The sequence below is a fragment of the Acomys russatus genome, chromosome 31 (assembly GCF_903995435.1).
Source record: "Acomys russatus chromosome 31, mAcoRus1.1, whole genome shotgun sequence".
NCBI classification, from domain to species: domain Eukaryota; kingdom Metazoa; phylum Chordata; class Mammalia; order Rodentia; family Muridae; genus Acomys; species Acomys russatus.
The window spans coordinates 10,749,052-10,893,230 of NC_067167.1; the positions used below are offsets into that span (position 1 = coordinate 10,749,052).

The window sequence follows — 144,179 nt, forward strand, 5'->3', positions numbered from 1 at the left end:
TAGGACATGGGCCCTGAGAGGATGTGTATGCCATCTTCCTGTCGCAACAATGAAATGTTTCGGGTGCCTAATGGAGAGGCAGGATTTGTTGGAGCTCACAGTTTTAGAGGGTTTAATCTAATCTGTGGTCAATTGGCCCCTTTGTTCTGAACATGTATGAGATAGGACTTATCATGGCTGAAATACATAGAAGAGCAAAACTACCCACTTTATGGCCAGAAAATAAAGGGCAAGAGAAGAGCGCACACGCGCGCGCGCGCACACACACACACACACACACATCTGGGAAACAGAGAATCTTAATTGAGAAAATGGCTCTGTCAGATTGTCAATTCACAAGTCTCTGGGAGATTTTCTTTTTTAAATTAATGATTGATGCGGAAGGACCCAGTTCACTGTGGGAACTCCTTGGCAGATGGTCCTGGGTTGTCTAAGAAAAGAGGCTGAGCAAAACTATGAGGAAGGAGCAAGCTAGAAAGCAGTGTTCTTCCTTGGCCTCTGCCTTGGTTCCTGGAGTTTTTGCCCCGACTTTCCTTCCTGGTGGACTACAGCTATAAAAAAGAAATATAGCCTTTCCTTACCAGGTTGATTTTGGTCATGGTCTTTATCATAGCAATAGGAGCCAAGCTAAGACAGAAATCAATACCAGGTACAATGCTGTGATGACCGGACCATGTTGTTTTGGGAGGATTTTGGGGAGGGCTCTGGAATCCCCATTGAATGTTGAGAGCTCCAATGCCCTATTGTGGGAGAGTGAAAGGTAGGGATGCTGAAAAGAGATGCAGACGATGCAGGCCTTGGAAGCAAAGACCATCTGCTATTTTTTGAACTAATAATTCATGGTTCTGGTAAGCTGAGGCTGAAATGTCAGCTGTGATTAACAAGAGCCAGGAACACTAAAGTGAAACATTTTGCTTTGCCGGGACAATCAATGCGTAAGCCGCCCTCAGGTAGTACTTGTTTTGAAGGCATGGAGGCAACTGAGGTTTGACACTGTATGGCAGGACTGGAGTCCTCAAAGATAAGCCTTTGGTGCAGTCTCATTTAAAACAGAGCCTAAAGCACAGTGAAGCTACCAGTAGCATGAGGTGACTGTCGAGGACAGCAGCAGCTGTGGAGTGGGATCCACCTGAGCCTATGAGACAGGCTTTGTGTGGCAGGGCCAGAGAAGTAAGGCTACTCAGGCTCTTCAGAGGCCAGAAGATTGTGAGTGACTCCCAGATGTTGGACACTGAGCTATTTATACTATTGGAGTTTGGCTTTTCTTTGACTTGATTATGGCTGTGCCCTGATTCATCTTTCCTGGAGTAAGAAAGTATTTAACTTTTTTTTTTTTTTCTAAATTCTGCAGGAGCCTACAGCTGAGAGACTTTGAATTTATAAAGACATATTTAGGGAAAAGCATACTGGTTTTCCAGTGCCACCGGGTCAGTCTTGAAAACGAACATACAAGTAGCATACAGACCGAAAAGGTTAGATTTAAGAATATATACTCGTATATATGTTTGTGTGCAATAACAATTAATTCAAAAAGGCTATAAATTTGAGTGAGAGCAAGGAAGGGTATATGGGGAAGGGCTTAGATGAAGGAAAAGAAAGAAGAAACATCATTAAACTATAATCTCAAAAAAAAAATACATGTTGGATTTTTAAAGAAAACTTGAACTTTTTAAAGTATTAAAAATTTTAAGACTGAGACTTTTAAAGTTATGCTATGCTTACATTGTGATATTAGTGGAAAATCTTGGGGATGAACAAGAAAGGAAAGCTTATGTTTTAGTAAATGATGTGTTTGTGTCCAGTTGACAATGGGCCTATTATACTGATTGGTTTGATTAAATTGACACAAACCTAGCCATACCTGGGAAGGGGGGGCTCTTAGTTGAGAAATGCCTCCATCCGATTGCCTGTAGATGAGCCTGTAGGGCATCTTCTTGCTTATGGATTGATGTGGGAGGGCCCAGTCCGCTATGGGATGGCGCAGCCCTGGCCAGGTAGTCCTGGATGGTATAAAAAAGCAGACTGATCAAATTACTGGGAACAAACCAGCAAGCAGCATTCCCCCATGGCTTCTTTTTCTTCAGTTCCTATCTTGAGTTCCTGCTTTGGTTTCCTTCAATTAATATTTCTCCATTCCTTCTTCCTTCAATGTGACTCAGGATATTTAAGCCCAAAACAAAGAAGCAGAACTATACAAAAACCCCTTTTCCTCCTTAAGTTTCCTCTGGTGATCATGTTTTATCACAGCTGATACAGAAAGGGTCCGAAGTCCCACAATCCCCTTCAGGCCTCAGGCCTCCAGGGACCTCAGAAGCTCCCAGGAGGCCTTTCCTCTCAGAGGTTCTAGTGCCACTCCACAGCATCACCCTGAATAATGAGACTTTTAATTCATGGATCTCTAGGGAATATTTAAGGTCCAAATTAATGTGGAGCAGGAGACCCTCAGCTTTTAGCTTACTGAAGCCTCTCCATGATAACTGTTCTAACTACTGGAAATTCAATACCGTATCTCCGTGCCCATCACTTAAGGTTAAATCATTCCCTTTATTCCCGAAGACCAGGGATGGTGCTGGTGAGTAGAGAGAGAGAGAGAGAGAGGAACCAAGTTTTAAAACACTAAGGACCTCGACGATGTGCTCCGTGGTCTCTCATGAAAGAGGCTACAGCAAGGCCAGTGGCCCAGCATTCCACGTCAGCTCTCTGTGGCTCCCTGTCCACCCAGTGGGCTGACTCTAAACAAGTCCGCAGGGTTTTACCTGACCAGTTCATCTGAACCAAGTCCCATTTGTCTTGACAGGAAGGACTAAGACATCTCATAGAAGAATTGCAAACCTTGATCCCACAGGGGGTCGAGACACACACCCTTTGCCTATCTGTCAAAGCTGAGAAATCAGAAGTTGCTGATGGGTAAAGCTCTGTAATGATACCTATGCATATCAGGAACGGCCCTTTTCATTCTCCCAACTGGCAGTGCACAGTGAATGTTCTGTCTGTCCTGTGGTAGGGTAGGGCAATACACTGGTCCCCTGTTTGGTATTACCCAGAACACAGACATCCTGGGGGGAAAGAGAGTGTCTTATCTTTAAATATAAGGGACTTAACTTCTGCCCTTAGTTTTTCTTGTAGCATCCTGGAGCTAGCCCATACTTTAGATTGGTTCTTATCTATATCCTGTGCTGAGATCCCATAGAGGGAGAAGGCTTTCCTAGGGAGCCATGGGAACTGCTTCTTAGATGACCGGAGACTGTGCACTTAGTCCTTTGGAATCTTAATTTTCACTCACAGTAGAAGGTCAGTAAGGTAATACTTTATTCACATACAACTCAGAATCTTCTCTCTGTAGAAATTGGGTGTATCTAGTCTCTTTGAAAAAGTTTCATTTATGCCATATTTTAGGTTGAGATATTCAATACTAAAGACTAAACTAGACTTCCTTCTTTCCTTCGTCCCTCTCTGATTTCCTCTCTCCCTGCCACCCCCATCTTTCTTCTTCTTCTTCTTCTTCTTCTTCTTCTTCTTCTTCTTCTTCTTCTTCTTCTTCTTCTTCTTCTTCTTCTTCTTCTTCTTCTTCTTCTTCTTCTTCTTCTTCTTCTTCTTCTTCTTCTTCTTCTTCTTCTTTTAGGCTACTTGGATGGAACTCTGTAGACCAGGCTGGCCTCAGACTCAGAGACCTACTTGCCTCTGCTTCCCAAGCATGTGTCACTACCATCTGGCTAAACTATGTTTTCATGGAACAATATCTTAATAAAGTTATGTATATAGTGGCTTTTAAGTGAGGAGGCCAAGAATAAAAAAAAAAAAAAATGTAATTAAGTCCTGGACTCTGATTTTGGCCACAAGATTTTTAGCACGATCATCAAGTTGGAGGTGTTTTGAATCCCAGAACTCCAGGTGCTCTGAGAAAAGAGAGTGTATAGTTCCTGCCAGCCACAACACAGGACCTCATTCCTGGTGGGTAAGCTGCCCTAAGTTTATGTTAGATACTATTCTCCCCCAGGGAAAATGCAAGGCATACCCTAAGTAATCTCATCTTGTCAGGCACAGCCTTTGCAGGTAACTTTGAGGGAAATTGTTGGGTGTTCAGCAAAGGCAGAGAAGGCCACTCCGGAGGACCAGACCCAGGAGGGAGGAGCACAAGGCAAGCCTCACGTTTGGTTTTGTTCAGCAGATTGGTCACAACAGCCCGGCCTGCACCTGCATCAGGAACTCCAGACTTCTAATGAATCTATTCACTTTTTCAATATGTCTTAAAAAGAAAAAAAAAAAGTTGGAGAAACAAATGGAACAAAACAAGTGCAAAGTATATTTTATTGTGGCTTTTTGGATAAGGAAGGAAGGTGGGGGGGGCAGTAATTTGCAGTCACCCTCACAGGAGCTTTTGAAGTTCTCTAAATAAAGAGAACTAATGCTAACTCTTTTTTTTTTCTAAAGCCCCATTTACATTATGATTAAATACCTTCCTTGGATAAGCATAAAGAAAGTCGTTAATCTATATAGCTCTCCAAAGAATCAATACATTCTAAACTTTTGTAGGATTTGTTACACTCTATTTTGTTGTTACAGTAGGCCTGCCCAGCTCAGTCTAGGCACAGAGTTCTTCTTCCCTCCCCCCTCGGCACCTCCTCCAAGAATGAAAACAAAGCAAAGGTCTTTCACCGTAAACAAAACCAGCTGATTCTTCACAGAAAACCCCTGAATAGCTTGAGAAGGGGAAAAAAAAAAACTTACAATAAATGGTGCTTTTTTTTTTTTTTTTTTTTTTTTTTTTTTTTTTTTTTTTCTCTGCTGGGTATAGTATTCAAGGATCAGGGCAGTATTCAAACAGAGATCTTTTTTTTTTTTTTTTTTTTTTTTTGCTCAGCGAGAGAGTTTAGAAAAGAGGCGTGGGGTCCATTCAGAGCTTCTCCTCACAATCACAGGGCTCTGTGAAACCTATCTTCCATGCCTTGTCAGAGTGTTTCTGGGGACCAATTAGCGCTTTGTTGCACGGCTTCTTTGCTGAATCTTTGAGCAGCAGGGAAAAGCGCTCTTGAGTCTTCCCTTATTTTGACCATTTCAGTCATTACTCAGTGTAATAATTAATATGACAACTGGACTCTCCCGTTTGTATAGAAACACCTCAGCGACAGGAGCGAGCTTGCAGTGGGTGGTAATGAGCCGCGCATCGGCCTCAGAAGCCACACACACAAAAACAGGGAATGAATGGCGACAGAGAAAGAGAGGGAATAAAGATAAAATAGTTGGCACAACGCAGAGGGACACAGAACAGACTGGAATGAGGAGAGGGAGGGGGAACCAGGACAATTAGATGGGGAGGGGTAAACACCCTACGGAGGTTAACTTATTTTGAAACTGTTTTGTGAATAGAACCGTGGACGTGAGTGGCCAGATTTCAGCCCATTGCCCGCATTCTGCACCGCTCCCCCGCCAGCGGCGCCCCCCCACCCCCGCGCCCCCTTATGGACCATCTTGGAGCGTGGGGGTGGAGGAGGGGTGGGGACTGGGGCTGCCACGATCTTTAGATTGCTCTCAGACTCCTGGGAAGTGTATGCATTGGCTACTGCACTCAAATCCCAGCAGCCCACACTCACTTGGCACGTTACCTTGGCGGGGACCAGAGCTGCCTTACCGTCCCGGAGATGAATTTTGAGGAAAAGGCGTTCTAGACAGACATGCATCAACTCTGGGCAGTCTACTGCTTCAGGGCTCCGGAGCCACGAGGGAGCTCTGGGGTAGCTTCTCCTGCGTCGCTGGGCTGCGACCCCTATGGGACAGCATAATAAATAATTAGAACTTTTAAGTGAGTTGGCCTCGGCTCATGCTAATGAGGCTTTACACTAAGCCCAAGGGACAGTTGCATATAAGACCAAAAAAAAAAAAAAAAAAAAAAAAAAAAAAAAAAAAAAAAAGGAAAAAAAAAAAAAAAGCCAAACAAACACAAACTCTCCAAACCCAAACCCTACTCTTTTTGCCCCACCTTGCTCCTTCTGGAATTTTTGTCTCTAAGCCTTTTACTTAATTCTCATTTCCTCGCACACACCTCCCCTCCTTCAGCTAAACATGCATTATCCCTTTTATCCCGGGGAGCCTCCTTGTAAAGTCACCACTCCCTGCCTGCCTTGGGCCTCTGAAAGTTCACTTCCAGCCACCCGGAGTCGGGCTCAGCCCGATCACCTTTCTTTGTATACTGTGGAAGAAACCCTAGCTGGCATCCTGAGGGCAGGACTTGAAAGCTCAGGGAATCGGGAGCTTCTGTTAGCCTGTGGACTCCATCCAGATTCAAGGGGCCAAAGGAGCCTCCCAGTGGGTGAGAAACAGGCTCCTACTGCCTCCGGAAAGCTGGGACAGTTTACCCAAGTGTCTGAGGTCAGTCGTGTGTCCCCATTGTGTGGCCACGCGTCCTGTGTCCATCAGCACCTCCCTAAAGTCCAGACACAGGCTGACTCCTTGCGGTACAGCCTGGAAATACCTTGGCTTATCAATGGACAGGACGAAGCTTTCTCCACCCCAGGCAAACCTGGAGGCTGGCACTGAGGGCCAGAGGGAAAGTTTACTGGTAAGCAACAGGTTTCAGAAGCAGCAGACACTGCTCACTGCGGCAGAACAGTCTTGCCTGCTTGGTTCTGTTTAATGCCACTCTTTCATAGGCCTATCTGCGGCAAAACAAGTGACAGCAGCCAGCCAAATTTCAGTGTGTGTGTGTGTGTGTGTGTGTGTGTGTGTGTGTAGGGGAGAGGGCCAAGGGGTAATTTTTAACATGGATATTCCTTGACATAAAACCTTAAACAGGAGCAAAGACAGGCTTTTAAGAACTATTTATAAAGTTCTGACAATTTGCCAAGCACACAGAACCCCCCCTCCAGATAAATATGTATTAAACTCACACTCACATATGTAGCAAGATGAGCACACTAGTTCTGTCAAGTGTTAGAAAATGCTATTTAATTCTAAAAGTGATTTGGGCTGATACAGTCATTGATCCATCAATTAACTGTTGCAAGTTTGGGAGGAAGAAAACAGGCCACAGTTGCTGTTTCCCATGAAGTTGTAGATGGCATAGCTGGCGTGGATGGAAAGAAAATCCATTAAGACACAGCATGGCAACCAAGAACAGCCTCCATCTTTCTTTTATCTTTGGACTCCACCCTCCTTGCATACCTGAATATCTCCCAGATATACATTTCAGCTTAAAAAAAAAAGTGGGCTGCAAATGCATGCATCCTCAAATCCTCCACACAGTCCTCTCTTGTTTGAACTCTTTTTCTTTCTTTCTTTCTTTTTCTTTTTTCCTTTTGGCTAGTCTAGTCCTTTCTTTAAAATAACTTTCAGGGGAAAATGACATCATCCTCAGCCTGCATTATGTAGGGATGGTGCTGGTGTTCAAATTATGGGCCCTGCTAGCCAGAATGGGTAACCCCTTCCCCTTCCAGGGTCAAATGATTAGGGGGGGCCAGGGTAAACATCCAGTCTGTGATTAGCATGCAATGAAGTGAAACACCACAGTCCCCCACAATTGTGCTGGAGAGAGGGGACACACACCTAGGATTGGAACAAGTTTCTCATGTGGGATTCGGGGACTGGGTAATTACTCCAGGGTCCTTTGAGGGATGTGTGTGTGTCGCTTGCCACCTGCTGGGTGTTTGTTGAACTGCAGCAGGAACTGGGGGTGGGGTGGGGATCTGCACACCATTCAACTCAAGTCTATGAATTCTGCTCTACGTGAGGCAGTTTAGCCACAGAGCACCGTGAAGTGTGGGTCTCATTTACCATGATGGCCACATTAGTGATATCTGAGGTGTTCTCTGTGTGTGGTGTATGTGTGTATACATGTACACGTGTGTGTGTCTATGTGTGTGTCTGTAAGGCAGAGGATTGTAGGTCAACACTGAACACATTCTTCCTCAGTCAGGCTCATATATATATATACACACACACATATATATGTGTATATATATGTATATATGTATATATGTATATATATGTATATATGTATACACAGACACATAATTTTTTTTTGACAAAGTGTCTATTTATTTGGTGAGACTATCTGGCCATTGAGCTCCAAGGAACACCTCATCCCTTTACCCAACCACCATGATGACTGGCGTTTATTTTAATTTTACTTTTGCTGCTCTGAACTCAAGTCCACATACTTGAGTCCCACGAACTTTGTTGTCTGAGCCATCTCCCCAAACACTTGAGGTGCATTCAACATCTGGACTCCGAAACGTCCCCTTGTGCCCACTCAACCAAGATTGGGGACCTTGTTCTCCCAACAAGCCACATTTCCTATGCCGAGGATGAGAGCTGCCTCGCCTGAAGCATGCCAAGGGGTAAGGCAGTGAAGAGCAGGGAAACGGAACCTTTTATGGTAAGGAATTTGTGCTTGCCCTGGAAGGTCAGGTGCCCTGGTGGTTCGAGGGCAGGGGAAATGGGTACCTTATTACTGAGATGGCTTTTTGTGATGGCCTTAGTGGGTGGTCAGAAACGTGACTCAAAGGCAAAAGGGGCCACGTGATTGCTCAGGGTCTGGGATTTCTCCTTCTTAACCACTTCAGCTCTACTGAAGCCCTCCTCCGCTGGGGGCTGCTTCCTGGCCTTGTGTGACATCATCCTCAGGTTCTTCCTTATCCATATTCTTGCTCTCTCTCTCTCTCTCTCTCTCTCTCTCTCTCTCTCTCTCTCTCTCTCTCCTCCTCTCGTCTCCGCTCTCTCCTCTCCTCCTCTCTCTCTCTCTCTCCCTCCAGCCTCCATTATTTTCTTCCCACTTGGTCACTTTGCAGCTCAGTCCAGAAAGCTTGATTGATTACCCCGTAGATTTAGAACAACCAACGTTTCCTGGAGACTCCTTTAGAGAAGCAACACCCGTGTTCTTCGGTGTCTTATTGTTCTCTCTTAGCGTTTCTCTTTCTCTTTTTGTTTTTTTTTTTAATATTTTATTTTATTATAGCTTATTTTGACTATTTAACACAAATTTAAATTTAAATATATTCTTGATCACATTCTTCTCCTCCCCCACACTCTTCTAGATCCTCGCCGCCTCTCTACCCAGTCAACTCCAAGTTCTGTTTCAAAAGCCCAATACAGAATCTCCCCCAAACCAAGAAAACAAAATGAAGCCACCCCTAACAGAAAAAACACCCACCAAACTGTAACCAAATAAAATACACGCAGAAGAAAAAAAAAAGCCCTGTGGATTCTATTACATATTGGGCACCTACACCTAGGAATCTCATTGTTCACTCACTCTGGAATCCCACAAAAACACTAAACCGGAAGCCATAAACACAGACTGTTCGTACTAGGAACTGGTACAGACCTGTTTTAGCCTCTGTGAATTCTTGAGAGCTTTGCTCATGGGGATTTAAGGCAGAGGTTCTCGATCTGTGGGTTGTGACCCCTTTGAGGATCAAATGACCCTTTTTTACAGGGGTTGCCTAAGGCCATTGTGGCATATCAGGTGCTTACATTACAATTAACAACAGTAATAAAATTACAGTTATGAAGCTGCAACACTGAACAGTGTGATGGTTGGGGGCCGCCACAACATGAGCGTCACAGCATTAGGAAGGCCCTGGTTTAGAGGGTCTCATTCTCTTGGTGTCCCCCTTCACCTCTGGCTCGCATACTCTCCCTGCCTCCTCTTCCAAGGGGTTCCCTGAGCTCTGAAGGGAGGGATTTGTAAACGACCAGCAACCAATGTGACTTATGTCCTACTTAATGAGACCTAAGCCACATTGCTTGGGTGGCCAAAAACCTGAGACTAGATAGCCCTGAGTCCTGTGTGTGTGTGTGTGGGGGGGAGAACCAAATAATACTGGTTTAAAAACAAAAGACAAAATGTAGTGATAAAATGATTCCTTGTTATATTCTTCTATTGCCACAGGCCAGTGCCTGCTCATCTGTCACCAGAGGAACTTCCTCTTACAGCAGATGAGAGCAAACCTAGAGAGCCCCAGCCAGGCGTTACACAGAGAGTGAGAGAGCCCCGAACTCACAGCCCTAAATGGGATGTCTCCATCAAATCTCTCTTTTTCTCAATCCCATGCTTAAGCCCGCATCATAGATTTAATGTCTTTGCTAAGCCATAACTGTGCTCACCAGACAAGCAAACAAAAAGGCTTTTTTTTTTTTTAATGTAAAAAGAAAGGCTACTTGTCCCTTGCCTTTCTGACTCACCCATTTGTTTTTCACCCTTGCTGATGTTTCCCTTTCACCAAAGGTCCTCATTCTGATGGCTAAATTTCTGTGTCAGGGTGACTGGGCCAGAGTGCCAAGGTATCGGCTAAATGGTTTTAGTACTGTGCCTCTAAGGATGTTTCTGGATCCCTTTAACATTTGAGATGTAGACTGGGCAGTACAAATTACTTTCCCTAGGTTGGGGCCTCCCCCAGCCCAATGGTGACCTGAATAGAACAGAAGGGGGCCAGTTTATAGTCTCATCTTATACTTTAAAACCACAAGGCAAGCAAGCTAGAGTAAATGTTCCAGGTAGCAGGTGGAGCTACGATCGGAAATGAGCGGTCCAAGCAAGCGGTGCTGCAAGTACATCACTAAATAAATCAGTAAATCGGCATCTAACGATTGTTCTATGTTATTCTAGTTCACGTGTACCTGGGTCTCCGGGTTGTAGGACTTGAGGCTGAATGAAGTAATCCCTAATATATAATGTCTATCTATCCATTTTTTCATCTATATATAATTAACTTATCTATCTCTCATCTGTTGATCATCAGTCATCTATCCATCTGTCTGTCTGTTATCTATCTATCTATCTATCATCTATCCAGTAATCTATTCATCTGTTTTCTAACCTCTTCCTGGTTCTGATTCTTAGAAGCTCTCAAGGCTGATGCGTTCGCCAGTGACTTCATTTTCTTCAGCGAATCAGAATGCTTCAATCACTTGGCTGGCACAGTGCATCAGGTGCCCCTGGCCTGTGATGTGAAATCTTGGTTGCCAACGTAACAACACCTGCGATCATTTAAAAGACAAGAGCCTGGGCGCTCCTGTGAGGGATTTTTCTGGATCAGGCTATTTGAAGTGAGAAGAACCTACTGTAAATGTTGGTGCTGCTTGCCAGCGGCAGCCTACGCCTTCATTCTCCCTGGCAAGTTCATATACCTTGCTGTTGCTGCTCACCTTTGCTGACACTAGGACCCAGCTTCTTTGGGGCTTCCAACGCGGACTGAAGACCAGCAGCTTTGTATGAACCTGCCACTCTTTCAGCGCTATGCTGGAATTGGTGGGGCATCTAGCTCTGTGGATTGAGAAGCTACTGGAGCCGGGCGTGGTGGCGCACGCCTTTAATCCCAGCACTCGGGAGGCAGAGGCAGGTGGATCACTGTGAGTTCGAGGCCAGCCTGGTCTACAAAGTGAGTCCAGGACAGCCAAGGCTACACAGAGAGACTCTGTCTCCAAAAAGAAAAAAAAAAGAAAAGAAAGAAAGAAAAAGAAAGAAAGAAAACAGAGGACTGGTCAGCAGCTCCCACAGCGCAGGCCACTGAGTGGGGGGGCGGGGGTGGTGGAGCCACAACTGCGTGGGCCTGAGCTGTTGTTCTGCAGACACCTGAGTAAAAGGGGGAAAGGGCCGGGGGAAGAAAACAAAGTTCCTTCACATCAACCAACCAACCAACCAAACACTCCTAGCAAACATTCTGGCCAGGAATTGAAGAAAAGTGGCCGCTGTAGAATAGAAGAACATTTTAGGACTGTAAAATGTGCCGGCTAACAGAACTGGCTTCGGAGCCCTCGCTACACCTGAACGCGCAGCTTCATTTAATTGTCCATGAAATGACGTAATCACACCCACTAAACACACACGAAATGTATTCTTATCCCTACCACACATGAGCATGGGTGGTCATAAAACATAGCCAAGTGTTAAAGAGTGATCGGTTTAGTCTTACATTAAAAAAAAAAAATTTTTTTTTTTATTTAGTACGTATACTGTGTTCTGCCTGCATGTACACCGGCACGCCAGAAGAGGGCACCCGATCTCATAACAGATGGTCGTGAGCTAGCATGTGGTTGCTGGGAGTTTGAACTCAGGACCTTTGGGTGAGCAGCCAGTGCTCTTAACCGCTGAGCTATTTCTCCGACCAAGTCTCATGTTTTTGGTGTACATTTTTCAATTGTGAGTTTATGTAATTTATCTTTAAGTCACAATTATATTTAGCATCAGGGCTACCAAATGCTTGGAAAACCAGCTCTTCGAAGCCTGGATAAGTTTCCTCTCTAGTCTGCGGCCGTTACAGTCCCTGAGGTGCATGAACTCACCTGTTTGCTTAACCTCAGCACACACCTTTCTCTCCTGCTCCAAGCACAAGCTTAGGTGTAATCCTGGGTATCTCTGAGAAGTGTTCCCACTTAACTCTACTGTAGAGATTTTGTACAGGTGTCCCTTCTATCAAAACCCTAGTTTGCTCTGAAATCTGTCCATTTTCCGCTTCCTACTGACTCAACTCTCAGCCCGAAGTCTCTATGTTTAACAAATCTCCTCTCGTGTTAGCCAGCCTCCCTCAAAACCTCTTTTTTTATAATAGCTCAGCCATACCCAATGCTGGGTTTATTTTATTTTTCTTGGTTTTTTTTCCCCCCCTAGTCTTTTTGTTTACTGTTTGTGTTCCTACTAGCATGTGAGATCAATGGGAACAGTAACCTTGACAGTCCTGATCATCACTGCCCAGAACAGTGCCTGGTAAATATGTATTCAACAAATATTTACCAAGTACATGAGCGAGCAGATGACCATACCCGGTGATCTCACTCTGATGCTGCCGAGACGAGATGCTAATGGGATGGCTCCAGAAGCTGCACTGCATCCTAGCTCTATCTCCTTTTCATTTAATATACTTTTAATCAAAGGCACTTGATTTACTAATTGATTTAATTATGAGCCAAGGTAATGCCTATGCTCTGCTAAGAATTCCCGGAATAGCTAGCCCTAAATATTATTCTGATAAAAAGCATGACTTCATACCTTAATTGCGTTTAGTATATGGAGGCATTAGTCAATAATGACCTGCAGATTTCTGGGCTGTCTATGCGGGGAAGACGATTAGAGGAAAAGGTGTTGCAGAAATTCTGCAGAAGGTGACTGCAGGGTGGGAATTTCCTGAGATCTGAGGCGTGACACTGAGGCGTGTCCTTTAAGTTCTGCTTGGAGGAAGAGCAATTCCCCTGACTGCAAATCCATCTCGTGTGTCCCTTCCCTTCTGTCTCATCTCGTAAGCATCTCGGGATATGGTTGTGAAAGAAACTTGAAAAAACAGTGGGCTTAAATGAAACAGCAGTTCGTTGTTCCGTTTCTACAAAATTCCAGATGTCGACTACCACACCCTTTCTTTCTTGTCCCCTCTCCTTTTCTGCTTCGGAAAGCAGAAATCGGTTGATGTTTCTAAATTTATCTCGTAATCCAACATGGTAGCTCCTGCTCCAATGTGACTTCTGCATTGGGACCTGCAAGGAAAAGACAGTGGAAGGAGAAGTGTGTACTTCCTTAAAAGCACTTCCTGGTAGTTACACAGATTTTCTTCTTGCATTTCTTGGGTCACACATTTGATTTGGAGCTATGCTTAGCTTCAAGGAAGTCTGAGAAATGCACCTTTTTTTCCCCCCTACGAGGGATTTCAGCTATTTAGCCCATCCTCCAGTTTCCATTGCATAAGTGAGAGGGGTCCAGCTGGCCTGTGTAGGTGTGTGTGCTGAGGTTCCCTTCCTCCCCCTCATCAGCTGGCTCTGAAATTCTTGAAAGTGGGCTCGCCATGCATCCATAAAGCGGCTGCTGGGGAAACGGCGTAAGCGGATTCAGCTTGCTACTGAAAATGTAAGAGACAACAGGGCTTTCATCGGCTCCTGCCATCAATGTGGAACAGCTTCAGGTGGGATCTCAGTCTAGGGCGTTCTGAGATGAGGACACTCGGATAGCAAGGTAGCAAGGAATTGATGATGAGTACATGATGCTCTTTTCCAAAGACGGGCATGGTTTTTAACTCCAGAATAAAACAAGCTTTTCTTTTTTCTTTAAGAGGAAGGAAGTATTAATACCATGGAGTATCTTCAGAGTTATCCTTATGATCCTGACCTGGAAATGCCCTTTGACCCAAAGAGAGAAATAATCACCAGGGCACTTATAAAATACTGCATCAGAGAAATACTTAGAGTCTAGATACTTAAAAAAAAAAAAACAAAAACAAACAAAAAAAAAACAAAAACAAAAACAAAAAAAAAACAAAACCAGAAAACAATGTAATGTCACACTATAAAGCTTAGGAAATTCCCGCTGCCTAACGCCCTTGTGGTAGAGGCCCTAGGGGATAAACCCAATATGATTATTCTGCTAAGTGGATATAGTCTCCTCCCCCCACATAACATTTTTATTGTTTCTCTGGGGAGTTTCACACCACATATCCCCAGCCCTTCCCAGCCCTTCCATATCGGCCCCCTACCTTGTGACCCCACCCCACAAAAGAAGTAAAAGATAAAAATACTAAAAAAAGGAAAGAAAAAGAAATTCTACTCTGTGCTATGTATGTACTCCCCGGATCATGACCAAAGTCTTATTGTCTTGCCCCTTAAATAAAACTGAGTCCTTCCCTCTCACCCCACATCCCTTCACGCAGCCATCCACTGTGGAGAGACACTCTTAGGCATCTCTGTCATAGTTTTAAAGAATTCTCTTCAGTGGCTTCCTGTCTAGGCTGCTACTTTTTGGGGGGCGGGCAGTGGGCGGGGAGGGAGCTTGGAGGGGGGAGGGGTTGTCACGGAAGTCTTCCATGTGCGTCTGTAGTCATCGGTATCATGGCGAAAAAGCCTCCTTGATTTTCACAGTCAGTGGGACCATGGATCACTGGCCTTCACTCAGTTTCCGGTGACAGCACAGATCATGGCCCCATGCTGGGAAAGCAGGACTATGGTCCAGGATTCAGACAAGGTGCTTAGTGGCTGCCCAGACCACAGACATCATCAACACAGGTCTCAAGGTGGCAGCACAGGCCACCCACATCAATATGGGCCTGGAGAGCAGCACCACCAACAGACATCGACATGGCTTCAAGCTGCATCACAGATGATGAACAGCGGCATGGCCCTCCGGGGTAGCCTGGGGCACAGACATCCACTCAGACCTTGGCTGCAGTAGGACCACAGACCCAGACATGTCTCCTTGGTGGCAGCAAGGGCCCAGATATCATCATGGTCTCAGGTGGCGACGCAGGCTGCTCAGAACAGTATGACCCCCAGTGGCATAATGGCCCATGGACATAGACATGGCAACAGCACAGTCCACGGACATCTGCATGGCCTTAGGTGGTAACCTTGCCTACAGACAGCAACATAGAACCCGGCTGCAGTAGATCCTCGAACTCCTACATGACCCCCAGCAGCAGCATGGCCCATGGACATCGACATGGCCTCAGTAGATACAGTCTTAAAACAGCTCCAGTGACTTACTGCTCTCCCCATCAACCAGAGTATCACTCAATCCAAACCAGAGACGTTTCTCCTTTCAGTAGATGGTGACTAACACAGACCGCCATGCCCGCCCCCGAACTGATCAGGTGCTTAGCCCTACATGGGACTTCTGCTCAACCCCCTTGCCCCAAGACCCATGGATCTTTATGGAAGATGAGGTAGAAAGCCTCTGAAGGCCAGAGATGCTAGGCCCTATTCTTTTTTTTTTTTTTTTTTTTTTTTTTTAATAATGAAAAAGGCTTTATTCACATGATGAGTTCATTGATTGTTTTGATTTGTCAATATATTTGTCTTTACCAAAAAAAAAAATGAATTGTAAATGAAAACTAAAGTTTGTTAAAAATAATTGAAATTTTCTTAGCAGTTCAAGTTTACATTATAATACACTTAAGTATTACAAAGGCTTGGGAAATTTTTATTTTTATTTGTGTAATTATAATTCTATAATTATTAGTTTTTAATGGAAGATTATTTTGGTGTTGTGTGATTAAATCACTCATAAAGACATTTTGTGGTATTGTGATATTAGGGTATGACATGGACATGTATTGAACTAGCACGCTGGTCTCCACTGGCATAACCATGTTAATAAAACAGACAATAGAAAAGTATTAAAGAAAAATATTTCCTATAACTATATAACAAGCCCATTATATCATCATTTTTTTATTAATTTATTCTTGTTACATCTCAATGTTTATCCCATCCCTTGTATCCTCCTATTCCTCCCTTCCCCTGCCCCCATTTTCCCATTATTCCCCTCCCCTATGACTGTTCCTGAGAGGGATCACCTCCCCCTGTATATGCTCATAGGGTATCAAGTCTCTTCTTGGCTACCTGCTGTCCTTCCTCTGAGTGCCACCAGGTCTCCCCCTCCAGGGGACATGGTCAAATGTGAGGCACCAGAGTACGTGAGAAAGTCATATCACACTCTCCACTCAACTGTGGAGAATATTCTGACCATTGGCTAGATCTGGGAAGGGGTTTAAAGTTTACCTCCTGTATTGTCCTTGGCTGGTTAGGCCCTATTCTTAAGCCTAACTGGGCAACACACACCTGACTGATGAAGAAAGGAAAAATATCTCCCAGTTGGGTGGAAAGGGCTCAGAAGGCTCAGAGGGTGATCATTAGAGGACCTAGGGGTAATGAGTATGTTCAAAATACTTAGTAGGACATCTCAAACATCTGTTAAATATTGTTAAAGGAAAAAAAAAAAGAAAGAAAGAAAGAAAGAAAGCATCCAATGCCATGTTGCAGTTGTGAAGTTTCTTTTCTGCCTTGGTGCACCTAGATATGGAAGTGGGTTCTGGTTAGATACAAAACTTTGGCCTTTATCTTGCCTGATAATTTTTTTTCCTTTTTTTTTTTTTTATTAATTTATTCTTGTTACATCTCAATGTTTATCCCATCCCTTGTATCCTCCCATTCCTCCCCCCCCCCATTTTCCCGTTATTCCCCTCCCCTATGACTGTTCCTGAGGGGGATTACCTCCCCCTGTATATTCTCATAGGGTATCAAGTCTCTTCTTGGCTACCAGCTGTCCTTCCTCTGAGTGCCACCAGGTCTCCCCCTCCAGGGGACATGGTCAAATGTGAGGCACCAGAGTACGTGAGAAAGTCATATCACACTCTCCACTCAACTGTGGAGAATATTCTGACCATTGGCTAGATCTGGGAAGGGGTTTAAAGTTTACCTCCTGTTTTGTCCTTGGCTGGTGCCTTAGTTTGAGCGGGACCCCTGGGCCCAAATCTGCCTATCATATTGTTCAACTTGTAGATTTCTAGGACCCTCTGTATCCTTTTATTTTGCTATTCTCCCATGTGTCTCTCATTTAGAGTCCCAATAGGATGCCCTCCCCTCTGTCCCAGTTTCCTGGTAAGTGAAGGCTTTCGTGGGACATGTCCCTTGGGCTAGTATGCAGATATAAGTGAGTATATACCATTTGATTCTTTCTGCTTCTGGGTTAGCTCACTCATTATGATCATTTCTAGCTCAATCCATTTATCCACAAATTTCGGGAATTCCTTGTTTTTAATAGCTGAGTAGTATTCCATAGTGTATATGTACCACAGTTTCTTTATCCACTCTTCTACTGAGGGACACTTAGGCTGTTTCCATGTTCTGGCTATTATGAATAAGGCTGCTATGAACATGTTGCCTGATAATTTTTAAAAAATCTTTTTAAAAAAATTTTTTATGGTAAACTGAAAACAAATTATATTTACAGAAGCAAGGATGTTGCTCAGTGGTAGAGCATTTCCACAGCATGTACAAGATCCAAAATCCAACTGCCAGTACCACAAGCAGTATGTTTAAATATATGAAAGCATTTCTTAAAATAAAAGTTATCATTTAAACTCATAATGCATGAAGCATGGCAAGAGCTGTTAATTGATTACCTTTACCCAAACACACTTGATTTACTAATTGGTTTTATTGTGAGGTAATTTACTGTCTAAATTCTTCTAAGAATTCATATGTCTCTTCCCTTTTTTAATTGATACAGAATATAAAAGTTAGTAAATTCAGCCAGGGGTGGTGGTGCACACCTTTAATCCCAGTAGTTGGGAGGCAGAGGCAGGTGTATTGATGTGAGTTGAAGGCCAGTCTGGTCTACAAAGCGAGTCCAGGATAGCCAAGGCTACACAGAGAAACCCAGTTCTTTTTTTCCTTTTTTTAATTATTAATTTATTCAAATTACATCTCAATTGTTATCCCATCCCTTGTATCCTCCTATTCCTCCCTCCCTCCCACTTCCCCCTACTCCCCTCCCCTATGTCTGTGACTGAGGGGGACCTCCTCTCCCTGTATATGCTCATAGGGTATCGAGTCTCTTCTTGGTGACCTATTATCCTTCCTCTGTGTGCCACCAGGTGTCCCCATCCAAGGGACATGGTCAAATATGGGGCACTAGAGTTTGTGTGAAAGTCAGATCTCCTTCTCCACTTAACAGTGGAGAATGTCCTGTCCGTCGGCTAGTCTGGGTAGGGATTCGAAGTTACTGCCTATATTTTCCTTGGCTGGTGCCATAGTTTGAGGAGGACCCCAGGGCCCAGACTTGCCTGTAGTTTTCCAGGACCCTCTGGATCCTTCTATTTCCTCATTCTCCCAGGTTTCTCACACCTAAAGTCTCAATAGGATGTCCTCCCCTCTGACCCACTTTCCTGGTAGGTAAAGTTTTTAATGGGGATGTACTCCTTGGACTAGTGTTTCAATATCAGTTAGTATATACCATTTAACTCTTTTTGTTTCTGGGTGAACTCACTCATTATGATAATTTCTAGTTCAATCCATTTGTCCACAAATTTCGGAAATTCCTTGTTTTTAATAGCTGAGTAGTATTCCATAGTGTAAACGTACCACAGTTTCTTTATCCATTCTTCTACTGAGGGACACTTAGGCTGTTTCCATGTTCTGGCTATTATGAATAAGGCAGCTATGAACATGGTTGAGCATATGTCCCTGTTGTGTGGTAGTGCATCTTCTGGGTATATTCCAAGGAGTGGAAGAGCTGGGTCTTGAGGAAGCCCTATTCCCATTTTTCTGAGAAAGCGCCAGATAGATTTCCAAAGTGGTTGTACTAGTTTGCATTCCCACCAGCAATGAAGGAGTGGAGAAACCCAGTCTTAAAAACAAGACAAAACAAAACAAAAAAAACCAACCAAAGTAAAAAAGTTACTAAATTCTTCTGAATGGCTAAAGGCTACTCATCCACATGTGTAATGTTTGTCTTGATCCTGTGCAATAAAGTCATAATGGCTACTCTTTTGAGCAGTTTTACACACATCCTGCAGACACTGAACATAGTAAGGGGGGAGTTCACTTGGACGTGAGGAGAGGAGAAGCTATGGTATATCCTATAAGTGTGCAGCACACACACACACACACACACGATATTAATGTGTTATGTCTGCTCCAGGCATTTGCATCTGGCATCCAGGCAAGGTTCTTCCCAGAATTCCTTTGGTGTCCTATCCATTAGTCTGGGGGTAAAGCAGGAATGAGAGCTGTCATGAGGACTGACCTTCACTCAGGTGTTGTTGTCTCTGAGGGGAGCTGACCTGGTGAAGACAGCAGGCTTGTCCCAGACAATGTGAAGGGCCTCTTTCTGTGAGAAATAAAATGCCTAAGGATCTCCATCAGCTTTACTCAATTGATGCTTGGTCCTTCTTTGAGTTTGGACCTGCTGGTATTCATCACCAGGGTCACATCCCACCTCACATTGTATTAGAATAGGTTTAGGGAAAAAGACTCACATTTTGCCAATGGACAATAAATTGGTAGAAGCCAATTAGAGATAAAGAGGAAAGCTGAGAGTAGCCCAAGTACCTGGGATATAAATAACATACCCTTTAAAACCTCTAGCTTACTGAGAAGACTATATTCAAAACCTTCTGCTGAAGCAGGAATAAAACACATGTATGAAATTAATGGAACTGAACTACAATAGTACTTAGAAAGGTTTCACTTTAAACTTACTTATTAGGAAACACAGATGACTGAAAACAGATTAGTGGTCAACCCAAGAAGATGGGAAAAGACTCACACAGCAAGCTCAAGAAGGAGAGAGGAAGAGGAAGCAGGGTGCAAACAATGAGAGAGAGGGCAACACAGAGGAGACTGGTGTTAGAAAATGTCCACTCTTCGTGCACAAACATCAGGCAAGAGGAGAGAAGATGCAAATAAATAAAACACAAGACTTGGGAGGTAGGCCAGTCTGAAAAGTGCTCGCCGTGCAACCAAGAAGACCAAAGTTCGACCCTCAGAATCCATGCAAGCAGAGAGGCACCATGGCAGGTGGCGTGTGTCAGAAACCCCAGTACTGGGGAGGTAGAGACCACCAGCCAAGCCTAGTCAGAGATCTTAGGATGCTGAGAGACCTCTTATCAAAAGACAGGCGGGTGTCGCCTTAGAAGAAAGACGCCTAAGGTCAGCCTCCACGCACACACAAACACGTGGTGTGCACACGCACCCCCCCAACAAAACAACAAATAATGAAGCACAGAAAAAAAAGATGGAAATAAGTACAGATAAATAGGAAAATAATGTTATGAACAGTAATATGTTTATTTTGTAGTGCCCTTAAGAAGCTCCATTCATTTCTAGAAAAATATAAAAGTAGATTAAGTAGACTGCAGAAATGGGACTATAAAGCTGAAAAAACAAATGTAACCTTGAACTTTTCCCTGAACACCCCTCTCCCACCCATTTATTTCAGGCCCAGTATATGTGTGTGTGTGTGTGTGTGTGTGTGTGTGTGTGTGTGTGTGTGTGTGTGTGTGTGTGTGTGTGTAGGCCTACAAAATTGCCAAGAAGCAAATACCTTCTACTTTCTATAAATGCTGAGCAAAACTATAAAGACAGAGAATGCTGTGCAAGGTCTTACAGAAAGAACTTATAATTCTTATTTCAAAATAAGATTACATACAAGCAAGAAGGTGAAAGTTTCACTTTTCCCACAAACGTTGGTAGAAAAACCCTCCATGAGATGTGAACTAATAATGAACCAATGAGATGGTTTTACCACCGGGTAAAGGAAAGGCTCTTGACCCCAAGCCTGATGACTTGAGGTTGTCCTCTGCACCCTACAATGTTCGAATGAAAATATAGACTCTGCAAGGTGTTCACTGGTCTCTACACATGTGACATGGTACACATATGATCACAAACATACACAAATGAACGTAAGAAAATTAATACATATATGAATGAACCATATGTAATAAAGCATTAAAATTAACAAACCATGAACAAAGGCTACTCTAGAATGAAAACAGGTTCATATCTGAAAATTCTATGCCTATAATCCTACATGTTATCTTATTAATGTTTAGCCACATTAATGGACTAAATGGAAACAGATCACGTGCTTTTCTTAGTAAAATCTAAAAGTTACTTGTTCAATTCAACGTTTTGTGATGGAAACGGATGAACTTCACTCTACAGTCAGAAGAATTTTGCAAAGTCAATACAGGTTACAACATCAGAAACCTGCGTCCAGCAGCAACAGTAGTGGTTACACACAGAGGATATTTCACACTAAAACAGATCATCAGAGAGCCGTGTCCACATCCCAGGGCATGCCTGTGTTTTCAGAGCAGAATCTGAACTCTATGGTACATCTATATGCTACAATCTACGGAACAGCATTGCATATCGGGAAGACACACTACTGTACACACAGGTGTGCATCTGACAACAAACCCAGCAGTGAAGGTGCCCCGGGGCATTGTTTTGTCTTGAGTAATCAAGATAAAAAAGAATGAACAAATCAGGTAAGTAAAGAGCCTCGTAGGTTTTGGTTGTGTGCCATGAACTCGTGGATTATGATTAACTCAGCCCTGTGTGCACGGAGTTCAGTAGAAAGGAGCCGATAAAGCAGCAATGGTTGGGAAATCTTCAACTTTTAAATCAGTTAAGTCAGCTCCAAGACGGCCAAGCACAGAGCTAGCTGCTCACCTCACTACATGGTGCTCACTTCTGCACATCCATTAACGTGCCCCAGTGGTCTAGGGAACATCTTTATGAACACTTCGAGATCTGCACTCCCCCCTGCCCCCCCCCGGATTTTCTTATCACCCACCACTGCCCTTGTGAGTTACAACACACATTCCACCGTCTACAAAATTTATTTCACTAAGTAATGTCCTATGGCATCCGTTCTTGTGTCGGTCCATAGATAAATGCAGTCCATCTTTTTTGCTCAAGTAAAATTTTTTGTTTGTTTGTTTTGCGAGACCTGTTTTCGTGTAGCCCAGGCTGGGCTTGAACTTACTTCAACAGCCAAGAATATTCTTGAGTTTCTGATCTTACTGCCTTTACTTTCCAAAGCGCTGAGATTACAGGCATGCACCACCAAACCTAGTTCTCAGAAGTTCTGGGGATCAAGCCTAGGACTTTCAGCATGCTAGGCTAGTACACAAACTACTAAAGCCACATCCCAGCCCACCGGGGGGCTTTATTATTTACTTTTACTTTTAAAGCAAACTATTAGCATTCTTTTTTTTTCAGGAGAGCAATGAAGTATACTTTTTTTTTTTTTTTAAATCTATACTTGGGGCAAGTTTTAAAACGTAAAAAACGATTAGAATTCTGCGTTTTAGCTGGTGTTCAAAGAAAAGAGATGGGTCACCACTGTGTTATCCTTTTTTTTTTTTTTTTAAGTGTTTATTTCAACAAGGAGAGGCGTTGGGCTTGAATCAAACATTGTTTGAATTCCAGATGTGGATTTAAATGTCCTGGGCAGCCACTGCTTTTGTTTATACAAAGAAGAAAAAGTTGTCTGTGAGACTGATGAGAGGAAGGAATGAAGTCCTGCGTGTGAAGAGGTTGGCTTGGTGTCTAGCACACAGTGTGCCTGCAGATGAGGCTGCCATCACTTGGTGTTTAGCACACAGTGTGCCTGCTGATGAGGCTGCCATCACCACTGCTTCATTCATTGTCCCATGTCCGCCTGGGAGGTCCTTTTGATGGCACTGCCCTCTGTGGCACACTGGCATTTCTTAGACAGTCCTGAGCTGAAGGACACACCCTATTTCACATCTACAACCGCTAGACCAGTGGGTCTCAACCTTCCTAACCCTGCAACCCTCTATTAATTAATACAGGGCGTCAGGTTGTGGAGACCCCTAGCCGTAAAATTATTTTCGTCGCTACTCCATAATTGTAAACTTGCTACTGTGACGGATCGCAACGTAAATGGTTTTGGAGATTAGAGGCTCGAGACCCACGGGCTGAGAACCACTAGACAGAGAGGGCGAATGCCAGGCATGTGGCCTTGCCACTTGTCAGAGGGAAGATTGATCAGACACCCAAAGACATCTTTTGGACAGAACTTATTCTTATAATATTGACAGCCTTGGGATTCAGGAGAAAATCTGTCGCCCTATGGAGGTTCAAGGAATCCTAACTAATAATAGCCCTAGACCTCCATTTTGAAGACAGAGAAACTGAGGCATGGGTGCCAATTGCTGTCTGTCCAATGAGGAATTAATCCACTTGTTTTGAATCTCAAGCTTGAAATGCTGTTCTTCTTCTTCTTCTTCTTCTTTTTTTTTTTTTTTTTTTTTTTTGGCAGATACTTGGTTATTAGGTCAAAGAATTGTGGGAGGGGATGGGGTGGACTCCGAGCACCTTCTATTATTGGTCTGTTTCCTCACGGCCCATTACCTTTGCCTGGGTAAATATTAAGCAGGCTTTGAATCCCTTGATGGCCCCGACTTCTCAATCTTTCTAAAACTGACCCTCCCATTGTTTATATGGGGGTGCTTTCCCTTCTAGCAGTGAATATCTATCTTCAGTTTTCTCCTCTGGAAAATGGGGTCCTGACACGCTGTCTTCATGTCCACCTGAGATCACCCCCCAGTACCTAGTACCCAGCTCACCCCTAGCTCAGACTTCCATTTTCTTCCCCCCCACCCCCCACCCCCGGCTTAGCTCAGTCTGAACTTGATTATTTTGTCTGACCACTAGAATGATTCACTGCTGGCCGGGAGGTTATTTGCTCCTGCTGCAGTCCCGGTGCCTAGGACACCAACAGGCACATAGAACAAATACTCAATAACTGTCTGGTATCACATTTGGGGGGGGGGGAATACAGACTTTTAAGCATTATCTTCCACTTATCCAGCACACCCTGTGGCAAGAGCCGTACCGAATGAGTGTCCAGCGCACCGCCTCATGTGCCTTATTCATGTGCTTGAAATATCTTAGCAAGGTGGCTCTTCTGTCGTCTTTGCAGAGTCCCCCAGCTGTTATATAAGCACCTAAAGAACTGGCTGGATTCCAGCCCAGATACCTCCTGCTTTTTGCTCACACTCAGCCTCACAGTGTCAACTCGTGTGGTTTTTCTAAAGAAAAGTATGGCAAGGAGATAGACTTGTTTGGCTGCTAACAGGAGGTGAGTTGAAGGCGGTGAGTGTTTAAATTAGGATCCTGCCTCTATATCTGTGCTTTCAGGGAACAATTATCCTTAATTATTATCAGCAGATCGTCTCTCATTTCCTCTAGTTACAGAAACCCCACACTCCAGGCACTGCAGTGTCTCAGTAATGCCAAGCCTGCCTGAGCTCCAGGATGTAGGTGTTCTGGGATCTTTGCCGTTATTCTTGTCCAGGGCAGTCTGCCAAATGAGCCCTGCCGTGACTGCCACGCCTTCTGATACACCTCCCAGGCCTGGTGACCTGGAGTTGGACATGGGCTGCTCTTGCCTATCTACTGCTATGTCAGCAACACCCACTGGAAGAGTGACCTTGTAGGTACTACAGTAAGCGACAGCCTTTGAAACCGCTCCTCTCCCGCCCCCCGCCCCGCCCCCCCCCCCCCCCCCCCCCCCGCTCCCCGCGCCCCGAGAGCCAGGTTAAAACCATCAGCCCCACGTCCTGAGTACAAGCCTTTCCGAACCTGCTGCCAAAGAGCTAGAGACCTCACTCACAGGCATGGCAGCTGTGATCCCGGAGAACCGACTCCTGAGCAGAAAATTCTCAGACTTTGGGCAGGTAAGCCTGGTGGGCTTCCACTGCTGGGAGAGAATTACCCCCCAACCCCAGATGGGAAAGAAGTCTGGGAAATACTGGTATTTCCTAGTCTCCTAAGAAATATTAATTTATTTAGAGATGACGAAAATGCTCAGGAAGTCTACTAATGGCACTGTTCTACCCCCCCCCCCCCCCCCCGCCCCCCCCCCCCCCCCCCCCCCCCCGCCACCACCGCCTTTTTACATTTTTTGTTGCGTTTAGAGGGTGTGGGTGTGACCAGACTTTCAGAGTCCTGGTTGATTTCAGCCAGGCTGGCCTCGAATTCACAGAGATCTGCCTGCCTCTGCGTTCCCCCAAGTGCTGGGATTACAGGCGTGCACCATCATGCCTGGAGAGACTGTCCTTAACAAGTAGAGGGACATCTGTCCTTTGAAGATGCAGAAGTTGGGGATCAGAGCTGCTACCAACACCTGTGTGTCTTTGGACAACTCGTTGACTCCCTCTTCTGCTCTCTGCTTTATCTTCTGTATCCATCCTGGGGTAGGAGTCCAACCACATCTCTTTGGTGATATTTCTACAATCCTTTCTTCCGGGTACAGAAACGGCAAGAGTGTAAGGAACTGTCCTTCCTTAACTCCCGGGAGATGACCTAGCACGAAGAGAATTTGGGGGCCTTGCTCAGATGTAAGGAGGGAGGAGATAAGCAGAGAGGAAGATGAACAGGGGTTTTCCCTGAGCCTGAACGTGCCTTGAGGATCATGCTAGAGGTGGAAATCGTCCACCCTCTCAAGAGTCTGCTGTCCTCTCCAGAGAGCTCTCTCAGAACACAGTCTTTGCTGGGATGTATGTTCTTACCCTGGGTTGGTCATCATGGTTTGTACACTGAGACTCAGACCCTGGAGGGAACATGGGTGTGCAGGCAGCTGCTGCATGCATTCCTAGAGAAAGCCACAGTCTCTGGAGAGCTCAGCAGTTCAGCACATCAGGAGAGAGGAGATGTCAAAGTCACAATAACTAGACAGTCGGCCGAAATCTGTAGTTGGCAGCACACCCTGGACTAGGGAGATGCCTCTTTAAGCACCTCTTCTGACAGGCTTGGCGGCTAAGGGGTGCCTGGAGTCAGAGGCTCCGGTGTTGAAGAAGTTTGGCATGAGGGGCAGGCAGGTCGGTCCATAGATCCTGGCTCTAACCTATTCTAGGTTTCTCTGTTGCTGGCAGCATAGACCCTTGGCCATCTGGGGAGCTTAAGCCAGTGATCTCTGGGGTGGGGACCTAGGGGAGGCGCTTACAGCTTTATTTATAAAACATTTAGGTATTTGTGAATCCATAGATTGTCCCTACCAATAACAGGAGCACTTGAAGAGAGTCCAAACATGCCCTGCCTGGGACAGTCTCAGCATCAGAAGCAGAACATTTTCCTTTGAAAAATAAGAATCACACCGCCTCCACTCCCATCCATAGTCTAGGCTTAAGATGGAAAATTTTAAAAACGTCTATAAGTTTCTTACTACAGTTTCTACAACATTTGAAACTGTCAGTGTGCGTTTGGCCAAAGCTGATTTGTTTGTTCAACAGAATGTGAGCAGGAAAGACAGACAAAAGGCAGATGCTGTGCCTGATGTAGCTTGCTCGTGGGAAATCTGACACACACACACACACACACACACACACAGAGAGAGAGAGAGAGAGAGAGAGAGAGAGAGAGAGAGAGAGAGAGAGAGACAGACAGACAGACAGACAGACAGAGACAGAGAGACAGAGACAGAGACAGAGAGAGGTGTACCTGGCTGATGTGAGGAGGTTGCTTAGTGACTAAGGAACTGAGATGGGATGCTAGAATGCACTAGAATATAGAGTGCCTTCTAGCTCTGTCTGTCTGCAGAAGAGACACATTTATGTGTTCTTACGTTTTAAAATGATGTGTGGAAGGAGGTGGGGGTATGTGCCATGGCATGTGTGGAGGTCAGAGGGCAACTTGGAGAGTGAGCCTCCTCCTTTCAACTGGTTGGCTCCTGGGTATTGGATTCAAGTTTTCAGGCTTGATCACTGAACTGTCTTGCCAGGCCTGTTTGCATCACCTAAAAACTCCTAAGCCATAGAGACAACACGTATTTGATTGAATGCTAATAAGAGAGACACTGAGGGAAGGAGCCACCGTTTGCAGAAGGCATATAACATGTCAAGGCTGTACCCATATAACCATCCTGTGGGCGTGAATGATTTAGCACCTTGGTTCACCCAACGGATCAAAAAGCACCTACTGTGTGCCCAGCATGGCAGTGTTTTACTCTGGTGAAACTACTTTAGTTCAGGAGATAAATGATAAAGGGATTAACGGAATAAAAGCAGACTGTAGTCTTTTACAGAGACAAGTGCTAAGAAATCTCAGGCAGAGTTGATGGATCGGTGAGGAGCTCAGAGTTAACAAACAGGAGAACAATGAGGAGCTCAGAGCTAACTAGCCAACAGGAGGGACAGGGTGGCCAGCATTGAAATCCAACCTGCTTCCTACCACTGAGCAAGCACATCGCTTTCCTGTAACACTTCCTCCTGTGGGAAAATGCTAAAATGTAGAGATGTGTATCTAAATCCTGCCATGCAGAGGCATCTTGCTTTTTAATAGTTCTTCAGTATAGACGTATGCAAGGGAGTTGTGACCACATGTATAAAGGCATACATCTCCTGGAGGCACCAGATCACCAGTATTGGCCTTAAAAACATTTTTGAAAGAGCATATTGCTTGTAAATGTGAAATGTAATTATTTCCGAAGATAGGAGAAGCATTTGCGTTTGCCGCACAGCTAAAGAGAACAGCCTGTGTTTGTTGCTGAATGCATTTGCTCAATGATCAAAGTTCCCCCACTCTCTGGTTCCTAGTTCTTTTCCCTGCATGGTTTCTTCCTAAACAGTTTTAGAGCTATTTTTTTTTTCTTACAAGTTCATCCATATCCAAGCCAATAAAAATACATTAAGAAAGAGATTTGCTCAATGGCCCGGGAGTGGCTCAGTGAGCCTGGAATTCAGATCCACCAGGGTCTACAGCATCTCACAAACAGGGAGCTTCCTTGCTTCATGCTTTGAAAAGAAGGAGCTATTGTGTCACTTGCTCCAGAGGCTTGTTACATGTTGGCCGGATTGCCTAGAACAACCCACTCGACCTTGTTCACTCGGTCTTCATTTTCTAAACAGCAGCAGCAGCAGCAGTACCACCCCCACAGCCTTTGTGAGGACCGAGTGGTCTCTTCCAGGTAGACTATGGACTGCTGCCAATGATAATAAGCATTGAGCATGAAAGACCCTCATTTGCTTCCTGTAAATATGTGAACTCAGAAGGTGGCACATGTATGAAGAATGTCTCACTTTTTGTGGAGGGCAACAGGAGAAAAGTGACCTAGAAACAGGGAAGCCCTTTGTTGTTGTCTCAAGGAAACTAAACAGACTAGAGGCTCAGTGCTCTCTGCTGGGAGAGGAGACTGAATCCAGGCTCATCTGTGCTTGTTTGATGGCTTTAAGGGAGAGAGAATTCATGTATGTGATTGCAGTTTGTACAAGTGTGTATGAGCCAATGGACGACTTTGAGAATTATTTCTTGGGCATCTTCTACCTTATTTATCAAGACAGGTGTCTCACTGTCCTGGAACTTGCCACACAGCTGGCCTGGCTGGCCAGGAAGCTCCAGGGATCCAGCTGGCCCCATCTCTCCAGCCCTGGGATTAAAAATTATATAGCTGAGCTATCTCCATAGCCCTAGTTAGCCTCTCTAAGCCTGAATCTTTGCCATCAGTGAAAGGGGGAGGGGGGGGACTTGGTGTACAATGAAACCTATTTCCTGGGCTGTTTTCAAAGTTAAATGAGATGGCCCAAATCAAGTTCTGGACATGGAGTATTAAAATATTTTTTTAAGTAATACGATTTTTTTCTTTTAAAATATTTATTTATTTTACGTGCACGTGTGCCTGAGTTCAGAGGCTTTAGATCCCTTGGAACTGGAGTTAGAGGTGGTTGCAAGCCACCATGTAGATATCAGAAATTGAACCCGGGTCTTTTGTAAGAGCAATAGATACTCTTAGCCACTGAGCCATCTCTCCAGTGCCAATACATTATTATTTTTTAGAAGATAAAGGACAACATGGTCCAGGTAGGGACACATAGTAAGACAATCCTTTAATTTATTTGGAGCATCCTGTAAATGAACTTACTGACAGATTTGATACTTCCAGCTTCATATAAGATTCTGAAGCTACAGATCTTTTGTCCTAAGAGTCTCCAGTGTTGACAAGCTGATTTTTCTGAATCGCTGACAAGAATCTCTGCACCACTGCCTTCTGTCTCTGAGAGGATGGATTATCCACATCGTTACCTTAATTAACTTGCTTACGAGAGAGAATAATTGCTCTTCACTTTCCTTCTCCTCTTTAGGGATGTTCTGTGTGCTGGCGGGCACACTCAGAGCCTTGTATAATCATTTAAAACTTAAAAAAAATGTCTTGGCAAACCCTAGAATGCCGCACTTACTGCAGCCTCGCTGGTTCCTTCCTTGAAGGCACCCGTCATCTCATAGCTCAGTACCCTTCTATCTATCTATCTATCTATCTATCTATCTATCTATCTATCTATCTATTCTGGTTTCAGCAGTGACCTAGCACAGATCCCTGCACATGGGACAGCTTGATGCTTCTTGCCAAAACCCAAAAGGCCACTGACGTATGTGCAATGATATTGTCATCATTTTACATAAAACTCTAATATCCTACTTAAAGTTATGTTTTTTTTTTTTTTTAACACTTGGATGTTAATCGGTCAGTGCTTAGTCTTACTATTATTTTGTAGGTAAGGAAGCAAGGCAAAGGGATCTGCTCAAAATGGTTTAGGTGGTAAATGGATGAGTGAGGAGAACACCCAAGTCTTGGGCCCACAGATGAAAAATGTCCCATTTTTAATGTTTTCCCCCTCCACACTGTGTTTCCTGGTGTTTTTGTTTTGTTTTGTTTTGTTTTGTTTTTATAGAGATTCTCCCCCCTCTCCTACCTGATCATCCTCTGAGAATCTCCTGGCTTCTTGTGTCTGCTACTCTGAATTTTGGACCTAAAAGAATGGGTATATTTATCATAATTCAGATTTATATCTCTCAAAGATACAGGGTAGGGTCTGGTACTAGGTGGGTACCCATTAAAATATATGGACTTTTGCCAGTGACTAGTGACATCAATGAGTAATTTAAGCTTCTAAAAATTGAAAGCCAACCCAGGAGTGGCATTCATTCTGTCATTGTCCTCAACTTACTTATTTCTGACCACACTGCCCTCTGTGTAGAATACACATAGCTCACTGTGTTCCAAGGCTTAAGAAGAAGAGAAAGTTTATGCTTGCGTCTTCTTTGCACATTTTAAGGGAGTAGTTGCCAGGCTGTGAAAACATTTTAATGAAGTGATCTAACTATGCAGGAAACAAGTTATATTGAAGACAACTCCAATCAAAATGGTGCCGTATCACTGATATTCTCACTCAAAGAGGAAGTGGGAGCTCTAGCCAAGGTCCTGCGCTTATTTGAGGTAAGTGCCGTGTTCTTGTGTGTCTTGGCAATGGCATAGTCAGAACCTTGCTCTGTGTGTGTGTGTGTGTGTGTGTACATATATACACACACATATATACATATATTATGTATAATTTCTTTCTTGTTAATTCTTTGAGAATTCCATGTAAAGTATTTTGTTGTTGTTGTTTTTTGAGACAGGGTCTCGCTATGCAGCCTTGGCTGTCATGGACTCGCTTTGTAGACCAGACTGGCCTCAAACTCACAGAGATCTGCCTGCCTCTGCCTACTAGAGTGCTGGGATTACAAGGCACGTGCCACTGGACTTAGCTTCCTGTGAAGAATTTTGATCATATTCACCCTTTTTCGTACTTCACTTAATTCTACACTCCTTTCTTTACCCTTACCACCCACTTTTTTGACCTACCAGGGCTGTACCCTTAAAAAACCCAACTCTCCCTCTTCTCCCAGCATCCTCAGATCAGGGTGGGACTTCTGGTCTACCTCCCCTTTTTTGCTGTTATTTTGTCTGGCTTGGGCTTGCCCAGGTCTTGCGCCTACTATCACAACTGTTTTGGCTTCATATGCATAACTGCATGGCTATGTCTGGAAAACACTGTTCCATTTTAGTCCATCCATTACCTTTGTCTCTTACAGTTTTCTCATTCCTTCTGCAGTGACTGCTGAGCCACGGAAGGGGCAGTGTGATACAGTTACCTCATTTAGGCTGAGCATTCTAGCCTCTTATTCTCTGCACCTTGACCAGTGGTGGGTCTCTGTTAATCAGCATCTACCACAAAACAGAAGCTTCTCTGATGAGGGTTGAGAGGTGTATTGATCTATGGGTATTAACAACGATAAAGTGATAGGCAGTTAGTTTAATATTATGTCAATTTAGCTGAAGAACAGTAGCAGGTTTCCCCTCCACCTCCACCCCTGAGCCTATGACTTGCTGACGTACCTTCACAAACACAGCCAGATGTCTGTCCTCTGAGTGATATAAATACAATTAGTCTGATAATGAAGATTAGCCATCATTGTGAGCAAACGATATTTGATACAAGTTAATGAATTATCAATAACAACGGCCTGGTGCAAGGTGTGAAATCTAGAGTGTTGCACATGCCAGTGTTGCACAGCCCTATTAGCCCACTTTGAACATCTGAAATTGCTCTAGAAAAGTGTAGTGTACTTAAAATGTAAAACCTGATTTTCTAAAGTGGTGGTGGTTGCTGGGGGCAGGTGAATGCCCAAGAGCCAGCAGACGAACTGCTCCTGAAAAGGACGCTTCTATAAATTACTCCAGTGCACCTACTTAGCCTTTGTGTTAGACAGTCACGTGTTCTTCTTGAGCAGTTTCCCCTTGGGACCTAGTCAGAGTTAATGGATTAAATAATAATAAATGAAGAGGCTGTTTACTATCTAATAAATAAACCACAAGCAACAAATTAACAGAACTAGATGGAAAGAACCTGGCGTGCACCCGTGCTTGCGTGCGCATGTGTGTGCGTGCGTGTATGTGTGCATGTGTGTGTGTGTGTGTGTGTGTGTGTGTGTGTGTGTGTGTGCGCGCGCGCGCACTCTGGGTGGATTTTTTGATGCATTATCCAAATCTCAATTCCCTGGGGACGTCACTGTACCCATCCTGCAGAGGATGATATGGAGCTCAAAGTGGTGATTGGTTGGTGGAAGGTTGTTGTTAGTACGTATTGATCGCCCCTCCCCCGCCGCAAACACCTTCAGCAGTTACCATGGAACACCCACGCTCCATCCTAGTACAGATTTTTTTTAAAAAATCTGACAAAAGCATATAGTTAAATTACAGTCCCTCGAAGTAGTGAGTTAAGGGAGAAAGCAAATTCTTTTGCTCATGGCACCACACATGTAAGCCAGACATGAAAGGTTCTTGATTTCATGTTCCATGCAGTGCAGGGATGAATGTCATTCTTTTATTGTACAGGTGAGGGAACTGAGGCTTCGCGAGAGGCCGAGTAATTCACTCGATCACACAGGGGATGTGTAGGTGGAGGTGGGTGTGAATCCTGGGTCTCAGACTTCCAAGCCCATGATCTCTCTGTGACACCCACACTTCTGTCAAACAAAAACGAGCTTGGCTGATGAGGGAGAGGAGGAAGGAGCTGAGGTCAGAGGGCGGGTGTGAACTTGTATCTTTTTAAACAAAGATTTATTTATTGTATATGAGTGCTTTATCTGCAGAAGAGGGCATTAGATCACATTATAAATGGTTTTGAGGCACCATGTGGTTGCTGGGAATTGAACTCAGGAGCTCTGGAAGAGCAGGCGGTGCTCTTAACCACTGAGCCATCTCTCCAGCCCCTGAGCTTGTATCTTTTATGTATATACCTTTGTGCTGTGGCAGAGTTTCTGGACATAAAAAGTGAAATCAGAAGGAGCAAATGACGACACAAATGAAAGGATCTCAAGTACATTAAGGGGATATTTCATTTAAAAAAAAAATTGCAGCAAATTGTATATTGTTAGAAGAGAGAAAGCCCTTCTATCTCTGGATTTTGGAGAGCCTTAGTGCACACAGACACACAAAGGGCTGGGAAGCCTGCAGTGCGAAGACCTAGTCAACACTGTCACACTTTTTACTTCTTAAAAACATTTGACCATGGTACCTTTTCTTTTTTTTTTAGCAGAGATCTATTATCTTCTAGGTTCTAGTATTTCGTTAGATGTACAGTGGCTTAAGCTTTGAGCTTGAAACTGTCAGCAACAGCATGTGTTGTGTGAAAGACTTTTCCTGGGGACAGACAACACACCTCCACAACAGACCAAAATAATGATGGCAACAGAGTCCAAGCTAGTGGACCAGTGAGTTTTGACCGGGGTCACTATAAGAAGAATATATGAGGTGCTTTTAAGAGGAGCAGGAAAATAGGGATGACATCTCCCACCCCTCACCACAGGACTAGAACCAAGTTAAAGTGTTTACTGTTTAGAGCCAAAACTCAGTTGTTCAGCCTGTAACTGAGATGGGCATAAGCCAGCTGTCCAACCTCCTGGCTCAGTTCCCTCATTTTCAAGGTGAAGGTAAAATATGCCTATTATAGGGTTTCCACAAAAATCAAACCAATTCATTTCCAAAAACTAATTAGAACAGTAACTGTCAGAGAGTAATACCTCAACAAATGTTTAAAAAAAAAAAACTTATTTCTGTGTAAACAGAAAGTGCAGGATAGCAGCTTCCAAAATGGGGGGGGGGGGTGGGGAGAAAAAGAGAGACAGTTTGCTACCTGAGCAGTCACCCACAACTCTCTATAACGTTGGCGCATCATCTTCAGCCTTCTGGCCCAATATATCAGACAGACATATTTGTGACGCAGGAACTATTGAGGACTTGCTTACCCTGTCTTGGCAGAATTTGACTGTCGACTCTGCCTTCATCCAAGCTTGCCCATTTTTAGGCAGAATTCTGTCGGTGGCTGAAATGAGGACATTTTGCCCAGTGACTGGTTTGCCACATTTGAAGCCATGTTCATAAGGAGGTTCACTGATGCTCATCATCCTCTTTGAGATGTTGCCAGGAGTTAGCCTGTCTTATTGTCAAAGAATCCTTAAAATAATAATAATAATAATAATAATAATAATAATAATAATAATAATAATAATAAAAATCTTTTAATGCCATATTCTGTATGTCTCTGAGGTTTTTGAAGGGCATATCTATTTTACCTTATCTATCTATAGAATCATATCTATCTGTTAAACCTGGGATGTACATTCTTGTGAGAAAAATAGACTAGTAATTGACATGAGCATGAGTAGATCACTAACAATGAACTTGTATTACTGGGTGTAAGAAAAAAATTATTTCTGTGAACTGTAGCCTATTAAGAGCTCTTAAGTTCTTGGATGTAGAAAAACCAGTGAAAGAATGAGGTTCATTTGGTTTGAAGAGAAAAGGTTTGGTATGGAAATATTAACCTCTCTGAGCTTGTCCATGGAAGGAGGCTCCTAGATATTTTGTTAGTGACAAGAGGGCAATGAGTAGAAATACAGGGGAGGGGTATATTTCAAACCCCTTACAAGTGGTTTCTCTAATACGGGGACATGTAAGGCTTTCATTTTAAGCATTACTCCTGTTGCAACAGACCCCAAAAGTACAACGTCAGAGCAAAAATTGAGATAGACACGTGCTCATCTTTTCTTAGTAGAGACAGAAGGGGAAAGTCTGTGTTCTCAGTATAGGTCTGAGAGGGAAAAGCATCTCATGCAGGGATAAGCTCCCTGTGGCCTTCTTATTAAATATCCCCACAGTGACTCCAGGCTTAGTGAGCAGCTCCAACCTTCCACACCTTGTAGTCAACTCCTACTGAAATCTCAGAGAAATACTGGGAGACTTTACAGTGCTGTGAAGTCCCTAGGCTAGGATATGAAGCATCAGAGTAGACCATCTGGTCCTCTGGCCTGACGCTATGTGGGAACTCTTTTGACTCAACTCCTCGTAGGACATACTAAGGCATGCTAGTTTGTCAGAGAAAGGAAGGGCTGTGGTATGTTTGCACAGTCCTATCGGATAAGTCAGGGTCTTGTACCTCCCAATAAATTTTATCACCCCATGGGATAGTTAGCTCAAAGCCAACACCCCATCGAAGAACCACTTTGCCTGTCACTGGCCTTACAGACCTCAGCTGATAAGTACATCAGAATGCATGCCAATGCAACCCATATTTATAAAAGAGACATAGATCGCTGTGTTGGTATATGTTTGTGGTTGAGTGATGGTTAGAAATGAGGTAGATGTTCTGGTAATTTATTGTCCAAACAGGAACATGCTCAAATCTCTGCTTACTGGCCTATGATCGACCACTGTCCTCAATAGATTGTGCCCACTTTTTTTAATTCTCTATGCATTTATTTAAACATTTTCCACAGCAGTCTGTTTTTAGCCCCTCTAGCTTGTATCCCATGTATCTTACCAAAACAGCTTTACGCACAAGACGCTTAGTAGTGAATCATAAAATCAGAAGCAGTTTCCTTTGGGGGAAGGTGCAAAGAAGGCAGTTTTCCTTTCTTTTCGCCTGCCCATGAGTTCCCAGGGAAGTGACTAGGAAAAAAAAAAACAACAAAAAAAAAAAACAAAAATAAAAAACAAAAAACCAACAACAACAAAAAACAAAACAAAACAAACAAAAAAACAAAAACAAACCAACAAAAAAAACAAAAAACAAAAAACAAAAAAACAAAACCAACAACAAAAAAACCCAGGAGAACCAAGCTGTGAGTTCTGAGGCCACCTCAGACGTTCTCTACAAGCCCCAACTAGACTGTTCAACTGGTGGAGACGAAGTTCTTCAGGATAAGCAAGCTGCCCACATCTGGACAGGCACAGCTGGATACGGCTTCCGAATTTATACTCCACTTTCATGAATATGCTTCATCTTTTAGAAACAACTGAAACTGTCTACTTTTGCTACATCCCCTTTCTGTGCCCTACCTTGGCCTGGGGAATACGTTCTTCCTACTCACCCACTGTTCGGTGACCTCATGCTCTCTCACTACCGTCTTTGGGGTAAATACTCCTGTTAGGGCCTATACAGATGATGGAGACACCGAAGTGAGCTAGGCAGCCATCCTCTGCGGCTATAGAACTTGTAGGTTCTTTGCTACCAGGCAAGTAAAATGAAGTTATTGTTGATATCGTGCATTACGAAAGCTGTGACCAACTTGCTTTATAGGATTTCACTGGATGACTGTGCTACCAACCATCCGCTTAACCATTCCTCTGCTGAGGGTGTTTAGTTGGCTTACAAATTTTGGTGAGAGACTTTGTGAATTTTTTTTCCTTAGTTAGATTTCCAGTATTATTAAAAATAATTGGCGTCATGGTATATAAACTGTTCCGTGGTTATTCCCAAAGCAAGGACCTGAAACTGCTTCCCTCTCCTTCTCCTCGTCTTCCCCCTCTTCTGCTCCCTATTCCCCTCCCCTCTGCCTTCTTTCCTTCCTCCTTCGGCTTTTTTATTGGGATGGTATCTCATTATATAGCCTTAGCTATCTTGGAACTCACGATTGGACCAGGCTGGCCTCAAACTCACAGAGATCCTCCTGCCTCTGCTTTCCTAGTGTGCCAACACTTCTGGAGAGCAAGGGGCTTCTTGGAGAAAGTGGTTACTTCCGGGAGGGGGTGTTCCGTGGATGGGTGATCAGTCCCCCTGAAGTGTGGGTTGCATTTTGGCATTTACTCCACCCTGTGCATATACCTCTTTGCTCTTCTGTCTTCTTTGTACCTTCTCAAATTGTTAGGTAAATACATGCTCTCATCTTGGCTTTACTATATTCTTTTCCCCATTTTTTGGCCTCATAAGTAAACTCTCTTGCCATTATCTATTAAAGTTTTCATGCAATATATTTTGATCATGCTTTCCCCTCCCCTAACTCCTCCCTGATCCTCCCCACTTTGCTCTCTCTCTTGAGTTTCAACAGAGGTAGATAGCAGGGAGGGATCACACATTCTCTTTCTTCCTGAGCCAAGAAACATGACCTTGCTTTTTTACTTTGTTTAGAAAATGACCTCTGTTTGCCTGGGAAACCTTCAGAGTTCCTGCTGTCCCTCTGGCCTGCCCTCCTGCAGGACTTTTCTCTTCTTCTATTCTGGGCTTTCCTGTGGGCTTACCTGGATGGCTTGTTCTCTGTGGCTGATGCCATGACCAGTGGAAACATCCGAGGACCCCAGGGCTCATGGAGAAAAGTCAGTCAGCATGGAGAAAGCCTGTGTCGGGTTCCTTATTCTGTTCCTTGTACCCAGAGATTCTTCTGATTCTTTTGTGTTTGACATAATATTAATGATAATGAAAAAGTTGACATTTTAAGAGTACTCACTCTATCCATGGATGAGAAAGCAGTGTTAACAAAAAACGACTTTGCCACAGAAAATTGTGCTTTCTGCATTTATTCTTCACAGCAAAGCATTTTCATGTATGCTTTTATTGTTTCCCTTTCTTAATTTCATCAAGGACTAAAGAGAAGTTCCAATAAAAAAAACCCTCTTTACCCAGAAAGTACTATTTGAAAGCAGAAGCTGTCACTATTGTACTAACATTTGTTCTCTTCAGCAGTGTATCACTTATAACTGGGTATACATTGCTTTAGCCACAAAACTGGCAAATTTCATTTTCATTTTAAATTTTAGAGCTATTCAAGTTACTGCATCTGCAGGACAAGTTTGGTCCATTTACTTTCTGTTTTCCTGCATCCTTTGAGACTATTTAGAAAATTTCTTGCAAGAAGATAATGAAAAATCGACAAGGATAATATTATCTTGCAAAAATAATATACAGCAGAATTAATATCAATCTGTAAATAAATACAACTGATCAGGAAAGGTATTGTGAAAATGTCACGAGTCACAAAGGAAAAAAAAAATGACTAACAACCACAGGAAAAAGATGTTTAATTTTATCAGCAATTGAGTAAAATGAATTATAAACTATTTTCACATATCAGGTTAAAAACACACACTGGGAGTCCTGATGGTTGATATTGGTGAGGAATGTAGGCTCTCTCGTGGAAGGTAGAGCAGATGAGTGTAGCCCCTTTTGAGAGCAGTGGGGTAAGACACATACAGCAGCTTCAGAGGGTGAGTACTTTTTGGTTCACCCATGAGGTCTCAAGGCATTTACGCTGGGAAAGCATATACATAGTGCCAGCCATTATTTCTAGTGGCAGAACATAAGAGGGAGCTCACGTGCCCCTCACTAAAACACTGGCAGTAGAAATAAAGGCACACCCAAACAATGTGCTCTAGTAAGTGCTGAGAAATGGCAAGATGGGGCCTGGCACACTGCATCAGAGGTTGAAGGTGTTCGCTGGCAAGGCTGATGATTTGTTTTTCTCTGGGATCCACAGGATAGAGGGAGAGCACTGGCTCTAGCAAGTTGGCCTCTCACCTCACACATGCCGTATGGGAACTGTACTCAAGCGTGCTTACACACACACCACACACTACACACTACACACTACACACACACACACAAACACACACTACTTTATATAAATAAATCACTCAGAAATGGTGTGATTAAAAACAGATGTGGTAGGAGTGGCTAATGTCCAATGAGAACTTCCTTGTTCACCTCTCTAGCTTTGCTGTAATATTTTATTCAAAGAAGAAACTCTAGGGAGATTGTGTGTGTGTGTGTGTGTGTGTGTGTGTGTGTGTGTGTGTGTGTGTGTGTGTGTGTGTGTGTGTGTGTGTGATGAACTCTCACTCAGCCACACAAATTGAAGGGTGGAATGGAGTCTTATGATTCCCTTTTCATTTTGTTATCCACCAACTCCTCTCTTGGTCCTTATAATTTTGATCCCTGGGGCCATTACGTGACGTACCAGCATATGATTCTTCCTGCCGTTTTTTTACACTCGTCACCATGGCTACGACTACTACCACATCCCACTGGGATTTCAGCAGTGACTGATTTTTTTTTTAAGCAGGACTTGGCTTCTCTGTCAGGTCTACAAGGTTTAGTTTCAGCATGGAAGTCAGGTCCATCATGCTGACTGTGAGATCAGGTTGTTTGTCTCCTCAAAACCTCACAAAGACCCCTATGTCTTTCAGAATCAAGGCCACCACTCCTTAAAATAATTTGCATAGCTGTTCTTCATCTTTGTGGCTATTCTGACTTGGCAGAGTTTTCTTTTTAGAAAAAAAAGAAACTTCTTCTAGGCTGATCACACCATCCCCATGGTTTCTTTATGTCTACCAACTTCTTTAGGATGTTCATATGTTTGTTTTCTCAAGGAAGCCTCATGTGCAGAACCTGTTAAGTACTAGAATGTGCCCTAACCCTACCCCAGGACAGATCATCCATTTTATCTGCTCTGCCTTGTGTTTATTTTTATCCCCTATCATTATAAAATCACGGATAAACTAGTTGTCTTTTACAGCTGTTACCTTTATTCCCTCAACTTGAATGTAGGCTTTAAAAAGAAAAGTATCTAGATTCATTTTGTTCATTTAAAGAGTGTTTGGCATCTAATGAATATTACATATATATTTATAAGGTTATATATGTATATATAATAAAAGTATTATGCATACTTTCATATATAGCACAAATTATATATTTATACGTAGTCATTGAGTGACCTAGATGAACATGTGATAATATTAATAGCAGTTCTGCACATTATGTCTGACTCACTGGAGTGTATGTATATGTTAACTTGTCCAAGGTGCCCAAAGAGTTCATGGAGCAGGTGTCACTAAGAACACCCAGGCGTAGATGGGGAAACAGAAGGATGTGGAAGCATGAAAGGAGACCGTCTAGCATTTCACAGCTGATATACTCTAGAGCTTTAAATGCAGGGTCTGTGTCCTGGGGGCCAATAGTCAAGAAAAAGAAAGGTTTTTGTCTGTATTATTTATTGAGATGCTATGGTATCTCATTGGGTGAAAAGGGGGCTTTCCCATGTTCATATCATTACGACTACCATCTTAGACATTTGCTCCAAACTCAATGCCTACACAGGCAGCTCTAGGCTGTTAATAGATTTCCATGTGATTAAGTTCAAAGGCATTTGATTTGTCCGTCTTACTGAAAATTTAAGGGCTTCTTTATGCTCATGTTTTTAAACAAATCCCTGCTCCTCACCTCTAGCTTGCTGTCTTAGGTTCTGTTCTGGCTCTGAATATTTGGGCTGTGGTAGTAACCTATAATTTTCTCTTTTAGGAGAACGATATCAACCTGACGCACATTGAATCCAGACCATCTCGTTTAAACAAAGACGAGTATGAGTTTTTCACCTATCTGGATAAACGTAGCATGCCTGCCCTGGGCAGCATCATCAAGAGCCTGAGGCATGACATTGGTGCCACTGTCCACGAGCTTTCCAGAGACAAGGAAAAGGACACAGGTGAGAGTCTGAAGAAGCCTGTGACCTAAACAATGTCACAATGTCTCCATTTAATAATAGCATGGATAACAACCAAAAGGCAGGCACAACAGAGAGGAAGTAAGCCAAGGACCTGTACCCACGTCCAACATACCATGCAGACAATTATTAGCTCCTTTCCCCTTTCTAAGTGTAGCTGTTTCTTATACTCTCACACTTAAAAGACAAGATATTATGTAGACCAGAGTGGTCTCAAACTCAGGAAGTAACTGAGGTTGGTCTTGAATTTCTGACCTTCCCGCTTCCACCTGCCAGATGTGCTTCACCATGCCTAGTTTATACAGAACTGCTGCAGGGTGGGGGAGGTATCAAATCCAGTTCATTGTCCATGTAATTTTTATGTATATATTTAAAATATCTGGGTTACCATGCTCTGTGCCGGTGGCATGGCTGGGTATCAGCCTCATTTCCTTTCTATTGCTAAGATGAAAAAGCAGCTTAGGGGAGAAATTATTTAACTTACTGTTCCAGGTTGCTGCCCATCCTTGTGGGAAGTTAAGGTGACAGGAACATGAAGAAATTAGTCATCTAGTCAAGAGCAGAGAGGAAAGAAGTGCACAGGTGCCTACTGGTTTCTCTACTCTTCTACAAACCAGAATCTAAGCCTAGGGGATGGTGCTGCCCACTTTTAAGATGGACTTTTCCACATCAGTTAGTATAACCAGAACAATACCTCCTTTAAGATATGCCTATAGGCCATCCTGATCTAGAAAGACCCTCACAGAGACACTCTTTCCCAAGTGAGTCAAGTTGATAATTAACCATTTCATACAGTGTGGATTCTATATGGATGTAAAGTTAAGACAAGATGCTTAATTATCTCAACCCCCACCCAATGAGCTTTCCTCCAAATTCTTATAACATGCCAAACCTAGATCAGGGGGCACTTAGTTTTTGATCCTGGTGCTTTCGTTGTCATCGGTCATCCATTTATCTTTCCCTTCCACCAAACCACAAGCTTTTGTGTACAGGTAGTCTCTTTTACTCATGTCTACACCCCCAGATTATAGGACAATATGTGACACATGGTAAACGACTGATGAGTGAGCTAACATAGGCATTGTTAAAACCTGCTGCATTTCACTACCCTACCGGCTTGGAGTTGGATCGGTTTGGGTTCAAGTCATTCCTTCAGCTTCTGACTCTGAGATCCCTTCTTTGTGTTTTCCTAGAGCCTTTGTTATGAATAAGATCCTAGCAGAAATGCTGCTTAGCATAGTGCTTAGCATATTATACGGGACTGGCTCTAAGGCAATATGGGGTTGTTACACTTAGCTGTAGCCTACAAAAAGTAAGGACAAGCAAGATGCTTGACTGGTTTTCAGGATGCAAAAGTATATTCAAGTGAACTACCTTTAATAGTCTTTACTTCTAATTGTACAGAAAAGTTAGCAAAATATACAGAGAATTCTTATATATCTTATTATCCCTGTTACCCATCTGCAATAATACAGTGCAATTATTTTAAAAAAATGATGACCCAGTAGTGATTTATTTCTAGGAAGTAAAGTCCATAGTTCACATTGAAGACCTGCTCTGTGTTGTGGAGTTTTATTTGCTTTAACCAGTGCATGTTGCTCTGTACCTGCCACCACAGTGCATACAGAATAGTGCCAGTGTTAAAACTGCCTGCACTGTCCACCCCTCCTTCAAACCTCTTCCCTCTTCTTTAGAGTCTATTCCAGAAGCAACATTTTAGATGGGCCTTGTTCACTTTTGACTTTGTATAGCATTTCATTTTTATCCTTGAATAATATGCCATTGTGTTAACTCAGCCCATTCACTTATTTTAAGGACATCTTGGTTGACTCCTATCTGGGGGTTATTATGAGCAAACATATTATGAAATTCATGTATAGGTTTTTGTGTGGACATGTTTTCAACTCATCTCATAGACACTTCAGAACATGCTAGTTGAGGTGAGCTCAATTTCAGTGAACTATTTTTCCACTGCAGAATCCAAAGTAGCTTCTCAGAACACCCCATGCTTTGGATCAAGAACACTGGTACTGAATGGATCCACAGGTACAGGTCCTAAGCACTAGTAAGATACAAGAAGCAAGTCCCTGTGTTCTGGTACAGAAGGATGACTGTGACAATAATGCACTCTATTCTTTAACATAAAAGGTCAAAGAAATAAAAATGTTTTTAAACATTTGGTAACAAAAATTTATCAATGTTTGAGGGTGATAAGTATTATTAATCCAACTTCAGCATTATATAATTTACACGTGTATAAAAATACCACATTGTACCATCTGAATTCACCACCCAGTCTTCCCTCCCTCTTCTGAGTACCAAGTTCATATTCTTGAGTGTTTTGAGAACCGGTAGGGTTCTTAAGTGCCAATGAAAAGCAATTTATGAATTCTTCACTTAAGAGGCAGAGATTCTTTAAAATATGACAATATGGCATGTTATAAAGCAGGCAACAGAAACGTCTCCTGAAAAGCAGCTCCAAGACTCTCTGGCAATGTCGTCTCTACCCTCTCCTCTCCTGCGTGTAACTCTGACCGGAAGCCGCATCTCTGGCCTGCCCTTGCCCAGAGTGGTCAGATGGGCTCAGGGCTCAGGGAGGGACACTTGTTATTCCTCCTCCTTCAGATCTCTTTGGCTCCTCCTCTTTGTTTCCCCGGGATGATGACTGACTGAGCTCTCTTGCAGTCCGGGCCACCTGCTCCCAACAGGAACTTGCAGGCCCATCTGGACAAAGAAAGGGCCTGCTGGATCCTGGGGCAAGTTTTGCCTCTGGTTAGAGCAGGTGGAGCCTGGACCAGCTGGACTCTGGGGTCGGAAATCAAAGCAATTGACAGGCAGGCAGGCAGGCGAGCAGGCGTCACTTGGAGGACTAGGAAGATATATGGAGGTCAGCTGGAAGGCTGTGGCCCATGCTGGAAGCTCTCAAAGGAGGTCTTGGAGAGGATAGAGAGAGTTAAGAGCCCAGTTGCTTGAGCCAAGACATAGCACACTTGCTGTGACTTTGAACAAATCGCTGATGTGGACCATCTCAAACTGCATCCAGCGGGAGAAGCAAGAGTTCCTGGCATTATGGGGCTAGTGAAATGACATCAGCAGATGCAGGAAAATAGAGCGGAGGATGTTCAGGGGTTTCACAAATGTTCTATATTTTTGCCATTATTACCAGTTATAAACATGGCACAGCTACAGGCCCTACAACCATCCAGCTTGTACAAATACTTTTTCTCATGGATTTCAAGGGCTGGAATATGATCTCAGAGGTCATGTGGCCCTACAGGCTCCCAAATTTTGCATTGTGAAAACGGAGGCTGTGGCTTGCCTTTTAAGGCAGGGCGGGAATTCTGTGTAGTCATGGGCAACAGTGTGTTAAGTACAACTGAGCTATGTCTGGTACTGTGTTCAGATGGAGAGAAGATAAGAAGAGTCAAGTGCTTGTTCCTAAGTAGCTCACTTGTAGTCTGGCAAAGGACACAAGACACCCAGGTAAACCCAGGAGAGAGACTGTTGCTGTAAGGAGACAGATGCTATCCCTTGCAACTCTCGGGGCCTGAAAAAGTGAAAAAGCTAATGCTTTCCTCCAGAGGAAGGAAGCTCAGCGGAGCTTCTAAGATGCGAAAAATGGCACAAACTCAGTATCTTACGAGGCTACTCGTCTTATTGCTCAGGACGTGAGGATGCTAATGTTTGAAGTGGAAGTGCAGGGGTGTGTATGCGGGGCAGGGTGGCAATTTTACATAGCAAAGAAGAGACAGTCACTACTAACTATCTGAAACTTCTGCCTTGTGACTCTGGTCCCTCATTCACTGGAATGGCTGTTTCCACATGGACTGAACTTATCTGTGACCCAACAGCTGCTGGGGATATGGCAGATGCTGTGGTGACACCTGCAGGGAGACACTGGCCATCAGGACTCCAGTAGTAGATTTGTGAGTCCGGAAGTGTGGCTTCTGAATGAAGCAAGGGTTGCTGTGGACAGTTGCTCTTTTCTATCAGACTCACTGGGGGAATGACGAGAGGAAGAAAACCTAGGAATAGACCGGAACCTTTGATTCTTTCACCGGACAAAAATGCCCTTTTTGATGAGGGGCTCAGATCTCAGGGGCAAGTCTGACAGCAGGTTCAAGTGAGAGAGACCTGAACCCCTCAAATCAATTAAGTTAAACCACTTCGCACTCTGGTCTCCAAAGCATTCAACAGCCCTTGGGTGAGAGAAAATGAAAGTCTCTCTGTTTCTTAATTGCCAACGATCTCCACCCAAAACAGCTTGAGAAAAGGTTAATTATGGTGACAGGTTAAAGAAGCCCCAGCCTCCTCAAATGCCTCCTGGAGAAGCTGATTGGAACTTAATAGGATTTTAATCCAGAGAGCCTTTTGAATACTTAGTCTATTCTCCTGCTGCCTTCTCTCCTGATGACCTCAAATCCTTCTTCAACCCAACATGAAAGAGCATTAATATCGGCCATCGATCCATCTACTAATCCGTTTACCTTTCCCTTTGAGTCTTCTGCATGACATTGCATTTAGTGGGGGTGGGTGGGAAATGCCTGCATGGAGACAGATTGCAGCCAGGGGAAGCAGACGGACATAGACACTGTCTTAGGTAGTCAGAGGTTAGGGGCATGGCCCTTTGAGAGACTTGTCTCTTTGTAGATGCTTCTTAAAAGCAAATGAACATTTATTAGACTTTCTCCAAATGGGGGTTGGTTAACAGGATACTGTGTGGAAACAGTAAGCCCATTTCCATCACTTTCTATTTTGTGTAAAACAGAAAGACTGGCTGACCACTGTCTATCTATCTGTCTGTCTGTCTGTCTGTCTGTCTTCCATCCATTCACCTGTTTCCCATATATCTATGTATATAAACAAGTACATATGTATTTCTATATGAATGTATCATCTATATATCTTTCTATCTATCTATCCATTCATCTGTTTACTCATCTGTCTATGTATATACACAAGTACATATATTACACACACACATATACACACACAAAATATACGTGTATCATCCATCATTTATCTGTCTATATACCTACATATCTGCCTCTCCAAATACCTATTATCTATCTATCTATCTATCTATCTATCTATCTATCTATCTATCTATCTATCATCTATTGATTTATTTATATATCTCTGTACTATCTCTTATTTATCTGTCTAGCCTAGAGCTAAGATTATTGATAGAAGACAAAAACATCATTACACACATTTCTTCCCTCTTAGTCCAATCCCCTATAGAGACTTCTCCTTTCTTCTTCAACATTGCTGCTCTGAAGAGCCATACTGGGTAGGACAGATGCTTTAGGTTCATTTATGTTTTCTGTGATCAGTGACAGGATCCTTTAAAAGGCTCTGGCATTCCCCTGCCAGGACTCGGCAAAATGGTGCACATGTCTGCACGCCTATTTGTTTTTAAGACAAGATGAATTTTCAAAGGAGTCATGGTTTCCAAGGTGTTAAGAGCCTTTGGAAGAAAGCTGCTTAGGGCTGAGTGGTCCAGATGGCTGGAGTGTCTTTAGTCTCACCACCTGCACCTCTGTGTCTTCTATCCCTTTCTCTGTCTATGCATTCGGTTTCCAGCTTCTTCCCTTGCCAACTGGAAACTTTCTCCCATGCATTCTGCTTGGCCCTGTGTGTGGCTTTCACAGCTGTATCTGTAGATGTTATGGCTATAGCTGCAGATGTGTAGCTATATGTGCACCAATCTTTGGATTGGTGGGAACTCACAGCTGCATCGTTATTTTAAGTCTTCATGTAGATGCTCACTGGATGCATTGATGTTGCTGTTATGTCTTGGTAGCTAGGAAGATAGCTCTTACGTCACCTTTAGAGTGGCCTGCTGAGACATGCTAGCCCTGTCTGGGTGGATAAACACACCTAGGAGGAGAGGAGAAATTTTGGGACTCTGTGCAAGACCACTTAATGCTGCTGATATTCTGCTTGCTCCCGCAGTTCTCTCAATAATTCATTGGCAAAGAAAAATCTGATCTAGTTGGCCAGGCCACTGAGTTCAAGCTAAGGCAGATCATAGACTTATAAACAGGCTAAAGGAAGAATTCCCCATGTGTATTCCAGACCGAGCTCTTAAAATTCTTCCTCATTTTACTTGTCTTGTTTAATCTCTGCAATAGCTAGAACAACATGTTTGCCCTCTTTAAGCCTCCTGCGTCTCGATTGCAAAGGGAAGGCATTTTATGCTCATGTGTTTGTGTGGATTACATGATATAAATTTGGGAGAGGTGCCAACATGAAGGGCTTATGCTGTCAGTAAACTAATACTTGAGTCTTTTAACAGGATATGAAATGATTCTTATAACTGTTCAGGTCCGAAGTCCCCAAACTCTTTGTAAAATAAAGTGTACCACCACATACTACTTGGGCAAAAACTGGGAAAGTTAGAAGGAACAGGCTGAGAACACCTCTCCATGTGACACGTATGGTCCTTAAGGTGAAGGAAGGAATAAGAAGATACAAAATGTTTGTGACTAAATGTCAATTCAATGTTCATACTGGGTCAAGGAAACCTCATAGTGACCCAGAAAGAGCAATACTTTTAAAGTCAAGAACCAACACTTGGTTCTCTACTTCCTACATGTCCATGTGTCCCCTTTCAGAGGACAATCCCACTAGCCTTTTCTTCTTCATCCATGAAATACAACTAAGCTTTTCTCTGCCACCCCATATTTTCCTCTTAGCGTCTGACAAGGTTGGTCTCGATAGAGAAATCCTGCTGTAAATCCACAACCCGAGCCGACACCAGGCCATTTGTTACCACCAGCTCTGTGGGTATGGACCCAGCATAGCAGTGCAGAAGGAACAGGTGGCAGACTTCCCCACATCAGGGTTAACTTCGACTATCCATCAAGAAATACCTTCGTGTGTGGAGTCTTGTGATGGCCATGCAAATAAGTTCCCATTTCCAAGTCTTCCTGTGTGGCTGCATCATCTGGTTATGTGTTTAGTTAGGAGTAGCAGGGTAAGAGAGACAGGAAGCCAGTCTCTCGTTCCTCCTCTTGTTCTGTTTTCTTTCCTTCTTCTGTTCTTATCCCCTTGCTTTTTTCTATGTATTCCTCCTTCCTTCCTCTTCCTCTTCCCTTTCCTACCAATTCTGACAGCCACTCATCACCCACATGATGTCTTCTGAGGGAGTGTTTTCATCATCCTTGACATCTTTGCATCGTTTGGTACCCTGATCTCTCGTTCTCTAGCATTCTGCAGATTATATGACCTTTTCTTTTTAAAATTTCACATATTGTGTCTTTCTTCCCTTTACTACTGTTCTTGACCTTAACTAATGTTAATGTTCCCACTCTTTTCTCTTTCTTTCTCATCTACCCTCTGACGTTCCTTCATTCATGCTGTTCGGGGTTAGTAATAGGAGGAAAAGCAGATGTGGTACCCAGCATGGTGTGGAGTTATTGCTATATGACATGATATATGACAATTATGGAAATATGCTATTCCCAAGGAGTCTCCTTTTGGGTACACCGAACTCTATGTTTGGTTCAGCAGACGAGAGGAGATGAAGTGGGGTCAGCCAAGACCTGGGGTTAGAAAAGACATTGTATGTATTATGTTTGACCTTAACTCAATTTTTTGAGTGACAAGTCATTTGATCTCTCTGTGAGCGCTTAGAAGGCCGACTTGGACATGTGGGGGGATGCAGTGGACAACCTGCCACTATAAACCTTCAAGAGACACGTTGTACCTTTGGGGCTGGAGTGAGAGATGGCTCACAGTTTAAAACACCTCTTTCCATTTCTGAGGTTGGGAGTTGGATGTCCAACACTCAAGTGAGGTGGCTCCCAGCTTCCTGTAACTCCAGCTCTAAGGGGATCTGATGCCCTGCCCTCTTCTGGCTTTGGCGCTCACATGTTAAAAATAAAACAAATCTTGGAAAAAAAAATAGAGGCGCAATGCATGCTGGGAGGGACAGTGGGAGAGGAGTTCCAGTTTAGGGAACGGCTGTAGTAAAGGGCCCTACAGATTTTTATTTGTTTATAATTTCAATATTCACTGACATTTCTACTCTTCCTTAATTTATTTATCTCATTTTAAGAAGTTGCTCCTAATGAGCAAACAGAGGAGAGATGCTTTGCTCGGATCCCATCCTTGCCGATGCTGCTCTGTCCAGAGTGCAAAACCGGGGTGGGATGGGGATGAGAGATAGCTTATAAATGCCAGCCAGCCTTTGCTTCCTTCATTCTTGTCAAGACTTTCCTGATGGTTTGTCTTTCCCTAGAAACAAACATAGAAGTTCCTTAAAGGAAGAATAAGAGCCCCGAGGTCTTCACCTGCAAGATCTGGCAGCCATCCCCTCTCCCTTTTCAGGGGCTTCTGTAACTCATACAGTAGCTGCTGGGGACCATTGCCTCAGAGGAGACATGGGGGAGCCTGAGTTGGGGTGAAAACACCCTTCTGTTCTGGGTCTCTGAATTGAAGGATTTATTGCTCTTCCTGAGACAGGCTGGTCACAGTCCTGGGTGCCTTGTTGACTCAGCCCCCGGGGCTGCTGAATGTCCCATGGGGGGTGAGAGCTATAGATTGGGATCTCTCTGCCTTGAACTACTGTGAATTTAATGGGCTCGCACTGACCCACCAGGCAGGAAGTAGGTAGGCTCTTGCCTGTAGGCCGTTTTCTTTGGGAGCACTCTGGAGCCAGTGGGCCCTTGGCGTCTGGGTAGAACAGTTGACCCCGACTTAATGGGACCACAACGTGGGTGTCCAGGGCCTGCTTTTCTGGCAGGCTGCTTCCTTTGGAGCCAAATCAATATTTATTAATGATCTGCACCCCCTCCTGGGTGCCAGTGGCTTCACAGAGGGCCTCTGTTGCACCAGCCGCCTCAGTAATTCATTAACCCCCAAGCCCAGAGCCTGTGGAGGGGCTTGCAGAGCTTGACCCTCCACTGGGGTATTTGGCAAGGTCATTAATGAGCTAATCTGATTTCAGTTTTCAAAATGAAGGCCTGGGGTCACTGGGGGTCAGTGCCTATTCCCAGCATTGTGAGTGAGACCCGTGTGTGTGTGTGTGTGTGTGTGTGTGTGTGTGTGTGTGTCTGCAACCCTACTGAAGTGAAGAAAGTATGTGAAGACAAGACAGGTTTTGTGAAGTTACTGCTGGTATCCAGGAAGGTTTGGATGGAAGAAGACAGGAAGGAATTCTTCAAGGCCCTGTGGGGTCCTGCTTTATCTCCTAAAAAGAAAAAAGGTAACTAGAACTTTTTGGCTGAAAAAAATTTTGGTCAGGCCTATAGGCTGGGGCACAACAGTGGGTGTGAGCTCTGCCACCTGTGCCCTGAGTCACCATATTTACTTAGCCAGACAAACACCTCCAGATTTTGTTATGCATTTCAAACTCAATGGCTGATGACAGATCTACCTGCTATAGGTTAGTTGCTTCCTATACCAAAGGAGCCAGACTCTTGGGGGGAAGCAAGAAACTTGCTCAGACTCCCATGGTTTACGCTTAGGAAGATGCGCTGTGCACACAGAGAGATGTCAGCTTCCGGTCTCGGGTGCTCAACCTTCCATTCACAGCGTCAGGGGAGATGTGCTTGGAGCTGAGTGAGACAGGAGCTCCTCTTTGGGCTCTCTACTTTTAACTCTGAGGAGTCCGCTGACTGCTTGCTTGTCCTTCGCACTCTGAAGAGAAAGGAAGCCATGTGCCTCAGGAGACTATTAAGCCCTGTGCTAGGAACCTGTCTCCCCAGATTCTCAAGTCTCGTCTTCCAAGGTGACATCCTGTGAACTCTTAATTGACCGGGATCCTTTCATCCCACAGGACACGGGCTTCTGCCTTCCAAAAGCAGTGCCTTGGAGGAGGTAGGGGTTTGAGTCCAGTTACAGCTGGGCAATTGCCAACAGTGAGTCCCAGGCCCGTCACTTTTACCCTTTGGCCATTAATCAGCAGAGAGAATGGAGATACTACCAAATGCTTTAAAACCCCTCATCGTGTGTTAAACACTGTTGTAAACCCTCTTGGCGGGCTTATACATAGCTCGTCATTTTAAATCTAGTTTTGGTTTTTTCCTCCTCCTAGTTTCTCTTTGTTTCACCTCTGTGTACACCAGACTAGCTGGCCCTGTGAGCTCCTGGTGTGGCTCTCCTGTCCTTGACTCTCGTTTTGTTATGGGAGCACTAGCCTTACACCTGCGCGCCAGATTGACTTTACATGGGTTCTGTGACTCTGAACTCAGGTTTTTGTGTCTGCTAGGAAGGTGATCTACCTGCTGAGCCCCCTCTCCATCCCAACGGAGTTCATTTTGAGCCTTAGCAACTCTCTGAGGTACATTAGGACTTTTAAAGAATTCTTCTCTCATACATTACAGCCCAACCAAAACGTCCCCTCCCTTCCCTCCCCTCCCCTCCCTCCCCTCCCCTCCCCTCCCTCCCCTCCCCTCAGCCTCTCCTACCCTTCCCTTCTTCCCCACATGCACAGCCCCCCCGCCCCCTCCAGGGACATCAACCAAAGAAGGTATAACAAGATAGAAGTTCTGGTTCTTGGGGGCTCGAGAGATGGCTCAGAGTTTAAAAGCACTGGCTGCTCTTCCAAAGGTCCTGAGTTCAAGTCCCAGCAATCAAATGCTGTAATGAGGTCTGATGCCCTCCTATGGCCTGAAGGCATTACATGCAGGGAGAATACTGTCATTAGAGGCTCCTGCACTTTGGTGGACATCCCATAATCTTGTAGAGCTGCTTGGTATCTCCTGCAGTCTCTAGACCAGTCCCTGGACTCAAAGGCTTGGCGCTTACATGGCTGTTTTGTTTTTCTATACCTTGAAGTCTTTGTAATTCTTTCAATTTATCTGATTTATTTATTTATTTATGATAATTAGAGAATTAATTAACTCATTTCTTTTCTACTAAGAGGCCGGAACTAAGCCATATGAGCCCAGCTAGATTGTTTTCCCTTTGAGGGAAGAACCCAGCAGAGCCAGAACTGGCTGGCTTTGCTGCCCTCTGGTGTTCAGTTGGGAAATAGCACAACTCAGTTCCTGGGGCCCTTGGGTGGAGGAGGGGTGCTATGGAGGGAACCTTGGGGGACTGAAGGTGTAGTGGCCACACTCCCAGAAGACAAATGCAGCTGCTGTGCTGACTGAGGTGAGAGCATCCTTTCCTGTGTCCTCTGGCCAGCCCCTCCCAGCATTCCACACATCTCAGAACAGAAAACTCACTAAGGACTGCAGCATAAAGTAACCATGCACAGCTTGTGGGGGAAACTGAGGTGCAGTATCAGGAAGGATATTATTATCAGAGCTGGATGGACAAGTGTCTCTTTACTCCCACCTCTTATTCTACCCTTATTACGAAGTCTGGTGTCGTAGTAAACACGAATAGACCCCGCTGGACCATCGGGCTACGATGTGTTATGTCTGCTATAGCATTCGGTTTATCTAACAGAGAAGAAAGATGATTTCAATCCATTTTGTGGATCCAGAAGACAAAACACAAGTGTGTATAATTATAACTATATTATAATACAAATGAAGTGACGTGTTTACTAGTTTTGTTTGATTATTTTTTTTTGAGATAGGGTTTCTCTGTATAGCCCTGGCTGTCCTGGACTCCCTTTGTAGACCAGGCTGGCCTTGAACTCACAGAGACCCACCTCTCTCTGCCTCCCATGTGTTGGGATTAAAGGCGTGTGCCACCATGCTCAGCTGTTTTTCTGGAAATTTTACTCTGTTCTTCGTATGATAAGGAACCCATCTCTCTCTCTCTCTCTCTCTCTCTCTCTCTCTCTCTCTCCATGTGTGAAAATAGACACAATCAGGCCCACCTAAAGATGTTTCAGAGAACAGTGAGCCCCATATAATGACAGTCCCATAAGATGCTAGTGCTTAGGGATGTAGACATCTGAGCTTGCATGAGTGCTCCCTGGATCAACAGGATGAAACCATGCATTTCTCAGAATATATTTGGCAAACAATATGTGTGTGTGTGTGTGTGTGTGTGTGTGTGTGTGTGTGTGTGTATTTTACAATTGACCAATAATACTCTTCATTATGTGCCACGACTTTTCAGAAAAAGCATGTATATTGACTCACTTAAGCACACACTGTCCTTATGAAGGTATACTCTGTAGGAGGTCTCCCATTACCACTTTACAGAAGGAACACCAAGGCCCAAGAGGTTTAGTTACTTTTCTGGTCCCTTAGACAGTAACAGCAGAGACAGGATGCAAACCCCGGGCAGTCTGGCTCCACTGTGGGTCTCTTCGCCATTGCTAGACTGACTGTCCCCAGAAGATACAGAGAACCGGGGGAAGCAGGCACGAGCTCTGGCTGTGCTAGGTCCCGCTGAGCTCGGCCAGAGTAGGGCTGAGTCACCAGGCTCTCCAGGAACTGGAGGCAGAGATATCCTTTACATGGCATCCTACGACTCACAGAGTGGGTAAGAGGTGATAGTGCTGGTGAGGATGTGGGAAAAGAGAACCCTTGTACACTGCTGAATGCACAGGAAATTGGTTCAGCTTTATGGAACTCAGTATGTAGTTGCTCCTCATATTAAAATAGAACCAACATATGACCCAGTTATACCACTTATGCGTGTATGTCTAAAGAATATGAATTCAGTACCTTAAAGACACACCAGCACTTCCTTGTTCACTGTGGAGCAACGCCCATAGATATATGAATAAATACAGGAAATGTGGGGCATATATAAAATATATTATCTGTGTGCACATATATAATGCACATATGTGTATGCACACATCTATGGAATATCATTCAGTTATGATAGGCAACATTTCTATTTGCTGCCATATGAATGGGGGGCCTTTTGCTAAGGAAAATAAGCTCATTGTAGGAAAACAAATGCTGCAGGCCCAGAAAGTCAAATTCACAGGGACAGAGAATGGTGCTTGCCAGGTGCTGTGGGGAGGGAGACATAGGGAAATATTGGTCAAATGGTACACAGTTTAAGTTGTAGGATGAATAAGCTCTGGAGCTCTAACACACGTATACTATTATATCTGTGTTATATAATAATTACACACACATGATAATGATATATTATTATAAATAATAATGATATATTATGATCTATAAAAATAATGATAATGAAATACAGTGTATACTTGAAATTGATGAGAGATCGTTTGTGTGCTCAACACACACACATGCACACATACACACATGTACACATGTCTAGACATGTGCACACATACAAACATACATACTTTACATGCATATGCACATATACACACAGTGGTGACTGTATAAGGCAACAGACGAGTTCATTAACCTGACTGTGGTAACCATTTCACAATGCAAGAGATAACTGAGCAATAAGGAACAAGTTGGGCTGCTAATGGCTTCACATAGAGGGGAGGGGCAGGTCACACTGTTCAGACCAGGGCCATTCAGAGAGGCCCTTTGGTGGCAACACCTGCAGAGACAGGTGAAGTCCCACAGGAGACCTCATCTTTCCTTGGCACTTTTGAATCTGACTGGGAAACAGACTCCAGTGCTAATGCTGATACCAGAGTTTCGTTATGCCAGGAAAACACTGGGCTCGAGGGGAAAGGACAGCTTGGGACAATGCTTAGGGGCCGGAGCTGGACAACAATTCTCATGGCTCTGTGTGTGCATGTGTGCTTGAGTGTGTGCGTGCATGCATGCGTGCGTACGTGTCCGTGTGTGACACCCGAACTCTTGGGACGCATGGAACTCTGAAATTGAGTATATTCAAATATTCCAGGTACTAGCCAGAAATTGAAGGGCAGGTTTTTGGGATAAGTTCCTCAGCAAAGGCTGGGGGCCGCTTGAAAGCCTGTTCATCTGCTCTTAAAACCCAGAGCTCTTTGCAGTCACATAGCCTTTGGGCACCTCGGTGCCATAGTTATCAGGGGCTACCAAAGAGTTCACACGTAGGACTATCTAGAACCGCACGTAGGGCTGCTTTGCACTGCCGATGTAAAAAACGGAGAGCTCGAGCGTATTGAATACACAAAAACCAGGCTCTGAATTCATTTTATGAGCTTAGTTTGGGGAACTCCTTGCTGATTTTTTTTTTTTTTTTTTTTTTAAATCTTTAAGTGCCTGCTTAGATTTCCAGGGGATGCAGTTCCTCCTCTTGACCACGAGGTGGCACAAGTGTCTTTCTTATGCAATTTGAGCCGGTAGGTGGCAGAACCTTACCCAGAGCTGTACCCATTGTTTGCTTCTGTCCTTCCTCACAGCAGCTTCAGGTTAAAGGACACATTCCTCCCCAAATGGTAACCCCAGTGCCTAGGATGCGTTAAAGGCTCCAGAAAACATTTGCTGCCCTTTCTGTTGTTACCGTTTCCATTTTCACAGAGAAGGGCGTGGACGCTGATCATCTGAAGTTTGGGGGCTGCTGGCAAATTCAGCCTTGGGTTCTCCCGCCTCGTTTGAGGGGGTCGGGGTGAAGTGGGTGGGGGCGCAGTGTGTGTGTGTGTGTGTGTGTGTGTGTGTGTGTGTGTGTGTGTGTGTGTGTGTGTGTGTGTGTGTGTGTACAGCCGCTGCCTTGGCTCACTGCACGGACCGTGCCATGTCTATCTGCTGGTATCGTCCCTGTGTGATCTTAAGCCAATTTTTTTTTCCAGACATTGAAATACTCAGTCTTTCATCTGTAAGGTTGAGGCTGTTGAGACTATTGCCTTACATGTTCCGTTCCTATAATTAGAGACCTCTCTCTACTCCCTTCCCTTCAACCTCCCCACAGCTGTCCCTCATTCATGGCTTCCGCACTCACGGCATCTAGACTTCACATTTTCCTAGTCTCTGTCCATACACAGGGCACTTGGACCCAGTCTGTCTCTTCCTCATAAGCCACAAGGATTTGGGTGGTGTCATCCTGCTCTTCGCTCTAGTCCCTTCCTAGGAAGGACGCCGTTATCGCAGACACAAAACTCATGCACCTTGTCCGCTCTCGTAATGTTCCTTTGGAAAGCGAGCTCCCAGCTCCCTGACTCTGTGGCTTTCACAAGGGCTGTAACTGGCTTTGAGATAAAAAGCTTTTGTAGGAGTGCCCAAGGCACTCAGGAGGGAGTCACGTGGTGGAAAGTTGGAGTCTAGGGGCTCATCTTCCTTTGGTTGATTTTTGTCTAACTTATATTTGGGGCTATGTGCACTATTTTGCTATCGAAGAAAATCGCTGGTGACAGGCACTATAAAGGGTGGACAGGGGACGAGTCTGAGACAATTCAGGAAAACTTTCTGTCATGAGACGGAGCTGGAGATGTGGGTTTCAGTCAGAGATCCAAAGGTCTGAAATTCCTCAGCGCAGAACTTGACGTTGCCCTGTGTTTTGTGGGCAGACAAAGGGTCCTTTCACGCAGCAATGGAAGACCTTTGCATTCCTTATTCTCTGAGCCAGAGGGTCCCGAAGAAGACCAGCCTAGCCAACGCTCAGTCTGGCGGCCTCTTTGGGATGTGCAGATTTTACCAAGAAGAGACTCGATACCCTATCAGCATATATAGGGGGAGGAGGTCCCCCTCAGTCACAGACATAGGGGAGGGGAGTAGGGGGAAGCGGGAGGGAGGGAGGAATGGGAGGATATAAGGGATGGGCTAACAATTGAGATGTAATATGAATAAATTAATAAAATAATTTTTTTTAAAAAATCACTTTTCCCCAAGAAAATGGAATTTAAATGTTTAGCTTTAATAATTTAGGAGTGATGCAGGACCCCATTTGCCTTGAGTATCAACGTGACTAGCTGGGGCTCGGAGAGTCCATCAGCCACGTGCCCTGCAACCTGCACTCACGACTTGGCCCCTTTCTATGTTGCAGTGCCCTGGTTCCCAAGGACCATTCAAGAGCTGGACAGATTTGCCAATCAGATTCTCAGCTATGGAGCCGAGTTGGATGCAGACCACCCAGTGAGTCCAGGATGATAGTCCTCCAACCTTCTCCCCACCTTCTCCCCCCTCCACCCATCTCCTCTGCCCCTCCCCCTCTCCTATGACTTCAGCTTGGAGCAGTATGTTTGTTTATTTAGCCAATTTCATTTTAACTGAGTTCCTACCTATGCCAGGACTGGGAAAGCAAAGATTAACAAGCCCATGGGAACTCATTACCGCCATTACCGTTGAAGTGAATGTGAGCCAGTGGGCCGAGAATGATGCCCCTATACAGTTGTGTGCATTTGTCTTTTTGCGCATATACATTTTATGGGCGTTTCCATCAAGCACAGCTAGGGGACACAGAGGTGACACTGGACCTTCAGGGAGCTGAGTAGAAGTCTCTAGAAAGAAGAGGGAAGAGAGGGGCATTTGGCTGCGAGAATCCCAGCTGTCAAGAGCCCTGGAGATGAGTGAGCAGTACCTTGGGCATGACAGCGAGAAAGCCAGAGTACGCGCAGGTCGGGTCTGATTTTCCAAAGTCTTATATACAAGAGTGGGGACTCTGCATCTCGTGTGCAGAGGACAGTTGTTGTTTAATGGGTTCTCACTAGAGGAATGGATCAGGGTGTGTGTGGAGGAGATCTTCTCATTCCTTCTTCTTCTCTCAGGGGTGAACAGCTCCTTGGGCGGGCAGTGCTATTGCGACCTTGTGTTCTCGACTGTCTGCCAGGCAGTGGGCTCTCTGGCCTTTCAGAACAAGAAAGCTGTTTGTGTAAACGGGGTGTTAGCATTGCTGGCTCTAGGGCACAGTCTGCCTCCTAGTAGGTCTCCTCGCTACCTGGTGGGGTCCCATAGCTGACAGGAGGCTTGCTGTTCCTGGAGGCAGAGGCTACCCTCCCACACAGGCCATTTCTTCTCCAATGTCCTCTGTTCCTCAAACCTTGGCTCCTTGGATGTTACCCCAGGGCTCAGGGTAGCTGAAGGCACAGGCCTGGCTGGTGGCAGAAACTCAACAAATGGGGAGGTGCGGGCTAGCCTTTTAAAACAGGGGCCACCTGGCACCTGCTGCAACTAGGGCAGTAAACCCTGTGAGCAGACTTGAAGTGCGTGAGGAAGTCAGTGAAGACAGGCTCCAGCAACCTCAGGTATCCAGAGTTTTCTGTCAGTGTGCTTTTAAAATCTATTTTTATTTTTGTTTCTTATATCTCTTTTTCCTTTCTCCACCCCAATCCTTCCCAACACCCCAACACCAGGTAGGAGAGAAAGGAGGTTAGTGGAGAGAAGGGGCGTGGTTCTCTTTGGCTACTTCCTGCTGGCTAGGGTCACTGGGTTTTGGGGGGCAATGCAAATCTCTGTTGTGAGGATATTAAGCCATCAGCAGCAAACAGGACAGCAGCCTTCTCTTCCTCCTCCTCCCGCCTGTCTCCTTCCCGTGCTCTTGTCCCTCATTCCTCTTCCTCTCTGGGTTCTCATACTTTTTTTTTTCTAACTCCCAAAGACCACGCCTTCTCACTAGACTGTTATCAGCTGTGGGCAAACTGGAGCAGGCCCCCCCCCCCATATCCCACACCTGGGATTAAAACAAAAACATGTTTACATTAACAAAGCTGAGTTTTTAAAGAAAACACACCGTCCACAACAGTTTCCTCTTTATGGCATCCTTCAATTAAAAAAAAGAAAGAAAGAAAGAAAAGAAAGGAAGGAAGGAAAGTATTTTAAAAACAGAAACAAGGTGAATTGATCCATACTCTACACTTCAGAGCAGGAAAAAAAAAACTATTTCACACTTTTCTAAAATAATATTGATGTCTGGGAGAGTTCCCTTACATGCACATCATCCATACATATGTGTGCACAATCCAGTACTGTCACTCACTAGGCATTGGCAACCACAAGCCCATCTTCCCTGTTACACTGAGCAAAGCCCTCTGCCTGATATCTCCGTATGAACTCATAATGACTTTCCTGAATCTTAGTTGTGACATTAGAATAATCCCAGCACTTGGGAGGCAGAGGCAGGCAGATCTCTGTGAGTTTGAGGCCAGCCTGGTCTACAAAAGGAGTCCAGGACAGCCAGGGCTACACAGAGAAACTCTGTCTTGAAAAACTAAAACCAGCCAACCAACCAACCAAAAAAAAATCATCCTAAATTAAGGGGAGCAACTGCGTTGAAGCATGCTGTTTATGCTTTATACACTCTGTTTCACAGGCGTGGTGGTGAGCACTGGTAAGTCTCAAGCAGGAAGCTCATGGATTCTAAGACAGTCTGTACTATGTAGTGAGACTGCCTCTAAAACCAGACCAGGCCAGACCAGACCAAACCAAAACTAGGTCAAACCAAATGAAATCAAACCAAACTGAAAACAAAGCGAAAACACCAACTCTGAAGACGGAGTCTCTGTTTTCTTCCTGTATATGACACAGCCCATTTTATGAAGCTCAGAGGTGACAAAAGCCACACTGGTGACACACCGGTGTCCCCTTTAATAAGCTTCTGCCTGTGTCTCGAAGCTGTGGGCCCGGCAAGTAAAAACATCTCCAGAGATCTGCCCCACCCCTGCCCCAGGAAAGCAAGTGTGACCTGATTCAACCACCAGGGTGCACATCAGGACTTGTCCTCTCTCACCAGCCCCCCACCTTGCTGCCTTGACCCTCTGTTCTTCCCACTGGCCTCAGTCCTAATCATTTGGGTGGGTGGGAGAGGCCAGTCCAGAGAGAAAGGGACATGTCCTTCCCTTTAGTCTCAGGTCCCCCTCAGAAGCCAAAGCTGGCTTTAAAACTCTCTGGAATTCATTTTGCTCTGCCAACCCAGGCCACATCTTTGGCTTCCCAGCCTCTCAGTGTCATGAATTTTATCATAAAAACACAACATATCAGGTACATAGTCCCCCTGTCGGGGAGGCGCCAGGCTCTCTCTGTTCTCTTGGTCTTTCATCAGATGCTGGGAACAGGGGCCAAGCACAGAGCAAAACCCTGGGTGTTTCCCTGCAGCTGCCGGGAGGCCCCATAGGCCTGGCCTGAAGGTGTGAACTGCGAGCAGACACCAGCCTAGCCATGAAGGGGCTGTTCTTCCTTGAGGACCTGCTGTTCCGCTCTGTCCTTTGCAGTCCGTGTGATCCCTTCCTCCCCTGACCCTCTGCCCTTGGCAGGGTGCATTTGCGTTTGACCTGGTGCTTCAGAGCCTCCCAGACAGCCGCTTTATGAAATGAGGGAAAGGAAAGATTGTTCTAGAAATCTAGGGCAACGGCGTGTTTGAGCCTTGGCTGCAGCTGTGATGTGACAAAACGGTGAACAAGACATGTCAGTTCTAGAAGGATCCTCAGAAGGCCTGTTGTAAACACCCTTAGGTAATAAAATTTCTGAGACTGACTGAGATGGGGGGCATTGCATATAGACTCTGGGTGCTGTCATAACTTCGTATCTTACAGACTTGTCTTTCCTCCTTCTGACCCCTTCCGCCGTCCTTCACTGATGACAGGCTTCCCTATCAAGACGTACTTGGCTACACGCAGGGCAACCCAAACCAGCACTATTAGCTTAATTGAGACAGGGTGATTATAAATAAATTACATGCCGGTGCTGGTGAAAGCGCTGCTGTTAGTCTACCTTGAGACAGGGCGATCAGGCAACACCAATTACAGCTTAATCCAAGATGTAAGCTCATGGGGATGGCCTCAGAGGCCACGGGACCACTTGGCAACCTTACAAAAAGGAAAGCCAAGTCCCCGAAGGGATGGGCTTTAAGGTCACCTGCGGGGGACATTGGTTAGAGTCAGGTGTGTCTCTTTCATCATTTTCCTCCACACAGGAAGGGACAACTAGATGTGCAATTTTGTGCTGAGCTTTTATTTTCATAGGTGGAAAAATCCCTAAAGCGCCCAGACAAGGCAGATCATTGATCGATAATAGTTGAGTTGGGGGACAGGGAAGAGAATTAGGCGTAGGCATCCCTTTCCTGGCAGCCACATGAAATAGGAATCTTTCCACCAAATGAGTTTTCTTTCACGTCCCGCTTTCCTCCTTCGCCTCCCAAATCTCAACTTGCCAGTATGGTTAGGATTGGAAAACCTTAAGGAAAATGTTGTGTTTTATATCTATGTTTCCCCGATGGCATGCTGGCGATGCTTGGAAACATAACTAGTTTTCTTCCTAGAATGCCCAAAGACACTCATCTTTGATTAGCAGAAATGAACCCAACGCTAATTGTAAGGTCCTAGGTCCTTGGAGCTGGGTGTGGTTGGTTTTTATGCCTATGATCCTGACACGCAGGAGGCTGGGGCAGGATGATTATAAGCCAGCCCAAGCTACAGTATAAGACCCTGTGTCTCAAAGACTGACAGCCAGCAAACAAACAAAAACTCCCAAATTCCCTATTTGGTTTATTTTATTTATGTATAAGGATGTGTGTGTGTGTGTGTGTGTGTGTGTGTGTGTGTGTGTGTGTGTGTGTGTGTGTCTCAGAGTGCGTGGCTCATGCGTCTGAGAGCCCATGGTATGCCCTGGAGTTGGAGTTCCAGGTGGTTGTGAGCCACCTTATGTGGGTGCTGCAAACCCAAGGTGAATCCACTGAATGAGGCACAAGACCTCTTAACTGCTAAGCCATCTCTCCAGTGCCCCCATTTGCAATTAGTGATTTCAACCCAGCCAGTGCTTTTAGGGACAACAACAGCTTGTACTTTGTAACAACCAAGTCATAGAATCTTTAAACTGAATAATGTTTGCTGTAATTGGTATTTGAGTTTGGAATAACGATATGGTAATTTAATTTACTAGGGATTTTTTTTTTTTTTTTTTAATTTCTCAAAATGCATCCTGGGTAAAAGCCTAGATGTCTTTCTATCCACATCTTTCTTAATGTCCCTCCCTCTCTCCCTCTCTCTCTCCCTCAGTCCCTCCTTCCCTCCCTTCCTCCTTCCCTCTGTCCCTCCCTCCCTCCTTACGTCTAGCTCTCCCGCTTTTTTTTTCCTTTCTGTGCTCCCATGCTCCAGGTTCTCATATAAGATAAAATTACCTTATAGAAATTGCCTTATTATTTTTTGACACTGCTGCCTGGGCCTGATATAAAGAAACAAACAAACAAATAAAATCCAATAAGCCAGTCAAACAAGAAAACAAAAGCAACATTTAAAAATCAGGGGATACTGACTCTCTTAGAAGGCATCCTTAAATACCACCTAGGACCCAAGCCTTAGTTTTTAAGTTATTCGGCCTATGGTTTGGAGGACCAGAGAGACAGATAAATTGCAAGCTGAAGTGCTTTCTGGAAGGGCTCGCTGGGAAATGTTTGCAGGGAACAAAGAAGACTTCTATGCGATGGCCCAGTCTCTTGTCTCCCCACAACTCAGACCACAATGAGAATTTCTGTAAAATAGCCTTTTCATTAGTTGGAACACTTCCAACTCATGATGAGCATCCACCCCACCCTGAACACTCAAAAGACACACTGGCCTCTTTTCACTTGTTAATGTGCTGCTTGGCAGGCCTGCGAAGACTGCCTGCCAGTCAGCCTCAGAGAAGAAGTCACTGTCACCCCTCTGTCTGGAGTGGCTTGCTCAGGCAGTGTGGAGCTCCTGCCAGGGCAGAGAGGTTCACGATCACTGGTGTAGTAAAAAGAGAGCAGAGGACAGGATGACCCACAGCCTGGCCTCTCGGCTGTGGGTCCCCTTCCCTGAGGCTCTGTTGATCCTGGAAGAAGACACAAACTGACCTAACCTGGCCGAGTTTGTGCCTAAAGCTGCCACAGGTGTGGAGACTTGGAGAATGATATTTTAAAACATTTGCCAGCAGGGCGTGGTGGCCCAGGCTTGTAACCCCAGCACTTGGGAGGCCGAGGCAGGAGAACTGGAGCCAGTTTGCGCTATGCCGAAATACTCTGGCTCAAGAGCGTAGAATGCAAGACGTAAAACTGCCGCAGCAGTAGGCACATATGCATTTGTCTGCCAAGGTATAAAGGGGGAACCGCCATACTAATTTCCATAGTGGTTGTTTTTTTTTTTTTTTTTTTTTAATGGAAACTTCTATGATAGCTCAGTTAGCAAGCCGTGATGACCCAAGTTCTGTCCCCAGCATCCATGTGAAGAGCTGGGCATGGCAGTCACATCCAGATCTCACAAAACAGTAAAGCAAGATGGAAGGTTCCTGAGCTCGATCTTTGGATTTATTATGCTCCTAACTTCTAATCCCACACAAATATACATATATCCCAACACACACACATACACACACACACACACACACACTCAGATGCACACAGGCACACACATGCATACACACATACACACTCACATGCACACAGGCACACACACACATGCATACACACACACATGCACACAGGCACACACAGATATGCATACACACACACACACACACACAGTCACACACACACATAGGCATGCACACACAAGGAGGCATTACTGACCACACACCACTTGCCAGAAATTGAGTGAGTGTCTTATGCCATCGTCACAGACATTGGACTCGGCTACATCAAGTTGGTTTAGAAGCTGGGAGTGGTGTGGATGGAGCTTCTTTATGACCTGAGTAAACCTATAGACACTGGAATCTCAGGGCGGAGAACATTTCACTGACTTGAAGGTGTGGCCAAGCATGTATCATGCACAACAATTGGAAAACTCCCCCTGTGTTTCAGAGCATCATCAAGGCGACATGTGCCGTCATAGCTCAAGAGTGTCCAGGCCGTTCCCTCTGCAGACCTGAGTCATCGAGTGTCCTCTCTCTCTCTCTTAGGGCTTTAAGGACCCTGTGTACCGGGCACGACGAAAGCAGTTTGCTGACATTGCCTACAATTACCGCCAGTAAGTGTCCCTGTCAGACACCTAGACACCGAGAGCCTCACTCTAGGTTGGAAACAATTGGTCTAAAATGCCCTGCAGTGTGTGTGTGTGTGTGTGTGTGTGTGTGTGTGTGTGTGTGTGTCTGTCTGTCTGTCTGTCTGTGTCTGTATGTATGCTTGTGTGCATATGCATGTATGTGTGTATATGTATATGTGTGTATGTGCGTGCATGTGCCTATGTGTCTGTGCATGTGTATGTGTGTATGTGTGTGTATGTGTGTCTGTGTGTATGCTTCTGTACATATGCATGTATGTGTGTATGTATGTGTGCATGTGTGTGTGTGTGTTTGTGCATCTCCTTAATAACATGTCTTAAAAAGTTGCCTCTACATCAAACACTGTGCTGCTGTCTAGGTCCCTCCCAGGCTTTGATGGCTAATTATTTATTGTGTCTGAAATGATTGGAAAGGCTTTTTCCATCACAAATGAAACCACTTCTGGTCCTGTCCATGTTAGACCAGGGAGAATACAGCTGACCAGGGAGAATACAGCTGGCTGCTCCAGTCACCGGAGCCTTCGGACCAGCCACACCCCGTGTGCTCCGCATCTGGTCTGACCCAGCCGTGTAGGGCAGATAACAGATGGGATGCTTTTTTTTTTTCCTGTTAGGAATTCTATTTTATTTTAGCCAAAAGAAAATGGCCATATCAAATGTGTTGTTTGGGAACATAATGGCTTTGCTGTTGTGAGCACTCAGGGAATATATAAATTGTGACTCGGGAGAAACTTGGTGTTTTGGGGGGCATCAGTTTCTGAGTTAAGGGAATTAAAAGAAAGATATGCGTGAAAAGAGATTCCAGAGCTGTTCTGGAGACTTTACTCTGGAGGTGCTGGTACTTTATAGCTTTGGTAGGACGTCAGTGGCAAAAGGAAACCCCGGGGCTTTATGTGGTGAATACAAATCTACCTGCAAGTGTAGTGACATCTCGGACACTGCCTTCTCTGCAGTGTGTGTGTGTGTGTGTGTGTGTGTGTGTGTATGTGTGTGTATCTGTGTGCTGTGTGTGTATGTGTCTGTGATTGTGTGTGTATCTGTGTGCTGGGTGTGTGTCTGTATTGTGTGTGTATTTGTGTGCTGTGTGTGTGTGTCTGTATTGTGTGTGTATCTGTGTGCTCTGTGTGTGTGTGTGTGTGTATCTGTGATTGTGTGTATCTGTGTGCTGTGTGTGTATGTGTCTGTGATTGTGTGTGTATCTGTGTGCTGGGTGTGTGTCTGTATTGTGTGTGTATTTGTGTGCTGTGTGTGTCTGTCTGTATTGTGTGTGTATCTGTGTGCTCTGTGTGTGTGTGTGTGTGTGTGTGTGTGTGTGTGTGTGTATTTAGTGTTATAATGAATCCTCATTTTTCAGACAAGGAAACTGAAGCTGAAAGAATTTAAAGAATTTGTCAAAGCCAAACAACTAGTAGGTGACAAAGGCAGGTTTTAACTTTATCTGTCCCAAGAATCACTCTCACTGTTTCTACTGTGTCTAGTAAACCCTGGGCCTAGGCAGATCCAGGACTCATGTGTCCTTCTGGCTCAAGTCCTCAGTACTGTTCATGTTTTCAGGCTTGGTCTCATCCATCTCAGAGACAGGTTCCATGTGATGTCCCAGCTCAGAAGCTTGGACTCTCTCCTACAAAGAGTGCCATGGTTCTGGGATTCGGCCTGGTTAGTTCTGAGATGTGGACCCACTTGCTAGCCAATCACTGTGGTCAGGATAAAGAGGCTTTTTGATTGGACAGCCCTGGCCACATGCCCACCTGCAGAGGTAGCACTGAGTGTCCTCTTTCTCAAGCCCCACACACTGACTGAGGCGGAAGGTGCTTCACTGAAAGAAGGGGAAAGAGATGCCGGGTCCCTGGAAGAGGAAATGCCAACCAGGAGGACCGCTGCAGGCTTGACATGTCACCACTTCTGAAATTCTGTAGCAAAAATACCAGCTGTCTTTCTTGTCTTTCTTTGCATCTATTTACGTATTTATTTACTTATTATTTATTGGTGTGTGTGTGTGTGTATGTGTGTGTGTGTCTGTGATTGTGTGTGTATCTGTGGCGTGTGTGTGTATGTGTGTGTGTGTCTGTGATTGTGTGTGTATCTGTGGTGTGTGTGTGTGCATGTGTGTGTGTGTGTATGTGTGTGCGTGTGTGTGTGTGCACCTGCCACAACTCATGTGTGGAAGCCACAGGACAACTTGTGTGAATCAGCTATCTCTGCCATGTGGATTCTGGGCAGGCTTGGTAGCAAGTGCCCTTAACCACAGAGCAGCACAGCTGGTCCCATCAATGCCTGTCTTTGAAATGAGAACTTGTTATTTTAATGATCAATGGTTATTGCCAGTTCCAATATTAGGAACACACATTAGGATATATAGAGAGAGGTGGATACATATATATGTACATTAATATATGCATATACACATAATATATTGCTTTATGCATACACTTCATATAATCTTGTCCACATTAAGAATGCTTGTTATCTTCAGGGTGAATGCTCATGGCAGGGCCAGGTTTTGGTCAGTTTTTATTTACAAAGGCCTTTTCTTTTCTTTCTTCACCACTTAATGCCAGATTAAGGAATAGTCTTAGGCTAACGCTCACCTGACACTGTTTTGTGGTCCCTGTCAGGGAACCAGAAGATTCTCTGAGCTTGAATCCATTCTCAACCAACAATCTGTCTTTTCTCCCCAAACCCCTGACCACCTTTCTGTAGAAAATAACAGTCTCTGCTCTAATGTCCTTGGATGAGGTACAATTTTGAAAGTGCGGGGGGAACTTCATTTGGAGCCAGACACACAGTTCCAAGGCAAACAGTCCCACTTTGTCCCAGACTCTATGTCCCTGGTGAGGGGAGCAGGCCTGCAGCCCAGGGAACAGTCCCTGGTCTGAGAGGTCAGGCTTTGTTTGGTTTTCATTGTTTTCAGGACACAGCCCAGAAGCTTCCAAACTAATGACTCTTAAAGTGCAGCTTGTATCAGTCACCTAGGGAGATTTATTCATATCCACTCACCCTTGGCATTCTGTCCCCAGTGCATTCAGGACAGTGGGACAGGGTCCCATGTGGGTGCTTTGACAAATGTGGCACATTATAGGCATATCTTATACCTTAGCGTGGGCTTGCTCATTTGTTCCTCCATACTAATATTTATAAATTTCTTAACTTTGGTTCAGAACTCTGTTTACTGACAAATCTGTGTACTTAGGATATGTAGCAACACACACACACACACACACACACAGACACACACCTTAAGATATATACACTGTGAGGCCTTAGCCTACATTTAAATAGCTTCAAAATTCCCCAGGATAAGAAGCAGGCTCACCAGGTGCAAATTCTACAGACAAGTTTCAAATACACACTCTTATCTATCAGACTCTGCTTGGCCAGAATTGATTGAGTTGCTGGAAATAATTCAAGACGCTATGGTGCTTTTCAAAGAACTTAGGTGTCCTCGTTTGGGAAGAGGATGTGCTGTCTACTTGTCTCAGCTCCCACTCTTTGTACTGCCCTGTGCATACTGCTCTGTACAGTTACGTGTCACTAGCCCAGTCCCTGAAAACAAGTCTCTATCTTGAACAAACTGTCTGGAGTAATGGTTCTCAACCTGTGGGCCGTGACCTCTTTGGGGAGCAAATGACTCTTTCATAGAGATCGCATAGCAGATATCCAGCATATTAAGTATTTACACTGTGATTCATAAATAGTAGCAAAACTATAGTTATGAAGTAGCAATGAAAATAATTTTATAATTGGGGGAGTCACCACAACATGAGAAACTGTATTAAAGGGTCATGGCATTAGGAAGGTTGAGAAAATCCAGGTGTGGTGGTGGTGCATGCCTTTAATCCCAGCACTTGGGAGGCAGAGATAGGTGGAGCTCTATGAGTTCGAGGCCAGCCTGGTCTACAATGGGAGTCTAGGGAAGCCAAGGCTACACAGAGAAACCTTGTCTCAAAACAAAACAAAACAAAACAAAACCAAAAAAACCAAAACCACAAACAAGCCAAAAAACACAAAAGCAAAAACAACAACAACAACAACAGAATGAAGGTTGAGAACCATTGAGTTAGCCTGTGAGAAGAGCAGAAAGACCAAATGGCTTCCCAGAATGAGAGAGAATCCTTAACCACACCATGTTTTCCATGCGGGAATCAACACAGTAGTGTTTCTCGTGAGACTTTCCTCTTTCAAACAATGCTTGAAGTCCAGGTCGGGTCAGTGGCAGCACCTCACAGTCTCCGGAGCCCGACCCCCTACGCTGACCTCACTGCATTGTGCACCCTGACCCCTCCCTGCTGGAGAAACCTATTCCGTGCCTGTCTTCTAGTGGGCAGCCCATCCCTCGGGTGGAGTACACCGAGGAGGAGAAGAACACCTGGGGAATGGTGTTCAGGACCCTAAAGGCCTTGTACAAAACACACGCCTGCTACGAGCACAACCACATCTTCCCACTTCTGGAAAAGTACTGCGGTTTCCGTGAAGACAACATTCCCCAGCTGGAAGACGTTTCTCAGTTTCTGCAGAGTAAGTCCACACCAGGGTCAAAGACCTGCAGGCAGTGGAGGGGGGGGGGGGGGGGGGGGGGGGGGGGGGGGGGGGGGGGGGGAGTGGGGGTGGGGAGCAAATGGAGGCTGAGTCTCCCAGGAAGAACCCAGCTACGTCCTCTCCTGCCTACTCTCTCCTCTCCGTCACTGAACCTCTTCCATCCAAGCAAGAATGCCAGGTGTGGGGTTTTTGCCATGTAGCTGTCTCTGAAAGGCTTTTCTTTCACAGTCAAAGCCTGAGGTGCCCTGCACCTCTCACTGTCAGGAAATGGCTACAATGCCAGTTTAAGGGAAAAAAAAAATATGCTCTCTGTGAGCCGCTGCCAAGAGTCTCTCACTCTGAGTCTACGCATCTGGGATAGATCCTGCCTTTGACCTTTTCTGGTTGTGTAAAGCTGCCTTCATGTTGTCATTTGTCACATAGACACTGTCACCTCGTTGGCATGCCTCATAGGGAAATTACAAGAACAGAGTGAGATGTTGCATATGAAAGCACCCGGCCGACGTAGTGTAGAGCTGGGGTCAAGGTCGGTGAGTGTTGAGTGAGTCTCGGGATAATGGTCACGTGAGACACTCAGGGGTACATTGTCTGGATGATGAGCCTCCATGTGGCCGTTCTAAGGGAGGTCAGGGTTTCTTTCCTGACAATAGGGTGTTCATTTAGCAAAACCCCAAACAATTAACTCACTCATATTGAACACCTCCTCTATGCTAGGTAGAACAGGGAGAGAAGTGGGGAGACAAAATGCAGTCATATAGAAAGGAAGAATCTTTCTATGCATCAGAACCCCGAAGAGACGAACTAGAAACGCATATGGCAGGGAGGGAGGTTAGGATGGGAGCAGACTGGATGAGGTGAGCTTCAAGGTCTCTCCCACTTCCAGGATAAAGCAAGGAGCAAGAGTTCACATAGCAATTAACAGCCCGAGAACGTAAAAGTAAGAAGGGGGAGAGACAGCCCTCAGCTTTACCCCCAAAGCCGTGGCCAGTAGTGAGAGTGATAAACACCAATGTTAGCAGTTGGGAAGTTATATAATTGTAATCAACAGGCTTTGAAGCCATATGGCTTGTGGCTTAAGCCAAGTCTCAGCCTCCCCATCTTTAAAGTGGGGATGACAAAGTGTCTTCCCCGCAGTCGTTGTAAGGGTTACCTTGTGCGAGATGCTCAGAGCTGCACCTGGTACAGATTAGGTATGTAGTGTTAGTTACTGTTGTTTGCAGGACCGCTAGTCTACTTCTCAGTGTAGAGTAGATTGGGAAACAGGCAGAGGAAGCAGAGGGTGGCAACCAACTGGTAGCTTTCAAGGAAAGCTCTTTAGAGGGCGTGGTACAGATGTGTGCTCAAAACCTTCCAAACAGTTTACTCCTTGATTAAGGAAACATCTACCAGATCGCTGTGCATCCTTCATTGGTGATCTAAGAGAGACCAGAACACAATTGCTCTATGGATAGGAAAGGGAAGAGAGAGAGAGTGAGAGAGAGAGAGACAGAGAGAGACAGAGAGAGAGAGAGAGAGAGAGAGAGAGAGAGAGAGAGAGAGAGAAGACAGAGACAGAGAGGCAGAGAGGCAGAGACAGAGACAGAGACAGACAGAGAGAGACAGATAGACAGACAGAGAGACAGAGAGAGACAGAGAGACAGAGAGAGACAGAGAGAGTCAGAGAGAGAGAGACAGAGAAGACAGAGCCAGAGCCAGAGAGCCAGAGAGCCAGAGCCAGATAAGACAGAGAGAGAAACAGAGAGAGAGATGCAAATTCTCTCTTCTCCATTTCCCAGTCAGACAGGACATTTCCCCTCCCAGGATGGGCTGTGAGTGTGGCATGGTGGAGCATCTGGGCATGTTCCTTGCACTCTCTACTCCTGATGTTGCTCATACATCTCCTTGCTCCTCCCGAAACATGACAAGTAATGGGAAGTGTTTGGTCCTAACAATCAGTAACAGAGGGGGAATTTACTGGATCTCTGCAGTGGGCTAGGCTCTGCTGAGTAACTTTTGGTCGTCATTGTCTCGATGCTTACAATATCCCTCAGTAGCACCCAGCTATATTTTTCAGGAGAAAAAAAAACCCCTGAGGTTTGGTAATATAAGTTTAGTTGACCCAAAGCAACCAAGGGAGCAGAGACCAGAAGCGAAGTCTCCTTGGTAGCAAAGCCTACATTCTTAAGTATTGGCTTTCTCTCGGGGCAGGGGCGGGGCAGTTTCCTAGCCTCTCTGGCTTCACCATAAGGCTTATGGCTCTCAACCTTCCTAATGCTGTGACCCTTTAAGACAGTTCTTCATATTGTGGTGACCACCCTGCCCCCCTAAAATTATCTCACTGCTACTTCATAACTGTGATTTTGTTAGTATTGTGACCATAATAACGCCTGCTTCCCCCGATGTGCAGGATATCAGGTTGAGAACCTCTGATGATGACCTTTTGAGTGTTAGAGTTTTCTTTTTCTGCTTTGCAGCTTGTACTGGCTTCCGCCTCCGACCTGTTGCTGGTTTACTGTCCTCTCGAGATTTCTTAGGTGGCCTGGCCTTCCGAGTCTTCCACTGTACACAGTACATTAGGCATGGATCTAAGCCCATGTACACACCTGAGCCGTGAGTATCACTCTCCAGTGACCACTGCCAGCCACAGTGGGCACTAGCCCTACTTGCTCTAAGTATGCTGCTTGGGTTAACTGCCATCTGGTCACGTGATTCGTCGCCTGTTTTATTAAGTCATAGTTCTAAAAGAAACTCATGATCTGTGGACTGTATTTGTCCAAATAGATGAAATGTATACGCACAGACTGGGATATTCTGTGGGTCAAGGATTTGGACCACCTTGGGCAGCAGGAAAAGAGGTTCCATCTACCTCCAAAGTCAGACTTCTGACATTCCAAATAGGACAGGAACAAGAGTGATCTTGGCAGTGATCTCAGTATCTCTTAAATGTGCAACTAGATGATTCCAGTTTTTTGCCTAGAGTATTAGCTAGAAGGAGAGAATGGGCAGCCACTGTGCTTGCTTCCTACTTGGGACTTTAGCCATCTTTTTAGTCACATAGAAATTGATTCAAAGAGATCAGGATGGTGGCCCCTTTTATGTCCCCTTCTCATTATGTTAATGGCTGCTAATTAGAAAGGACATGTTGCAATGAACCTGTAGTATTTTAGATAAATGTAGCCTTTTCTTTTTGACTGCTGACCTACTCTGGGCCAAGAGAAGAGCAACACTATTTTTCTTTAAAGTTCTGATTGGAAAAACTGGGCACATTATTCCCTCTCCAGGTAACTGAGTGACAAGGAGACTTGGTGTGGGTAGAATCTGTGACCCACAACTCATTCAGGTGTCTGAGAAGAGACCCATAGGAATTCTGGCTCCTGAGCTCTGCACCTCAACCTCTCCTGCCTCCCAGGACTCCTGAGGGCTCTGTCCCTCCTTCCTTTTCTTTCTCTTTCTTCCTTTTCTTTCATACTTTATTTCAAGGGATTCCTTGCTTTCTGTAAGGCTTATTCTAGAGAGTGAAATCCCAGGTCTCAATGAGTTATTTCTTCTTGCCCACTCTTTGTATAAAGCCATCAAGTCTAGCTTGGTTTAACCTGCCGCTCCTCTAAGCACTGTTGTTTCTGTGTTTTAGTGACATCTGCCATGAGCTGTTGGGACATGTGCCCTTATTTTCAGATCGCAGCTTTGCCCAGTTTTCTCAGGTAAGGAACCAAGATTTGGATGGAACTGCACTGCTAGAGTGAATTAAGCCCTCATAGAGGGGCTGTCACATGCTCTTTAAGAGTGGAAACAAGATACAGTTATATGATACTACCTGAGAAGAGTAGCAGGGCCATGGGTGTGTCATTCCGTGGGCCACTCATTCTAAGAACTGCAGCCTAGGTTTGATTGACTGCTCATCTTCTGACATGTCTGTGGTCAATTTGCTAGTCTAGATGATCATGACAGGTGTACTTTAGGAGCCTTCTCACTGATGAGAGCATCTCTGATCTCTATGCAGATGTCACCTCATACTGTCCATCCAGTACTCTCTTTAGAGACTTTTGACACTTTCCATCTTGTCCGGTAGCCATCTGTTTGTATACTTGAACTAGATAAGATGACCTTTGCCAAGAATCCAATGTCAACACTCTTATGCATAGTTGACTAAAGAAAGAAGGGAACCAAGGAAAAAAGATAAAAGAAAGAGCCAAGTGCCTTGTTGCCATTGTCAAAACAGCGCCATGACCTCAACTCATCCTTTACAGTAACAAGAAAGCTCAAAACTGTTTCCTGATGAATTAAAAAGTAGATTAATCTCTTATCACTTAGGGGGCATCTAAAATATGTTTGTGTGGGGTGGAGGGCAGGGGGTGGATGTAGGGAGATGGCTCAGTAGGTAGAAGAGTATATTTCTTTGGACAGGAGCACAAATTCTGTAAAGCACTCACATCAGGCGACTAAGGGGCACCTGTAAGTCTAGCTCCAAGGGATCTGATAGCCATGATCTCTGCAGGCACCTGCACTCATGTGAACATACCCACACACAGACACACAGGCATACAAATAAGTAAAAACTTATACGAATATTTTAAAACACAGTTGGGTAGCTGGGGTCACAGAAGATTGAATGACAGCTCTCAGGTACTTACAGGCCCAACCCAGAACACTGATGACCTGCAGCTGTGTGAACTAGGGCAGGCTGTGAGGCCATCCTGTGCCTCAGTTTCCACAGATCTGGATGAGTGAAATGCCTTCCTTATTAGTCTTTTTCCTCACTAGAAAGAATGAATATCCAAGGATGACTCACGAGAAAATGCTGCTCCAAGTAGGAATTTCAGAGTAATGACATTTACTCTGTGTGTGAACTTGTAAGCATTTCCCATTAGCTGCAGGAAGTTATTTCCACTGTGGAATGATGAAGTTGCCACTGGGTATCTTAAACAAACCAAATAAAAAGTCCAATGGATTCCTTGACTACTTAGAAGACGTAGGCCCCCCCAAACAAAAACACCTGCTACTTCCATGTGAGGCTTTGGGAACTATGGAGGCCAGAAACCATTGGACTGTAGACATGGGAGTGTCTGGTTGAACTTTAACTGTGGGAGTGTTATTGCCAATAGTGTAGTTGTAGCTGCCAAGATGGCGCTGATTGCTCAAGACAGTTTGAAAACATGGGCTTGTTACTGCGAAAGCAAAATTAGAGGCTTTCTCCTTGGGGAATAGGAACCTTGGAATTTTGACACCAGAGATACTCTGTCTAGCTGGAGGGCAGTTGGCAGTCTTCCTTATGTCATTTGCATTTTTGGGTAACCCTGGAGGAGAGGAGTGTGTGATTAATGTGTCAACTGACATTGTAGGATCTCTGTTTGACATACTCTGAGCTTTGACATGGGTGGTCCTAAGGCAAAGGGTTGTTCTATAAGAACATTTTTCTTTTTATTTAAAGGGCACAGTTTCTTACCACTGTAGGGCAGTATGGGGTAGTAGTGGATACTGGGGGTCTTAGATTTCAAAGAATGATGATAAGATATTGGATGTTGTGGTCCATACCTGTAATTTCATCACTTGGGAGATGGAGGCTGGAATATCAGGAATTTGAGCCTATCCTTGCCTATATAGTCAGTTTAAGGTTTTCTTGAAAGATATGAGACCCTATCTTAAAAACTGATGTCAATTCTGTTCCTCTGGAGAGAAAAAAAACTGGCGTCAAGAGAAAAGGGCAGGGATTTGACTTCAGTTTATCAATGGAATCTGTTAAACTCAGAACTGGCATTATCTAAGGAGGTAGGTAGTGCAGACACAAGGTTATTGTGTAAGTCAAATGCTCATTTCTGTACCCTCCCATGTATGGTTGCAATCCGTGTTCTGAGAATCTCCTCTCTCAATGTTGTATAAACACTGCTCCTCAGTTGTTCCCTGATATGCCAATAACACAGCTTATAGCCAATCACTGATCAGGGAAGAGAATAGGGCCGAACTTCCTGCCAGCCAGGGGAGGAGAGTTAGGGGAGGAAGGATTCATTCATGGGAGAAGCTAAGAGACAGAAGGAGCTGGAGTATGAAAGCTACAAAGCACAACTATCCCTGGGATATAAACTGGGAGGAAGCCAAATTAGCTTAGAGGGTTAAGAATAGAATAATAACTGCTCAGTTCTTGTGCTGTGAAGCTTGTTTAAGTAATATAATAGAGTCTCAGTTATTTGTGTGATATTTAAACTGAGAAACAAACACAGTTTTCTAAAAATAACATTAACAGGGTAGAGTAGTGATGGAGGAGAGATGGCAAACTAGAGCCAGGCTAGGAGTTATCTGAGTTTGGTTTACCTTAAATCAGACAGTACTTTCCATAAGGATGGTGTGGGCCAGCCTTCAGACCCAGAGGAGGGGTACAGTGACACAGAGCATGTAGCCTTTTGTTTCAAGATAGATAGAAACCCTTAGTCCTCCTCTATGTTGACACACATTATTTTGGTTATTTTAGCCAATCTTATGGCTTTGAATATTAGCTCTGATATAATAATGAGCATTCATGTCTTGTCTTCAATGCCAAATTCAGGCTTATATATGAACTATCACCTCAGGATCTCCACTTTGATGTCAAACAGACATCTCTATATTCCTGTTCAAAGTTGAATTTCGAATCTTCTTCAAAGCTTCTCTACCCATTTGTTTCCTTGTGTGAGTCCGTGGCAACTCCTTCCTTTGGTTCATTGAAGCCAAAATAATATCTGGGGGTTGCCATTGACTCCTTGTTTTGAAACAGCCAAGATTTCTGAAAATTGTATGTGCTCTACTCTCAAAGTGTATAGACACTGATTGCTTTCCATCATATCCACTGATAGAAATATGGTCTCAGCGACTATCACCACCACATGTTTTCTGTAGCTTCCTCCCTGGCATCCTGCCATTGCCCTTGACCCTGATAGTCTATTCTCACAGAGTATTTGGGAGCAGTCTTTGATGACATATATTAGATCATGTCCACTCCAGAATAATTTATGTACACATATGAAGTTACCAAGAAGAACACTAACAAAAGCTATCTTAAAATCCTAGAATGGATTTTCATTTCACTAAAAAGAAAAAGCTAAGACCTGGTGTGACTTTTTTTAAAAAGTCCACTTGATCACACGTAGGGTCTTCAGCGTTACCTACCAATACTCTCACTTACTGTGCTCTAGCATGCTTGTCTCTCTTTGTTCCTTGAAGTAGCCGGCATTTCCCTCCCTTTGAGAGTGTTCTCATCAGATGTTGACTTGCTGTTTGCTCTGCAGTGTCCCTCCTTTCATCATCAGCAGAGCCAATAACATTCAAGTATTTCCCCAAGTACAACCTTCTTGATGATGCTTCCCAAGAACCCAAATTAATAATGCAGCCTCCTCAAGATTACTTGCATTTGCCTCCTTCTCCTTATTTCTTTCTGCCCCTCCCCGAGACCTTGCTAACCTTTTACACATCTATACACTTATTTACGACTATGTATTTTTCTTTACTACAAGGTCAAGGGTATTTGCCAATTTTGTGTATGTCCTGACACATAGGAAGCATTTGGTGCACACTTCTGGAGTGGATGGGTGCGTATGTTTGGGAGGGCACGCACAGAAAGAAATAGGGGGAGCTATTGAAGAGACAAAGAGGCCACTAGAGGAATGTTGTAGTGATCGATGGCATTTCATACTCTCCTGCTATGTGTATGACTGGAATGGCGGAATCACTCCCCTGCAGTCTTTTGTGGTGTTTTCAAGGTGCCTGATTAAGTTTCATTCCCTAATCCCAGAACTATCTGCCTCATGCTGTGTGGGGGGCAATCGCTGGGCTGCTGTTTAGAGATGATGCGTTAGATACTGGCTGTTGAGACCATGCATAGGCCACCTTATTATTCCTTTTTGTAAAGTGAATACAAAGGACCCAAGCACTGGGGATGCATTTTTCTCTGCTCTTGAGGTCTGTGCCTCTGTGCTATGTGGTCTGGCCAGGGCAGATGTCTAGGAATATTCAGGGTCTAGCTGGGTCCTTGAGAAAGTACTGAATCACACATTACCTGCCCACAGTTGGGTGCCAGGTTGGCACTGAGGGTCAAGTTTTCGTATGGGCTGTACCACTGTCTCTGTTTCTCCACCCACAGGAAATTGGGCTCGCTTCTCTGGGGGCACCTGATGAGTACATCGAGAAACTAGCCACAGTAAGCCTCTCTTGTCCATTGGGGGAGGGAGGGATTATGAGAATGCTATGGGCTGTGACCTTCAGGTCTTTGAAGATTTATTCTCTCCCTGGCAGCTGGGCCATTTGAAATAATAGGAATGTTGCAAGTTACACTTACATGAATGAAATGTCACATTTTGATTTTTCTTTCAAGCTGAGTTTTAGCATAAGCTTGCACATGGATATTCCCACATATTTGTTAATAGGATCTTCTTGAAACCACCAACAAGCTATAGTAATAGCCCTGGAAATCCTTTGGTCCAAAGTATGTCAGAAGTTGACTGGATTTACAACTTTGCTCAGGGAGTGGCCACCTCTCTACCTCTGCACTAGGACCAGCCTTAGGATGGTTCTCAGACAGATGGTAAAAGTGGGGCTGGGCTTCACAGTCTTGCCAAACATGTCTTCCTCACAAGAAAACCAGAGTCTCTGCATACATGGGAGCTATGAAACACCAGAGTGGCGCCATTGGCAATTTCGTTCCTTGCATTTTCCAAGTTTCAGCATATCCTTCTGTAGCTACAGAACCACATTTCTTATCATATGCCCAGCCTGGAAAAAAAAAAAACCAAAACTTCACATTGAATTAAAAACTACAATGAATGCAAGACTAACATAGAGATGTGTCTGGCCAGAAGTTTGTGAATTCATTTCTCAGAAAGGCTAGAAACTTCTAGGTTTTGGTCACTGACCATCAGACCTGAGATTCAGAGTAAGTGATTTTTCATTGTTCATCTCTAAAAATGGGCATAAAAGTCTGTTGCCCATCTCAAAATATTTCATGAGAGCCTAAATAGTTAAATCTGTGTGAACACGAGTTTTCACAGTTTAGATATTTTAGAGAAGCAGATTTTGAAGGGGCTTGAGAAAGTGGATAAATTAATTATTTATAGGAAGTGAGGTCTTAGAATTTGGAACACCTCATTAGGCCCCACTGTTTGACACACTGGACTGAGAACAGACCCATGTCTTTTCTGTGCCTTTAATCTTGTGTGTCACGGTAAACATGTTGCCTTAACCTCCTTGGCTGAAGACTTGCTGTATATGATGAAGTCATACCAACTGGGTTCTGATGATCTTTTTGTTTTTAATGCTTCTTAGTATATAACAAAGAAACTTAATTGATAACACACTCCTAATTCTTTAAGAGGTTGACCATCACCAGCAGGTAATTGAGCCCTGGTCTTTTCTTGGTGCCAGGACTCTGAGAGTGTTATGTGAGCCAGCTATCAAAGGCATGTTGGGGAAGGATGTGCTGGAAGAAGAGGGTGTGATTATTTGGGAAGACTTCAACAGCGCCTCCCACACCATATTTTTGCATAACAGATGGAGTGCACACCTCACTGAGTCTCTCACTATCTAATCCCTTAACCACTCACGTCTTAGCCTGGTAAAATTACCAAAGGAGCCCTACCAGTATAAGAGCATCTTAGGAATCTGTTCTAATTTGTGCCATGGACAGAAAGGCAAAAAAGCAGGAAGGAGTTTCTCTCACACAGTGAGGAGTTCCTGTCACACAGAGAGGAGCTTACTGTGGATGTCTTTGCGAGATCCTAGTGCACTCTAACGTGTCTCACCACACTGCGATTCATCCATTACCGCCTCAACAGGTGACTGGGTAGAACAAGACACAGGGCACAGAAGTAATGCTAGGTCACCTTGGTTCAGAGAACATTATCTGCACAGACTCCTACCTGCCAGATCTGAACTGGTGTCTTTGGGTGCCTGATTCCTTGCTCCTCCCTGACATGTGTCTTTTGTTTGCTTTCTGTTCTAGATCTACTGGTTTACTGTGGAGTTTGGGCTCTGCAAGGAAGGAGATTCCATAAAGGCATATGGTGCTGGCCTCCTGTCATCCTTTGGAGAGCTACAGGTATGAGTCTAACAGAAACAAAGCATGCAGGGGTGTGGTGGATCATTCTCGTCCTTTATCCTTGTGACTTGGCTGAAGCGCTATTAGCAGATAATCAGAAGTGCACTTCTTCAGACAGCTGGTACCTTAGCAACTATGATTTGACCACAGATGTGTTGTTAGAGATAGAAATTCAAGTTCAAGTTTACAGGACTGCACAGAGCAGAGACCTCGTAAGCCCAAGGCTGACCTAGGACTACAACTTTGTAAGCATGCAAATCTATGCCAAGGAACATGGTCGGTTCTTACAACATGTACTGAACTCCCTATTAGAAAGTGCTTGAAGTGAATTGATACCTTCTAGTTAACTGTAGGTTTTAGATGATCTATGAAGAGGTGACTCCAGTCTGTGCTAAATAACGAGAGAAGCTTTGCAGATGGACTGTGGGATGCAGGAGGGAGCAGCACAGGCCCTCAGTTAACTGAAAACTTTCCCACTGGGTCCCTGCAGTACTGCTTATCAGATAAGCCAAAGCTCCTGCCCCTGGAGCTGGAGAAGACAGCCTGCCAGGAGTACAACGTCACAGAGTTCCAGCCCCTGTACTACGTGGCCGAGAGCTTCAATGATGCCAAGGAGAAAGTGAGGTGAGAAGGTTGCCAAAGGGGGTCACTGGCTTTCTGGGTCTCCTGGACCAGGATGGCAGTGCTGTCTGGACTCCAGTGTCCACAGCAACGGTGCACAGCACGTAGTGCCCCTGCCCCCATGTTCTCCACACTCATCCTTTCCACTTCGTTGGGAGGTTGGATGGACTGACCCCTGCAGAAAACCTTGCTTTCCACTCAACACAGACACAAAGTCTAATTGCTGAATGCTTCTGTGCTCAGAGCAGCTATGGAAGTTCACCATACCAAACCAGCCAGATGCCTTCAAATCTTGGGAAATACCTTTTCCCCTTTATTCTCTCAGAAGCTTCCTCACCTCTTCACATCTTCACAGAAACTCATCTTTTTTTTTTTTTTTCTGTATCTTTTGCCAACCAAATGTATTCGTGCATAAAAACGACAGAGCTATTTCTGAGAAGTAGGCTATTAGGTGGCTTCAACATTGAGTGAATATCATAGCATATTACATACACAAACATGCATGGTAGTATCTACTACGGACATAGATTGTATCACATATGAACTGGCAGGCCTAAGGATCCATGGTGAACCAAATAAGACATGAAATGACACATAAGAGAAAAATGACACAAAAGACATAATAAATTCAAGATGTATGAGGCTATTGCAGGCATAATACGGCATATTATTTTAAAGCAAAATTATATTTTTATAAGCAGAACATCAGAATTAAAATATGGTCAGTATATAAGGCAGTAACATCGTCACTTTTTAGCATTACCAAGTACTAAGTATGCGTAATTATAACTGCAACACCTTTGTACAGCTGGTAATGCAATGGGTTGCTGACCCTCACACCAACACAAACTCATGACTACCAAGTTACAACATGACATTCCATGGCTGGGTCTGCTGTCTCTTGGAGATAATAATCTTGCAATTTTATCATAGTCATATGGCATTGTGTCTGTACGTCATTGGCTAAAATGTAATTATGTGATACATGACTTCTTAAAATGATAAACCCACCCTGTCATCTTTTTAGTCATTACTGACTTCCAATATATAATTTAGAAGTGCATCATAAGTAGAAGATAACTTCTTTGAACTTCTAGGACTGTCTTTGGTCCCCCTTCACAGTGCCTGGCATATAGTGAGCACTTCATAGCTAACTAATGGAGGAACTGTCTCAGAGCACATCAGAGGAGGGTGACAATGGTACCCAGGCTCTGAGACTCTCATCTCTCTCAATTGAGAACCCTATCTAGGAGCTATCCAGACTTTCATTTAGACAGGAGACAGTCTACACGGAGCTCTACCCGGGCGTGGATGTCCTGATGATGCTACCACTCTTAGAAAACCACCTTATTGATGGTGGATGATGGACAGAGGTTGCGTGGGTCTCTGGAAAGTCAACTTTTATTTGCTTGCCTTAAGAAATTAAAGTACTGGCCCACAAGTCCATTCGGTGTAGCCTATAGTGGTCCTCTTTCTCCTCTCGCCAAGGCCCTGCTGATTTTTGATATTATTTTTCTGCTCTGGAGTTTCTTCTTCATCCTATCCCAAAGACTCCCCGTCTGTACTTCAGTACAACCAGAAGAGTCCATTTGGTGTTGTTTTTATATATGTGTGTTTAGGGCTGACTGTTTGTGATTGCACCAACAACGAGGGGCCAGTCCCTGGAGAAGACTGTTCCTCTCTCACCACAGCAGGAACCATTGATTGCCTGTAGCTTTTCTTTTCATCTCTGCAAGCTGCCCCTCAGCAGAATGGAGCAAAATGGGTGTCCTCTCCTGGAACCTGGCACTGGTGGCACTCACAGCTGAGACTTTAAAGGTCTGACAAAGCTGTGTGCCAGCAACCTTTCTCCTCCTGTTGCAGACTGATCGTTTGTTGGCTAGGGGGCTTGTCTCTAGAGGAGCCCGTCTTGGAAGCTCCTTTCAGAGAGGGTTGGTGGGGGAGTAGACGTAATGAACTCGCAAGCCCACAGCCACTAATAAAAGGCAATGATTAACCCTGACTTACTCTTGCCCTTCTGATCTGAAGACTGGTACTACCCTGACCTTACAGAAGACTAAGGGGAGTGAGGAACTGAGGGGGAGAGCCTGCTGCCTGTGATCACAAGTGTTATAACGGATAAGAAAGACACCAAGAATCCTGGCTTGGGAACTTTGGATGTTGCTCTTGCCAAACCTGGGGTGACTTACTGTCTGGATGGATAATTGTCCTTTTCAAAACAGTAGCTTTCATCATGGGCTAACCTAGAAATACTATCTGAGATGCCCGTGGAGTGTTCTGTCAATATTATGGATCGATGTCCCTCCTGGGCGGTTCCTCCAGAATTGGGAGCCATGCAGAAGCAGGCTGCCTGGCATAGCAACATTGCTTCATCCTTCCTCTGCCTCGGGGTCATGGCATTACTTCATTCTTAGGACTTTTGTAAATGGTAACTTAAGAGTGATGTTTTTAAGGGTCTAGAGCTGTTAGAATTCAATATGGTCCTCAGTTCACAGCAGGACCCCTGAGCTATGCTACTTTTACTGTCACTACCATGCTTTATTCGGTTGTCCAGAGCTGTGTTTCTATTTGCGTTGACTGTTGCATTGACCTTAGAGGTTGTTGTTGTTGTTGTCTTAAATAGTATTCTTTGGCTAGGCTTCATTTCCTTTTTTTTTTTTTTTATCTTATTTAATAAGTATCTGTGGCTTCGTTGGATTTTGTGCTTTTCTACACACATACAAACAAAGGCTTCCCTGAATGACCTAATTCAGTTGTATTCTGCGTCGCAGCCCCAGCTTGTGAGCCTCTGCTCTAGGAAGTTTCAGGGCTCATGGCAAAGCAAAAACCACTCAGAGCTCTTTCAGAGTAACCTATTTCTAAATGGTGTCCTTCACAAGAGCCCTTTGTCTTGGCTTCAGGGCTTTTGCTGCCACAATCCCTCGTCCCTTCTCGGTTCGCTATGATCCCTATACCCAAAGGGTTGAGGTCCTGGACAACACTCAGCAGTTGAAGATTTTGGCCGACTCCATCAATAGTAAGTAGTTCATACCCGCCCGGGACTACCTTCTTTCCCAGAAATAGAGGTTACGTCATCTCCTTATATTTCCTATAGGGATAAAAAGAAATTTCATAAGCATTGAGCTAAGGTGAAAGTATCTCCACATGTGCCTTAGGTTCACGGGGCTGGGGGAAGAACTATGAAAATTAACTCGTATGCCTCCTCCCCTTCCTTTGACCTTCTGACATCCCATCTCTTACCCCTACACCAGTTTCCCATGCCCAGCCTGTCACCCCCAGGTTTCTCTTTCATCATTTGCTTTCCTACCTCTTTTCTTCTAAATGTCTATCGATATCACCCAACCTGGAATCTCACACACTGAGAGCTACCTTCGGTCTGCTTCTTTGGCCACTCATTACCCAACTCATCTACTGCTGCTGCCCTTTTGCTCATCCTTGGTGGTGGGTAGAATAATTGTTCCTCTTGAAACTGCTGGGTTACCTTGCTCACATCTGATTCTCTAGAGCCTTTGAAAGTAGCCTCTAGCAACACGAAGTAGCTTCCGGCCCCTGTGTTCTCTCCTGGCTTTTGCTGCTGTTGTCATTTTTTGTTTAAAACACTCCTCTTCCATGCCTATGTGGAGATGTCCAAACCCAGTTAGTTCATCTCACATGTCTTGCATAGACATCTCTTCTTATAGGAATGCTGGTTTGTATGCATGCCCTTCCTATGTCTTTACATCCTTATCTCCCTCCCTCCCTCCCTCCCTCTCTCTCCCTCCCTCTCTCTCCCTCCTTCTCCCCCCCCCTCTCTGCACTGCTCTTGTGTAACCTCTTTTTCTGTCCTGCTCATGTGAGAGTTGGGCATATACTATCCCTGACTTATTCTGTCAGATCTTTCTTTGATTCATCACCTTGTCTGCCCCTCAATTAGACATCACTTTCAAACATGGCTGCTTCCTTCTATAAACTAACCTTACCTTCATTGTTTGGGATTAAAGGTGTTGTACTTAGGGCATGTCTGTGCTCCAGCCAGGTCATAGTGTGTCTGTATTCCAGCTGGGTCGTGTGGTCCTAGAAGGTCTTTGGATGTGATCCCTTGCCAGAGCAGCCATGTTTAAAATTCCTCTACCAGATTCACCACTGTATTATTTAAAAATTGCATACTTTGTGTCCCTAATTAGACCTGAGCATAGCTCAATATCAGGCTCTTTGTTAAATCCCTAGAACCTAGCCTTGTTCATAAGGATTATATGAGACACTTAAGAGCTTTTGAATGGGTGAGGAATGACTGCAGGGAAGACTAAAAGTTGTTCTTTTTTTTTTTTTAAATCATTAAATCATATGTTTCTATAAGAGCAGAAAACATTTTATGTACCATTAAAACACTGCAACTCCTAATATATAATGGTCCTATATATAAACCCAGCTGCTTCAGGCAGTGTTTGCGGTGTTGTGTGGCACAGTACAAAGTATGCGTCTTGTGTGCTGCAGTGATAGTGGCATCTCATGACAAAGGCAAGCGCTGCCCAAACCTCATTGGGTTCACTCTGTGTCCAATTTTCAATCAGTTCCTCATTGTTGCACGTTCAGGAGCATTTTATGATTGATTACCGACGTCTTCACAGTCCCAACACTCAATTACACAAAACTGGCTCTAAAGGTCTAACAATCTAGGCCTGGCTTTCTTGTGTAAACTTTGGTGTGTATCAGAACCATTGGAGAGCTGTCTTAGTCATCGTTTTAATCTATGAAGAGACACTGTGACCCCTGTTACTCTGTTGGCTTGTTTGTTTTAAAGGACATAGATCTAGGTGATTGCTTAGAAGATCTATTGCTCAGAAAAACTCCCTAAGCTCCAGGAAATGGCTTGTGAAAGGAGGAAGCAAATCACACTGGCAGCCTTGGTGCTCATCACACATCCGATGGGTTAGTGGTGTCTCAATAACTAAGTTGTATGTGTTGTGACATTTAGGGTGATGCAGCCCAGAGACGCTAGTGGGCTTTGCTCTTATTAATGAGCCATTAATTAATGGCTCACCTTTGTGCTGTTTTTCTTTATAGGTGAGGTTGGAATCCTTTGCGGTGCCTTACAGAAGATAAAGTCATGAACAGAAAGTGATGTCATGGGCAGAAGTTGGGAGGTCAACCAAAAATCTGTTGATAGAAATAATAATAACTGCCTCTTTCCTCCGAAGACAAAAGCTTTAGTTTGAAATGTCAGCCGTTATTACTTTTTCTAACACGCTGTAACATCACCCAATGAATAAAAGCTCTCTGAAATGAAAGTATATTACCCCCACAGTGATAGCTCTTTCAGAGTCATGTTTGATTTAAACATCTCATACCTTCAATTTAGTTCAAATGTAATTTCTCACCTCTCATTAACATTGATCAGATTTGTGACCCGTAATCATTCAGGCTTCATCAACTCATTTTTACCTTCCAGGCAAGCCCTAATGGAATACATATGGCTAAGCGTAAACCATAACTCATCAGGAATGGATTGTTCAGTTCAGTACAGATCTTAATCTACAAATCTTTGGTTCTACTTTCATTCACTATGGCTCTGAGGACTGCTTTGCTATCCTGCCTGCGTAAATCTCCTCTGATTTGAGACTCTATCCAGAGAGTTACAAGCAATAAAGCTTAAGAGCATATATAAAACATTTTGTGTGATTTATTGTACAACTACATATTGTTGGGGGACAAAGACCTAACCCACCTGATCCCACAACTTCTGACATCATTTTCATGTCATGTTTTTCGAATATGTTTGAGAAATATTTTGAAAGCACTTGTGATCCAGCAGCTATTAGATAAAGACAGAGTAGATGCTCATTAAACACTAGGAAAGTAGCTGGATACATTTAAAAATAATAAGTCCACCAAAAAGTAGGAAATTTATGTATGTTAGAGAAAAGTATTAATGTCATAAAATTTTTTTTAATTTCAAATGCTTTTTTTGAATAAAATATTTCTCTTACTGCTTTAGAAATCCATTAGCTGAAACATTCTGTGACACAAGTTAGAGGCTCAGGGGCCTAGCATGCTGCATGGATCATTGTGATAACTGAAGCCAGTTGTTGGGAATCAATAGACTTTGTTTTTGTTGGTTATGAATTTTATGATGAATACATGTAACATATGCGATGCAATGGGGGAGATGCCAGGATCTTTAATGGTGTAATTTAAAATTTTTACATGTTTTCCAACTGGTTATTAAGACAGTTAAATCTTAGGGGATTTACATGGTGATCCTTCAAGTGTATTTTTCAGACTAGTTGTAAAATCAGCACTAAACCTGGAACACTGTCCTATCTCTTCCCATTTAGAATTACTGGGCAGGTTGCTCAGAAAGCTATATTTTGAAGCACCCCTGGATATTATTTTCTTTTACGTTAGCTAATTAATTAACTGACTAATTGATTAACTTGGTGTCTGTGGGCATGTGTAATGCATGCATGCACATGTGTTTATGTGTGTGTGTGCAATATCTGCGTACACAGATATGTGTGCCTGCTTGCTCATGTGAAGCTCAGAAACCAATGCTGTGTATCTCCCTCTAGTACTGTCTACCTTAGTTTTTGAGGCAGGGTCTCTCATTGAGCCTTGAGCTCACTGATTGTCTATAATGGCTAGCCAATTATCCCATGATCCTGTAGTGCCGGGGCTACAAGTGGATGCAGTTGAACCTGCAGCTTTGCTTGGATGATGCGATCTGAATCAGGTCCTTGTGCTTAGACAGCAAGAGATTTACCCACCGAGTTCTCCCTCTATCCTGCACCTCAAATGGAAAACTACTAAACATGGAAAAAAAAAAAAAACAACAACAAGGGAAGAAGGCGCACACAAATGTAGAGATATCCTACAGCAACAGAGTAGAATAAGTAATATTGTTAAAAAGCCAATCGAAGGTTATTTCCCGCCTCCACAGCCTTGAGGACTTGGGCAGCACAAATGGACTTGGTGGCGTATTAAAAATATAGATAAGGTGAATCTGTGAAGAGTTGGGGAGGTGAGGCTGGCTCAGGGAGAATTCAGGGAGAAGGGAGTGGGGGTGAGTAAGATTAAAATACACTGTATGAAACCGACAAAAATTAATTTAAAGTGTTCATAGAATATAAAACGATTAACAGATGTAATGTAGCCCCTGCTAAAATTCCACTAATCTTTTAACAGAAATGGAAAAATAAGTCCTAAAATTCATACAGACCCCCCCCCCCCGACCACCACCACCAAAGAGCCTTGTTAGCAAAAGGACTAAAGCTTGAGACGTCGTGCTATTTGGTCTCACGATGTCATATAAATAGTTCATAATCAAAATACCATGGAATTGTCCTGTGGAACAAAACACATCTAGGCAAATGGGGCAGAATAGAAATCCCATCAATAAATTCACATTTATGGTCAGTTGAAAGTTGACAAATGTGTCATAGCGATACCAAAGGAAAAAAAAACGAACCTACAAACACTGGCACTGGAAAAGTCAAATATACATATACAGAAGGACACAGGTAGGATTTTATATGAAAATCAGTTCAAAATCGATTAAATACTTATAACAAGGCAATCAGCAAAGTGAAATGGCAACCTGTGGAATAAAAATGCTTTCAAACCGTATATATGACAATGTAGCCAAATTACAGAAATAGCTAAGCTGAAAGGCAAGGGGGGAAATTGATTACAAAATATGCACTGGACGGAACTCAGCGTCTCCAGACTCCATCCTGAGGTTGCAGACAGAAGGACTGACCAGGGTCCACTTGGCAATGCTGGCCAGGACCACGGACAGCTCCCACGCCCTGGCCCTTGTACTGTGAATTGGTCTCCAGTTTTAACCACTGGATAAACACAGTACTGACGGAACCATCTTTTGCTAAAGTATGTCTGCCTACCCACCCCTGGGTATTTTCTGAGCTACTGGAGTCCAGCCTTGAGCTAGGAGGCCCACAAAATTCCAAAGAACCGAAAAAAGAATTCCCCACAAAGGGCAATGTTTGCAGTTGGCTGGAGCTCGCATGCCAAGTGACAGTCTACTGGTACATCCAACAGAGAGAGAGGAAGCCAGAGAACTACAGATACTAGGGTCTAAGGTACTGACTTTTCTTCAGGGGGTAACGGGGGTGGTGTGATGGCTTGTTGAAAAGAGGCTAGGCCTGCTTCCTTTGTGGTCTTGCTCATTTCCAAGAAAGGAAAAAGATGAAAAGAGAGACATGCCACACAGTAGGAAGAGACATCTCCACATGGTAGAGATTAGATATATACAGAGATAGGTAGATGTGTAGATAGATAGATAGATAGATAGATAGATAGATAGATAGATAGATAGACAGACAAAATTAGTTTTATATGTCTGTGTGGCTGTATGCATGTGTGTGTGTTCATGTGAGACAAAAGTAGTTTCATATGTCTGTGTGGCTCTCTCTCTCTCTCTCTCTCTCTCTCTCTCTCTCTCTCTCTGTGTGTGTGTGTGTGTGTGTGCACGCGCGCGCGTGCGCGTGTGTACACGCGTGCTCATGTGGGGGCAATAAGTCAATATTGAATGCTTTCTTCGATTGCTCTTCGCCTTATTTTCTGAGGCAGGGTCTCTCGCTGAACCCGGAACTCACAGCCAGACTGTCTGACTGGCTCAGGATGGATCTGAGAAGGTCTGAATTGGCAGAACCCCTCCTCATCTCCCTCGTCCCCGCTTACCTTGTCCTTCCCCTCCTACCTGCTTGTGGTGAATGGCATGGATATTTGACATTGCTCTTCTCAACGTCCATATTTCAGCAGCCATTGGAAAGTCTTCACAGTGGCGAACTCCCTTTCCTTTCCTTTAAAATGGATTTTCTTTGAAAACATCGTGTATGTATAGAATGTACTGTGACCAGAGCCGCCGCCTTCCTCTAACTACCTTTAGTGTTCTCAACCTTGTCAACCTCCTCACTTTGTGGCCTCTTTTTAAAAACTGTTATCAATAATAACCCAAGTCCAGATAGTATTACCCATAAGTGCATGGGTATGGACCCATAGACTAGGGCATGGACAACCTACCAGTAGCCACATCCCGGAAGGAGAGTGAATATCCCTTCCTGTGCAGTCATCAGTTATCAGTAACTCCTGCAGTAGGGGTGATTCCCCAAGGGCTCTGTCCCCATCTATTCTAGAACATTGACTGGCTTGATCTTGTTTAGGGTCTTGTGCAGGTAACCATGGCTGCTGTGAACTGCTGTGCCTAGCAGCCACGTCATGTTCAGAAGTCGAAATTTCACAGCTCTCCTCCCAGCCTAGTTTTTATTGACAACGTGACACAACCTAGCATCATGTGGGAAGTGGGACACCCAAAGGAAGAATTCACTTCATCAGATTGGCCTGTGGACGTTTCTGTGGGACATGGTCTTGATTTGCTGATTGATGGGGGAGAGCCCCAGCCCTAGGCAGGTGGACCTAGGTTGTATTAGAAATTTAGCCAAGCACGCTAGAGAGCAACACTACTCCACCGGCTCTGCTGGGAGTTCCTGCTTAACTTTCTACACTGGCTACACTCAATGGTTGATGACCTCGAAGTGTACACTGGAATAAACCCTGCCTTTCACAAGTGCCTTTTGGTTAAGATGTTTTTCATCACAGAAACAGAATGAAAATAGAATGTAGCCCCATTCACTGGCTTTCACCTTTTTTCTGCACACTCTTTTGCTGTATTCTCTTGTAGGCTTTGACCTTTTTCCAAACCTACGTTGTTTGGCATTCTTTAATGTTTATACCCCATTTCCAACCCACCTACCCTAGATCAGAGAGAAAAGAGATTAATGGGAACAGGAGAAGTAGGCCTTTTGGGACTCAGTTCCTGGGAATGATTCCCCTGGCATAGTTGGCAGGATTTCAGCAAACCAGCAATTCAGTCAAAGTTGCTGCTGGAACCTGAAACAGAAGCTGGAACCCGGAGCCCCGAAGTGTTCTCTGGAGTGGTCTCTCTAGGAACATCTCAAAGCGGAGCTATGAACAGCCAAACAAAACCAAAACCCAAAAAGCCCCACCTCTTGTATATATGTATAACTTCTCAGAGTCTGTACTAAGATGTGTTTCAGCTGGAAAAAAAAAACCCAAGCCCCTGCACGAGGTGGTTCATCTTCTGGTGGATAAACATCACCTGTTCTCTCACAAATCTGTTCCCCATCCCACACTTGGGATCAAAACAAAAACATGTACATCCACTATATTCTCTGAGCTTCAAGCAGGGAGGAAGCTGATTTGGATGGCCCACCACAGCTGAGCACTCACATTTCCTTACCATAAGTATTTTGATCAGTTACAAATCTCTGCATCAAATTGCCACCCATGGCAAGAAGAAGCTTGTGCGTTCTACTAGTAAGTATCTACCAGGTGTCTGCCAGGAGGGGGCTGGTTAGACAAGTTATAGTCTATGTAGTGGAATATTGTACATAGAGATTCTAAGGAAGTCTATGTACATATTGTAAAATAAAGAAAAGGCCATATTGTCAGTTTTTTAAAAGTAGCAATATCTTATATATATATATGCAATACAGTGTGGCAATGAGGAAAGTTGACAATGGGTATTGCTGACACTGGGAACCGAGCAGAAAACTTTTTTTCTTTACCGTATACTATTGTTTGTCTCTTTCACAATTCATGTTGATAATTAGTTCAAGTTATGAGATAGTAAGTGGTCGGAACAGGTAGCATCATACGAGCTGATAAGGGCTTTTGCTTTAATAGTTTCTGTGAATAATGAGTTAAATTGGTTTCTTGACAGATCTTGCTATAAGAACCAGTTTGGGTGGGTCTCTTAAGTGCTCTACTCTTGCCATGTGATATGTGTTTGCCTAAATAATCTTCTCCCTTTCTTACAGTGTGTGTGTGTGTGTGTTTGTGTGTGTGTGTGTGTGTGTGTGTGTGTGTGTGTATGTGTATTTATTTACATTTATATGTTTTAGCTTAGTTTTTGGTGGTTGTGGTCTTAACCAGTAACAGAGGATGGAAAAAGGCACTGTTTTAAAGGGAAAAAAGAGTGATGTGTTGGACATTAATTTGAATTTTGCTGTTGATTTGATTTTATTTATCTCAATGTCTTATATTTTACAAGTACTGCTGAAACCAGAGAAGACACGAGTATGCGAAGATGCTGTTCATTGGTGTAGTGCCCTATTTTAACCCCTTGGAGAAAGCTTTACCATCTGTAGGCCAGAACTGATTCCAAAACTGATTTGGCCTGGGGGAAACTCACAACAAAAAAGACATTCCTAAGTCTAGTGCCAGCCTATGTATTATGTCATTAAAAAAAAAAAAAAAAAAAAAAAAAAAAAGGCCTAGATATGTGCAAGTTGGCCTCAGAGGAAAAGGTGTGCTTTGTGTTTCAGACTTTATAGAGCAAAGCAGACTAGAAATGATGCTGTCAGTTGTCCTGGATTGGCTATGCTCCCTAAGCTTGATTGATTTAAAAGGCAGTTCTCTGCACTGCAGAGTTCTGCAGTCCACTCAGTAAGTATTCCATTTCAAACTTTGTTGACAGGGAGGCAGGCAGAACATAATAATTCAGCAAATAAGTCACAGAGGAGGAACTTAGTTTTCTCAGTCACTGAGTATATGGCCTTGGGCAAGCATTTTTTCCTTTTTTCTTTCTTTCTTTATTTTTATTTTTAATTTTCAGTTACCTGTAGCTTGTCTTCTTCAGGGAAGAGAGCTTGGCAGAGCCAACCATGTGGGTTGTGATGGGGGAGTGAGAAGATCTATACAGAGTTAAGAGAATGCTAACTGCCATCAGCTGTTATTCCTAACCTTGCCCAGGAGAATTCGAGTCTGGTGGCAGAGGAAGCTATGAGGGCCAGTCTGTATGTTTTTCTAGGAAAAAACTTATCCAGTGTGGACAAGAAATCTAGAGCTGGAGAACAGGCATAGAATAGGCAGCCAGACATTGTGGCCCATATGCAGTCTCTCAGCACTTGAGAGATTGAGGCAGGCAGGAGAATAATCATTACTTTGAAGCCAGCTACAGTCTTTCATAAAGTTGGATGGGATACCATGATGAATCTCAGAGTCAGGCTAACCGGCTTCAACTCCTGGCACGACCAAGTACCAGCTATCCCTGCACAGGCCGTCGTATTACATCTCTGTCTTTTTCTTAACTACAAAATGCCAACAAGGAATGGTACCTGCATTACATGGACTGACACTTTCTATGCATCCAGGAAGTGTTACCTACTGTGTCTTGTCCTATTAAAGCAACTGGTTTCTGATGCTGTCAGTGGCCAGTTCTTCTTTGGTGTGATGTGTCAGAGCTCAGGCTCTGAAAGGCTTAAACAGTTGTATTCTGAGGTAACTCACATCTCCTTATGGTGAACCAGAAATACATGACAGTGAATAACCCCCAGGTGGTCCTCCACCAATGACTGAGAAGAATTGACAGGAACATTTTCCCACTGGCTCCCAAGTTTCACTCATGAGACTGAGCTCAATTGCCCATAATCATATCTGCACGGCCATTCTACATTTAACCCTTGACATTCTTTCCCTGTCTCTCTTTCCCTCTTTCCTCTCTTCCATAATAATAAACTATTTTCAGGACAATCCTTCCCTTAGTAGCCACTTCTGGAAGAACTGACACTAAGACAGAGGCAGCAGTGATGGCATTGTTGATGACACTGATGATGGCATCCATGAGGATGGCATCATATGCTGCTCCTGTAAGCTTCAGAAGGGTTTCCTTTCAGGATTCTTAGCCACGTGCTCTTGTCTAAGGAAATTGTCAGTTTTTATGTTTCCTTTTCCACTCTACAGTTTAGATATATTCACAACTATTTTGTATCGTTCTGTGGGTTCCAAGGAAAACACAGGACTACACAACCACTAGCTGTTAACCAAGTACAAAACCACTATGGACTACTATCACTCTGTAAGCACACATCTTGCCCACCATCCATCCCATCCTATAATTATCGCTTCTCTCTCCAACAGCTAAGAAGAAGATTCCAAGTGACTGCTCATCTGTACCCCCAAATAAATACTGCCAAGGACATCGTCATGTAGGATTTTGACAAGCAGACCCCTTATCTTTCCTAAGGGTGTGTGGCCTATGCACATGGATTCAGATCAGTACATGCTACACCCCAATGAAGAGACAGCTACAAATTGAGCTCTCCTGCTCATGTGTACCCTGGAAACATCATTCCACATACTAGCTTGGGTGATCTTGAGAAAGCTTAGGCTCACATCCTGGCTATTTTGCTGCTGGGTATGTAACCAGTGATACATAAATAGATATATTTATCCTCAGTTTCATTTTTGGTAAGAATTAAACAAGTCAGCGCATTCTAAATACTTAAGTATCTAGAGTGTGTTAGTCCTCACTTTGCCTATTGACATGGATAGCACCATTTTATGAGAGAACTGTAAGGGGTCACATAGCAAACAGAATTTATAGATCCTGAGATTGAAAAGGGACAATGACATCTCAGAGCACAGCACTCCTGACTGGAGTCAGTTGAAAGGACACGATATAAGACATGATTCAACAAGCAGACATTTCTTATGATTTTTTTGGTTCTAGGCTTATTACTGCAGCCACTGTAGGCAAAGGAGAGACAGCTTGTTAGAAAGCCATGAGGCTGTAGGTCTGTACAAATACCATGTATTGCCAGCAGGGGACCACAGGTGACACCAAACACCTGCTGAAAATAGAAGACCATATCTATTGTCAGGGACCTGCTTACCTTAGGAAGGGAACTGGGTCTTACAATGTACAGTTTTCTAAAAGAAAACATGGTGCAACTGGATAAAATACAGAGCAGAGGAGGGTGGAAGCATGCCTTCCTCTTGTTTCAGTGTCCTCAGTGACTCATTATGTCCTAGTGTCTGGGAGAGAAAAATATCTACAGTGCACAGACTCTGTTGTTGCCAGGAGAAGACAACGTGAAATTCGCCTTAGGAAATTTCGGAACTTTCCTTAAAGCCTGCGCCTTGGAGGAACTATTCAAAGTGAGCTACTGGAATTGCTCAGAAATTTTTAGTGCAAAAAAAGTCAGGTTGCCCCGTACATGACTTTTTCTAGAGAGCTGTTATTGATGCCTCTGTTATTAAAAGCACTTGCTGCTCTTTCAGAGGACCCAGGTTCGGTTCTTAGTAGCCACATGGAAGTTTAAAACTACCCGTAACTCCACTTGCAGGGAATCTGACATCTTCTGCCCCCATGGGCACTGCATGCATGTGTTATACATATGTACATGCAGGCAAACACTCATACACATAAAACAAAAAAATAATTAAGAAAGAACCATTATTCTCATGGAAAATTTATATTATTAAACAATGTATTATTTATTGGAATCTTGGAAAAGACATGACTATAGCAAGCTTTCTGTGGGGAGGTGCATGACACACACATCTACTTGCTCCAGAAAGCGACCCCCCAAACATACACACACACACACACACACACACACACACACACACACACACACATGACCAATGATCACAACAAAGCAAACCTAGTGAAAGGATGAATTTTTATTGGGGTTACTAACACGAGTGTGGGCTAGGGGTTGTTTCTAAGAGCAGAGATGACTCCAAACAGCAGTTATATCACCAAAAAAAAAGCCCACTTCAACATGCCTAACATCTCATGAATGCTACAATCCCGGAACTGTCTGCACAACTTTTAGGCAGCTACCCTGGTCCTCAAAAATCTTTCTGCAGCTCAGCTGGTTGGAGTCCCTCGCTCCATTCCTGGCAGCTACTTATTAGTACTATAAACCTGGGAAGGAGGTCTTTGAGAATCTTCTGAGTTTCCACTTTCTCAGTCTCATTGGACCCTACCTCCACTATGAGATAGGAATTGGAAGCTACAGTGTGCCTTTGCTGTCCTGATGTCCTCAGAATAACCACTGTGCCTGGGAGACACTTCCTGTGGTGATGAATGAAACTAACATTTATAGACAACGTGCTTCAGAAATACTGCCTGGAACTGTTATTAATGAGTTTAGCATAACTAGGACTACAACTATTAACACAATCACTGAGAAAATCAAACGGGACCATGCATAGGAAGTGCTTTAACACACTGGACTTTCTCTGTTCTTCAGAGAGATGCTACTAAAATTGCAGAAGTTCTTGTTCCCTCAGGAGCAAATCACAAAAGGCTTTCCTCAAGGCTTAACCCTTAAGGTAATTTCTTATTTCTAGGATAGTAAACTCATCCCTGAGAGGCATGGTCCAGTGTCACTGCTCTGAGCTCTATCTCATCAGTGTGTTCCTTTGTGCTAACAATGTCTCTTGCTTACCGAGTGGCTGAATGTGTGCACTGAGGGCAAGTGCTTTCTTTGTCTTTCCAACTAACTGACCAACACTAATCAGGAGCTTGTATCAGTATCAAACTATTTTTCCCTTCCCTTCCCTTCTCTTCCCTTCCCTTCCCTTCCCTTCCCTCACCTCCCCTCCCCTTCCCTTCCCTCCTCTCCCCTCTCCTCCTCTCCCCTCCCCTCCCCTTCCCTCCTCTCCTCTCCCCTCTCCTCTCCCCTCTCCTCCCTTCTTTCTCTTTTTCTCTTTCTTTCTTTCCTTCTTTCTTATTTCATGACATATTTTTTTTTGTGTATCTCTGGCTGTTCTGGAATTCATTCTATAGATCAGGCTGGTCTTGAACTCAGAGATCCACCTCCCAAGTGCTGGGATTAAAGGCATGTGGCACTACTGCCCACCCAAACTATTTTTTAATGGAGTGCCCCTACACTGACTGCCTTAACCTACGTGTCTGAACTAATAACTGGTAACTGAGATAACGAGACTAGGGTACATTAACCGTCACCTGTCTCATAAAACTGACTCACACAATATCTTAGGGTCTTAGCAGGAAGCAGATAATGTGCTAAACATAGTAAAAATAAGGAGAATTTAAGTGGTGCAGAACCCAGGGGCTGTGGACAACAGATAGTCGGTGCTTCCCAGAGCTGGAGGAATGGGAAGTCGATGTTAGACATAGGGTCCTAAGATCTGCATTTGTCCATTTCTAAAACGAAAGTCTGTGAGCCTGAGACTACTAGTCAAGGAGAAAGCTAGCAGGATGGGTGCTGACATCACTCTGAAAGCCACAGTGCAAGGGAGCCATTGATACAAGGCTATTCCCAGAACAGCCATTCAGAACGGGTTAAAGTAGAGAAGGGACAAAAGTGCATTTGTAGGAGTAAAAGGAGGTCGACACAAATGGGCGGGGCGCACAGGAAGAAGGGGATGCGTACATAGATCATGACTTGGGAGGCAAAAGGGGGGGAGAGGGAGGAAGGTTCTGTGGATGGCCAGCAGGATTCACTGTGAGTATAAGTGGTCAAAATAAAGTTATTTTTCTTCTTTTCCAAATATAAATTATCTGAAACTGCAGACATCTTTAACTTGTAAGTACAAATCCTCTTGGGAACAACACAAGACGATAACAAAAGGCTGAGCCATCACTACTTGATGAGGGATTCAGGGAAAGGCGGGTGCCCTGACCTTTCAGGGAAAACTGAAGAAATCTACTCCCAGGAGGAAGCTTTGCAAAGGGAAGTGGCTGTTCCCTCTATAGGGCCAGGGAGGGCAAGCTTGATGAGGAGTGAGCCAGTTACATGGTGTAATTTACTGAATGGGGTTGGCTGCCTTGCAATGTTTCAAGACAGTTTTTTTTTTCAATACATAATTAGCAGGAAAAAGAGATTTGGATGTTGCCATTTTCCGAAGGAAATTCGACTACGGTCAGAAATAGGGAACAACATCCCCAAGAAGTCTCATATTTCTATGCAAAGTGGTGTCCCAACTCAGAATTTACACAACATGTTATTGCCTAGCCCGTGAAGATCATCTAATTGGTTGTGAACCAAATGCCAAGATAAACAAACTCAGTCCTTACAGAATTCCAAGAAGCCACGTGACTAAGAGGCACCTTCAGGGGCAGGGAGAGGGCACACCACTGGTTCACCACTGGCTGTGTGTTAGAGTTGCGTGGGGCCTTTAAAACTCTATGCCAAGAGTATACCCAGAGCAATAGATACAGAATTTCTATCAGTGATGCTTAGGGTTTTTTGTTTTTGTTTTTGTTTTTTTGAAAAGCAGCTATAGATAGCCATATGCTGTCAGAGTTGAGACCCTTTGGTCTGTAAGACACCCCTACATCTCTAATATATGCCCCATGCCTGAAGCTTCCAGATCACTTGTTTTTCTGATTAACCATCCCACCCCAAAAGCCATCTTGGCATGCAGAGCCTGTGGCTCTTCTCCCCCCATTGTCTATTTTTTTTTACCCCATTTTGAGGTAACATGGAAGATGTGTTAAGAGTGGGGGCTCTGAAACCATACTGTGTCAGATGAACATCCGAGTCTACTTATGGACAATGTGACTTCAGGCAAGTCATTTAGTCCTGGGTCTTACTTTTGTCATGTGGAGACTAGAGGCAATGGTAGGAGCTGTACCTAGGTCAGTGGTTCTCAACCATCCTGACGCTGTGACCCTTTGATACAGTGCCTCATGTCGTGGTGACTCCCAACCATAAGATTATTTTCATTGCTGCTTCATAAGAGTAATTTTGCCTCTGTTATGAATCGTAGTGTAGACATCTGTGGTTTCCGATGGTCTTAGGTGACCCCTGCGAAAGGGTCATTCAACCCAGACCTACCAAAGGGGTCATAACCCACAGGTCGAGAAACCTCTGGCCTAGGCTGTTTTTATTTTTCTTGAATACTAGGCTGGGAAACGGTCATGAAAGTGTCAGTGCAGTGCCCATCAGAGATTGAGTCTCACCATTATCATGTGTCCAGATTGAAGCCAAGTGGAAGCGACACTTGGGTCCTCACATTCTCCCCATCTGGCTTTACAATTCCTGGACATAGTAGTGGGCAGAGGATGCTGCGGAGGCCATTGGCTCTTTTGGCGTCTTCTCACTAAGCATCTGTAGATCTGTGAGGTGTTCTCTGTTCTGTGTTATAGACAAGGCCACTTACCAAGGAATTCTTCTACTTCTGCCATCAATAGACACTATCGCTTGAGTGTGTCATGCGCTTTGGTAGACACATCTTCTCTTAGCTCTTAGGTGTACCCATAGCTACATGAAGTGTCCTACACTTTACTTAAATTCTTTCACCCAGAGAAGGTTAACAACTTTCTCCAGGTTATTCAGCTTGAGAACTGTATAGAGGTCAAACTTAGAAGCATCTGTCTTTAGAGTTCATGCTTTGCCAATGAGGCCATGGCCTCGTCTTTTACGATGCTCTCAATGTTAGAAGGGCCTTATAGATTCTTCTTTAGGGGAAAAGAATAAAAGATCCTTTGTGAAGCACACAGGGCCATGTGACAGGCCCTCTTAGCAAACCTGTCCTTCCTAATGTGAGGTAGAACTGGAGTGTGGGAGGGGAAAGGCAGGCACTGGGGAGCTCACTGGGTTCTAGAGAGTAAGTAGACCCCTCACATGGTGGCGTTTTAATAAAGAACACCTTGCGAGTTGTTTAAAAATCACAGCAGAATCACAAACATCTGTTGTTATTAGGGTGTTTCACCTGTGAGTGCCTCTCTGTCTTTTGTCCAGCTGGGGGCAGCATACCCTTACATAGAAAAGTACCTTAGAGGAACCACTACATTTGAAAGCTCCTAGCTTTCAATCTGTTTCCCACTTGAAAAAGACAATCCTAAGCTCAGGTGAGGCTGGGAAGCTGATGGTTAAGCAGGAATTCTCCTTAACATTTAATACTCTTCCATAGTACAAAAGATGGAAGAACGGAAACATTTTCACCATGAAGACACAGTTACTTGAGACAAGTTTAACCAGATTTGAACATTACACGGTGAGTACAGGGCCCAGAAACACCACACGGCGTTCCACCAATGTGTGCAACTTTGATGTTTTTATGAATCATTTGGAAGATAAATTTGGTGATGGAAAATCCCCAGCACGGCATGCTTCCTGCATTGACCTATCACATCTCCATGGTAACACCCAAGGGACTCACCAGGAAGTATTATGCTGCGTTCTACAAATGGGGAAACTGAGGCATGAGGCTTAGAATGAGCAATGACTGAGTTTCGAATGGGGGGGGGGTGGTCTTCTAGCTCCGGGACTTGTGTGTTTAACCATTACACACCATACTGTTATGAAGACTCCAGGAAGAGTAACTGGAGACTATTTCCCAGAGGCGCTTGCGTGGGAACCCCTGTGTCCTTCTGCTCAGCACACAGTACTGATGTGTAAAGGACCGCACTACAAAAATCGCTCTCATGAGGTCACCCTTCTCCATCTGGCACCCTTCTCCAAATTCTAGCTAAAAGCAAAAGTCCCCAGGTCTGTTAGCTAATGGAGCAGGTAACACTTGAACCCATGATTTCACGGGAAATTAATTCGTCATGTGAACCTCCGTTCTCAAAGCAAAGGCTAACACACTTTTAAAGCAGTTCAAATGCCCATCAAAATTACGAGTCAAGAGGCAGCGGTAAAGACCCTCTCAGCATTCTGGAGACATTTGGTGAGGTTCACTTCCTCATATAAGTTCCAAAGTACGATTTTGAGTCAAACGGACGCCGGAGTGGCAGGCTGGGAGCAAGCAGGGCACCTGTGACACACGGGCCTTTATGAGCATGGCATACCAGGCCTCTGGGTGCCTGACTAACCTGATGGGGACCTTATGCTATGTTTTCAAAATTCCACGTTTCTATAGTAACGCCAGGATATTCTTTCCCCACATATATTCTACTGCAATTATGTCCTTAGTACCCTTCTTTAATTTGTTTTACATCATTTCTTAAATTGATTTTGCACATAAACTTGATAGCTAAACACCATCTTTTTTAAGGTTATTAAATATGTCAGTTATTTCTTTTTTATTTATTTAGTTAATTTATTCAGATTACAGCTAAATTGTTTTCCCTTCAGTGGTATCCACCAGTTCCTCCCTCCCTCCCGCTTTCACCCTATTCCCCTCCTCCCCTAAGTCTATGACCAAGGGGGACCTCCTCCCCCACTATATGGTCATAGGCTATCTAAAGTTTTTTGAAATTAGGTTGCTCTGTGTAGCCCTGGCTGTAGGCTAGGCTGGCCTCTTACAGAGATCCTCCTGCCTCTGCCTCCTGGGTGTTGGGATTAAAGGTAATTTTTTAACATATAAATTAAAAAATATATAAAATCACTGTCATTCTGTGTAGAGTGGATTGTATGCCATTCTTTGAAAGCTCCCATCTAAAAGCCCAGCACAGCAAAGCAAAGCAAAGCCAAACAAAACAAAAAACCAAAGGCAGGCGGATCACTGTGAGTTCGAGGCCAGCCTGGTCTACAAAGTGAGTCCAGGATGGCCAAGGCTACACAGAGAAACCCTGTCTCGAAAAACAAAACAAACAAACAAACAAACAAACAAAAAACCAAAAAACCCCACCTTTTCAGTGAGCGTGAGAAACAAGCCAGACTGAAAACACAGTTAAATGCGTGGGAAGTAAACAGAGGATGAGGGTAGAAATGAGATGGGAAATGTGTCCATTCCTGTCTGGCGGTGTGATTCCAAAGCTCTTATGTAGGCAGTGTTAGAGCTTCCAATTTGCTTGCTTCTGTTTAAAACAGACTGTGGAATAAAATAAGGATCTAACTTCATATAGATGATATTTTGTCAGTCCTTTTTGATAACTGTATGTAAGACAGCAAATGTGTGTGATATAAATTTCTGACCCAGAGGACATCCTTGGAGGCAGTTTTAAAGATTACCGGCCCAAAATCCATTCAATGGAAAAAGGATAGCATCTTCAACAAATGGTGCTGGTCTAACTGGAGGTCTATGTGTAAAAAAATGAAACTGGACCCATATTTGTCACCTTGCACAAAACTCAAATCCAAGTGGATTAAAGACCTCAACATAAAACCAGAGACACTAACTCACTTAGAAGAAAAAGTGGGAAAGAGCCTGGAACATATTGGCACAGGAGACAACTTCCTGAACAGAACACCAACGGCCCAGGCCTTAATGTCAACCATTAATAAATGGGACCTCATGAGGCTGAGAAGCTTCTGTAAGGCAGGAGACACTGTCAAGAGAACAAAGCGACAGCCTACAGACTGGGAAAAAATCTTCACCAACCCTACATCTGACAAAGGTCTAATATCCAAAATATATAAAGAACTCAGAAATTAAACACCACCAAACCGAATAACCCAATTGAGAAATGGGGCTTGGAACTAAACAGAGAATTCTCAACAGAGGAGTATCAAATGGCTGAGAAACACTTAAAGAAATGCTCAACCTCCTTAGTCATCAGGGAAATGCAAATCAAAACAACTCTGAGATTCCATCTTACACCCATCAGAATGGCTAAGATCAAAAAGTCAAGCGACACCACATGCTGGCGAGGATGTGGGGAGAGAGGAACACTCCTTCATTGCTGGTGGGAATGCAAACTAGTACAGCCACTTTGGAATCTATCTGGTGCTATCTCAGAAAAATGGGAATAGGGCTTCCTCAAGACCCAGCTATTCCACTCCTTGGAATATACCCAGAAGATGCTCCAGCACACAACAGAAAATTTGCTCAACCATGTTCATAGCAGCCTTATTCATAATAGCCAGAACATGGAAACAGCCTAAGTGTCCCTCAGTAGAAGAGTGGATAAAGAAACTGTGGTACATATACACTATGGAATACTACTCAGCTATTAAAAACAAGGAATTCCCGAATTTGTGGATAAATGGATTGAGCTAGAATGATCATAATGAGTGAGTTAACCAAGAAGCAGAAAGACTCAAATGGTATATACTCACTTATATCTGCATACTAGCCCAAGGGGCATGTCCCACGAAAGCCTTCACTTACCAGGAAACTGGGACAGAGGGGAAGGCATCCTATTGGGACTCTAAATGAGAGACGCATGGGAGAACAGCAAAATAAAAGGATCCAGAGGGTCCTAGAAATCTACAAGTAGAACAATATGATAGGCAGATTTGGGCCCAGGGGTCCCGCTCAAACTAAGGCACCAGCCAAGGACAATACAGGAGGTAAACTTTAAACCCCTTCCCAGATCTAGCCAATGGTCAGAATATTCTCCACAGTTGAGTGGAGAGTGTGATACGACTTTCTCACATACTCTGGTGCCTCACATTTGACCATGTCCCCTGGAGGGGGAGACCTGGTGGCACTCAGAGGAAGGACAGCAAGTAGCCAAGAAGAGACTTGATACCCTATGAGAATATATAGGGGGACATAATCCCCCTCAGGAACAGTCATAGGGGAGGGGAATAATGGGAAAATGGGGGGGGGGGAAATGGGAGGATACAAGGGATGGGATAAACATTGAGATGTAACAAGAATAAAATAATAAAAAAATAATAATAAAAAAAAAAAAAAATAAAAAATAAAGATTACCGGCCCATAAGCATTCTGTATTTGATGTCAACATTTAGGCAGATTTGGGAAAATGTTCTTTTATATTCAACTGCAATATGGCGAAATAAAAATACATTATTATCTTTAGCTGTTGGGTGTACTTTAACCACATATTTGATGCTATTGGGTCCAAAATTTTCAATTTAAGTAAAAAGAGAAATATTCCTACTTGAAAAATGTAATCATCACTTCTATTTTTTAAAAAGAATTTTAGAAATCTATAGTTAGGAGAGCTAGATTGTTTATATTTTATTTGTATTCACTTCACAGCCTGGTTACACCCTCTTCCTCCTCTCCTCCCAGTTTCATCCTTCCCCTACTCTCCTATCCTCTTATACTCAGAGGAGAGTCCCCCCATGGGTACCAACCCACCCTGGCACATTAAGTCACAGCAGGACTAAGCACATCTTCTCCCACTGAGGCCAGACAAGGCAACCCAGCTATGGGAAAGGGATCCACAGGCAGGCAACAGAGTCAGAGACAGCCCTCCCTCTAATTGTTAGGGAACCCTCATGAAAAACAAGCTGCTATGCTGCTATGTATGTGTAGGGGGCCTAGGTCCAGCCCAAACATGTTCTTTGGTTGGTGGTTCAGTCTCTGTGAGTCCCCATGGGTCTAGGTTAGTTGACTCTGTAGGTGTTATTGTGGTGGCCTTGATCCCTCTGGCTTCCTCAATCCTTCCCCCAACCTTTCCACAAGACTCTCTGAGCTCCGCCTATCATTTGGCTGTGGGTCTCTGCATTTGTCTCCATCAGCTGCTGGATAAAGCCTCTAAGAAAACAGTTGTGCTAGGCCCCTGTCTTCAATCATAGCAGAGTATCATTAATAGTGCCAGGGGCTGTCTCTCTCTCTCCTGTGGGGTAGGCCTCAAGTTGGGCCAGTCATTGGTTGGCCATTCCCTTGATATCTCCTCCATCTTTATCAATCAAGTTGCTTTTACTGACTCTAAAAGAAATAACTTGGGTATGAGAAAACAAAAAAGGTACTGTCTCAATGACTGCATCATTCTTTTTCGCAGGAGATACCAACCATGACTGTGTGTTGGCTTTCATCCTCTTGGGAGAGAAGAATAGGAGGAAGGCATAACTCAGCCAGGGGCTGTTGTATAGCACTATGGAAGAGCCATCTGTCTCCACAGGGATTTACGCGAGTCCATCAATTGGTGTAGTGTGATGCAGGCTACGCTCAAAACATGAGCAATATGAGCTCATATGTGAAGCACAACGAAGTGTAAGTAAAAAAAAAAAAAAAAATGTACCTAAGTAATCAAAACATTTGTTCATTACCTTCTCTCAGGATTCTAGGAAGACCAGAACAAATGCCAGTCCGCTCTGTTTTTCCTCTCCTGATGATGCTCTTTTTAGATTTTTTTTTTTTTCCTAGTAGCTTAAAATCTATTTATTTTCTCTGTTGTCATTTGGCAGCCACTTGCAAACAACAAGATTTCAGGAACGATCCTGCGGATACAAGACAGTATGATTTCTGTCTACGTGGAGCACTTAGATAAAGTGGGTTGGTAATGATAATGTGCTCATCAGTGAAAACAAAAGCCTTGCGGGGATATGGCGCAGATAATCTAGGACGTGCTCAAAAGTGCATAGAATGTACGGAACTGATGCCCGGGTGGGAGGTAACTAAAGCAGAAATTGAGGCTCCATTTACAAAATATTTCTGTGTTATAATCTTCTACCATATTTTTCTAAGTAGTGCCCCATGTCAGAAGTAGGTTATACAACCCATAAAAATTTCAACTTGTGATGAATATTCTGTTCACTGAATTATTTATTCAGACAGAATCTGTTTTAACATTTCTAAGATGTATTCTTCATACAATTTTTTTAAAAAATAATCTACCACGAAGCTTTGGAAACTTATTGTTCTGTGTGTCAATCCCTTGGATACACTACATGAGTGAAATTAAATTTATTACTATTATATTTATTATGGGTATATTTGTGCACGCACATGCCACTAAACCTTTGTGGAAGTCTGAGAACAATTCAGGAGATTGGGTGTTTTCATTCCACCATGTGGGTCAGGGGATCAAATTTGGGTCTTTAGGCTTAGTGGCAGGTACCATTACTCACTGAGCCATCTTTGCTGGTCCATGAATGTATACTCTTAAATGTTCAGGTAAAGCTAGCTGTATAGCTTAGATTTATCAGCCAAATGAATATGTTGAAGTATGATTTGTAGGTAAGGACATTTCTATATATAAACCAAGATGAGTGGAAGATAGGAGGAATCCATATTGATTTTTCATGGTAGACAATGGCTACCAATCCCAGAGACAGGCAGGTAGTGTGAACTAATAAAGTAGATAATGTCTAACCCCCAAGAAGGCAAGTGGTTTATATTCCTGGTAAGACAACTCCTGGCTAGTTTCAATTGCTTGAAAACATACTTTAACAGCTCCTCCTGCAGAGAGAGAGAGAGAGAAAGAGAGAGAGAGAGAGAGAGAGAGAGAGAGAGAGAGAGAGAGAGAGAGAGAGAGAGAAATTTTATTTGTGAGCAAAACTAGAGACATATTATCTGAGGATATTTTATGTCCTACAGAAATATTTGAAGACCTGGAAAGAAACTAAAGCCTTAGCAGTCTTCTTGACACTTAACTAGCTGCCTATAAACACGTTGGTCAATCAACTTCAATTCAACTAGTTTGTGGTTCAGTTATATTTAACTTGAAATGTGGCCGAACTTAACACTAACATGCTCAATAGGGCTTACAAGAGAGAGAGAGAGAGAGAGAGAGAGAGAGAGAGAGAGAGAGAGAGAGAGAGAGAGAGAGAGAGAGAGAGAGAGAGAGAAAGAAGAATAAGAAAAAGAAAAGCACTTGACGTCACACACAAAATGGCCGTACCAAACCTCTCTGGAAGCCATATTGAGTCATTGGGCTGCCATTTACAAGCACCGAATAATGTGCTCATTGTCTAGACAAAATAAGTCATATCCAAGAAAGCCAAGTAGTTGTATGTGTTCCCACAGCTACAGAGAATCTTATCCGTGATGATAATTGTCATCTCTTGGCTCCTGCCTGAGAGTTTGTACCCAATGTGTGGCAAGGCTTTGAGCCATCTGAATCTGACTCACCAGGACCTAGTTATAGTGCAGACTCGTTCGTTGCCCGTACCACAGCTGTACCCAGGAATCTGCATTCTGCCCTACACAATGTTGCCTATTGTTTTACTTCTTTCTGGTGTCTTAGTTGGGTATTTATCTATTCTACTGTAGTCCATTCAGCTAGTCAGCATGTCTCTAGTCAGTTGATGAACTGGAGTCAGTGAACCTGTTGGCACAATGTAGATATGATAAAAACCAATGATAGTTTCTTAAAAACAAAACAAAACAGAGCAGAACAGAACAGAGCAAAACAAAAAACCCAATGGCTCCAAATGGAGAAACAACACGTAGAGGTTATTTCATGAACAATGCAATTGGCTCAAATGTACAAGAACTGTCTTGGAAGAAGAGCCTGGGATCTGCTGGTTTATGGCAGGAGAAAGCTGCAAAGGCTGAGGGAACTAAAGTTAAGGACTGAAAAGCTCTCTTGGTGAAAATGCAGAACAGCAACTATTGTTGCCACCCAAGCTCTCATTTTTTCCCCCTGATTCTTTGACTTTTTAACTACAATTCTCAGAACAATGTATATATGGACTTATGGAATGTCCCAAATGTGTCAATGCCCAGAACTCTCCTAGGCGCTGAGGAACCCACAATGAGCAAGTTAGATTTAACCTGTGACTTACATGAGTTATAGTCTAACCAAGAACAGGAAAAACTAGGTGTTGGTCTTGGCTTTTTGAGCCACAACTGCATGACATTGGACAATCTGCTATATGCTTCTGATTTTTCCATTTATTTTATTTTAGCTCCTGCTCCAGCATAGTCTGGAAGTCAATAGTCTTGAAAAGTTTGTGAGTTACCATCTACATTGGCATTTTATTGGGACTGCTTCTCTGTCTGCCTACCACTCCACCGTTGTTTATTTGGTTTTGAGCCATGCCAGAGATCAATGAAATACTTTATTTTCCACATGACCCCCACCCAAAGAACCCTGGGGCTAATGACATCAATCTTTTTTGAAGTATTTTTTCCAAATTCCTTTTCATAGGGTCTGGCTATGTGAGATGGTCCCATGAATGGCCACGTGGATGTGTTAGCTCCAGTACAGCCCATGAGGAGCCTTGTAGCCCACAGCAGCCTCCTCCGAGGGACACCAGAGGAGGGGTGGCAGAATGTTTCGGTCCCATTAAAAAAAAGAAGCCCAAATCATCCCAGAGTCCAAAGAGTCACTTCTAAAATTGCTCTAGGTTTACAGCTAGCGTGATGAAAAGCTGGAGGAAAGAGATTTAATGTTAACTCAGGGAGGCCTGGGGTGGTGGGGCCCTCAGTAATGACACCTGTGAATAACAGGAGAAAGTATGTTTTCTTCCTATCAGAAGTTTAACCATGTCAATTAAATTCTGCTGCGGCATCTCCCTCCCCCCTCAACCAGTTAGGCTGAATTTGGTTTTTCAATTACAAAATTAGTTCAGAAAACATACTTTGGGGGGAATCTATATGCGTTAATATATTGACTACCTATATAGTCTCTATAATAGTGTTTGGCATCATTATGGACCTTTGGGACTAGAGAAAGAGCTCAGCACTTACAGAGGACTTGTTGGTACCCAGCACAACTGCATATGATTTTAGTTCCAACAGATCTGATGTCTTCTTTTGCCTTCCACAGACTTGTGCATGCGTATGATACACACAATCCCAGGCAGGCACACATACATACATTAAAACAAACAAGCGAACAAACCTTTAACAACAACAACAACAACAACAAAAAAAGTAATCTCACCAGAGTAATTCTAATTAGGGAAGATGAGATATGAAACCACAAAATTACACACACACACAAAAAGGCATGATATAATGTCAAGTAATGAGGAGAGCCAGAAAGGGCTGGAGGGGAAAAACAAAACAAAATAACAACAACAAAAAAAGGATGCTCTTCATATCGGGTGTAAGCAGGGATGACTGAATGACAAAGATGATATTTGAGTAGAAAGTCACATGACAGGAGGGAGGGTGATGTAGGCAGGTACTTGAGGAAAGAACATTTCACATAAAGGAAGCATCTGGACCAAGTGTCCACTGAGGCCGGCTGTTATGTATCCCACACACATTATGAATGTTTGCTGACTTAGTTGAGTACAGGTGTTTTTCCTGATACTTGAGAAAACTGGGGCACAGAGAGGTTAAGCTACAGGTCCTGGGCCACCCAGGAAGCAAAGAGGCAGAGCTGAAAGGTGAGCTAGCTCATAATTTTTTATTTCTGTGTCATATTGTTCCAACTGTTGTTACTCATTTTTTAGGAGGGACCAGACTCACTCCTCGACCCCTGTACGCTTACAGCAGCTCCGCGTTCTAGAACGCAATGCAAACCCTACCAGACCGCTTGATACCTGGGGCCCAGTTCTCAGGGGAAAAAAAAAAAAAAAAAAAAGCTGATGAGGAGCTGAAAAGCTCTCTATATGTGGGAGCACCCGGAAGAGCTGATGTCTTCTGTAACACACGGCTAGATAAAGCCAGCCCGCCTCAGACATTCAGCCACTGCCTTCAGAACCTGAATTCATTTCTGACTTTGTGTGTGGGGGGGGAGCACTAGGGTTGCGGTGACGGGTGTCAGGTTTGCCCTCCCCGAAGCATGAGCATAAAAAGGCAGCCATTCCCCCCAGAGCTGGCCACCGCCTCCTTAGCAACAACAGCAGTGTACGCGCTCGCACACAAACACTGCACCAAAACAAGCAGAGGTCACTCTCTGCAGGCACTTCCAAGAATGATCTCAATTTTTCATAAAACAATGTTTATAAATTAGATGGAGCCCCAGAGCAGCCCGGGAATAGAAATAACCGCTTTTATGAGGCTTCCTGCCGTTACATTATTGCTTGTTTGCTTGGAATGAGCAAAATACAGTGTGCAGCGGAACCTCTTCCAGAGCCAAGCTGAGATCTCCTTACAAAGCCTCCAGGCCAGTGAGCCTCAGTTGGAAGGTGCACTCGTTACCAGCAGGGACATTCATTCTGGCCCAGGGTCCCATGTCCTCTTTACCTTCCCTTCCTGGCCCCTTGCAAGTGACTGGTCTAGCACAAGCAAAAACAAAGTGATTTTAATGGGACCAACAAACAAAGAATGAATGGTCTGATCCCAAGGAAGATCGGCACACGTTCTTTTACATCCTTGTCTCTGTCACCCGGAAGGCTTTTCTTTGTAGGTGAGGACACTGAGGCCGTGGCTTTATATTTCCACCTTTGCTCCCTATTCCTATGGCTGTCCTTTATTTCCCCAGGGCCCTTGCTATAGCCCTTGACAAAGGCTGGTTTCAGCCTTCGCCCCATAACACTCTCTCTTTTTACCTCTACTACCCCCCACCATCTCCATCCACTGGCTGTAAATCGCTGGCGTGGAGGAAAGCCTGTAGTAAACTGACTGCACCTGCTGAGCTCTCGGAGCATAGCCTGAGGCAGGACTCCAACAGTAGGTGGCTAATTTGGAATAAGAGACTATAGCAGGTTACCAAGAAGAGACTCTTTATCCATTCTTCTACTGAGGGACACTTAGGCTGTTTCCATGTTCTGGTGATTATGAATAAGGCTGCTATGAACATGGTTGAGCAAATTTTCTTCTTGTGTGCTGGAGCATCTTCTGGGTATATTCCAAGGAGTGGAATAGCTGGGTCTTGAGGAAGCCCTATTCCCATTTTTCTGAGATAGCACCAGATAGATTTCCAAAGTGGCTGTACTAGTTTGCAGTCCCACCAGCAATGAAGGAGTGTTCCTCTCTCTCCACATCCTCGCCAGCATGTGTTGTCACTTGAATGATTGATTTTAGCCATTCTGATGGGTGTAAGATGGAATCTCAGAGTTGTTTTGATTTGCATTTCTCTGATGACTAGAGATGTTGAGCATTTCTTTAAGTGTGTCTCAGCCATTTGATATTCCTTTGTTGAGAATTCTCTGTTTAGTTCTGAGCCCATTTCTCAATTTGGTTATTTGGTTCGGTGGCATTTAATTTCTTGAGTTCTTTACACTATGGAATACTACTCAGCTATTAAAAACAAGGAATTTCCGAAATTTGTGGACAAATGGATTGAACTAGAAATGATCATAGTGAGTGAGCTAACCCAGAAGCAGAGAGACTCAAATGGTATATACTCACTTATAACTGGACACTAGCCCAAGGGACAGGTCCCATGAAAGTCTGCACCTACCAGGAAAGTGGGATAGATGTGAGAACATCCTATTGAGACTCTAGGTGAGAAAAATATAGGGGATAGGGAAGTAGGTGGATCCAGAGGGTCCTAGAAACCTACAAGAGGAACATTATGATGGGTGGATCTGAGCCCAGGGGTTCTGCTTGACCTAAGGCACCAACCAAGGACAAAACGTGCAGTCATCATCAAACCCCTACCCAGATCTAACCAAGGGACAGAACATTCTCCACAGTTAAGTGGAGACTGGGGACTGACTTTCACAGGATCTCTGGTGCCCCATATTTGGCCATGTCCCTTTGTTGGGGAGGCCCAATGGCACTCAGAGGAAGGATAGCGGACTACCAAAGAGAGACTTGATACCCTAGCACCATATTCAGGGGGAGGAGGTCTCCCTCAGTCACAGTCATAGGGAAGGGGGATTGGGGTGAAAGTGGAAGGGAGGGAGGAATGGGAGGATGCATGGGATGGGATAGAAAATGAGATGTAATAATAATTATTTTATTTTTCAATAAAAATGTGTTAAAAATAAGTTATATTATGCTATAAATAAAAGCATGCCATATTCTTCCCATTGTTAAAAAAAAAAAAGAAGATACCCTAAGAGCATATGTAGGGGGAGGAGGTCCCCCTCAGTCACAGACATAGGGGAGGGGAGTAGAGGAAAAGCAGGAGGGAGGGAGGAATGGGAAGATACAAGGGATGGGCTAACAATTTAGATGTAATATGAATAAATTAATAAAAAAAAAAGAGACTAGGCATCTGGATGACTTCTAGTAAAGACTCAGAAACTCAAGCCAGCCACCGCTGCGGTGTGGGCCACCTGACTTTTCATTGCATGTGAAAACACTGAACAAATGGTATGGAAAACACAGCATCTCCACTGAGTTGCCTCACCCAGATCAAGGGTACTGGGGGTTGTTCTACACCACTTTGCCAACGGTTGGCTAAAGATGTTAGTCCTCTGGCCTGCCCAGGCCTTCTTGCATATGAAGGCTCACTGGCAAAATGAGGTGTATGCTTGTGGCTTTTGGAAATAGCTGGAGCACACAGAGGCGCTAATGGGATGTACATGGAACACTGGCAGCAGCCACCTTAACTCTTATGGAGTAGGGCAGATGATTGCAACTGCTACAAACTAGCACCATGGTGGGGCGTGACCTTCCTAAGAGCTTCTGGGACAAAGCCTTAACCCGTATGGATGCCTCTTTAATCAGGACGCAAGAGGAAGTATAGTTTTTTTTTTTTTTTAAGTAGAAAAAGGCATCTGTGTCCTTCAAACAGGACCAATATATAGGAACTTTTCTTGAGATTCTGAGTGAGTTAAGGACCACTTTCACAAAGGAGTGGCAGGAGGACCAGCATTCTTTCTTACCAGCAGCTGAGCAGCCTCCATCAAAACTTTCCTGGATGCCTTTCAGCTACCAAGCCCCACCTTCTCAGAGGACTACATCCTCTAATCACAAGGCATATTTCCCCCTATCATCTCCTTTGTTCACAGCTTTTGAGAAACAATGTGAATTTATGAACTACTGCAGATCTGGAACACCAGAAGAAAATGCACGGGTCCCCTCTCCCCCAAGCTTGTCACTCTCATTCAATGGAGCAGACCCCAATGTCCATGATGGAGGAGAGTCTTGGGCCCAAATATTACACAGTAGCTGGCAGCAGCAGACATGTTTCCTTGGGTTGCCCAGTCAACCAACGACAATCACTCAAAGTCTTTCAAGCAAAGAGTCATGGTATAAAGCCGAGAAACAAGCTTTACTGAGAAGGGCTCAAGTGGAAATCAGAAAAAAAAATGCCACCATCTGTCAAGGTGTAGTTGCAAAGCCATAAAAACATTTGGGCTCCCCCAGCATCTGGAATTAAGTTCTCTGCCCGGAACTGAAGCAGGTGACTTTCAGGAGACCATCGCACCACCACGTGTTCGCACGGAATCTCATCCTGTGCCTTTGAGACTCTCTTCCATCTTCCATTCCCTGTGTGAGCATAATCTTACTGGCAGATTGTACATTGCATTTGTAATGCAAATTACATTTCACTAATGCTGGAGGCAAGGAATCAAGGACATTTGGTTCACGTGAGAGCAGATAGCAACCAAGTGAAACAAAGCAACACCCAGCGTGGTGATGACACTGCCCCCCACCCCCCCACCCCCCCCACCCCTCCCACCCCCCATCCCCCCACCCCCCCACCCCCGCCACTTCATAGGCAGAGATTGGCTGGATAAGAATGGGATACTTTAGTTTGTTTTCTATTGCTATGGTTTAAAGGTTATGACCAAAAGCAACTTGGGGAGGAAAGGGTTTATTTAACCTTACAGCTTACAGTCTGTCATGAGGAGTAGTCAGGGCAGGAATTCAGGGCAGAAGCTGGGAGGCAGGAACTGAAACAGAGCCTATGGGGGAATGCTTCTTACTGTACCATGCGCCATTGATTCCCCAACTAATATCCGGGGAGGCAGTGCAAGAACCAGTCCCGGCCAGGATTTTTCTTTTTCTTTTTCTTTTTTTCAAACTTGCTCCTGCCCTAAGCAGAGTTCTAGGCACTTGATCCAGAAGTTGTTCCAGTGTCAACTTATTTTCCACCATATTTGTCATCTTCAGTGGTCTCTCCTTCTTCTAGCCCTCAGCCTGTAATATCCGGCATATTGTGTAGTGGTAGCCCTCAATAAACACTGTGCTCTTCATGGGCCAAGTGGCTACAAGCAGAGCAACTGGATTTCCCTTTTCCCAAGGGACTCCTGCTGGCGCCTCATGGGAAAAATATACACTTGAATTTGCAAGGCTTGTTACTATCCCCCCAGTTTTGAGGTAAATTGGTTTGGGTTACGGCTTTTACGTAAGGTTGAGGCCTGAGTTTTGACAAGATATTTTTGTTTTTCATCTCTGCTGTCAGGCTATGATGCTTCTATTCTCCGTTGGGACGTTCCAGTATTTTGACCCTAAACATGTTATCTTAATTAGAAGATTGCAACACTGACGCGAACCCTCAAACACAACACCATTTCGTTTGCCTCTGGGGCTTTCTAACCATGCAGAGAAGGTTCCACTTAGTTCATTCTTTCCTGACCTTCTTCTCCCTTAACCAGATTCAAGACTGACTTGTTGAGGTCCTCAAGGTCACTGTGGTGTTTGGTTAAAAAAAAAAAAATCATAAACCATTGTGTGCAGAGCAAGAGTAAGTTTTCCATGACAAGCCAGAACTCCCAGAAGAGTTTTGATGCCAGACTTGAGAAATGACAGTATCTCTGCTTCTGTTCAGAGATCCAAAGTCCTTCCAGTGTTTTTTCTTGATATAAACTCTACAAGTACGGACACTCACTTTCCCAAACCTATGTTCTTTTTCACTAATCACAGCTTATCAGGGCATCTTCCTAGGGTTCTCTTTCTGCACTGGTTACATGATCAAATCCCTGCGAACTTAGTAAGGAATAATTGCACGATCCTGCCTGATGTATGAAATGTTTGAGTTAATTTCAAATATGAAGCTTATTAGTATTGTCATTGCTACTGTGACTTGGGTAATAACTGCCTAATTGTTGATGACGACGAGAGGTTGCTTTAGTTTTTGGATCTATGGTCTTTAAATTATTTCATTTAATATGTTTCTAAAGGAGAGAAGCAAGCCTCAGGACAGCTAGGGGCTTTGCCCAGGATTACTGAATCAGTTAGTGCCAGAGCTAGAAGCAAGACCTTTTTATGACCTAACTTCTAGTCCGTGATGTGTTCATTTGATTTCTCACCGTTGAGGAGAAAAAACCTGGAGAAGTCTCACAATAGAGATGACGGAGGAGGACCGATGAGCCCGGCAGAAGAGCAGTTTCCCCTGTGCCTCCCATAAGGTGAATCGCCCTACACCGCAAAACTCCCACCCGAGAAGATGATCATGCAACGATTTGACGGGATGATCTGATGGGATTATTTGTTAGCTTCATGGATAAACATTTCTATCAGTCTGGTGTCCTCCCAGAAGAAACCCAGAAAGGGGGCCCCTGTCTTTCTAGCAGTGGACACATCAGAGACTTTGAAGGTACAATTCATAAGATAAGCACTACAGATTTATATCCTAATAGGACTGGAGGGGAGATTGCCGGGTTGGGATTGATCGAGGCAACGGGAAGAGGAAAGAACAAGGGGCCGGAGGTCTAAAGAAGTAGATTGCCCTTTAGTCAGAACAGTGATGGGCAATGGCTTCTCTGTGGGAGTGGACACTGTGAGGCCAGGTGCAGGGAGCTTGAGGATTTACAGGACAGAACAGGGAACTGTCGGGGTGGATGATTCTGTAAGCAGATCCGTTTCCCTGCAGCCTGAAGATTTTACTGATCAGTTGAGGTTGATATGTGGCGTCCCTGGACACTGTGTCAGCATGCCAACTTTTCTGTTCACAGTTTCTCAGCTCTCCTGAAGCTTTGGGGGCTATTGGCCGTTTAGAGATAATAAAATGACAAAGAAATATATGTATAGAATACATTTGGATCAAATCCGTTTGGATCCCCATCCATCTCTAACTTCTCCTAGGTTTGCCCCACCCCCCCCATCCCCACCCCATTTCTTTCTCTGGACTTCACATCCTCTTTTCAACTTTTTTATTTTTATAATCCACTGAGTCCAAGCAGTGCTGCTCATACACATATGAGTGCAGGACCACTCCCTGGAGCATGGGAAACTCAGCAGGGACCACAGCCCTGAGGAAATACGATTCTCTCTCTCCCAACAGGCACCAACTACCAATACCTCACCATCTAGGAGGGGAGAGTCAAGAGTCACTCTCTTTATCAATGATGTAAGGCTGACTGGCTAGATCTAGTGCAGGGAAAATAATGGTAGGGGCCAGAGGTGTAGAGGACTTCTCTGCAATAGGGTCTTTGTGCTTATGCGTTTGCAGCAGCTGAGGTTGCCTGTCCAATACCAACACAGGGAGCCTTTTTTTTTTTTTTTTTTAAGAGATGAGGGTGAAGGGTCTTGGGGAAGGGGCTTTTTCTCCCTAATACACTTAAAATCCGACAGATAAATGCATTGATGCAACCTCAGGTGTGGATAGATGAATGATAAGCAAGAAGGCTGTGGGTACCCTTTGATTACTTATCAGTTCATCCCATACTGATTTGGACATGCGTTGGCTCCTTCATGCATTCAACAGTCGTTCAAGGACCAAACTTCACGCGATGGTCTGCGTTAAGCACCGAAGCCTTGCCCTATAATAACGCAATCTAATGTGAGGATCAGTAAACCGGATGAGATTTCCTCAAATTGCATCCAGAGACAAGAAACAGACTACAGCCCTATGTGGGAGCAGAGGCACAGGATGGGGAAGTTGAGGAAAGTCTCTTTCTCAGACGAGTGGTGAACCGAGGGTCCTTCAAACTTAGAAACAGCCTGCGTATCATCCAGGGGGCAACAGAGGTGTTTCCTCAGCACTAGACTCATGTAAGCTCCTTGCAATGCCACGGGCCTCTCATCAAGCCAGAAAGGGGGAAAAAAAAAAAAAAAAAAAAAAAAAAAAAGAGTCACAGATGGATTAGGAAGATCGCTCAAGGCTACACAGATGATAAATAGGAACCTATAATTTGACCCCCCCCCTTGAGAGAATAGGGTGCACAGGTGTCTTGGGAAACTCTTGAGTAGTGAGTTCAGTGTGGCAGATATCCAGGGCTGGGTAGGGAAAGAAAGCTGAAGGGATGGGAAGGTGTGAGCCAAGCCTGGCACCTCCTATGGCTCCGTTCAGGAACAGTTGTAAGAACATGAGCCTCTTCTTAGCCCAAGTCAGTGACTCCACTGTTCCCCTTGGCTGCCTCCTAGAATCCACGGCCCAACCCCCACAGAGTCATACACCTAAGAAACTGTGGAGATCCCAGGAAATTACTCATCTCCCCCCCCCACCCCCATTTCACACTTGTACTGGTTCCAGACATTTTCCAGAAGTTTCTTGGCCAACTTTTAAACCTAATTTCCACCCAGTTGTTTGGTTGTTAGGAGCCTCTTTCCTCTAAATGCTGAGTGATGGCCAGCGTGACCCCCCTCAAACCAAGCTGCAGTCACTTGGGAACCCCAGTGTAAACTCCTTCCAGCTCATCGAGATTTTTTTCCCTACCTATTATTATTAAAAAAAAAAAAAAAAAACCTTGAAAAAGTGGCACAAATTTCAAAAGATCTATCGTCATCCTCTTGAGAGACTTTTAGTCTATTTGATCAGAGTCAAAATTTATCCTGGGGAGATTTCTTTGAAAAAAATAATAAATTAAATTACAGCTTAGCTGGGAAAAGAACTTATTCTGTGAATAAGTGTGAGAGCCCAGCAAGATCACTTAGGGACACACAGTCCTGTTCCTGCTTCTTCTATGAACTAGTCTTGGGACGATCCCCTTACTTTTTATGCTTGGTGTCTGTGGCGGATTAGACTCTGATCTCTCAAGGCCCTGGCTCTCTAATCCCACAGAGAGACACCCTTCTGTGGACAGAGACAGGCAAAGCACCGTGGATTTAACTTGTGCCCAAGGCTGAGTTCTACAAACTGTTACTGTTAGGAAGGAGGCAGTAAATATCACAGACCGTGGCGGTCGTTTCCTCTGTGACGCAGCTACTAAACTTTGTCCTTGAAGGGTGAAAGGAGGCTCAGAAAATACCTCACTGGATGGGACTATATGTGAATAACTATCATCATTTATAAAGAAAGGCAAAAGGCAAAAAGCAAGATTCCATCAGCAGTTTCTGACCTGCGATTTACACCACGGCTTCCCAAACTACTTTCATTTGCAGTCCTTTTATGTATCACAAGATGTGTTTGTGTGACCCTGGCTACACAGGTATACACAAATATACAACTCACAGATTTAAGGAAAATAAATCATAAAGAAAATTAGTTTAAAATGACTTACTGTTACACATACATTATAACATTTTTAAAAGATGAACTGTTTTGCATATTAATGAGATGGATGTGCTTTTTGATTCTGCATAAAGAACTGATTCTTGGCTGAATAATTGATACCACAGGATAAAGCACACCTTCAACATTTTGCAGCATTAAGTGATATTTTGGTTTTTATAATTCTGACAATAAACACCTATAGCTCAAGAAAGCAACCAAAAACCTACCTAACCCCCGTTAAGGGAAATGCGGTGTTGTTCTCTTAAGATTTCTTCTGGCTGATTTGGGACAAATAATTCCTTTGTAGGGGCCCAAATAAAATTGGGGAAAATTGTTAAACAAGCTAGAAATAGCATTTGTGATCCAGTTTCTAAATGTTGAGAAATTCCAGGCTTAATAGAAGTCCTATGTGGGACAGTCTGAAATGCTGGACCAACGGGGATCGGAAGCTTTCTTCAAAGCTGTCCTGTTCTGATGAGGAACTTCAACTGAAGCACTTGGTGCTGACACATGAAGGATGCAGGATGTGAGCATCCAGCATGCTGGAAGGAATGAATCCTATCAGGTCTGATCCAGCGTCAGCGTCCAGTTCTTTTGTTCTGAAAACATATAATTTTTCACAAGCATGATACAGTCCTAAAATTATAAATGTATGAGGTGTGCGGGATGCACAGAACAATTAAGGCTGGTTCTCTGCTCTTTGTATGAGCAGAAGAAAGACACCTATAAATCTTCATTCATGCTGCATGAAGAGTAACATCTAATAATAAGTCACAGGGATTCTGTGACCAACAAGAAGAATGTATATGCGTAGACATTCATATTTCAGCCAGTCTCAGAGCTATTCCCATGTAGCGGGATTAGCTAAATATAAGTTGCCTGCTTGTTCTACAGTGTGAATTCTTTATATTCTGATTGTAGTCCCCTCCCTTGTCACCTGCCAATCCCACCCTTCCTCCCTTATCGTGTCCCCTCCCTCCCCTAGTCCTCAGAAAGGGGAGCCCTCCTTCCCTAATATCTGATCTCAGTCTATCAAGTCTAATCTGTACAGCATGCACCCTCTTCCTCTGTGGCCTGGCAAGGCCAGCCTGCCGGGGGGAAGTGGTTAATGTTGGAGGCCCAGAGCTCATGTCAGAAGTAGTTCCTACTCCCCATATTGTGGGACACACAAGGAGACAAGTGGCTTATATTTCTACTAAGACAACTCCTGGCTAGTTTCAGTTGTTTGAAAACATACTTTAACAGACAAGAGAGAGAGAGAGAGACAGAGAGACAGAGAGACAGAGAGAGACAGAGAGAGAGAGAGAGAGAGAGAGAGAGAGAGAGAGAGAGAGAGAAATTTTATTTGTTAACAAAACTAGAGACATATTATCTAAGGCTTAAGATATTTTATGTCCTTGCCCCCACCCCCTGCTTTTTAAACAAAGACAAAGAAAAAAAAAAAACAATGGCAATGGGTATGTTCTTGCTTTCTTTCTATTTTCCCTTTTCTTGAGATTGGACTCTTGTTATGTGGGGAAAGGGATACAATATTTTTATTTTATTTTCTTTTATTTATATTCTATCTTACTACTGTGAATTAAGAAGCTATGTCACACAGAGTAAGGTGCAGTCCACACTCTATCAACACTCCAGAGTTAGGTCTCCTACAAAGGCTCATGTCAAAATGGACACAAAGGGGATTAGAAATCTGTATAGAAAATCAACTTATTTATTACACTGAAAATTTCTTTTATATGAATAGTGATCTAGTCTTTAACTGTTGGGTCCCTCACTGTAGCCACATCAAATGGATGCCTAGTTCAAGCAGAGCGAAGGCCACACGTATAGAAAGCAAAAGAGTTAAAACAAAGAACATAGCTGTTGTTGAATACAGGATCTCACAGGCTCAGCCTGGACCTGGACTTCCTCTGTGATCTTAAACCCGTAATCCTCCTGCCTCAGCCTTCTTTCTGAGTGCTAGAATTATAAGCGGGCCCCATTACGTGTAGCTAAGTACATGAAAAATAATACCATCTCTCTTTTCTTATAATAAAGGAAGTCTTGAATCTGCCTTCAATGTTTTACTGCTATCAGTAACCAGTTGCCTTTAAACTATAGTTTCTATTGTTGTGGCCACATCTCACTGGGGGAGGACAGCATGGTAGTCTGTAGTGCAGCTTCATAAAACCTCATAGGCTGCTAGGTCTCTGAAGACATGATGCAAACCTTTTAACAACAAATATTTGTATTGGGATGAGGAGGATGGCTGAGTCACTAATGCCACTGGCCACACAAGCATGGACACCTGTGTTTGATGCCCACCCCCACCCTAAAACCCACACAAAGAAGCTGAGCATGGTGGTACACATTTCTAGTTCCCACACTGCGGAGAATGATGCCTAGGATTCACTGGTCAGTTAGCTTAGCTTGTCAAGCCCCAAGTCCCAAAGAGAGCCTCTGTCTCAAAAACGAGGAGGCTGACTCTTGAGGAATGACACTTGAGGTTGACCTACGGACTACGTGCAAACCTAATGCACACATGAATGTGCACATTCACATACATAAAACATATCTATGGCCTTTCTAAAATGTGTGAGGAGTTGGTGAGAAACCATAGATAAGCACTTTTATGTCATCTGCAACTGAACACTAAAGAGGCAGATGAGTGAGATGAAAGGCCAGCTAACCCTGAGAACCATTTGAGTTTCTGTATTGTAAGAAAGAGTTACTTATCCTCCACTATATCCTTCATGTCATGTGTTTCTCTTAACTCTTAACATTCTATGTTAATGGGAAAATTGCATTTTAGCGCAAATGTCTAGTTGAGACTTGGCTATTTTTGTTACAGTTCGTCAACATGTGTTCTAATTCAGATGGAAGCCATCTTCTTGTTCCAAGAGCTGAATCAGACCTCTTGAACTTTTCTTATGAAAAGTCAAACTGTTCTAACCAACCATACCATAAACGTGTTTTTAAAGTGGATCCAAATCCAGGGCTGACTCCGGAAACTTCTGGGTGGAAACTGCATTGTCGTGCCTGAATCTCAGTATTCAAGGTGCTCTTTCAGAGAGCTTTCTTTCTTTTCAGTCTTTTCTAAACCATGCTGTCAACGTTGCCCAAGGCACCTGATAATCTTTGCTTTTTCTGTGTCTCCCAGCTTATCCCGCCCTGGCTTGAGGACAAGGATCAGCTATGGTGCTCTTGTCCATGAATTTAATTTCATGCATCTCCATAAAGAGAGACGTCATTGTCTGGATTTCCAAGGCCCACTCCTTAGCTTCTCAGTCAAACAGCCGTTTCCACCATGTCTCTGGGCAGTCTGATGGTCAGACCAGAGACGTGAATCTATTAACTGTCTGGAACGGCCCTGGCGTCTTCTTTCTTGTAAAGGCTCTTTGGATACAGGGAAGGAACATGACTGGGCAAGGTCAGACCTATGAGAAGTCATGTCAAGCCATAGACTTCCTGTATCCTAAAAATACCTGATACTTTGGCTGTCTGTAGAAAATGGAGATTTTTTTTTCAAGACCATCAGGCATGAGACAGACAGCTGCTTTATCTCCAACCGCCTGCTTTAGCCACCATGAGAGTGTGTTCATTCCCCCAGTAGACGCAAGGTCCTGCTCTGGTAACTGGCAGAGACTGGTGTACAAGCCAACAAGGAGGGTATTTTTATAATCCATTTCCCGCTACAAATAATAGAATAATTCAATAGTAAACAGTTTTTGGAGTGTCAACTCCATCCTAGCACTGACTCCAGGCCAGTGGTTTCAAACTATTTCACCTCTGAATCTTATTCTGGGTTACTAAGAACTGAAAGGAGTTTTCTATCCCTGCACTTTCTAGTTATTTAGTTTGGCACCAGCAAATACAAAGTTAAGACTTATAGAGCTGTTAAATCTAAAATAGAATAGACAGTATGTGCTTGTGTAAATATGCCAGAGTTATCAAACAGCTTTATTTTCAAAGCAAAGGGTTAGGGAGAAGAGTGACAACAGTCTCCAGTTTGTGAATTTCTCTGCTATCTGTTTTTATTTGACTGTTGGGTTCTCAAGCTTTGCTTTCAGCTCTGATACAAGTTTGGGTTGACACATAAAAAGAAAATCTGGCCTCTCCTGGGTACAGACCTGGAAATGGAGAAGCCTTTCTATAACCTTTTCAGTGCCTGTGTATAATCTCCATGATGTTAAAAATATCTGTTGAAAAGTAACTTCTTAAAAAGTTATTTGGGCTGAGGAATTTCAAACCATAGCAGTTAAAATTTCATACTCAGTCACATGACAATCCATTCAACTATTCCTAATGTGAAATAACTCTCTTAACCATGCATAATTCTGTAAACTTTTTCACTGTTCACTGAGAAGATATTGATTAAGTAAGTTACTAACAAAGATTAAATATTGACACATCCTATTATTTTATAGATACTAGATCAAGAGGAAACATAAATTTGTTGATACTATCAATATCATCAGTGAGGTCTCTAAGCTGTCAGATTGATTGTGGTGGCTTCAAGGTTTTTAAGATGTTGTTTTCACTTAAAACCTTGAATTTTATTATGAGCAACTACACTGAGAGTATTTTCTCTGAGGTGTCACTGTCATCAGTTTTTTGAGACAATGTCTGGACATACCTACATCTAAGAAGCTGTAGTTTATTTATTCATCATTCTGCACATGATGGTGGTATTTCCTGGAAAGTGCTAGAGGTTCTGACAGAGGTGAAGCAACCACACCACAGCTTCAAGATAGTTGTGTTCTTCTGTGTGGTGGTGGGGCACACATTATGCACGAATCCCTCTTCACCGTAGGAAATCATGGAAGGTCACGTACAACAGACATCACAGATGATGACATTTACTGCCATGCTGAGGACATTCTCAATGAAAGCAGTTTACTTTTCTGCAGGGGCACAAAAAGGAATGACTGTGTGTACATTGGTACCATTGCTAACATTGAGCTAGCCATTCTGCCCACCATTGCTTTTATACAGGCACTGTAAGTGTCAACAAAGTGAAAAAAAGTATCAAACATCTTAGTATTAGTACCTAAGTAATTAGATCAGGCATTCATGGACCATTTTTTGTAAGAACTAGAGATACTCACAATCTCTGCTATCATGGGATTACTTTACTCTGGCTGTCAAGCGCTTGGAAACGGTATAACAAACAGATACAAAAATAAATAAGCAAGCGAAGGCCAGAGTGGCAAGTACTATAATGAATATATAACAGAGAACACCCCACCATTCATAGGCCAGTATCTGTCTATAAATTTTAGTCATGCCTGGGCAGATAAAGTACTGCCTGAATTCATCATCAGTGTACAACCTAGGCAATTGCACGTGGGCCCCAGTTCTATCATTTGTTAGTAGGATGACTTTAATCTAGTTAGTTAGAATCATCAAACCAAGTCCCCAGCCTCTGAGGCAGCACTTTGAATATACACGTTTACTGGGGGCATTTGTCGGGGTATGGAGACCAAAGAAGCCAAAGGAGAACTGTGATGAAGTTCCAACAGGCGAGTTAACTGGACCCCCAAGGGTCTATAGAGCTGGGACAGGCCTTTGGTAATGTCCAGATCTTAACAAGGTGGTAGCATTTGTACTTTTATTTCAGTAGATGTGGGCTACGTGGGGAAGAGGATCTGACCCTAAGCAAGGCTTTTCCCTTCGGCAGAAGGAAGTCCCAAGAGTCCGCTGTGACCCACCCCCCTAGCAGCTTACAGATATATTTTAAAAAAGGGAGCCTTGATGTAGGCACTGATTTTGAGGAATCTATTTTATTGTGATTCTTATTCCACCTTTCTTCTCCACCCCCTTATCACTTTCAACACCCCAATATCAGATTGGAGAAAAAGAAGGTTAGTGGGGAGAGAGGCGTACTTTTCTGTAGCTACTTCCTGCTGTTTAGGGTCATTGGGTTCCTTGGGGGCAAGTCCAATCTTTGTTTCAGGATCTCTCCAACTTCTTCCTGCCAAACTGCAACAACAGCAACCAGGAGAAGCAGGAGGGAGCAGCCTCCACCTTCTTCCTCTTCGGAGGACCTGCCCATCCCTCTCTGGGCTCTGACATTTATACCCTCTCGGTGTCCCCAGAATTAAACTATCTGCAGCTGGCAACGATCACACCCTTCTCAGAGCCCGAATGAGGCAAATGGTCTGCTGCTGTGGACAATCTGAAACAACCCCATATCTCACATCCGGAATTAAAACAAAAACATGTTTACGTAACATAACTGAGTTTTTAAAGAAACCTAAACTCCCACTGTACCTTGGTCCTATGGGGACCGGGGAAGCATCCACTGTACATAGACTCTGCCAGTTCTTGTTTCATTGCCCAGGAACTAGATTTAACAGATATCAGAATGGTTAAAAAAATGAGAATGGTATACATTGCAAAGTTTCACTTACAGTTGTACATATGGGAATGCAACGTTAGAAGGAATTTATATGACTGCAGTATTTTGACTACGAATCCTTTCTGAAAATAGAACGCTATTTATACGTGTGTGTGTGTGTGTGTGTGTGCATATGTAATTGATAAACATTTGCTTTATATAGAAATTTATCTTCAGAGAATCCGAACTTTCCATAGAAAACCCTATGAACAGCCTTTCCCATGTGTAACTGACTCTTACTATCACGTCTTTTTTTTTTCCTTCTCTAGAGACTGCTGTTATGAATTCCTGAATCATGTTCTTCAGATAAGGAGTTGCTCAGTTCTCACAGGTAATTACTCTTGTTTTTTCACTCATACTGTCTTGTAGATGAATAGCTATGTTAGGAATTTCTCAGGGGTGGGATAAAGGTTCTTCATCATACATATTTGGTAATAGCTGTTAAACCATCTTACGGAACCTCCTGGAGTCTTTTAATTAATGAATAGACACTGTGATCTTCCACTAACACACGTAGCATAAAGTTATAAGCAACCCTGAAAAACAACAGCATCCTCTCCATAATGACCACAACGCTCACTTTGAGATAGGTTAGTGACCTTTGAATACAGTGACTGCAGAGCTTCTACATGTCTCAAAGGCCATGCTGTATCAAACTCACCAGGCTACATCCCTAGTCTTATGTTATAGATGTGCAAACAAAGGCACGTCCAAGTTTAGCACAGTGAAGCAATCCTGTTTCCAGGAAAGGAATTCTGGGGAGACGTATCTTATGTCCCAGACTGATCCCCATCCAGCACTCAGCCCCATAGCACCAAGCTCGTCATCACTCCTTCATTCTAGGTACACCACCCTCCCCGTGACTCCTGGCCATATGGAAAGACAAAAAAAGAAAAAAGAAAAAAAGAAAAAAAAAGAAATCACTATCAATTTAGTTTTTGGCTTCTCTCAATACACCAAGTAGAAGTTTAAATTCTATTTCAAGATGTGAATTGTAAAAACAAATTTTATTCCAATCAGGCCCCAATCAGTTCTAGTGTCTTGAGAAAAGGCTTTGCTGTTGGCAGTCCAGGACTCAGGCAAGAACGCACAAAGTCAATGTGGAAAAGGCCTGGCATGCACAGCTTTGGATTGAAGGGTGGGTCAGGGAAGGCAGAGCTCACGCCAAATGGATCCTATGCGAGAGAAAGGCAGGTACCGCCTGACTTCAAGTTCTCATAAATGATATCTATGTTGACACCCTTTCTTCTTTTCTCATTGGAGTGTGGAACTCTCTTGCCACGGATCAACTCAGCTTGCATGAAACTTGGCAAGAGTAAGTGTGCAGCGCCTGCTCAGGGGTTGTTTACATGTGAGGAGATAGACTAACAGATGTTAAACGTTTGGGGTTTATGTCTCATTAGGTTAGTCATGCATGGTTTGTTCTAGCATAAAGATGACATGGCGGGGTGAACGTAAGATGAAGAGTCAAGAGCCGTTGCTTTTGTCACTGGTTGGTTGACTGACATCTTGGGCAAGCCACCTCATCTCTTTTGTGCTGTTTGTCTCTTTTGGGAGCCCTGGCTTCTGAGCTCTCACCTTGATGGTTTCTTTGGTGCCACATCACTCTTTATCTTTTAAAATATCAACTCTTCCTCCACAGACACCGGAAACAGCGCCAGGGATCGACAAGTTGGATTACAAGATACTTAAAAGCTTCTGCACAGCAAAGGGAGAAGACGTCACTAGCGGGAGGAGCCTAAAGAATAGGAAGGAAATCTTTGGCAGCTGTATTTCAGATAAGTAGGTAGCTGGTAGAGTATATAAAGAACTGAAAAATAAATGAGCAACAATCTCTCCCAAATCTTCCAATTAATAAATTGTCCAATAAACTAAATAGTTTATCAAAGAAGAAATACAAATGAGCAATGAATTTTTAAAGGTTTTTAAAATTGAAAATAGTTCTTTTTCATGCAATATATCCTGATCATGGTTTCCCCTCCCTCTGCTCCTTCTGTTTCCTCTCCACATCCTGTCCCATACAGATTCACCCTATTTCTTTCTCTCGTTAGAGAACAAACGGGCTTCTAAGAGATAATAATAAAATATAATGAGATAAAACAAAAACAAATAAATTGTATAGGGCAAAACAAAATCCCAAGAAAAGGCACAAGGAACAGATATAGACACAGAGATTCACTTGTTTGAACACATAGAATTCCGTAAAAACATAAAACCAGAAGCTATTATGAAAAACCTGTAGGGTAAAGATATAGAGATAAAAAATATATATGTACATACACTATATATGTGTATATATATTCAGGGAATATTGAATATACTTATTTGTGTGTATGTATGTACATATATATAAATGTATGTGTACACACACACACATATGAGAGAGAAATGCCACAGTAAAACCCATTCTTATAAGTCAACTTTAGAAATTAAGAAAAATGCAATATTGAAGCCCCCTCTAATGTCTTAGAGCAACAAGGCCGAAGTTCTTCATCTATGACTCTTGCTCCAAGGTCTGCATTCCTTTCAGTCTCACCTTTAATAGAAATTCTACAAAATGTATCTTAAGGGAAATATCAGGTGCTTAAAGTTAGCATCACAGACCATGGCTCTGACCCAAGGAACCATTTATTCAAAGAGATAACATGCTACAGAGCACACAGTGGGTGCAGGATAATGGCCATATGCTTTGGGGATGCGCTTCCCAGATTTTCAACACTGTTTTTAAGTTCTCCCCTCAAAGAGGCCCTTGTTTTGAAATATTCTAATCACCAAACCACATGTATTAGGTAATAATTAATTCATTTCAAATGTTTCCCATTTTTTTTTTCATTTCACCACAATCATGACGAAGACCACAATGATTGAAAAAAAAAAACAACAACAACAACAACGACAACAGCAAACATCATGCATTACTCAATAGTCCTCATGCAGCAGGCATGGAGCCTGGCCCTAGTGACCATCTGTCATTTACTTCTCACAAAAAAAGGCCATTACTCACATACGATTATTAGCCCCACTTTCTGAAGAGAAAACTGAGGCACCAAAATGTGGCAGTACAGCAAACGTTGCATAACAAATTTATGTGGCTATATAAAAGATTTTTTTATAACTTTTGAAAATAGTTGTGATTGTCCAAGAATTCTCATCGCTGCCTTTAGCTATCCAGACAAGGAAACAAAGGCTCAAAGAAGTGCAAAGATCTTGCTAAGGACACAAACCCAGTCAAAAGTACAGGCCACTCTTGATTTACAAAGAAGCTCTTAATTGTTTCAACTCACCTCACTGCCTATGATGTAATCTCTTTCTTTCAAAGTACATCTGAGAACTCCATTTTCCCTTGAGCTAGTCTTTCTAATAGAGAATTGAGGGAGCAGAACGATTGGGTAAACAAAAATTTACTCATATTAATTAAAATTCTGATTGAGTGTTGGAAACAAACATAAATTCCAGATATCTTTATAAAAGAAAATTATAAAATATATGAGGAGGAGGAGGAGGAGGAAGAGGAAAGAATGGGAGATGGAGGTGGGAGAAATGAGTGGTACATGAAATTCAGGACAAGGGGGAAGACAAAAGGCAGAGTTAGTAGACTAAACAGCAAATGTGTGTTAAGAACTCAAACATAGTGAGTTCACACAACTCTTCAATGAACTATCTCCAAGAAGTTCAGATATAAGAGCTATCTGGGAGGATGTAAAAGGAAGGAAACTCTCTGACTGACAGGAAATCCTGAACAATGCTGATCAGTGTGGTTGAGGGACCTTCTCTGATTCCATTGACCCATGACAGTATCTGAATGGAGATGCCCAGCAGAGCCATCAGTTGACATTGTTAGTTCATAGGAAGGCTAACCCCTTATGGACTAACATCTGTACAGCCATAATGTAGATCAGGTTTGCACACTGATGAAAATGAGGTTTCATGGTAGGAAAAATGAAACAGAAACCACTCCTGGAGTATCACATCCCTTGGGGGCAGGAGACAAAACAGAAGTACAGCTTCCATCAACAGTGGTGCCGGTACGTCCTACGGCGATTTATGTTGGGTAAGTAAATGGGCTCTAGCTGGTTTTTAAAATCAAGACATTTAGATGATGTTGTGGTGGCCTGGCAAGAGAAAAGGTAAGGAAATCCAAAGAAAGAGAGAAAGGTGTATATACAGTAGCCACCTGGGGTGATTGTGAAGTGAACTTACTAGGAAAAGTAGAAGAAAAATATTGAAGGATCTTCAAGCAGGATTGTGAATTTAGTCAAAACAGTCAACATATCCATTTCCCTCCCGCCCCGCCCCCCGAGAGAATTAAGGGACTCAGGTGTAGGCACAGAGGGTATGGACAACTGGGGTCATGGTCTCTCTATGCAAGGTGGAATAAGAAGGATTTTACTGCTGTCTGGGTGGAACCTCTCAGAGGACAGCTATGCTAGGCTCCTGTCTGCAAGCATAACAGAGTATCGTTAATAGTGTCAAGGGTTGACTCTCTGTCATGATCGCGGGGGGTGGGGGGGGTGGGGTATCACAAGTTGGCTGAGACTCATTGCTAAACATTGGTTGGAGTGTAGGGCATCTCGTAGAAGAGAAGGGGAAGGATAGAAGGGCCTGGAGGGGACAGGAATTCCACAAGAAGACCAGCAGAGCCAACTACCAGTGTCAAAGGGCCTTTCAGGGACTGAAGCACCAAACAAAGACCATGAGTGGACTGGACCTAGGCCGGCTACGTAGATGTAGCCAATCAGCAGCTTGGTCTCATGTGGGTTCCCTAGTGAGGGGAGTGGGGGCTGTCCCTGACGTAAACTCCGTTGCCTGCTTTTCCATCACTTCCCCCGTGATGGGACTGCCTTGCCAGGACACAGGGGAAGAGGATGTGCTCGGTCCTGGTGTGGCTTGATGTGCTGGGGTGGGTTGACGGGGGACTCCGTAGGGAAAGAGGGAGGGAGGGTGGAGCCAGGAGGAGAGGAGGGAGAAGGCTAAGGTCGGGGTATAGAGTGAGTAAGTGAATGAATGAATGAATGAATGAATAAACAAATAAATAAAGGATTTTACTGAGAACGGGCAATTCTTGGAGCAGAGTCAGGAAGTGGGGTACACTAGGGTGCAAGTGGCTGAAACGGGCTAAAAGCAGGATCACCAAGAGCAAAGCACTGCAACAACAGAGAAAGCAGGATGCTGCGTGAAGCAGTCTCGAGCGTGGATGTTGAAGTTTTCAGGAATGGTGGCAGCAGTAGAGGTGCAGAAGAAAATGGGAGGAAAAGTGCTGGGATCGTAATGAATGAGCCCGGGTACCAAGACATCAGCCATGGGTAGAGTTAGAAGTTCATCCGCTCCTCAAAGGAACTGGAATTTTGGATGAGGAGGACGTAGAAATAGCTGAGAACCAGCAGTTTTTAAACCCAGGTGAAAGCCACCCTACCCGTAGGCACTTGAAGAAGTGGGAACGGCAGCTTCCATTTGAGAGGACTATGAAAAATCTACCCCATCCCCCAAGAGATTCAACTTTCTTTTAAAGTAATCTTATGGGCAGAGTGAATGAAAGAGGCATCAAGTCCATCACTGTGGAAGACGATAGCATTTCCCCGGCTCTTCTGAATTCAGACCAGCATCTAAGTATATCGGAGCCATGTTCCTCTGGCTGTTCGTTTGGGACCAAATACGGAATCTGAAAGGACAAAGTCCACAGGTCTAAAGGAAGTTCTCTTTGCTGGAAAAGCGTTGTGAAGCCATGATGGTATGTATTCAGGGGCCATTGGCTAAAGCAGGAAAACTCCTTGCCCCACCAGATATAAATAAATAAATAAGCGGAGTCGCAAACTTTCTTCCTGACCAGGCTGTCAGACAAACTTCTGCTTGCTCTGGCAGTCAAGCATTTTCACATTACAGGTCGAGTCCAATTTCACATCTTCTAGACTGCAGGGTGGTCCTGACATCACAAGGATCCTGGGATAATGCTGGCATAAGCTCTTTTGGAAGCATCACAAGAGGACCACAGAACAGAACAACGGATATACAGCAGTTTCAAGAACAACAAGTCCCCCAGGGTTCTTTAGAGTTGGCTGCACGCCTCTTTAGAAGCAGGTGGGAAAAAAATTAAATCAAACTGTTATTAAAAATGTTTAGATCACCTTAAACAAGCTTTGGTAGGGGCCTGGCTTCCTCCCACACAGTCAGGCCATCTGGTCTGACGAAGTTGTTCCATGTTTTTTTTGCTGCCCATACCTTGAATGAGGTTTTTGACACAGCAACTATGTTGATGGCTTTGCCAACCCTGAGAGAAAGCCAGGCAAGCTTACCCCATGTCCCCTCACTGAAGCACTTCATTTAAAAATTTGGTGAGCAACGCAGCCTGTCCCAGGTTATCCCAGACCTAGCAACCCACAACCTTGCAACAACAGAGGGTCCTCAAGGGCTTTGCATGAACTCCATGGCCAAGTGCATTTTTTTAGAATCTGGAAACACAGTCTCTCCTTCTGGAAAATTTTGCTTTCTACCCACCCTCTATGTGTTAGAAGACAGTGCCACGACTGCCAGAAACTGTACCCACTGAAAGGCAGATATCCCAGGGGCTGGAAAGATGGCTCAGCAGTTAAGAGTACTGTCTATTTTTCTTTCTTTCTTTTTTTTTTTTTCTTTTTTCTTTCTTTTTTTGTTTTTGTTTTTTGTTCGTTTGTCTCTTGTTTTTTGAGACAGGGGTTCTCTGTGTAGCCTTGGGTATCCTAGACTCGCTTTGTAGACCAGGCTGGCTTCGAACTCAGTGATCCACCAGCCCCTGCCTCCCTGAATGCTAGGGTTCAATTCCCCGGCAAGCACATGGTGGCTCACAACAATCTATATTGGGATCTGATGCCCTCTTCTGGCCTGCAGGTGTACATGCAGGCAGAGCACTGTATACATAATAATAAATAAATAGATTTTTTTTTTTTTTTTAAAGCAGATAACAGCACTCTTTCCCAAATGAGAAAGTTGCCTGAAGTCTATATGGAATAGCTACTAGGTTGTTTTTACTTTCAGAGGCAACAGCTATTCTCCATCTTTTTGAAATAGGTGTAATGTTGACTGGGCATAGCAATGCCTGTAAGTCCGTGTGTGTGTGTGTGTGTGTGTGTGTGTGTGTGCGCGCGCGCGCGCACACGCGCGCGCAGGTGTGTGTTAGAACTCCAGAGGTTGACGAGATGATATTATTGCATTGTTCACCCAGAGAGCCAAGTTAAGAGTAATAGCTTTGGGTTCAGGGAAACAAATCTAGACAACAGTTATTTTAATTTTAATTTTTTCCTCCTAAAATTGTGCCACAGTCAAAGATCATAGGGAAGTTTACTCATAATTCTGGTTTCTTGATCAGCCCTCCCACTTTAAAAAATACTGCCGTTAGCTGTACAGCTCGTGCCTGGCTCAAGATGCTTTTGTTTCCCAAGGTCAAAGAAGGCCTCATCTTTACTTTTGCAAAATCCTTGCCTCTGTGTATGTTATATGACTGCAGTTTTTATTTTCTAAATCAAAGCCCTCGGCAAAAGATTTGCTAGTTTTCCAGGATAGCTGTTACATTTCAGCTTAGCAAATACAGACACTTTGTTAAAACAAACTTGAGAGCAGATGTGCCTGTAAATCCAAACCTGTTCTCCACTCTAAGCCTACCATCCTACACTGGAAACCGATGGGCTGATGGGCTTGGCATTAGGTCTCAAGCCCAGACAACTGGCTGAGGTGCCTCTTAACATATCAAACAGAAGCTGTTTGCCAGCCTCTCTCAGTATTGCCCCAGCCCCCTGTCCTAAACTCTTCAGTTCAGGGACAAGGCTGGACTTCCCCCTGCCCCCAGCTTCTCTTCCCTGTATAACTCAGTCATTTGGGTATGGCTTCGTTGTCTCTTGTCCATTTCTGGTTCTTGCTCTTCAGGCCTCTTGGCTCTCCCCTCCCTTGTCTTCTCACACGGGCCTGCTCAGTTGTGTTTACTCTGGACTCTTCCAGATGCCTTTCCCTGTGCTCTCCCTTATTTCTATAATAAAAAACCCCAATCCCTTAGGAGCAGGCACATTCCCCTTTTATTTCATTCAGTTTGATGTTAGGTAGGTATCAGTTTGGATCTTTTCTTCTCTATCTACTTACTAATCAGGTCACCCTCTTAGTACTTTTCAATAACTTCCCGCTTCCTCCAAAGCTTAAGACTAGTAACATCTGCCACTAAGTTGATTTTTGTAAAACTTGTCTGAATACACCAAGTGTTTGATACAAGCGAAGGATAAAGAGGTACCAATTTGACATAATTATAACTTCATAGGCAACTGACCATTAAATAATTCTTTAGTAATCCTTAAAAAGATTAGACGTGCTCATGTGTATAGTACTTAATAAGTAGGAGGTAAGTAATGGAAGAGGATTATAGAGTCAATATATTAAGCAATGAAAAATCTCCGGAGGATTAATAATGAAGAGACAGATTTGATTACAGTATCTAGTACTGGACGAACAGGCCAATATCAGTCGGAAAACAGGTTTCTAGGGCCACGCATCTGTCAGTCATCTGCATGAAGACACGGAATATGCGTTACCAGCTGTATGGATGGTTGGAGGCTAGGAATAAAGCAAAAAAGGTAACAGAATCAAAAAATCTTTACAGATGAAATTGACAGCTCGGATGACACATGGCAAGAATCGATAGCGTTCTCGCATACGGCTCCAAAGGAGTAAATAAACAGACAAGGATGAAACAGCATTGGATGGGCTAGGATGACTTAAGGAAGTAAAGGGCCAATAGGATATTTAGAAATACAGTCTGCTAAGAAAGCTAACGGAAACGCAGATTGGTGAAAATGTCAGGTTACGCATATATAATGAAAGCATAGAATTTGAAGTTTTTCTCAAACCAACTAGGGATATAGACTATTGATGGTATTAAATTAACTTTACATAATAACATATGAGGAAAAGTGCTGAAAATGTTTGCCAAATCCTACCTGAAGGCTGGACCCTGCTTTCAGATACTCCACACCAAGAAGGAACATATGTGATGTTTCCCAAAATAGGCAACGCATCCCGCCAGTGCCAATGCAGATACATGGGCAATGACGGTACTAAAATACATTATGCAAATAATATTTGATTATAGGCCACATAATGGTGCCTTGGTAAACAAAAGAGAAGACATAGTACAGCCACAAAAAAATTATGATCTAGTTCAACATCTCTATTACTTAGTGCCATGCAGTCCTTCCATGTTGTAGCTCAACACATTGTCATGATGGCACAAACATCTCGCTCAGTCGCCTGTATAATCAGAACAGCAGGGCAATTTTGTACAGCACATAGGATTTGATAGGCTACGCAATATTTTTACCATTGCTTTCAGGTACTAGATATGTTTAGATCTACAAATATTTACCATCTTGTTACAATTGCTTACTGTATGCACTAATACAGAAATGCATCATAGTGTGTTGTAGTCTGGGATTGGTAGATATCTAACGTGCTGTAGTATCTAACTTTGTGTGAGCACGAGCTGTGAGGCCCTGCACGATGATCAGTCACCTAACGATGCAGCCTCGGCATGCAATCCCGCCGATAAGAGATGTGCGACTTCTCTGTAGCTAATCAAGTACAATAAACATTTATTAGAAAAAGACAAAATACATCCGCCTATGATTGGGCAGATACTGTTGCTCAGTTGGAAATTAAAATAAAAGGAATTAAGTGCACTGGATGGATATACGTGTTACCCAAGTGGGCGGCACAACACACATCCTAAGCATAATATGGAGGCAGCACTAGTGTCCATCGCAGATTTGATTTCCAAATGGTCCCTGTTATAGCTTCTGTGTAAACTGTCCTTCCGAGGCCCCAGCTGTAATGCTATTTTGAAAGGTTGTGGTAACTTTAGGAGTACCTCCTGGCTGGAAGAAGTGAGTTTCTAGGCAGCTGACCCTGTACTTCACAGCTCAGTGGTCATGCTTTCCTTGAATTGATGGCCTGTGCCTTCAACCCATGTGCTAGAAAATATTTGTCCTCCATGAAGCTGCCTCTTGTCAGGTCTTTGGCCACAGGAAAGAGAAAAAGTAGCTAATACAGGTTCTAAGAGAGGAAGTTAAAATGAGGTTTTGAGGGTTTTGAAGCAGGTTCCAGCTCAGTCTATGGTTGATTTCCCAAAGCAGAATTTAAAGATAAAGTGGGCCACTGCATGTGATAGGAAGAAGTTCACAAACTAGGGTTGGAGCACCAGCAAGAAAACTTGTGGGGGTAGGGGTGCAGGGGGGGGGGGAGGGGGTGGGACACCAAACAGAGCTGGGATTATCAAATAAACAGACTAAGTGACAAAGGCCCTCTCTGGGGCCCTATTTGTCCAAGCTCGACGTCAAAATTCACTGAGCTCAGCAACATTCAGTCCTTTGGCTTCAAGAGATCCAGTTGTCTCCTTTGCTTTATTTTGGGGAACGCGGATAGGAAAACAAGATAGTGTTCGTGTCAGAGATGCCTGGGCTCCTGTGCTGCTGGGCTTGATAAGGACCACCCTTAGGACCTCAGCCTCAGCTAATAGCCGCCATCCCTGTTTCCAGCTGAGACACATCAAGTAGATCTCATCACCTCATTCATTTCCAGCTTTGCGCGAAAAAGAAGGCTGTGTTCCCCAGTGATAGAAAAGGGATGTAGAGACAGAATAAAACTTACTCATAAAAGAGAAGGAAAATTATGTCCTCAGGCCACTGGTTCCTTTACTATCTGTGCTTATAAAGTTCTGGGAAAGTGACTTCAGATGCCTGAACCCCATGTCTCCTCACATTTAAAATGGAAAGAATGATGCTAAACACCATAGTTTCTTGGGAGGGGATGGGGTGGCAGCACCAAGCAGTGATTATAAGGTACATTATAATCTCCATGCAACAGGAGCCTATCTGGTTGTAGGTATTTTCATGGGTACCAATTCCTTTTTACTGTAATTATTATTGATGTTCTCAAGGAAACTCTCAGTAGTGATGCATGAGGTTCATTCTTCAGCTAGTTAATCCACTCAGCAAAGTTGCCCCTGAAACCAAGCACACACAACAGCAACTGAGCGCGATGCTCTTCCCCATTCAGGGCCCTGGAGGCGGAGTTCAATCGCAGCACAGTTGTACTCACTAAGCATCCAGCCACTGACGTCACCAAGAACATTCACACCGTGTAATCCCATCTAAACACTCTCTAAGTCTCTAGCAGACACCAAGCTCCAGGAAGGCAGGCGCTATGCCTATGTTGCTTACTACTTACTCTTTCTCTAATACAGAGTCTGTCATATAAAGGGACTCCGTAAGTCAAACAGTAGTTGAGTGAGTGAGCAAATCCACAAAGCAGTGAAATTTTAATTAAATCATCCCACAGCTAGAGAGGTATAGCGTGTTTGGCCTTGCGCTCATCAATCACTGGGCGATGGGATAACTCCACTAAGTAAACTGCTTCAAAGGAAGATAGAAACTTAACTTTCTACTCAGTTATGGCATAGCAGGAGAGTAAAGTAAAACACATTAAGAGCAATAAATAATACCTAGGGTTGTAATAGTTCCAATAAATTCAATCTACACATGTTACCATGAGCCAGGCTGTGCAGGGACATCTGGCGATCGTGGGGAGAGTGTGACTGTGTGTGATCTATGAAGCAATGTGCTCATCACTTACTCTGTCCTCATCCACTGAGGTCTTCCTTAGACCTGAGCTGCTCTGTCTACTCTTTGCCTCCTCATCTATCTCTCTAGAAACTGTGAGTTCGAGTTCCACCAGGTTATGATCTTTGCCCTTTTTGTTTCTGATGGGATAACAATTGAGATGTAATATGAATAAATTAATAAAATATATTTTAAAACACCTTATTCAGATTACATCCCGATTGCTCTCCCTTCACTTGTATCTTCCCATTCCTCCTTTCCTCCCTCTCTCTTTTACCCTATTCCCCTCCTCTAGACCTGTGACAGAAGGGGACCTCCTCCCCCATCATATGATCACAGCCTATCAGGTCTCTTCCTGGTAGCCTGCTTCCCCTTCCTCTGAGTGCCACCAGGCCTCCCCACCAAGGGGAAGCGGTCAAATAGGGGGCACCAGAGTTCATGTCAGAGTCAGTTCCCACTTTCCACACAACTGTGGAGAACGTGCTGTCCATTGGCTAGATCGGGAAAGTTCTGTTCTCTTTAGTAAGGAGTCGTGGATAGGCAGGATGTTTAATGCATTTTTTTTTTTTTATGAAGGGACAGAAAGGTGATTTTGTTAAAAGTCAGAAAGGAAATGTTGCAATATTCATGAGAACATCTGAAGAGAAGGACTTGTGGGATAAGTCTTAGGTGGAGTTGAACTTTGATAGAGAAAGAAGAGAGGAACAGAGTATGCGGTACAAAGGGACTCCTGAGGAGGCTAATCACCCTGCTGGAGCCCACACTTGGCCTCTTGGAGCTCTGCAGATGCCTCCAGACCTCAGCACTACTGATAAGGAGGTTGGTTTTACTCATCATCCAACCCTTTTATTCTGGTTCTATTTCTGCTATAAGTCATGATCTCTGCGGAGCAAAGTGAAACAACCAAAGCCTGTGTGTCAAGACTGCTACCATATATCATATAGGGATTTTAGGTAAGGGCTTTGCTTCTGTTTTTGTCAATGGCCATTGCCCAGGGAGTAACATGGCATTTATTGAGGTCAGGAGAGCTCAGTGGTTAACAGTGTATAGGTAATAGGTTCTACATAGCTCTGCATATCTCTACGGAGCCTTGACTGAAATCATAAGTATGGTGGGCCTGGGGGTGGCTAATATCACAGTGCACAGTGCACTTCTAGCTCAGTGGACATCTGTGGGGTATATGTGGATGGAATACTGCAGAGTGCTGACACTTCACAGAGAGAGCTCTATCCTACCAGAAGCATCACCTTAGCTATTCATGTTCAGAAGACACATGGATATTATTACTTCAAGGGTCTTCTGAAGACGTTTCTCCCTTTTCTTCCTCATCTTCTTGAGGCTCCTGTCTTCCCGTTTTGTACACTAGAGGGTACTGTTGAGCCTGCTTAGAAAATCTTGCACTTGGGACAGACAAAAAAAGTCTAAAGGAATTAGGATTTTTTTTTTTTTTTTTTAAAATCAAAGAGGGCTAAGTGCCCAACAGCTGCTTCTCTTATGTAAAAACCAACCTGGTGGATAGGATTTTGCACATAACCCCTGAATTCAAAAGTTCTTGAAAACCATAGCTCAGTTTCTCTTTTGAAATGTCTATATCTGAATTCTATACCTAAAGGACTAAGCATTCATTCCTGTTGGTTCTCTACAGTTTTGGCACTGGATGCAAACCAATAATAGAGAATTCTGGGGGTGGCGGGGGGGAGGTAGTCCCTTGCTTTGCTCTACATGAAGTAGAGCAAAGGCTGGAATGGAAGCTGACAAACTCCGTTGTAGACACACTTCTGGGTGAACTCAAGTCTTTCTCTAGCTGTCCTCAATTCTGGCCTTTCTGTCTTCTCCTTAGGTCCAAGAATCTGTGCAAACTCCGTTTGGATAGCCTTTTATATATTGGCTTACCTATCTTGGTGTATGTCTTGCGCTGTGGTATTCATTAACAATGCTTTCATACACTTCCATTAAGAGTCCCAGTTTGGTCTATACATTGCATGACAACCAAGCTCTGAAGTGAGACACAGTGGGTCTGGATTTCAGCTTTACTGTTCGCCAAGCTGTGTGACCTTGGGGTAAGTCATCCACTCTCTCTGGGCTTCAGTTTTGTCCTAATGGTAAGACTGAAACTGAATCAGTACAGCATTTAAAGAATGCCTGGCGTACATTTAACCCCTCAAAAAAGAACAGCAATTGAGATGGACATCTGGTTATGTATTCAACCCAAGGAAGACAGTGAAAGTGATTGGAACAAGTGACATGAAAGGCCACAAGAACTGAGTGCCAGGAGTGGTTGTGCTTGGCATGTCTATAGCACCTTTACCACCATCATCATAATTATCGCCAGTGGTTTGTAAGAAAACGTAGATTCCCAGGCCTAGATGCTGACAATCAGAGTCTTGGGTATGGGTCCCAGTAAGTCCTGTGTTACTCAGGTCTTCTGGGCAACTTAACACACACTAGAAACGTTGATTGAGAACCACTGGGTGGGTGCTTGCCAACAACTAGGTCCCACTGACCAGAGCCGAGCTACTGCCAAGCCTTTTTGTCTTCCAGAAGAGAGGTCTGTGGAGAAGCCCTAACTAGTGACAAGAGGACCTCATTACAAGTATAATTTCAGAGCCACCCTATTCTAGGACCCTCCCGAGCTGAGTGCAACCTTATTGGCTTTCCACCTAGGAGCTGCAAATGTTGGCTCAAGAGACTGAACGCGCTCTCTCTGTATGTATTTTGTTTGCTGTTAAAAAGAAACCAGCCAGTAGTCTGCACATGCGCATTCTACTTACTCAGTTTCCATTAAACATTCAGAAGGATTTGTCATCTCTGGGTGCCACTGCTAACCGAGCCACAGGTGACCGAACGTGAGAAAAGCTGTTTGCCAACTCAGAGTGTACAAAAGCTTTCCTTTGTTCCCATGAAGCCAGCTTCACTCCTGGGCTCATGTGACCCATCCCTGTTCCCTCTCCAACTGGTGACCTGAGTGCTTTCTCCTTCTGTAAGAATTAAAAAAAAAAAAAAGCACAGGTCTGGGCTTTCAGTGGTTGGTTTCAGGCATGCAGGCCCTGCTCTCAGCATTCTTCTGTATGTGGAGAGAGGGCAACTCCTGGATGGTATGAGCCAGGTCTCCAAGGACAACGTCTGGTCTGAAGGCTGGTTTTGTTGGGATCCGTAAGCTTGACTAGGATCTGAAGTCAGCTGGGCCATGGCTTTAAGCCTCAGCATGGCCAAGTTGTTCCCTTTGCTCGCTCGCGGCCTGATGCGCAGTTTGGGTCCTGGGCCGAGGAATCTGAGTACACACCCTTCTGTCTTCCTCCCTTCTGCCCCTTCCCCCCTGATGCTGAGGCAGGTGGTCTGTTTAAAGGCCAGTGGTTATCCATCTCTGGTGAGATTCAGAGAATGACTATGTGGAAGGCACAGAGAGGCAGTTGCACCCACGCATCTATCCAGAGCCCTCACTGTGTTCCAGGGACAAGGCAGGTGGCTGGGACGTGGTCCTAAGCAAGAGACATGCGGGTTGTGTATTTAGCTGGCATAGTATGAAGCAGTTATCTAAATATTCACACAGCCCATGTAAGGGCTTAGGATGATGAAGAGAAAGGGGGATCCGAGGAAGAAACCCTTTGCTGTAGTTAACACAGAAGTGCGTGGACTACAAGGTGCGGGGGTCCATGACTCACGTGGATGAGGGAGGGGGAAGCGGAGGATGATTTAGAGAGTTATAGGGTTAGGGGAAAAACTAGAGGTGTGATTTCATGGTGACAATAAGCAGTAGGTTATTTCAGATGATGTGAAAGGTCATACTAGTTCTATGTTCTTGGAGGCAGGCTAAGGCATCCGTTACACAATTAGGCTTCAAAAGACACCAAGGTCACCCTTTTGTACAAACAGCACCACCCAAAGAGTAGGGAAAACCCTGACCTGGGGTCCCTGTAATCTTATGCTTAATCGAATTCTCATCCCCTTTCCCAATTTTGTGAGGTGGTTTTTTTTTTTTTGTTCCTTCTCCTATTTATCTCATTCTCTCTCTCTCTCTCTCTCTCTCTCTCTCTCCTCTCTCCTCTCTCTCTCTCTCTCTCTCTCTCTCTCTCTCTCTCTTTCTCACTCTCTCCCAAACCCATCTCCATATGTAGCTCACAAACTAGACAAATAGTCACAGATCAAAAGCCATCCGGGAGAAACACATCCATCACTGTGCAAAGAGAATTCCGGGGATGGAACCAAATGCCTGAAAAAAGTTTCTGAGGCAATAAATCCTTGTCAGATTCCAATCAGCCTGGGCCTCCCCATTGAGAGGTACAGGCATACCTCCCCTATTCCAAAAGGCATGAACAGGGCTCCCCGGAGTTCTTCCGTTCCCGCTGTGTGCTTTTTCTTTTGACCGTTGCTGTCAAATCAGGTTTCTCGTGTCATTTTAGCACCAGGCCTGGGTGCATTTCTCCATATAGTAAAAGCTAATGAACCATATGGCTTTTGGCAGGAGCCGGCAATATACATGCTCCATTTGGAGCAGAGCGAGTCCTTGGAGTCCATAGCTGTGTGAGCAACCTGAGGCTGTCTCCTGTCCTTCGTGGGTCTGTAAATACCATAGCTGTGGCCACGATGAAGAAGAGTTATTAATATTCCAGAGGCCTGCTTTGACCCTACCCCCTACAGAGCGGGTTGTGCTAACACGCGGCTTCACATTGGACCCCAGCCAGTTGGAATTTATGAGTGGAAGTGGCAGCAGGCCCGCATTACAGCAACGTCCCACCTTCAGCTGGCTCTGCAGCTCAGACCCTAAGGACATCACAGTATTTGATGAACTCGGAATACATTTATTGGGCGCCTAACATGGGCTAAGTCTAGAGATGAGAAAGCCCACTCTCTGGCCAAGGGAAAATGATATTCGCTAAGGAGAATGGAGCAGTAAACCAGGTTTTGTGTGCTAGCAAGTTTTGGTATAGCCTTCCTTGGTAGATTTTAGAGGAGAGTATCCAGTCTTTCACTATGTCCCCTGAACTCTTAGTATTGACAGTGTGGCCCTCAAGTCAGCAGCTGTGTGTGGAACATTATAGAAACAAATAATCCTTGACACTTAATCCAAACCAGGACTTCCAGAATTAAAAAATAATTTACCAGATACTCTCATTTGTCATTGTAAGTACCAGGAGAATCTTCTTTAAGTATCTATACTTGGGTGCCATCCTTATAAACTCTAGCGTGATAGGTCTGATGATAGAAGCCTGGAGGTTGGTCATAAGCCTTGCAGGTGCCTCTGGTCCAGCTTACTTGTGGGCTGCCATTTGTGAATCAGTTTTGTCCCCTTGGTTCTCCACCTTGGTTGAACCCAGAGTCACTGGAGAGGTTTTCCAAACTGTCCATACCCAGCTCCTGTCCTGAGCCATGAAACCCAGAATCCCAAGCACGGAATCCTTATCTATAATTTTAAACCTTTTTTTTTCAAGTGCCCGATGTGGGAAGACCTCTTTTCCAAACCAGGAAGGACTGCCTGAATTGTAACTGTACGACTTTGTTAGGCATTACTGTGAAGTCGCCACCAAGTCAGTCCCCCCAAATGCTTGGTCGGCAGCAGCTAGTGATGCCATCTGGGGAGACTGTCGATACTTTAGGAAGTGTGGAAGTGTGCCATAGAGAAATGGGTCACTAGGAGTGAATATATTACCCTTAGGTGATCACTGTCTCCCTCACTGTTTCCTGGTCACTTAACAGTGAACAGCTTTCCTCTGCCTTTCCATATTCTCTCTGCCACATTGCTCTCCCAAAGCTATAGGACCAAATAACTATGTTCTGAACTCTCTGAAACAACAAGCCAAAAATAAATCTTCCTGAAGTTATTTCTGATGGACATTTCTGGTCACAGCAGTGCAAAAAAAAAAAAAAGTATTAAAAACCAAATCACTGGACACACTCCCAAGCCCTACCTGTGTGTGGACTCCAATTCTATGGGTCCAAGACCTCAATTTGAACAGCAGCATTCCAAACACTTTTACAAGCTCAGCAGAACGCTAGTCGCTCCAGAACACCAGTGATTTTGGAAAGGCTGTCTTCATTCCTGGCCCTACCCAAGATATTTGTCTTTGTCAAGCAGTAGAGTGAGAGCTGCCTTGGGACCCTGTGCGTTCATAGACTAGGCAGATTGGAAAAGTGCGGTCTCATAGGTAAATAGTTTCAGTTTTTCTGGTCGTAGCTTGAACTCAAGTGTCCACGGGCTGGGATCACTCTGCTTGTTTTTCAAGGTAGAAGGTCCTATCCTCCTCCCCACACTTTCTGAGAATTCTGCTTCTTCCAAGACAGCAGTATTTTCTCACCATCTGGGGCTCAAGCCATAATGGATTTCTTTCATTTTCTCTAGTGAGTCATCTTTCTTTTACCTCCGTCATTTTGCACAAGCTGTTCTTTTTGCCTAGAATGTTCCTTTCCAACCCCCTCCTCTCCCTCTGTAAGTCTTTCTCCAAGACAGACCTTCCTACACCCCAAATGAGATCAGATTTCCCTGTGGTATGTTTGTAATTAGTATTACCTTGTGCCCTTCCTCCCTTTCATCACGCTGGTCACAGTTTGAAATTATGGGCTATGTTAATATTTGAGCAATTGCGCCACACGATTCTGCTTTAGATAGACTACATCTTTTACCCAGAAGTGGATTTTCCTGTCATTAACTTCATACCCAGAAATCAGTTGGGACACAGTGACTATGCAAGTAAATATGAAGCCAACTCCTTTCAGGCCTGGGAGCCAGGACCTCTTGTCTGTCCTTCCCTTCTCACCAGAGATGGTCATCCACCTCCCCCCACAAGGCTCTCTCAGCACCCCTTCTGCCAACACCGGTCACTTCTTGCTAAGTCATCTCAGCAGGTGCCACCTCATTCTTGAATTATCACCCATTCCCAGACCTTTGACACTGTCTGGTCGTCTGAGGCCCTGCTTTAAATCCAGGACTGAACACGAGGAACACCACTTTCCTGACACGTTGTCTGAGCCCTTACAGAGCCTTCTTTCTGAGGTTGTCCTGGAGCTGACCTGAAAATTCCTCAACTCTCCAGTCTCCAAACTCTAATAAACTGCAAACTTTATTTTCAGTTCCTTTAAATACATTGCAACTGTCATGTATAAAATGTATATTAAAGTACAAATCTCAAAGCATCTTGCAGAACATGAAATGAGATACTCTGTGTCCATAGTATACAGTTGGGGTATATTTAGAAACACAGACTACATTAATGCTACTGCATTTGATTACTGAGTTAGAAGTAGGTATATTTGATAATAACTTTAAATATGTTAATTCTTGGTCTAAATAGTTCATTTAGGATTGGAGAATAATGCTTATTTTCATTTCTAAAATTGCATGGCATGACTAAAGATTTAACATTGTTTGTCACAGTCCCATTCCTCGCTATATCCTCTGCCTTCAGGTAGAGAAACAAAGCTCGAGGCTGCGTACTGAAAGCATATACATTGGGAATACGATAGAAACGGTAAACACTCCATGTTGTTTAATTTGTTCCTTTGAACAGACTCTGTAGAGCAAGCTAGAATGCAAGTCTCTAATGTGGAAGCTGCTGCCATCCAGACACAGAAACATCAGCACATTCAAACCATTTATTTTTATGGCAGAGAATCTGAAAGATGTCAAGGGTGTGTTCCCAGAATTATGGCCTAGGGGCAAGGAGTAAGGAAAGAGGACATCAGTGTGTTTTTTTAACTCTCATTAGAGAAGATGTCGGGAGACTGGACAGAAGGGTAACTCACCCATCTCTACAAATCACTAAGCAACTTATGTGCCAAATACTGCATTTGGCGCTACTAACAAACAGTATGACCTGAGCCAAGTCAATTCATTCCCATAAGCCTCAGATGGTCAGATGGTCACCTTTAAAATGGATGTAGCTATATTGAACTTGCTTTTAACGAGGGTGGGAAGGACACAGCCTTGGACACTTGTGGCCATTGTGGACTGAGTGTTCATTGAATAAGGGGGCTGCGATATTCTCATGACGGAGCACTGAGTCAGATGGGACACAGAGAAAAGTACCCAGAAAACAACAGTAACCACGGATCGGAGAATTGGCACTGTAGGAGTGGAACCTACTCTGGTTTCCTGCAGGGAAGGGAATTTACAGTTGAAACTGAAACCCTAAAAGTAAGTAGGAGTTACTCAACTGAAGAGGGTTCTAGAAGAGGAACCGTCTTATAGGAAAGGCCTGAGGCCAACAGAAGCACATCAGCTCCATTTGTAATGCGGTTCATTTCTCAGAAGGGATCACCTCTGCCTCTTCAAACTTCAAAACACAGAGGTTGTGTCCCACTGTAACTAAACTAAATGGCTTGAAAAGTAGAGGCACCAAGGTTCTTAAAAGCAACCAGACTGAACCACTGAACCTCTCCATAGAGCAGATGCCTCTGACCTACCTTACAACATCAAACTTTCATCAGTCGGCCTGGTGTTCTTGCCTAACCAACGGTCCTCAAGTTGTTATACCTTTGAGAGTGCCCATGGTAATCATACTGTGACGAAAGATGGAATAGTTATCAGGTATTTACCAGATGATCATCTTGTTAAAATGAAGAATCTGACTCGGTCATGTTGAAGATGGAACATGAGATGGTAGCGTACGTGCACACACACACACACACACACACACACACAGACAGACACACACACACAGGTGTGTGTGTGTCTGTCTGTCTGTCTGTCTGTGTGTGTGTGTGTGTGTGAATAGAATGAATCTGGCATCTTGCCTAAGAGGCAAATGTTCTATCACTGAGCGCGATACCCAGCCCCATAGATGTACATTTATACCAAGTACCCAGGCGTTGTTGATGATGCAAGGCCTCAAGCTTCAATATGACTAGCAAAAATTTCCATTTAAGTTTTTTTCCTAATATTTCATATTTTAAAATAAGATATTTTAATTTTAAGACTATAATATAGTTACAGTTTCTTCTTCCCTTTCCTCCATTCAGACCCTCCCACATACCATTCCTTGTTCTCTCTTTCAAATTCACAGCTCTTTGTTCCATTAATTTTTGTTAAATGCATATCTATGCATATATATATATATATAGCTTGCTCAGGTTGTATAATGTTATTTGTATGTGTGTTTTCAGGACTAACCTTTTAACACCAGATAGCCAGTTGGTGTAATCTGCCCTTAGGAAGATTATTTCTTGCACTCTCAGCATTCCTTAGTTGCCTGTAGTCTTCATGTAAGGTTGAGTCCTTGTGGTCTTTCCTCAGTCCACGTTGGCAAGACTGTTGTCCTTGTTCAGCTTATGCTTGGGCAGTCACGCTGGGGAGACGATATGGCCATAGCTTCTGGTCTGACTGGGAGACACAATCTCACGAGAAACTCCTTGATCCTCTGCTTCCTAAAATCTTTCCATTTCTTCTTCTAAAATGCTCCCTGAGCCTGAGGCAAGGGAGTTGTTTTGTAGATGTATCCATTAGTGTTGGGCTCCATAACTTTGCATTTTGATTTGTGGTGGTTGTCTGTGATGTATTTTTAATTGCACGAGAAGAAATTATGTAGAAACTCCCCCCAATGAATGGTAATGGTAACTCCACTTAAAATCCCTTCATATATGTATCTGTTTCAGAACACGTTTATATTCCCTCTTTTATCCTGTTCCCTCCCCCATTCAATTCTATTATCTTAGTTTCCCCTTTATTTTTTCATAGCACTATGCATTCTTTCCTTGAAAGATCCCCTCCTGAACCTTGGTCCCTTGCTAGCTATATAACCTCCGTGGTTATTTGGATTGAAGCACATACTTATCTAAAGCTTAAAAACTAACTTCTGCATAGAAAAGAAAACATGCAATATTTGTATTTTGGGGTCTAGGTTACCTAACTCATGATGATTGTTTCTAGCTCCCTCTATTTATGTGAAAAGTGCCTAATTTTATTTTTCTTAACAGTTGAATAATACTCAGTTGGGTAAATGTACCTCGGTTTTTATTATCCATTCATAAGTTGATAAACAGTAGCCTATTTCCTATTTCTGGCTATTATGAATAGAGCAGCAGTGAACATGGTTAAGCAAGCATCTCCGGAGTAAGATTCAGAGTCCTTTGGGTATATGCCCAAGAGATGTATGGCTGGTTCTTGAGGTTGACAGATTTTTAGCTGTTTGAGGAACTGTCACACTGATTTCCATAGTGGTTGTACCAATTTGTAGTGCACCAGATCAAGTGCACCGCTTTCCCGGTACCCTTGCCAGCATGTGCTATCATCTAATTTGTGGACCCTACTGTTTCATAGCTATTCTTACTGCGCAAGAGAAATTCTCAAAGTAGTTTTAATTTATATTCTGCTATGGTTGAGGGTATTGAACATTACTTAAGTGCTTCTCAGCCATTTGTGCTTCGTATTTTTAAAATTCTATGTTTTGTGCCCCATTTTCAAAAATTGGAGTATTTGTTTTCTTGAAGTTCAGGGTTATTTTTTTTTTCTTTATATAGTCTGGATACTAACCTTTTATTAGTCAGTAGTCTCAGTCAGTATTCTATTGCTGTGAAGAGAGCACCCATGACCACAGCAACTCTCACAAAGGACAACATTTCATTGGGGCTTGTTTATAGTTTCAGAGGCTTCGTCCATTATCAGCAAGACGGGAAGCATGGCAGTGTGCAGGCTGGAGAAGGAGCTGAGAGTTTTATATCTGGATCCATCGGCAGCAGGGAGAGAACAACCCCAGGCTTGGCGTGAATATTTGAAACTCCAAGGCCACCACCAGTGACACACTTTCTCCAACAAGGCCACGTCTCCTCTCCCACAAGGCCACACCTCCTAATCCCTGTCAAGTAAATCCATTGCTGAATGACCAAACATTCAAATACATAAGCCCATGTGGGCCATTCCTATTCAAAACACAACAATCGCTGAGGACTTTTTTCCTATTCTGTACACAGCACTTTGTTTGAATGATGATGTCCTTTGCCCCAACTAGACACTATACCATATGTCATCAAGTAAAACGTTTAGTAACAGGAATGGGATACATCTTGTTGAGTTGTTGGCCAAAAGGTGTCCATAGGCACCCGCGCCCCGCCCCCCCAATCTCAAATACTACAGACTATTTGCAAGGCTATTGGTTACTTAATGTAACCTGATGGTAAGGCCCTATCGTTGACGGCACAATTTAATTTGTCATTGAACATGGAGAAATTGAGCTGGAGTCCCAACTAGAAGTTTCACTCATACAATCACGAAGCTAGAAGATACTTTTCACACTACCAGAGGAGAGAAATCATCCTCATCGCTTAGCTACAAATCCTGTAACCTACAACTGTGACCCATCTGCAAGACATACTGGTGCAATCGTGGTACAAATGTTTTTTTTTTTTTTTTTAATAACCAACCTCTTGTTAAAAATTGGAATTAAGGCTCATAGCATAAGGTGAAACCTACACCTGTCATTGTTAAAGTGGCCAAGAACCTGCAACTACATAGGTCATGT

At 43.8% G+C, this 144,179-nt stretch overlaps 1 protein-coding gene across 1 annotated transcript; it reads left to right on the forward strand.

Moving 5' to 3' along the window:
- Window positions 1-24,839: 24,839 nt before the first annotated feature.
- Pah (phenylalanine hydroxylase) lies at window positions 24,840-83,891 on the forward strand. The gene is made up of 13 exons (XM_051172779.1): window positions 24,840-24,971; window positions 30,395-30,502; window positions 40,182-40,365; window positions 56,152-56,240; window positions 62,952-63,019; window positions 67,371-67,567; window positions 70,042-70,177; window positions 71,199-71,268; window positions 75,675-75,731; window positions 77,529-77,624; window positions 78,115-78,248; window positions 81,146-81,261; window positions 83,289-83,891. Exons 1-13 carry the CDS (start codon window positions 24,912-24,914, stop codon window positions 83,333-83,335), a joined length of 1,362 nt encoding a protein of 453 aa, XP_051028736.1. The 5' UTR covers window positions 24,840-24,911; the 3' UTR covers window positions 83,336-83,891.
- Window positions 83,892-144,179: the final 60,288 nt, after the last annotated feature.

What these genes read in the sequence shown, in the direction of transcription:
- Pah (XM_051172779.1), top strand. Translation starts at nt 24,912, where the DNA reads ATGGCAGCTGTGATCCCGGAGAACCGACTCCTGAGCAGAAAATTCTCA. An exon ending in AGGTCCTGCGCTTATTTGAG is followed by an intron (nt 30,503 to 40,181) that starts GTAAGTGCCGTG and finishes TTTCTCTTTTAG; the next exon opens with GAGAACGATATCAACCTGAC. An exon ending in CCCATGTACACACCTGAGCC is followed by an intron (nt 70,178 to 71,198) that starts GTGAGTATCACT and finishes TCTGTGTTTTAG; the next exon opens with TGACATCTGCCATGAGCTGT.